The sequence below is a fragment of the Sus scrofa genome, chromosome 3 (genome assembly GCF_000003025.6).
Source record: "Sus scrofa isolate TJ Tabasco breed Duroc chromosome 3, Sscrofa11.1, whole genome shotgun sequence".
Classification (NCBI taxonomy): domain Eukaryota; kingdom Metazoa; phylum Chordata; class Mammalia; order Artiodactyla; family Suidae; genus Sus; species Sus scrofa.
The window spans coordinates 117,582,521-117,721,981 of record NC_010445.4 but is presented as its reverse complement, the minus strand read 5'-3'; the positions used below and the strand labels follow the sequence as shown (position 1 = coordinate 117,721,981).

The following is a 139,461-nucleotide window of genomic DNA, read 5'->3' as shown; positions in this document are numbered from 1 at the left end:
GGTTATCTTCTTTTGGTAGTTTCCAGCCTATTTCACTGATGGCTGTTCAGCGGTTGGTTGTGAGGTCGATGTTTCTGTGAGAGACGGTGAGTTTAAGTCCTTCTCCTCTGCCATCTTGTCCTGGATGCCACCCCCCTGGCCCCCTCCCCCGGCCATACTCTCTCTGTGCTGGAGCCAGAACGAGCTGGCCTACCATAACCTTCCCAGGGTCCCCCTCTGGCCCTGTGCCATCCTGCACCTCCTTGAGCTGGCTTTGCTCAGTGTGACAGGCAGGGGGGCCTGCCCACTGCCCCCTGCCCCCCCCGGCCCAGGAGCTCCTCAGTGGTGGTGCCTGACTCCCCCCAGTAACTGTCCAGCTCAGCCCACAGTAGTTGCGCCATCAATGTTTGCTGATGTGAGTTGGATTAAACCCACTGAAAGGTACTCCCCCTCAGACTGAGACTGGGTCCCCTCCGTCTTGGGGGTTTACGCTGCTTCTGTGTGGGTAGCGTCTCTGTGGCCTGCTTATTCCAGCCCTCTGACGTGATCTCACCAAATCCTGCTTTTCTGTGGGCACTTTAGGCTGGCTGCCCTGTACAGCTGGGCAGGCTGTGCACTGCGCAATTCCAGGTGACACCATGCACTGAGACCATGATGTGAGTGGAACCCACCAGAGGTGTGTAAGATGGGGGCTCTGTCCCAGAGGCCTCTGTCTCCAGATGCCAGGCCCGGCCAGGGAGCTGAGACTCCGTATCTAGAGGCATGGCCAGGGCTTCCTCCTGGGGCTGCAGAATCCCTCTGTAGATGCAGTCAGCCCCCAGAGCCTCCTCAAGGGGAGACCTCATTCTCCGTTCCTCTGTCTAATCATGGAACTAGATGGGTCCTGAACCAGGCCACCCACCAGCTGCCCGACATGCCAGGCCTCTGCCTCAGTAAGTGACACACAGTGTGGTGCTGACCGGGGCACTTTGAGAGGGAAGAGGAGCCTCGAGGTCTTATTCTATAAGGACAGCAGGTGTAAACGGTGACTGTCCCTGACAAACTGAGTGTCCAACCCAGGTCTGCCTGACACCATGACCCGTGATCTTCTTCCTACTCAGCGACAGGGAGCACATCCCAGACAAGGTCATTTGGGGGAGAGAAGGGCATGGTAGGGCCAACGCAGGGAGTGCTGTCCAGAGAGGGGTCCTGCTGGGCCCTCTGGGGGGACCGTTGCTTTTGCTTTCTGTGTCCGCAAAGCTGCTCCCATCGCAGGCTAACTTCTGTGAGCTGGACCAGGTGGGGCCAGGAGAGCTGGCACAGAAGGCCTTCAGCTGGTGGTCAGGGGCTTGGGAATTAGTCCTGGGTCCACGTGACTCGAGCCAGCCACCTCCATGACCTGGGCCTCGGTCACCCCTTTTGCAAAACCCCTGCCCTGCCTGCCATAGAGGAGCCTCGAGAAGCTTCTGGGTGATCATGTGAGTGAGGGGCTTCATGCCCCGCAGGGGGTCTCGGCTCCTGCTTGGTGTCTGTGCTGTATCTCCTCCCAGTGCCCGCTGTGTGGACAAATGGATGCCAGGCATTTCCGGACTCTCTACCAACACGCTCACCAAGTATTTCCTGTTGGGGACCTACCCCTGAGTACACCTCTCTGGGGAGTTAAAAACTAAAGCTACGGGAGTTCCCGTCGTGGCTCAGTGGTTAACAAATCCGACTAGGAACCGTGAGGTTGCAAGTTCGACCCCTGGCCTTGCTCAGTGGGTTAAGGATCCCGCGTTGCTGTGAGCTGTGGCGTAGGTTGCAGATGTGGCTCTGATCTGGCGTTGCTGTGGCTCAGGTGTAGGCCGGCGGCTATAGCTCCGATTAGACCCCTAGCCTGGGAACCTCCATGTGCCTCGGGAGCGGCCCTAGAAGAGGCAAAAAGACAAAATAATAATAATAATAATAATAAAGCTATGATATTCCTTCCTTGAAGCATTCTGGATGCAATGGAATAATACAGACCCATCCAAGAGCAAGAGTGCAACTAACTGAGACACGCCGTGGGTGACCAGGGGGCCAGCCTGGAGGTGGCTGTGGACCGGCGGCTGAGAGGAGAGGGAGGCAAGGGGACCCAGGAAGGAGCCTCATGGTGGCTGTGACCTTGGCAATGGCAGTGGTGGTTGCAAAGAAGTGGTCTGGGTTTCCACTCCTCCTGGGAGACGTGCTAGCACCCCCTGGCTACCTGACCACTCTCTACATGACCTGATGTGGAGCCAGAAAAAACGAGCAGTGCAAGAGGATCTCTCTCAGTCCTGGGCTGGAACTAGGGCCTGAGTAGGGGGCAACATAGGCCCCTGCTGGGACCAGGGCAGGGAAGGGCTGAGGTCAGCAACACACGCTCAGTTTCTGATAATTTTAGCCACAAGGGGAGGAGGCCTGTGCTTCTTTATTTGAGTTGATTGTCTTCAGTCTAAACGATCCCTAGGGAGCCCCACGGCTGGGACAGGAAGGCTTCAGGGCTGACAATGGGCGGCTGGCGGACTCTTCCCCAGGAAGGAGCAGCCCCAGATCTGAGCGGTGGCGGCGGGAGGACAGTTGCATCCCCAGGAGGCCCAGGAGGTCGCTTTTGGATCCGGAAGGGTCGAGGGATGGATCACGGGAACGGAAACATGGGAAATATGGCCAGAGTTAGCCGAGGTCCAGCTGGATTCAATTGTTAGTCCATGCACTTGGGGACTTTCCACAGGACAGAGCGAATGTTCTCTGCCTAGAACATGAAGTTCAGGGGACCTTCGGACTCAGCCCTCTGCGTTTCTGCTGCCCTGCAGCCTTCCTGGGTGACCTTGGGGTTAGCACCAGGACACCGCCTTCCTTGGTGATGGGTGGGCGCTGGGGCTGAGGACCTGGCAAGAAGGATTGTGGGCTCTTAGCAGAGGTGCCCGGCAGGCAGCTGCTCACACGGGCACGCCTGCTGGGAGGTTGATGTGTTTAAATGACAGTGTTCTGACTTATTAGACTTGGCTGCCCTCAATAATCTGTCCATTCTCTTTCCCTGGAAGAAATATTATGAGAGATTCTTAGAGGCTGACCTTTGTCATGAGGGTCCCACTGTCCCTCGAGCCTATTGCTGGGACAGTCATGCTGTTTGCTCCAAGAAAGCCCAGGGGTCTTATAAGGATTCCATTTCACAATGAGGCAGGGCGATGCCATTGATAACACGTGGCCTTCAGAGCCTGAAAAACCCCTCTGTTGCCCGTGACCTTGGGCCAATCACTTAACCTTTCCAAGGTAGGTTTCCTCATTTGGTAAAAATCGATAGTAATATCTGCCTTCAATAGTAATATCATGCCTTGAGAAACACATGAGATGTATTTATGAAATGGTTGGAATAGACTCTGGCACATGGTAAGTTTTCAGAAAATTTAGCTTATTCTAAAAATATCTCCTCCCTCTCCCATTATTGGGGATAAGTATATATATATGACGTGCATATATCTCTCTCCACATTTAAGCCATATCAGCATCTTGTGGCTGATTCAACCCTTCTGCCTGCTAAAGAGAATAAGCCCCTGACCCATTTCATGGGGTTGCTTTGAAGGATGACTAATAAATGTGCTCATAAAAATCTCCGCTAAATGTCAAATCCATAAAGACATAATTCAAGGAGAGTAGGAGTTTCTTCAAGGTTGCACATCCAGCTGGGGACAGAGAAAATGTGAGATCTTAAAGCTGACTCTGTGTGTGTGTGTCTGCCTGTCTGTCTGTTTTATTTCAAAACTTTACAGAAAAAAAAGAACCAACACTCAAGAGCCTAGCTTTTTTTGTTTTTGTTTGTTTGATTGTTTAGGGCCTTACCCCAGCGTATAGAAGTTCCCAGGGTAGGGGTCAAATCAGAAATGCAGCTGCCAGCCTATGCCATAGCCACAGCAACTTGGGATCTGAGCTGCGCCTGTGACCTACACGACAGCTCACGGCAATGCTGGATCCTTAACCCACTGAGCGGGGCCAGGGACCGAACCCATGTTCTCATGGATGCTAGTCCAGTGGGGACATGGGGCATCCGCAACCTGGCTTAAAAGCTGGAAGGCAGTTCAGGGAGGGAGACTTGGACATTTCCATCCAGGCATCAGGGAAAACTTCCTGGAGGAGGTGGCCTCGGAGTCAGGCCTTCGATGGCCCGGTAGAGTTGACTAGGGGCGGGGCTGGAGGAAGACGAGGGTGTCTTGGTGGGACAGTCTGAGTGGTGGGGGAGGAAGGGAGGAAAGGGCCCAGGTCTCCTCTGTGATCCTGAGCACCCCTGACTCCAAGTCTGAACCTGCACACGCCATTCAACCAAGTGAAAGCCAATCCCAGTTAAGTGGGCTCAGCCTCATTGGCAGATGAAAGAACCACCGTCTTCTGTGACTTGATTCACCCCGTGAAGCTCCTGGACGCGTCCCTTCTAACCGCACGCAGTTCTAGTCTTTAGAAGAGTCCTATTGACTATACTTCCCTCTGTACCCTTTACAGTCTGGTGACACTTTGGTGCTTTGCAAGAAACAAACCCATCCCACCCATGAATCTAGCTCTGACAGGGGAAGAAATCAAGGGGCTGTTGTTTCAGGTGTTCCAGACTCTCATTCCTTCATCCTTTTCGTTTTTCAATCATTTAACTGAGCAGCTACTCTGTTGTCCCTTCAATTTTTTTTTTTTCAGTCAACAAACATCTACTCCCTCCTCTGTTCCAGGTGCTGTGCTAGGTGCTAGGGACCCAGAGTGGCATCAAACATCTCTTCTCCCTCAAATAAGCCAAACTCAGAAAGGCCTTATTCTCGTAATATAACCGTGACGCTTCCATGTGTCATAAACAGAAGGCTTGTAGAAGCTGCTGTGTCGAGTGTGAAAACCCGCAATTGCAATCCAGTGTGTTACGGCGAGGTATTGCCAAGTGCACAAGCTTTCCAGGGGTGCCTGGGAGAAACTTCCAGAGCAGGCCAGACTCAGGGAAGGCTCTTGGGGAGAAGATGGATCTGCATGGGAAGGAGTGAAAAAGTCAGAGAACCACCTGGACGAAAGCTCTGCAGCATGTGGACAGCTGGGGGTTGTTTGCAGCTAAACGGGCCCAGATCATGAGGGGCCTCTGACCACGTTAAGGAGTCTGAACTTTACCTTGAGGGTGGTCAGCTTCCAGGAGGGGACTTGACACAGGGTGGGTTTTCAGGAAGCTCTGGTTGTGGGTGGCGGCAGTTGCCAGAATGAGATGCTTGTCCTTGGCCTGGGCCTAGGGGCCAGGTCAGACCCCGGGTTTGGGGAGACCTCTGAGCAGCTCGGGGGCCCGCCGTGTTGTGGAAATCCTGGGAGCCACACCCCCCAACCTGCTCTACCCTTGACCCAGCTAGAATCCACCAGGCGGTGAGGACAGCCAGGGCACAATTCCGCCGACCCAGGAGTCCCTGGGGCATTTCCAGGCGGCAGGTTTCTGCGAAAAAGCCGCCAGTTTCTGCTCCCGGACAATCCCTTCACCGTAGCCAGGCAATTAATTATTTCTTATCTCACCGAGTAAGGGGCCCACGTGGAAATCACTCCCATCCTTCTGTTCAATTTTCTGTTGCTGTTTGTTCTGAACAGGAAAAGAGCAGAAAATAGAACAGTTTTCAGAATGGTTGCCAATTGGAGGTTTTTTTAATTTTTTCCTCCCCATTTATTTCTGAGTGGTGGGATCAGGGAGGGAGAGGCCAGGGGGCCCTTTCTCTGGGGCCATTGAGTTGGGAGCTGGCACCCCACAGGGGGTGTGCTCTGGGCGGTGACCGCTTGCAGCCCCAGAATCTGCCTCAGCCCCAACCCTAGGCTGTCCATCTCGGGGTTATTACCTTTGTGGAGAGAGGTTTATCAAGTCCCTGGTGCAGTTCAGGCCTTCTGAATCCTGGAGGGGCTGAAATGAGAGAGGGGAGGGGGGCACAGGCCAGCCTGGCTGGTTGCCTGGTGTCTAGAAGGGAGCGCTAGGCTAGGAGCAGGGGAGCCAGGTTTTGGCCCCAGCTCTGCCTACTCGTGTGATGCTGAGCTATCGTGTTCTCTTCCTGGCTTCGGTTTCCTCATCTGGAAAATGGGTCTTCCACGCTCACAACTGCCTCAAGAAAAAATAGGACATAGCTCCCTGACTCCCTCATCCCTAAATAAAACACTGGCACTGAGAGTCCAGGTTAGATACTGCAAAGCTGCGGTATGTATTTGGGGGGTGGTCTCTGTGCCACGATCTGGCTACCGTTCGTGTCTCTCCAGAAACTTCTGGGAAACAGCCCTCAGGGGGCCTTGACATCCTCCGTTTCAAGGAGGGTCCCTGGAGCCTCGGAAGCTGGGGCAGCGCTGGGAAGCGGAGACACACTCCGGGCTCTCTGGCATCAGGTCAGTGGGGGGAGCACCTCTGCTGTGTTCTCACTGCATGACCTTGGACCCACGCATCTCTTTGAGCTTCACTTTCTTCATTTGCCTGATGGGAATGACAATGCTGGCCCACGTGACGGAGGGAGAAATAAGTGAGAAGAGAGAGGGGGTCATGTTGACAGCGTTCACGGCCATACTCCTGGTCCTCGGATGGCCTCGGATGTTTGTTGAATGAATAATTCAAGTGACTGTAGAGCACCGTGTCTAGCATAGAACCAGAGGGAATCCCAGCTGCTGCCGTCAATACGCCCCGCCCCTCGGATGCTTCCTTCACCTCCAGGGGAGGTACTGACTCTGATCCATGCTCAGCGCCCCCATTCTTGCAAGTGACACTTTCCCACAGAGGGATGTTGGTACCACACCCTGATCTCTGCCAGCTGCCAGAAGCCTCTATTGTTTGCCCCACCAGAGGCTGAGGGGTGTTGTGAAAGCAGTCTTCCCAAAGGCAAAAGGGTCTCTGATTCCCAGCAGGGGTCACCCAGCCGCTCCTCCCTGCCTTGTATTGTCCTCCTGCCAAGGTGGGGCCGTGTCAGCGCCGCCTGGACCTGGCCTTGTCCACCCTCCCTGTCCTGCTGGATGTGAGGCTGCAGGCTGCCCCTGCTGGTTTGGGACGGGAGTTCCGGCCTCTGCTCCCTTCACACCCACGCCATCTCCCCTGAAGCCCAGTCGCTGGTTTGGCTCGTCCTGTGCCATCCTCAGCCTCTGGCTGGCTACTCAGGTTTCTGTCACCGGCTTTTGAAATCGTTCTTAACCTGTGCTGTCTGGAGAGGTGAGCTCCCTCTGGGGCCCCGTGGGCTCCTGACCTGAGCAAGGCCCCAGCACTCACCTGGGGCCTCCCTCCTGCCCCCACTTTCCCCTGCCCTGTGTCCAGGGTGCTAGAGGGACCCCTTTTTCCTGAACCCCCACCCAGCCCCCCTGTGGCCTTACACTCATGCTTCACCCCCTAGGAAGCAGCTGATGACGCTCATGGCCTCAGGTGACAGCCCACCACTCATCGGCTCCTGCGGATAAGGGGAGGGGAGTGGTCTGTGGGTCACTGGGAGCAGGGGGGCCTTGGTCTAGGACTCTTCCCCTGGGGGGGTAGTATTGGGACAGGGTGGGGTCCCCTTGCCCAGGGTGAAGCCTGTCCTGGCTGTATCTCCTCCTGAGCCACCACCCCTGAGGCAGGCTCTCCTGCCAGGGCAAACGATGAGGGGGGTGGGCCGCGAATCCAGCTGGAGGAGGCTGTCACAGGAGCACTTTTATTGAGCATCTACTGTCTCCAGGAGTGTAACACCAGCTGTGTCCGTCCTGCGTCACTCACTGTTCGGTGAGGAAGGGGAGGCAGCTAGAGCTGTGTCGGAGCCACAGAGGGAGGTGGAGGTGGAGGGGGGGGGTCTGAAGGCAGTGTGGGCACCGGAAGTCCTCACAGAGAAGCTGGCCTTGAACTCCGCGCTGACTTTTGACAGGCAGAGATGAGGAAGGGCATTTCAGGAGGAGGGAACAGTGTTGCTGAAGGCCAGAGGGGAGAAGACATGGCCATGCAGGGGGCGGGAAGAATTCTGGGCTCTTCTGACGGGGGTTGCAGGTAAGGCAGCTGTGAAGCAGGTGGGCTGACTGTCTTGGTTTCTGGGACTGAGACGCCTCTCAGCACACAGGACTTTCGGTGCTAAAACCAGGAAGGTCTTGGGCAAAGTGGGGATGAACTGGTCTCTGAACTGGGAAAGCTAATGGAGTTCCCATAGACACAGGCTTTGAGTACGCTGGGCAGATGTTTGATGTTCTGTGCTCTGAGCCACGGGCAGTTACAAAAGGATGTTTTTGGTAAAGAGAAGGGGAGAAAGCATCCTCTACAATCTAAGCCCGCTTGGTCCCCCACACTGATGGCACTCTATCTCCATTTTGCAAATGAGGAAACTGAGGGTCAGAGAAGTTAGGTTCCTTGCCCAAGGTCACACAGCAAATAAGCAGCAGGTGGTTCCAAAGGCGTGCTCTGGGCCGCTGAGCCAGCTGTCTCAGGTGAGGGTCTGCAGGCCAGGGGGGTGGGTGTTACGCCCTAAAGTCAAGGCTGTCTGGGATCTCTCTGAAGATGCAGCCTCAGAAGCTCCTGGAAGACGGGCCTGCACGGACTCTTGGTTTCCTTGTGTGGCGCATAGACAGCCGCCAGCAGCCCCAGGGCTGCCTTGGCCTTCTGGGCTCTGTGCCCCCGCTGGCCATCCCGGGGTCCATGAACAGTGCTGAATGGACGATGGGACCCATATTGGCCCCACTGTGACCAACAGACCCCGGAGGGGCTGACCATGCTGCAGCCCCTCCCAGCGGTGAGAAGAGCACTGCCTGGGCTGGAGGAGGCTCTGAGCCGGGAGCACGTTCTCCGCTCCAGGATCAGCAAGAACAGGCCCGGGTCCGGCTCTCCCCTGACTGAGCCCAAGCTGCTTGGGATGTGGCAGCTTCTCCTCCCAGGCAGCCAGGCACACAAGGGTTATGGGGCCAGCCCAGCGAGTCCTCACCTGGAAGCTGCCATTGGGCAGGGCAGAGCCGGCCTCAGGAGGAAGACTGGCTGGGGTGGCGGGTGGCATGACCAGTCAGAGGGCACAAATGTTTGGACAGGTGGCTGGAACCTGACGGCACAAGTCTGGCAATGGGCAGCCAGGCAGGAAGCCAGGCACATGGATGTTCCAGGTGTGCGATAAGGGGGCAGAGAGTGGTCTGCATGGTACCTGCCCTCGGCACACAGAGCTGGCTTTCAGGGCACCCTATGTTTGGCATGCCCTTGGTTGTGGAGTTACACCTGGGAGCCAGGCTGCGGGGGAGGGCATCCCAAAGTCAGGGCTGCAGCAGCGATGCTCTCCCCCACAGGTTTGCAGTTTGCAATGATGGACACCAGGGCTGAGCTGGTGGGGAGTGGGGGCCTCTGTGTGGGAAGCTCTGCCAGGGGAGCCCCCTGTGGGCCCCCAGAAGAGAAACGCTAGTGTTGGCTGCCTGGGCCTCAGCCGAGGGCTCTGGGCAGATGTGTGGAAGGGGTACCTTGGTTGGAAGGCTTTGCTAGAAAGCAGCACTGTTTCTAGAGAAGATGCGGGGCAGGTGGGTGTTTGACTCCTCCCCCTCCCTAGCAGGCACTTGATTTGCCAGGGACTGGGGATGGTGCCCCCAGGGGGACCATAACACAGGGCCCCCCTTGGCCTCTGGCTGGCCACTCCGGATGTGGGTCCGATGCTCAGATGTCTCTCACTGGCTTTTGCGCAGCTCTGGGATCTAGAAGGACTGATTCTGATTCTGGTCGGGAACAACAAGGCCTCTTTCCTGTAGTTTGGGGTGGGGGTCCCGCTGAGCTTTTCAAGAGGCATCTGGGGGAGGGGGAGATATTGCCTTATGGTCACAGAGTTTCTGTTTGGGGCGATGAAGTGTTTAGAAATAGCGGCGACACAACGCTGTGAATATCATCATTGTCACTGAATTGTATGCTTGTGGTTAAAATGGCAGTTTTATGTTAAATGTATATATTTCACCACAATAAAAAAAAACCTGGAAAACTGTCAAGGTCATGAACAACAAGAAAGACTGAGACACTGTCACAGATGGAAGGAGACTGAGAAAACGTGACAAGCAAGGTAGTGTGGTCACTGGGATTAGACCCTGGAAGAGGGAAAAAAGGACAATTAATGTTCACTAAGGCAAGACCGGAGAAATGCGAGTCAAGTTTGCAGTTCAGTTAATCATACTGTCCCGACGTTAGTTTCTGAGTTGTGACAAACGTTCCACGGTTATGTAAGATGTTGCCGTTAGAGGAAGCCGGGTGATGGGCGTATGGGAACTCTCTGTACTGTCTTTGTAACTTGTCTCTAAAGCTAAAATTATTCCAAAATAAAAAGTTAAAAAAAAATCAAAAGCAAGACTTGGACTACAAAGGAGAGCTGGGCCCACACGTGGTCCTGGGTCCCTGGCTCTGCCCAGGAAATGCCAGGGCGTGGAGTTGGGCGGGTCCAGGGGGCCGGGGAGGCCGCTGGTCCGGCTGCACCCCTCACCCCATTCACCCCATGATAACCGTGTTCTCCTTCGCAAACAGCCCACCCCAGGCCCCTTCCCTTCTGCGCGTCTTGGTTTCCCTCTCTGCAATGGCTCCACTTCTAGGCCTTCTCTGCGCGCCCGTGGGCCTGGGCACGGGGACCTCAGCATCCTGAGAAGTGCTTTCCTGGCACACAGTGGTCACAGCCTGCCCTGGCCATGCGTCCTGAGGGCAGGCTGCCAGCAGGGCTCCTGTTCCCAGTCAATGACTGGGGAAAGAAGTAAAAGTTTAGGATGGGGAGGAGACAAACCGGAAACTGACTTCTCGTGAGCAGGTGGTTCGGCTTGACTTCCCTACAAGGCAAGGTAAGTGTGCTTATCCCCATTTTGCGGATCAGGAGGTTGAGACTGAGAGAGGTCAACTCCTCCCCTGTGTATCAGAACCGGGCATCTGTCGGACTCCAGCTTCTGTTTTTTGCCCCCTCACTCAGGCAGAAGGGATGGGCATCCAGCTTCCCAGGTGGCGGTGGGGGGCAGTGGCAATGTCCAGGCTACAGGACATTCTGAGCTTCTAGGAGTGTCAGGTGACAGCACAGAGGGCACGCTTGGTGATGTCATTCTCTGGGGGGGCAGGGCATCTGCTTGCAAGATGAAAGTTCCTACAGACAGAGGGCAGGGCTGGGGGGAGGAGTCTCGGTGACTCATGTTGGGGGTGTTGCTGCATGAAACTGGGGAGGCTGCAGCCCCCAGGGTACCGACAGGACCTGAAGTAGATCCCAGGCCTTCTTGGAAGACATCATCCCCCGACCCCGAGCTCCCACTCTCCATGATGTGGTTTCTTTGGTTGCTGTTTTGTCTTTGGAGGGACCACCCACATCCCAGAAGAGACCCTCCAGATGCTTCCTCGGGCCCCCTGAGGATCCTGCTGGCCTTCCGGGGCTTTGCTTCCATCTCCCCACCCCTCCCACCCCTCTGTAGACACTTCCTGTTTGTGGCCTCAGGATTCTTCCCACCTCTGTGACGTTCCTCATTGATGGTGCCACACCCACCGTCCCAGGGGTGGTCTCCTTGGGGTGGCCACCCTTGCCGGCACTGTGAGCTCCCAGACATCGTGGGTGTGGCCATCATGGGCTCTGGTCCTCAGCACTTAACGGAAAGCAGGGCTGGAGCCAAGCATTGGGCAACCTAGGCACTGGCAGGTGAGCCATGCGTGGGAGATCCTGGCTGGAGTCCAGCCCAGCCTGGACACTACTGCTCGTCACAGAGCCTCGGGTTGGAAAGGCAGATCCAAAGCTCAAGGCCCTAGTCCAGGCTCAGACCCATCTCGCTACTCTGGGTACGGCCACCGTGGCCAGTGAGGGCTGTGTGACCACTGTGTGCCAGGAAAGTGTAACTTTCCATAAAGTGTATCCACCCCCCCCAGCCAGAACATTCTGTGATTTCTGCCTGTGGGTGCTGGCTGTGATTGTGCACAAAAACCCAGTGTGTTTCCAGTAAAACACCGAGTGATCTAGAAAGCAATGCCCCCCCACCCCCGCATTTATTCTTAGAAGTCCCAGAAAGCTGTCGACCAGCTCCCTCTCAGAAATGGGACGCTAGCAGGTGGTCCACTGGTGACAACCCACCAGGTTCCTGCCCTGAGCTGAGAGCAGTCTGGGGCAGGCCTGAGGAAGTGGGCTGGGTCAGGAGGAGGCTCACAGGACCCGTGGCTGGCACAGAGCGCTGCAGGGAACCGGGGCGACCTTCCGCCATTCAGCTGCTCCCCGAGCCCTTTGTTGGTAAGCGCACCTGTGTCATATACTCGCCTCCTTTTCCAAGTAATTTGATCCAGGAGATTCCCCTGCCAAGGCCTCCCTGGAGGTGAAGGGGATCCTGGTTTGAAGTCTCTCTCAGTTCCTTGTGTTTGTCCTTTGGGAACGGGGAGTCAAGCCAGAGCCATCCTCTTTTATTGATGCTGAAAGTGTTTGGGGGGGGGTGCGGTGGGCAGAGGGGCCTGGAGACGAGAGACTCAGACCATTTGGGCTCCCTCAGGAGCTCAAGGTGGCAAGACTGAGGGTACAAACGACTCCTCAGCAACACGTGTGAAAAGAGCCCAGGAAGGGAGCAGAAGGTTACATGGGGCACAGCTAGGCAGACCGGGAAGGCTTCCTGGAGGAAGGGGCATTTGACGGAGACTTGAAGGATTTTTTTTCTTTAATCCTGAGCATTGCAAGAGCAGCCAGGAGGCGTGAAGTTCCTGATGAAAGGGACTGCAGAGGGGAAGTGGCTGAGGCCTGGACCCTGTCAAGCAGGCCAGGGCTGGATCCCATTCTGGAGGCTGGGCCATGAGCCTCTGGGGAGGTTCCCTTGCTCCCTGAGCAACTCCCTCACCGGAAGAGAAGAGAGATTGTGAAGACACTGTCAAATGACAGTGAGACAAAGCCAGCCCAGCCCACGACGGTGTGTTCCTGTCACACTCGCTTGCATCCAAAGGTGGTGGCCGCCTCTGGGCGTGTCTAGGTAGCCCCGTGTTTGAAGGGAATCCGTAGACATCACAGGAGCACCCCTTAGCAAGAGAGAAGCATCATCGCTCCGTCAAAGCCATGGCCCCTTCCTTAGGGCAGGTGACAGGATGGTCTGTGTGTCCTAAAACAGCCCTGGCCCTGGAGATTTCCACACGCCAGCCTCTCTCCAGAGAGAAAGCGCATCTGAGGCCGCTCCCCCTGGGGTTCCTGACAGAGGAGTCCTCCCTGTGTCGCAGCGGGAAGCAGCCCCAGCCAGTCCCTCCATCAGGAGGGGCACCTTACAGTCAATAAAGGGATGCCTGTTGCCATTTTTTCTCCTCAGAGCTACTCGCTCAGTCAAAGCCCTTGGCACCTCAAAGCGGCCCTGGGCCCGAGTCCCGGGGTGAGATGCCACTTCAGGAACACAGAACTTTGCTGACCCCTGTAACTGAGCCAAACCCTTCTCCTCAGTCCACAAGTGGCTTCGGAAGAAGGAGCACTGACAGGTGTGTACCGAGTTATTCACCCGCAGGCCGGGGAAGTTTTTTGTCCTGACCCAGCGGCTTGCTCCATAGGTGGGAGAGACAGATACATAATTAAATACATCAGGGCCTCAAAGAGGGTCTGGTGGGCTAGCCTCCCAGAAGGCATCTTTGCTTCTGGGTCTGTGACAGGGACATGTTCCAGCCCCGGCAGGGACGCCCGGCACTGAGGACCTATTCTCCGAGCATGCTGAGGGCACTTGCCCCTGACTCTTGTGTTGCTGGGGAGCCCTTTTGTCCTCTGGCCCAGGGACAGGGCTGATTGGCCCTGCACCCAGAGTCTGCCCAACACTCTGAGCCAATCTGTGGAACTGCCTTCAACCCTGCTGGGGTCTGCCTTGTGCTTGAGGCCCAGGTGGGTCCGGGAAGCAACGCAGACAGAGAGGTGGAGAGATCCCCCACGCTGCCCCACGTGGCTCCTGGCCAAGCTAGAGCCATATGAACTCATCTCACAAGGTCAGAGAGGATGAGACGGTGGTGTGTGGGGCCCAGACCATCCGGGCAGCAGGCTGGTGGGAATATTGACATGGGGAAGTTATTCTTGAAGGCGATTTGACCCAAGCTTCCCATAGCTGGGGCTAGAGATGGGTCTTGGAAAGCTACTGCAGAGGAAGGCACACAGTCTGCGGTGGGCATCTGGCGTGACCTACAGATGAGCCAGGAGAGTCCTATTCAGCTCCCTTGATGAGTGTCTCCCGTGCTGCCTTGCCACCATGGAGGTGGCGCTACCGCCACCGCAGAGATGACAGCAGCAGGGCAGAGAAGAAACATGACAACCCAGGGGCGGCAGAGCCAGTAGTTAGAGGAAATCAGGGGAGTTTCCGTCTTGGCTCAGTGGTAACAAACCTGACTGGTACCCATGAGGATGCGGGTTTGATCCTTGGCCTTACTCAGTGGGTTAAGGGATCTGGCATTGCCATGAGCATCTGGCATTGCTGTGGCTGTGATGTAGGCTGGCAGTTGTAGCTCCAATTCGACCCCTAGCCTGGGAAGTTCCGTATGTTGCAGGTGTGTCCCTAAAAAGACAACAACAACAACAACAAAGGGAGATCAGCGTCAGCCATACTCTACCCAGGCCAGCTCCTGCGGGCTGGAAAGCTTCAGCTCCCTGGAGACATTGAGAGACGGCAGGGACGAAGGCAGGGTCTCACTGTGCAAAGCCTCAGAGGTCAGGCAGGGGATGGGGAGGGGTGGTCCCCCCTGTGATATTGGCTAAATGCTCCACGTTTCACATGAAAAGCCCCACCTCTCCAGGCAGGCTGTTTTGTTAATGGCTTTGGCTTTGCTTCTGGAGGGGACTTGCGGGAGCAGCTGGGACAGGGCTCGGACACAGGCTGGGGCTCTTCTCTGAGCTCCAGCACTTCTCAACTGGGTGGCCTCGAGCAGATCACTTAAACTCTCTGATCCTCAGTTTCTTCATCGTGGCAAGATCTAATAATACGCTGCCAGCTGCTGGGAGGATTAGAGGCACGGTGTGCAAAGTGCTGGACATATGATCACGTAGAGCAATGAGGAGCTATCAATATGATGTCAGCTGCCAGCGGCAGCCACCTCCTCCTCAATGGTCCCCGCCTCAACCACCCAATCACCTCTGAGGAGAGACTGTTTCGACTTTTGCTGATGCTGCAGGATGAAGGCGAATCTCCCACGGATCTGGAACAGGGCCACGTGGTCTGGGCGAGGCCCTGAACATAAGACAAAATCAAGTGGCTTCCCTGATCTTGCATCCCACCTGTCTTACACAGCATCCGAGAGAAGCCGCCGATGTAGACAGCTGGTCCCGCAGCGTGCCCGCTCAGAGGAGCTATTAGCGGTGTCATGCATCCATTTGTAATGAAATGGACGTGTTTTGATTTCTCTGGGAAGCTGGATTTTCTCCCAAATCCTTGCTGCTTTCATCCTAGGACATAAAACAGCCCATGCTAATCTCATACGGAGGGGCAGCGGTTATAAGGCGCCCATGGAATCTGATCACCAACTCGGCTCCTGGGCGGCTGCTTTGATCACTGGGACGGAGCAAGCCTTGCCCAGCTTGATGCTAATAGCCCCATGCATTATTGACGAGCCGAGTTTCAGGGGCAGACACACTGGGAGGGGTATCCAGATTGCAGGCTGGAGTGTCAGCTGCCTCCCTCACTCCTCGGTGGCGGAGCTTTGTAATCCAGCAGAGCCACTAAAAATAGGCACCTGACAGAGTTGTCTGTGCAGCTTGCCCCACCCTTGTGGCAGACTGGTCGGAGGGCAGCTGACACGGAACAAGCATATAAGGTGAAACCACCACTTTGCAATTCTCTCAGTTGCTGCTCCTCTGGTCTAAATGTCTGAGGACTGAACGGCTGCCTGGGGCGCATCCTCAGGAAATCCACATCCACGGCCTCAGGTGGCTGCAGGCGGGGCTGTGGCTGGATTACCTCCTCTTACCCCTCTGAGAAGGACACGGATACCCATGTTTTGGGACCACTGGGGCAAGGCAAAGCTTGGGACTTAATTATCCATGCAAATTTGCTGGAAATGCTAAGAGCAATAGGCAGGCTTATTGCACTCATGCTCTCTTACTCTTTGAACAGGATAACCTAGCCAAACACTCTCTCATTCATTCAAAAACCACTCTTTGACTACCTACAATGTGGGATAAAATAGTGAGCAAGGACAGATGCGACTCCCAGCTGTGACCTTCAAGCTGGCCCCCAGTGACCCCTGCCTCCTTGTATTCATGCACTTGCAGAGCCAGTTCCCACTGATTAGGACTGACCCGTGTAAATGGATAGAATACTTTGGAAATGAAGGAGTGGGGCGTCTGAAGTGCTAAGAGGCATTGCGGCTTCCACCTTGCTCTCTTGGATCGCTTGTTCACTGAGGAAAACCAGCCGTGCTGGGAGGACACTCAGGCAGCTCTACGGCGAGGCCCAGCGGTCGTGGTAGAAGTGGATCTTCTAGCCCCAGTCCCACCTTCAGCGGACCACAGTCCAGGAACATCTTAACTACAACCTCGTAAGAGACCTTGCCACAGAATCACCCAAATTTCTGACGAATAGAAACTGTGAGATAATAGGTGTTTGCTGTTTTAACCTGCTACATTGGGGGGGAATTTGCTGCATAAAGACGGATCGCTAATATACTGAGCTTCATTGCTATCTGTCTGGGGAGAGCCAGACATTGAGCTAATATCACACCAATAGCTATAAGACGGAGACTATGAAAGTTGCTATAAATGTCTCCATTGGGGAACTGACCCAGTCAGAGAGGTGGGGGTGGCATCTGGAGGGCAATGATGACTGGCCTGAGGCTTCAGGGTAAGTCCAGGTACAGTCGGGGGAGGTGGGGAAGGGCGTCCAGGTAGCGAAGCAGCTTGAGCCAAGGCCCTGGGGTGGAAGGAGCCAGAGGCGCAAACAGCTGTTAAGGAGGTTGGGGATGGGGGCTGAAGCCCAAGGAGAGAGGAGGCACACCGGTGGGCCTGCAAAGGCAGAGGTGTCCTACGCCACTGGAGATTTGCCATGCAGCCTCCGTGCAAAGTGGGAGCCCCCGAAGGGTTTTAAGCAAATGAGTAATGTGCTCTGATCTGCTTTTTTGAATGGTCTTTTAGTTCCTGTGGAACCTGGTTGGAACATTCTAGTGTAGATGGGGCTGTGGGAGGAGCCAGGAGAAGGATATGTGCCCAGAACCAGGTGGTCGTAACAGACATGGAAGGAAGGACAGGCTGAGAGACACTGATGAGGTCGAATTGAAGGTACTTGGTGATGAAATGGCCATGGGTGTAATGAACGGAAGAGAAGTGCCTAGGAGTTCTAGGTCCTGTAACCACGGATGGTCTGGGGCCATGGATTGAACTTGAACTGCAGTTGGAGCAATGCAGAATCCTTTAACCCACTGCACTGGGCTGGGGATGGAGCCTATGCAGCGATTCTTAATCCACTGCACCACATCAGCAACTCCAAGAGCAATTCTTTCTTTCTTTCTTTTTCACAGTTTTTTTTTTCTTCTTCTTTTTATGGCCACACCTTTGGCATGTGGAAGTTCCCACACTAGGGGTCGAATCAGAGCTGTAGATGCCAGCCTGTGTCACAGCCACAGAACTTGCAATCTGAGCCAATCTGTGAACTACAGCACAGCTCACGGCAATGCCAGATCCTTAACCCACCAAGTAAGGCCAGGGATCGAACCTGCATCTCAAGGACACTGGTTGGGTTCTTAACCTGCTGAGCCACAGAGGGAATTCCAAGCAGCTCTTTTCTAAAGGCTGGCTTGTCTTCTGTCACTGGGGAAGTTTCTGGTCACCTTCCCTCTGGCCTCTTATACTCACTTATTAATTAGCATATAGATACTGATCTTTCTAAAAACACTAGAAAGATAATTTGGGCCTGTTTCCTCCTGATTAAAAGTCCTTCCGCTGTTCTAAATCACCTTGAGGCATTAAGTCCCAAATCTTATTAAATTATACAAGGTCCTTTGTGGTCTGGTTCCTCCCAGCAACAAGACTACCCACCAGCCTCACTCAGCTTCTGGAAGATTCCTGAAGTCCCAGAGGCTGTCTTGCCTGGAAATTTGTCTGTGTGGTGTCCACTCCGTACCGCATTTGTGCCTGAAACACATGATTCTGTCTTTTCCTCCTCTGGCCCTGAAGGATTCAGCTTAGAAGCATCTCATCTGGAGCCCTCCCACCCGGGCCACCAGAATGTTGTGCTACCTGCTGTATCATCAGCTCCAGGGCTGAGATCTCGCCTGTGCAAATCAGAATGTGTTGGTCCTTTACAGGCAGTGTCCATTCTGATTGGTCAGTTTCTCATTCCAATTGCTTGATGTCTGTGCCACTCTAGCAGTTAAGTATTTTTAGGACCCCCTCCCCTTCCAGAGGCCTTGAAAGAAACATTCAGTAAATATTTGCTAAATGAATCAATGAACAAAGTCCTCTGGGCTCCAAAAATCACAAAGTCACCTGCACCAGGGAAGCAGGAAAAACCCCTGCCCTGTAAGGAAATGCACCCTGTGGTTTCTAGGGGGGGTCAGAGACATCCCTGGTCCAGAGGGATTATTACTGAGGCCTCATCCTTTGCAATTGTAATTTAATAGTTCATATTACACGTTAAGCTCCTAATGGAATGAATGGCCAAGTGCTCTGATTACTTGAAATAATTATGCACTTGAGTCAATATCCCTTTATAAATTGCTGGAAGAATCGTATTCTAAATCCAATCTAGTCATTGCCCCCATGTCGAAACACTCCATAAAACCCCAGTGGCTCTGGATCAAGACACTCTTTCTCATTGTCCATTAAATCTGCTCTCGAGGGTCACCCTTGACCCAGAGGAGAGCATAAAATAGTCATTTGGGGATAAGGAGGCCATCTGTAGTACCAGCAGGAGTGTCCCCACACAGAGCAAGTCCAGACTCCTTTCCTTAGAAATTAATATCTTTTTTTTTTTTTTTTTTGTCTTTTTGCTACTTCTTTGGGCCGCTCCTGTGGCATATGGAGGTTCCCAGGCTAGGGGTCGAATCGGAGCTGTAGCCACTGGCCTACGCCAGAGCCACAGCAACGTGGGATCCGAGCCGCGTCTGCAACCTACACCACAGCTCACGGCAATGCCGGATCGTTAACCCACTGAGCAAGGGCAGGGACCGAACCCGCAACCTCATGGTTCCTAGTCAGATTCGTTAACCACTGCGCCACGACAGGAACTCCAGAAATTAATATCTTTTATGCTCTCCCTCCAGCCTTGCCTAACCAAGTCCACTCATCTGTTTTTTTTTTTTTTTTTTTTTAAACACTTTTTTTTTTTTTTGGCCGTGCCCCTGGCATACAGAAGTTCCTGGGCCAGGGATTAAACCTGAGCCACTTCAGTAAACAGAGCCATAGCAATGACAACACTGGATCTTTAACCCATGGAGCCACCAGGAAATGCCAGTTCACTCATCCTTATAGACTAAGGTCGAGCCTACCTGCTCTAGGAAGCCTGCCATGCTGGGCGGGACTTTCTCAGTGTGTTAAGAGGCCCATTGACGACGTGGCCACCACTTAACTAAGTTCAAGAACGAAGACATTCAGCAAGATGGTGAAGATCAGAGATACCAGAACTGGCACCAAATGCTATTTGTTTAATTAGTCACGGCTCGTGGATGGCAGCGGCATTTTGGCCACATTTTTTTCATTCATTTGACAAATATTTACTCAGCACTTGTTAGGGGGCTAGGCTCTGTGTGGTACAGGCCCCAGCATATCTTACACACACACACACCATTTTTCCTTGGAAAAGCAGGAATGGAGTTTCCCAGGAATTATCACAGCAGTAAAAATTCTCCAAAGAGGAAAAAAATGTGGGACTTCAAGGCCTCTTCAAGGAGATAAAACTCAAAAAGCCTCTGGCCAAGATAAAAATGACCAGACCCTCACAGCGCCTTCTGTCCCTCTGCAATTGGTGGAGATCTCAAGCCCCACCTGAGCAACCTGGCCTGCTCCTTCCTGCCCCTCCTATGAAAGGTTTTTCTTTTCTTTTCTTTTTTTTTTGTCTTCTTAGGGTGGCACCAGCAGCATATGGACGTTCCCAGGCCAGGGTTCAAATCAGAGCTGCAGCTGCCGCTGGTCTACACCACAGTCCTACGTGTCCAGTCCACGACAAAAAACAGACTCCTAATTCTGCTCAGCTCTCCACCAAAGAGAGCTGAGACAAGCCCAGAAGAGGTGGTTTCCTGGAGGGCTAAACTGTGGCTTGGGAGTGAAAAGGGAGCTCTGGAGAAGGCTCGAAGGACAGGCTTCTGGACCTTTCTCTGGCCACTCTCCGCTCACTCACCTGTGGTCAGAGGGCCAGGCCGGCCAGGTGGGCGAGGCCCCGGGAGAGCAGGCTTGTCCTGCTGACAGCTGAAATCAGCCCGGGAGCCGCCAGCCAAGGATCATCACAAGAAGGCCTTCCCACTCAACCAGCTCATCTACAGCTATTTAGGGGGGAAAAAAAAAAAAAGCCCAGAAAAGCAGAATCTTGGATGATCGATGGGCTTGTGTGTGTCTTTCTCTTGCTTCCGTGGATTTTTCAATCGGAAAGAGGCGGCTTATCTCTCATTTTTAATTGATTTTTATGCAGCTCAGCCAGGCTAGATCAGATCTCAACTCCTCCATGGCCTTGAATGAATGGTGTGAGGAGCTTCCTGAATGTTAATAAGAGGGGCTCAGAGAAGCCCTAGGAGATAAGGAGGCCGAGGTTTGCCTGCAAGACTTCCTCAGTGGCCGGGCTCTTGGGGCAGACTGGCTGGGAGGGACCCACCTACAGATCTCAGAGCTGATGTGGATATGGGAACGGGGCAGCAGAAACATGTAGCTGTCCTGAAGTACAGCCTGGTGGGCTTCTGGCTCCATCTGTTGCCAGGTCTGGAACTCCAGCTAGCTGGCTTCTCAAAAACATTTACTCAGGAGTTCCCGTTGTGGCTCAGCGGGTTAAGAACCTGACTAGTATCCATGAGGATGCAGGTTCAATCCCTGGCCTCGCTCAGTGGGTTAAGGATCCAGAGTTGCTGCAAGCTGTGGTGTAGGTCACAGATGTGGCTCGGATCTGGTGTTGCCGTGGCTGTGGCGCCGGCCAATAGCTGCAGCTCTGATTCCACCCCTAGCCCAGGAACACCCATATGCCTTAGGTTTGGCCATAGGGAAAAAAAAAAAAAAAAAAGACAGGAAAAAAGAGGGGGTGGGGAGAACACATTGACTCAGTCTCCTCCTGCCAATTCTCTGTGCTCCATCCGCCCCTGAAAAGCCTTGGTGGTGCCTTTGCAGTTTATCCGTAACACAGGTAATACCTTCTCTTCTCCTTTCCTGTGTGTCCCCCCCTCCATCACCTCCTTCTTCTCGCAGAGTTGCTGGGATCTGCCTCTCTGTGTGTGCTTGGACCAATTGCCAAGTCCCCCGGTCCTCAGCTTTCTCCTCTCAAACAGGGATAATAGCATCAACCACCAGGCGTTGTTTGAGGAGATGGAGAAGATAAAGCACCCAGCACTGCGCTCAGAGCATTAAACACTCAGGTGGTATTTCTTTTCCATGCAACCTCCCTCTTTCCTAAGTTTACTGGATCCAGCGATGGGAGGGAAGTAATTGGAAGTGGGAGGAGGGCTGAATTGCTGTTTTCTGGGAGTGGACTCAGGCTCCTCTGGCAAGGACACGACACGGTAGTTAACTGATGGAGACCCACCTTGTTCTCTTGGCTGGGAAGAGATAAGCGGTGCCTCGGAGAAGAGCTTTTCAAGCAGAGCTGCTAAAGAAGAGACACCCAGAGAGGCTGTTAAAAAACCAATGCTGTGGCCCATGCCCCAGAGCTGACTCAGTTGGCCTGGGATGGGCCAGGTGTGGCTAGAGGCTTGGATTGTTGTGGAAGGTGAGTTTCAAATGGTGGGGGGGGGTAAGATCTTATCCCACCAAGCAGGGGCCCCTTCTGAGAGGTCTGCTACTTATTCCACCTGACGGTCCTCTCCAGACCTCTCCCTGCCATCACCAGAGATGTTCCAGGGCAAGTCCAGCCCTCCTGCATGGTCCCCAGAAGCCCACGTGGCAGGTGGGTGGGTGGAGGAGGGAGGCATCTGTCTCTCCATGTCCCTGGGTCCCCAAATCCTTCCCATCTTTCAGTGAGAAGAGTTGGGACAGACCTGTTGTCTCCAGCACCCGAGAACTTCTTTTTCACTGTGTACAAACTCCGAAACACCCTTTCCCACAGACACCACAACCCTGAAGAGACCTCTTGTCTACGTACACATGTGGTCACGGACAGATTCAGTGAGACACCGTATTTACAAACACATGTCAAAGATCGTGAATAGCCTGAAATAGTCTCCTACTTATGAAACAGGGAGTTGCCTGCTATGGTGTCTTGGAAGCTGGTAGAAAACATGAGATTTTGGGGGTGAGAATGAAGGAACAAAGGTTTTTTTTTTTTATTTCTTTTCTTTCCTTCCTTCCTTTTTTTTTTTTTTTTTTTTTTTTGGTCTTCTTCACCCACAGCATATGGAAGTTCCCAGGCTAAGGGTCGAATCTGAGCTGTAGCTGCCAGCCTACACCAGAGCCACAGAAATGCAGGATCTGAGCTGGGTCTGTTGACCTATATGGTACTGCTCACGGTACTGCTGGATCCTTAACCCACTGAGTGAGGCCAGGGATTGAACCTGCAGCCTCATGGGATACTAGTTGGGTTTGTTACTGCTGAGCCACAACAGGAACTCCTGAAGGTTTATTTCTAACAGCAGTCACGGTTGCCAGAGTATCAGCATTTTGGTGCCAGTTCTCCGAGCCCTAATTCCCACAGGGTGATGTGAAGAGGACGTGGTAACACCTGCACAGTGGGTGATGTCAGAGGGAGGAGCGCTGAGCTTAGGACACAGAGACTTACGGTAAGCGGAAATCTGTCTGCCTGGGGTCGGGGGAAGATGCTACGTCTATCCACTGAGGCTGTTAGCTCTACAGCATCCTGAATAGAGTCCAGAACTAAGGGCATCAGCGCCATATCTGCAAGCTGTGCAGAAACATGAGCTCCATGAGCTCCATGAAGCATTTTCTCCTAATGCTTCTGTCCCCAGATCCGCATCCCTGTAGTCTGACACACACATAGACACAAACACGTGGACTCACAGTATCACCAACCTACAAACATCCACGAAGCTTAAGAAATGCTTGGGTAGGATCCGGGCCAGTGCACTTCTCGCTTATATAAGCTGAGAATGCCTAGCCTGAGTCTCACATTGACCTGACAGTGAGCCTTCTAGTGCAAAAATCTGGTCGCTGCCCCACCCTCCCCTCCCTTCCTTTCTTCCTTCCCCAGTCACCTTCCTTCTGTGTGTGGGAGGAACCTAGCATTGATATTATCTAGTTCTTATCGTCTGTCCTCTTAGGAAAATTCTTTGGGCACCTCCTGGGAGCCCTGACCTGGGTATAATGCTGTTGCGGAACCTCCATCACCACCCACTGGAGAGAATGCAACTTCCATTCTCCAGCCCCCCTCACTACCCGACATGTGCCTAGACACCTGATCCGCCATCCAGACCCTCCCCTCAACCCTTGCCCTGCAAAGCTTTAAAATACGTTATGACAGTGTATTCATGAGAACGGTACCCAGGCCGATGCAACATAGAGCTGCACAGAGTAGAGGATGGTGTTAAGTATAAAGTCTCCTGAATATGTCCAGCCCCACCACACAGAGGAAATCAGCCTGACTAATTCTATCGCGCTGTTCTGAATTTTGTTTTTGGTGCCTACACCATCGTTCTAAGGATGCCCAGACCTTTATTTCATGGTGTGTTAACTCTGGACCGTGCAGTGTCTATTGACTTCCTGCCATGAAAGGTGATAAATTTAGTGTACTTCCTCCCCCTTGGCTTTTGCTCCTGTCCTAGTTTTGTTAGATTACTTTTAGTTCTTGTACTGGGTATCCTTATGAAACTGGCAGCCCTAACAGCCTGAACCTAGCCAGAACACGGATTGGGACTTGCACCCATGTGCCAGGACTGGAACCCAACCTAAACTCAGATTGGGACTTAAACCCAAGGTTTTGAATTAGAATCACTCACCCTGTGTCTGGACTCACTGAGGTTCAGGTTCTTCATGCCTCTGAGCAGAAAGAATTCAGTGAGAGACAAAGTGATAGGCAAGAAACAGATTTATTAGGATAGGAGGCTTGTGAGAGATGCAAGCGGGCAGGGAAGGTAGCTTCTGCCTGAGGATCGGGTGGGCCACAGTTTTATCATCCAAGGGGGGTCGGGGTTGCAAAGGCCACAGGGCAGCTAACCGGCCATTCACAGAGCATCGTCCCTCCCCTCCAGATGCAGAGTGTCCCCTGGACCGAGGCCACCCCTCCAGGGTCAGCTTGGACGCTGGTTGGTGTATCTGTCCCTGAGGTTTGGTCGAGCTGGTTGCTCTTCCCTGGGCACCTGGCTGGACTTGGGAGCCGGGGGATGGGGGTGTGGCGGGGAGATGAGGCGGTCATTTTGGAGAGTGGCACACTGTGAAGGAGACGAGGTGGGAGAAGCAATGGCAGTGACGGCTCTGGGTTGAGGGGACTGGGGACAAGAGAACGGAAGAGGCCACCAAATGGAGAAAGGGGTTCCTAGGACGCTGCACCTGCTTGTGCCCCTCCCCCTCCCGTCTGGCCACCTGGCGCCTTTGTGCCTTGGTTTCCTGGTTTCCCCCCTACTTGCTCTTTATGGAGCTTCTTTGAGGTCAATGGGCCTCATCCAGCAGTCCCAACTCAAGTGAGAGGCTGGCGACAGCCTGGGACAAGGGAGTCAGAACCACCCAGCCATTCAGAAACACTGAGTGAGGTGCTAAGGGTGGGGGGAACCCTGAATCCTGCCTTCAGGGAGGGGCAGAGCCCAGCGGCACTCAGGAGACTTGATTGACTTTCCACATGGAAGCCCCATGTCCTGAGTGACAGGGGAGCTGGAGCAAGGCGGCCACAGGGAGGGTACCTCCTGGGCTTGGAGGGGAGAGAGGAAGTCAGGGGATGCCACTCCTGGGAGGCAGGAGTCAGAGCCACTCCCAGCCCAGGAATCTGGGTTGAGGGCAGCTGATACAGCCTGAGGCCTGGGGGCAGCCCCAGGGCTGTGGAGGGGGTGGGAGAGGCTTCAGAAGTGTTTTGGAATGAGATTAACATTTAAAAACATGGATTTTGAGTAAAGCAGCTGGCCCTCTGTAGTGAGGTGGGCCTCATCCAATCAGTTGAAGGCCAGACTAGAACAAAAAGACCAGCCTCCCCTGAGTAAGAAGGAATTCTGCCACAGTGTCGTCTGAGCATTAGCTTTGCTGGATCGCCAGTCTAATGACCTAAACTGCAGATTTGGATCTGCCAGCCTTCATAACTGTGTGATATAATTCCTTATAATAACTCTTTACACATGTATTTTTGTTATGGACCAAACTCACACACTGAAGCTATAACCCCCAATGCAATGGTCAGGGAGGTAATTGGAATTAATTCGATCTTGAGAGTGGGGCTCTCTCCAGAGTCTGACCAGGCTGGCACCCTGATCTTAGACTTCCAGCTTCCAGAACAGTGAGAAACAAACCTCTGTTGTCATTTTCTTACGGCATCTGCACGAACATGACATTTTCCTGGTTCTGGTTCTCTGGCGAATTGTAATGGAGACAAATCCCATTGGTGGGTAGCAGGTGGCAGAACCTGGGATGGCACCCAGGCCTGGGGAGCAGACTCCTCCACCATGGCCCAGCATGGGCTCTGCTGGGGCAGCCCAGCTCCTCCTGGACCCCAGCCAAGAGCATGTGGGGAAGTGCAGGCCAGAGGCAGCAGAGCCTCCAGGCTGGCGGTGATGGAACCCACGCGGAGGTGGGGAGGGGGTCGGTCCCTCTGGGCACGCTAAACCCCCCACGTGGCGGTGTCCTGCGGGCATGGAACAGACCTGTGTTTTGATGGCCTCTGTTATGTTAGCGAGGCGCAGGCAGGAAAGAAATGATCATACCACACCCATTGGACAGAAGAGGAAACTGAGGCCCAGAGAGAGGAAGGGATTCATCCGGGGTGACAGAGCAGAAGATAGTGGAGTCAGAATCAGAGCCAGGCCCCTCTTCCTCTGCCCTTCCCCCATCGACCTCCTTCAGCAGGTCCCAAGGTGGCAGTGCCCCCGGAGGGCAGTGCTGCATGCTCTTCTGTTCCCTTAACACTGGAGCTTCCCTGGGGGCTGCGGGGGGATGGGAGCCATGTCGGGGGTGGTGTCATGGTGACAGGAGAGGAAGTGGAGGCTGGAACCCTGAGGCTGGGAGCCGGGGCCACAGGGCCTGGCATGGTGTTGGGGGCACGGAGGCCCTTTCAGTCCTCATGAGGACAGGGCTGTTTGGCTGGGGTGGAGGGAGGCCGTGAACTGGAGAGAGCAGCCAGAACACCCCACCCAGCCTGGTGGTCCAGGCCTCTGCTGGCCCAGACCGCACTGGCTCCTCCAGGCTCTAAACACCCCAGCTTCCCTTCATCTCTGCCAAGTGCTCTCCTCTGTCCCCTGCTGTGCTCTCACTGTCCTGCTGCTCAGAGCTGCCACACAGCCTCCCTCTGTCCCACAGCTCCAGGGTCCTCGAGACGGGTGCCATGTCTGATGGGCCCCCAGTCCCCAGCACCTGGCTCAGGGCCTGCTCAGAGCAGGTGCTCCACACATATGTGCAGAATAAATGCACAATGGACGAAAGGGCAGTGAATGAATGGGCCTCACAACCCAGGGCCTGACCACAGCAGGGCCCGACCACAGCAGGGCCTCAACGAATTGTTACTGAAATCGACCAAAGAGGCCCTGAAGGCTGGTTCATGATGTCGCAATGTCCTAGTTGGCTTCCTCCATCACACACAACACACACACACACACACAGAGGATCTTTCTAGAACACAGAGGATCTTTCTAGAACGCTTTATCATAGTTAAATAGCCCTGCCCTAGGCACCAAGTCCCTCACACTCAAAATGCACACTCCCAGGAGCGTTGCCCACTACCCGCCCCCCACCTCACTCCCTTGCACACTCTAACTGCCCCACCCACCCCCGACACACACACACACAGCCCTGGGTAGACACACCAGGACTCTCCTGGTGCTCGGCAACCTTCTCAGCTTCCCACTGAGATTTCAAAAGATGCTGATCTTTGGCAGCTGCATTAATGCATCACAGTCCGGGAGGCGCCAACCTTCCTAAAAATATCTGAGAACCCTCAGTGCAGAGAGAGGCTGTGAAGGCACGTGCATCCTGACGGAGCCAGCTCGTCCTGCCTTGGCTGCACGGGCCACCCCTCAGCACTCCCCCAAATGCCCCATACCCACCTGCTCTGAGCCCCCTAAACCTCAATGGGCAAGGGCAGAGCCAGAGACTTCCCAGAGAGCCTTCAGCCTGCCTCTCCACTGTATAGATGGGGACACTGAGCCCCAGAGGGGGAAGAAGCGAGGGGCTCTGCAGAGCGCTGTCTCCGGGCCAGCAGCCAGCTGGGGGTGGGAAGGAGGGGGCACCTTTGTCTAGTCTGGCTGGGCTGGGCTGGCCCTGAACTGAGTTCTGTTCCGATGGGACCTCAGCCCCACCCCTCCCCAGAGCTAATAAAGAGCTCCGCCAGGCAAAGCGGTTCCTCAGGCACAGGCAAGGGAGGGGGAAGAAGGCTCAGGGTCTCCAGGCCAAGATGGAGTTACCCTCTTACAATAGATTTAAGCTTCTCAAGCAGGGAGACTGGGTATGGCCCCAAGGCGGAGTGCAAGGGGGCTTAGACTTAGTTCTGCTTCAGAAAGAAGTGAGTCCAGGAGTTCACGTCATGGCTCAGTGGTTCATGAACCTGACTAGCCTCCAAGAGGATGCGGGTTTGATCCCTGACCTCACGCAGTGGGTTGAGGATCCGGCGTTGCCGTGAGCTGTGGTGTAGGTTGCAGACAGGGCTCAGATCCTGAGTTGCTGTGGCTGCGGGGTAGGATGGCGGCTACAGGTCGGATTGGACCCCTAGCCTGGGAACCTCCATTTGCCGCCAGTGTGGCCCTAAAAGACCAAAAAAAAAAAAAAAAAAAAAAGAAAAGAAAAAGGAGTCCATTCCTTCGAAATTCCTGCACAGGAGGGCTGCTTAGAGCTTACCCCGCCCCAGACCCCGTCATAGAACCCTCCAGGTCTCCCTGGCAGCCCCAGCCTTGTTTCTCCAAGTGTGGTCCCAGGACCAGCATCAGCACTTGGGAGCTTGTTGGAAATGCAGACTCTCAGGCCCCACCCCGAGACCAGCTGGATCAGATCCCCAAGTGGTTCTTAGGCCCAGTGGAGTTTGGGAAGCATGGGCCTGTGGAACCACTTAGGATCGGGTCACACCCCACGGCGACACCTGTGATTGATTGCATGTGAGCAATATTATTAATTAGCTGGGAGGGGGACAGGGAGGGCTGGTCTCGGAGAGGAGGGATCCCTAAGACGGCGAATCCATGCACAAATTGGAAGCTGCTACCCAGCCCCTCCGGGGGAACAAGGGTCATATACTGATTGAATCTGGGGAAATAAAGGATGGGAGATGCCGTCTGGTGCTGCCCCTTCCTGGGGCTGGAGCTCCTCTGCAGCCTCTCCAACAGCTGCTTTCTAGTCCCGCTTGGGCTCCCACCATGATGGGGAGCTCACCACCTCTCAGGTGGGCCATTGCGGGGTGCACTGCTGTGATTCAGCAGCCCCCCTGGCATAGAGCTGACCCACCTCCACAGCCCCCACTGGCCCGCCCTCCAGCCCTGGGTCCCCTCAGGGCTGCCAGTAACCAGGCCTGGCCCTCCTTGGATCCGTGGCGCCCTGCCACTTTACCCTTTATCTAGGTCCAGAAATAGTCTTTCTATTTGTGTGGGGAGAGTCATTTTATGGGTCTCTTTTTGGTGAGTGTGGAGGTGTTGAAGGGGCCTCTGGAAGCAGAACTTCCGCCGTGAGGATTCACTGTGTTGGCCTCGCTTCACCCTTTCCTCTGGCCGTCAGACAAGCGGGCCCCAGGCAGACTTGGTTAAGTCAGAGGCACAGGGAGGGGGCACCTCCAGGGGCTTTTCTAAGCTGCAGATGACATGTGCCCAGCAAGGGACAGGTACTCGGGAGGGCGGTTGGCTGGCAGACATCACCCCTTGCTATGGGCAGGGCCCAGGGGAGCCTCAGGGGGCTGAAGGCACCTGTCCCAAGGAGCCCTGGGGGGGACAGCAGATGTGCACAGCATGGGAGACCCATTCTATGCCCCCCCACCCTGTGCTCCCCGTGGGGCTCCCGCCAGTACCTCTGGACACCTCCATCTGCCCACCGCACAGGCCTCACTCTCGAACATTCTGGGGTTGAGCTCATCCTCCCCTTCCCCCGGCACTGCGGCCATGTCTCACCAAGGGGCACCATTGTTACCCAGCGTCCAAGCAGCAAACTGGGGGTCACCCTTCGTTCTGTCCCCCTCCTGCCTCCCCCTTATCTGCTCCACGCCTCTCACGGAGTTCTGCGACTTCTGTACTTCCGGTGGCAGTGCCGTGAGGAGGGGGACATCCTGGTCTCAGAGCCCTGGTCCCACCCTGTCTCTGACTCACTGAGACCTCGGGCAGGTTCTGATCCCTCTCTGAACCTTTGCTGCATCGACACAATGACAGCTTCTACAGGTCCTTGGAGCTGGGTTACTCCAGACCCGTGGTGACAAATGGAAGCCACTAGGCACACGTGGCTATTTAAATTAAAATTCATTACAATTGAATAGAAGAAAAATTCAGCTCCTCAGTCCCACCAGCCACATTTCAAGGGCCCACCTGTCACCTGTGGCTGGTGGCCATTGTGTCAAACAGCGCAGGTTTAGAACGTCTCTCTCATCCCAGAAAGTTCTAGTGGGCGATGCGGTGCCACTGCCCCGTGAATTTGAATGAGCCCAGGTGATCCTGGGCTCTTGTGAATATGCAAATTCTGACGCCCAGGCTGGCGGAGGGGCAGATTCCGCTCCTCTGACAAGCTCCCTGGTGGTGCTGTGGCTGTTAGGCTGAGCAGCGCACTCTGAGCATCAAAGGCCTAGATGGCACCGTTCTTCGTGGGTGTGGGGTCGGCAGCATCAGCACCAGCTGGCAGCATCTTAGGGATGCAGAGTTTCAGGCCACACTCTTGACCTGCTGGATCAGAAGCTCTGAGGGTCAGACCCGGGTGTCTCCGTTGTGGGTATAGTTTTGTTTTGTTTGTCTTTTGTCTCTTTGGGGCCACACCCACAGCACATGGAAGTTCCCAGGCTAGGGGTCTAATCGGAATCCTTAACCCACTGAGCGAGGCCAGGGATTGAACCCGCATCCTCATGGATATCAGTCGGGTTTGTGATCACTGAGCCACGGTGGGAACTCTCAGGAATCCGGGTTTTACCAGGCCCTCCGGGTGAGTCATATGCACTCTGAAGTCTGAGATCCTGAGCTCATCTGAGGTTCCAAGAAATAGAGCTCAAGGACATCGCTGCTCTCCCGTCCTGCTAGGTCCACACTTGCCACCTTCAGGCCAAGGAGCCGTGTGTCACTTCCATCGGGGCTGCATCCTGCTGTCTGAGGGCTCAGGCAGAGGAGATGGACAGCAGCAGCAGGCCAGCCTCAGATCGTGGCCTTGTCCTGAGCTCATTTTGCAACTGGAGCTCCAGAGAGCGGCTCACTCCCACTTCCTCCCAGCAGCAGGCCCAGCGTTCTCGGTGGGAAGGTGCAGAGCCACAGTGTCCAGCCAAGAACAGCTGCTCACGTCTGAGCCTGCCCTCCAGGGGGAGGGCAGGCCTCTCCCTCTGCCCGGCTCCCACAGGGGCCTAAGACCGGGAGGCCCAGAGCAGGGCTAGCCACCCACTCCCAGTGCCAGCTGCCAATAGGGATTACAGCGGGGGCAGGGCCACGCCCAGCCCAGGATCCTGATCACTAGCAGCCCGCACATACTGCATGCACACTCCCGTGTGGCCCGCCACCACCGTGGCTGCAGCCCCTGGCCTGCAGCTTTTCATCCCACCGTGATGGCTCCTCCACCAGACTGACCAGACCTGTCCCAGGCCACTGCTTCCTGCCACCCCTGTCCACTTGTCATACAGCTTAGAGATACCTCTGAATGCCCTGGCCCCTGCCAGCCCCCTCTCCACAATTATTGACCTTGACAGAGTAGGCCTTCCTGCCACGCACCATGCCCTGACCCAGGGGTGTCCAGAAGGCCCCCTCGGGGCCTGGTCTTGATAGATATGGCAGCCTGAGAGTAGGCTGGAATAGGCATCTGGAATAGGCAATAGCAGGCACCGGTCTCCTTCCCTAGGCAGGCCAGTCATGCCCATGGGACTCTCCCGGCATGCCATGCGCGTCTGATTCCAGGGGCAGTTGTCCCTCTGGAAGGGGAATGTGGAACCGCTGACCAGAATCCCCCTGCGCGGAGCAGGACTCTCCGGGTCAAGGCAAGAGCAGCAAGCCTGCCAGAGGGACAGAGAGCGGCTGGAGGCCACACAGTGAGCGGATTCAGAGCCATGGCTTGGACTGGGGTGCTCTCTGCCCCCCAGGCCAAGGCTCCTAAGGAAGAGTCAAACCAGAGCCAGCTGTCAGTGAGGGCCCTGTGCTGGCTCCCTCGCAGGCTGCGCGGCTGAGCGCGGTGCTTCTGAGAATCCTGTTAACGAAGAAAGTTTAACTTGCCAGGTCACGCAGCTAACAAGAGTGACTGTTGCCTGCCAGGAACCCTGAGCCCTCAGGGCTGGACGAGGCTGGTTTCCCAGGATGGGGACCCTCTGCAGCTCTGACCAGAAGGCTCAGGGAGGCCTTCCCGTGGTGGCCAGACTTCTGCTCCCTGTGGTTGAGCTGCAGCTGTTTCGCTATAACCGTCAAGGACTCCTCACCCTCTGCGGTCTCCCCTGTGCCTGTGTGGGGCCCTCAGAGTCACGACAGTGTGGGACTGACCTCCGTGGGTGGCCAAGTGCCCTCCTTTCCAGCCCAGCCTCTGAACTGCCCAGGGATCCATAGCAGGTGGAGCAGGGCAGGAGAGCCCCCCAGCTGTCCGCGTTGCTGTGCTGGCTGTCCCAGTGCTCTCCGAGTCGCTTGGGTCCCTGTGTGCCCAGCAGGAAGAGGAGGTGGGTGGGGCCCCCAAGTATACTGCCCTCGGGCATAGACACCCCTCTCAGGTCTCCTTTTCCTCTTCCTGGGGGGTCTCCTCGCTGCCCTTCCACCCCCTGGGGCCCTGAGGATAGGGATGGAGTTTCTCCTGCTCTGTCTCGCTCTCAGAATCTCCTGACACCGTGGAATTCATACGTATTGGGGGCCTGCTTGTGCCGGAAACCATTCGGGCCACCATCACCTATATTCACTTAATCCTTTTCATAATTCTGACTGGGGAATGTTATTAGCCCATTTTACAGATGACAAAACTAAGATTTAGAGAGCTGACATCACCGGGAAAAGGTCGCCTCCTTGGTAAGCGGCTGTGCTAGGATTCAAACCAGTGTGGGCACCCCCTGGGTTCAAGTCCTCTCCACAGGCCAAGCCATAGCCCACTTAAGGCGCAGTTGCTGGAATAAGCTTGGGGCACCTGGCCTGGCCAGTCAAGCAGATCCCGACTAGACTGAGGCCAGGCTCAGCAGGGCACTGCGAAGGAAAGCCTGTTAAGGGCTGTGTGTCCACAGGACAGCAGGAGGGCACCAGCTCCAGGGACCTCTGTCCCCACCCCCACCTTCACCCCAGCTGGTTGGACAGTGGGGCCCCAGGACGGCAGGGCTGAAGGCCAAACAAAGGGGTCGCAGTCAGTCAGACACTTCCTCGCTGCACAAAGCCCTGCTTCCCCACCAGACACAGGACCCCAAAGAATGCTTGGAATGTCGTCAGGGCCAGACAGCCTCCTGCAGACGCAAGAGGCTGGCTTTGTGCTCAGTTTGCCCAGATGATTGACCTCAAGTTAGAAAGGTTACTCTCTGACCTATGACCCTGCCCTCTTACCCCAGAGCCGGGGTGGGGGGGTGGGGGGGTGGCAGAGGGATAAGCTGGGCCTCCCCCTCCACTGGCTCTTCCATGCCAGTGGGATGGGGCCTCAAGTTTGCAGCAGCTTCAGGAAAGAGAAGAGGGGGACCCCTCCTGACAAGCTCACACAGTCCCCAAGAGATTAAACTCAACCCTGAAGACAGGTCCGGCCCCCTCCTCCCCAGCGCGTGGTGCCCCCGGTGTTCACCCGCACAGTCAGGCCTGTGGGCACTGCACCTGCTGCTCCAGCGCTGGGCTGCTCTGTACGGCAGGTCCCCCTCCCACCCAGCCCGACGGCTGGGTACCCCCGCAGTCTGCAGCAGACGTAAATCCCTGTCGTCACAGCGGCCTAGGCAGGTGGCCCCAGACCTAAGGAACCTGTAGATGAGACACGCTGTGGAGAAAGAGGAAGGCGGGCTGCATGCCAGGCGAGGTCCACAGGTGGTGGAGGTCGGGAAAAGAGATGTGTGCTGAAGACTTGAAGGACCCGAGCCTGGTGGGGAAGAACATTCCAGAACAAAGGAACAGTAAGTCCAAAGACCCGCTTGCTCACTCAGGGCCCAGCCTGAAGAGCAGAGTCAGGCTCCCAGGAGCAGAGGTCATGGGGGCAGAGCATGGGCTGGGCAGGCCTTCGCGGGGCCTCAACATTCCCTCGTGTGCGATTCGAGTCCTTGAGCGGCAGAGGAATATGGGACCAGCCTCGTGGGTTTTAGCAGGACCCTCTGCGGCCGCGTGCAGCCCAGCTAAGGTGGCAAGGGAGGAAGCGGGATTGCACGAGGGAGCTCCTGGGTCTGGGCACCCTGCCCATATCCTGCCCACATCTCTAGCCCACGTGGCAGCCTGTCCCCAGGGTCTGGGGCTGGCACTTGCCAGGGTGACATCCATCCCACACTCGGTGGAACAGGCGAGGCCCTGTGCTGGGGGACAAGACAGACGGAGAACCCCCTATGATGGGGAAACAGGCCAAGGTGGCCTCTCCCAGCCCTGAGCCCTCGCGCTCAAGGTTGAGACCTCCCTGGGGTCACACCCACTCTACTGGCCCTGGGCCTGCCTGCCTCTGTGCCCCAAGAGGCCGTGCTGGATGCTCTAAAGCTTAGCCCACAGTCCAGTCTGTGACTTGAGAACCCCGGTGCCCACTTCTGAGGCCACAGGCAGAGCTGGGCCAGTCTGAGAAACAGTGGGCCTCTTCTGTGGTCAGGGAGTCAGGAGGCTAGGGGTCAGCGGTGGCGTGGTTGGCGGGGTTCTTAGCAGACGTGGGGTCAGGGTCCAGCCAGCCCGGGGCAGCTGAGTGAACGTGAAAAGGAGGGAAGAAGGGCCCCATGTCCCCTGAACCCCAAACCAGAGAAACATTTTCAGCTTGCCTGTGACTCACTCTTCCTCAGCAGAAACCTGTTTTTTCCTTCAAAATCACAGACTTCCACCTTCAGACAATAATGTGTTCTCAGGAAGTTACACATTTTGTTTTTCTGTGCAAACTGCTGGGGAGAGTGTTTGTTTTAGAAACACTTTCCTGTAATGGGGTCTCGGCCACGCTGCCCCTCGGAACAGGCTGATTCCCAAATAAGGCGGTCAGATTTGGCAAGTCAAAACACAGGAAGCAAATAAAACTTTGAATCTCAGATGAACAACAAATAACTGCCTTAGCCTAAGGACATCCCATGAATATTTGGGATATACTTAGACGGAAAGAATTATTCACTTGTCTGAAATTTGAATTTAACCTGTATGTTACTTGGCCACCTGTCTCCGAGTTCATTGACCATGTCACCCCTGGCCACTAGCCCCAAGGACTCCTGAGGCCAAGAAGACAAACCCCACAAACCTCACCCCACCCCCATATGCCCCCCTCTTTGCATCTAATTCCAGGAAAGACTGACAGGTAGTCCTGTCCCCCACCCCTGAGCTCCAGGACCCTCAATCTGGTCTTTAAGGAGGAGCTCGAATCTGGCCATGACCCCTGTGCAGGGCTTTCTGGTTTCAGCCTCCAGCCTCAGGGAGGTAACCCTTTATGAGAGGGGCTACCCTGGGCTGCCACCCTAAATTTGTCCCTCCGTCATGCTGCCCAGCCACAGACTCCTCCAGGCTGCTGGACACCGCAGTCTGCTCTTCTCACCCCAGCTTCTGCAATTTGTGAAAGAGGAGTTTTTTCCCTCCTTTTCTGGTGGAGAACCCCAATCTGGACACCTGCTTCCATTTTTTTAATTTTGATTTTTCTTTCTTTCTTTCTTTTTTGTCTTTTTTTAGGGCCACACCCATGGCACATGGAAGTTCCCAGGCTAGGGGTCGAGTCGGAGCTGTAGCCACTGGCCTACACCACAGCCAGAGCAACATGGGATCTGAGCCGTGTCTGCGACCTACATGGCAACTCACGGCAACACTAGGTCCTTAACCTGCTGAGCAAGGCCAGGGATCGAACCTGCATCCTCATGGATGCTAGTTGGGTTTGTTACTGCTGAGCCACGACCGGGATTCCCCCTGCTTCCATTTTAGAGCATGACATTTAGAGCCCTGGGATACATATTTTTCTCACTCTATGGAGCCTAGAGCAGGTCAAACACCTCTCTTCCATTCACCACCTGCGAAAGATCACCCCCAGGCTGACTCATCTAGAAATGCTCTCAAGACACCTGCTTGCAGCCTGGCCTAACTTGGTCTGGGCAGATGAAGACACAGAGGGTCCACAGTGGCCTCGGGAGCTCAGGATGGTGGGAGAGAGATGGAGAAATATCTTATCACCTTGCAGTATCTCCAGGCTTGCCATGGGGTGGGGGGGGGGCGGTGGGATGGGGGGGGGCCTGCCCAGGCTGAGAAAGCAGGGTGGGCTTCCCAGAGGAGGCAATGCTGAACTGAGTCCCCAGAACTTAAGAAGATTCTGCTGGGGAAGGAGAGAAGAAAGCGTGTTTCCGAAAGAGGAGCAGATGGACAAAACCTGGAGGCTTGGAAGCCAGTAGCTCTCTGAGCCTGAGCAGTCTGGGGGAGGAAGGCTGGGGAGGGCAGCGGGGCAGGTGATGGAAGGCCTCGGATGCCAGCTGGGGCCTTGGATTTCACGCTCTAGAGCCGCAGGAGGGCAGAGTTCAAGGTTAGACCAGAGCTCACCTGTGCTGAGAGAGGAACAGTGAGGCCAATGGGGACGGTCCGGGTCTGGGGCCGGGACCTGTCTCCTTCTGCCCCTTTGCAGCCCATTCTGCATTCTGCACGCAGCACCAGCTCCGTGTCTGCTAAGTCGACATGGGTCAGAACAGGTAGGAAGCTCTGCCCCTTGATAAAGAAAGAGATGAAACCTAAGGCCTGACTCTGGAGCCAGCTGTCCTTCACGCCGGAAGCCCCTTCCTCAGGCTGCACCCCCTTTTCTCTGGCCCTCCCCTGCCCCCTCTATGTTTGTCCCCTCTGGGCCGGGCCCCAGCCCCCAGGGCTTGGCCTGAGTGCTGGGGCACTGTGCACATCCAGACACCCAGAGCCTGAGGCCGGCCCCGCAGCCCGGCCCCCGGGTCCCCGCTCTTCCTGCCGAACACTCCCCACATTGTTCGTCTTTGTGTCCTTTTTCCTGTGCCTGAGCTATTCCAGCGTTACTGCCCGGGTTCCCTCCAGGGGTCATTCGCCAAACGGAGACTGGCGCCGCGGATTGGAAACAACAGAGTCCCTGGAACCCCGGGAGCCCCAGTGACTGCCCCCTGGTGAGGCGGTAGGGCAGCAGAGACCCTCCCGCCAGCTCTCTCCCAGACCTGGCCGGACCTTGTCCTGGCCCACAGGACCCGTTCCTGTGTCTTGATCTGGCCCTGGGCCACGTTCACCACCTCTTCCCGGGAGTCTTTCTCAGAAGCCAGCCTGCGGGGCCAGGGGCCCTGAGCCCTGGCTGTGCTGCTCCCGGTGGCCTGACAGGCCACTGAGTCACGTGGCGCCGTCTGCTGGGCTTCTCCTTGCATAGTCCAGAGTGGCTGAGAGCAGGACGGCAGGCTTTCAGCCCCTCACCAGTCCTGGCATGCCCACTCCCTGCGCCCCTCATCTCACCGCCAAGCAACCCAGGCTCAGAAGGGTTAAACTATCTCCTAAAGTCACAGGGCTGGTAAGGGCCAGGCCTGGGACTCAGGACTTCTGGCATGACACCCAGTGCCTTTTCTTCCCTCTGCCAAGTACTGAATTGGTCCTGAAGTAGGTTCCCTTACTGTGGGCGGGCGGGGGGGGGTGGGGTGGGGGGGGGAAAGGCAGCACAGGGCCCAGGGGGAGGCCCTGGGAAGCGCAGCTCAGGCCTGGCCCTTCGGCCAACTCATTATGTGGTTCCCGTCAGGCCTCTTTCCTGGCTCAGCTGCCCTCTTCCAGCTCGGGACACCAAGATTTCCCGGTTGGGGCCGCTTTCTAGAGTCTCTCTTTGGAGTTCCCGTTGTGGCTCAGCAGTTCACAAACCCAACTAGTATCCATGAGGACTGGGGTTTGATCCCTGGCCTTGCTCAGTGGGTTAAGGATCCGGCATTGCCATGAGCTGTGGTGTAGGTTGCAGACTTGGCTCGGATCCCGTGTTGCTGTGGCTGTGGCGCAGGCCAGAGGCTACAGCTCCGATTCGACCCCTAGCCTGGGAATCTCCTTATGCTGCAGGTGCGGCCCTAAAAGACAAAAAACAAAAAACAAAAAGAGTCTCTCTTTGACCAAACTCTAGCAGGCTCCCCTGGACTCTCCCTTCAGCCAGGCCCTGGCTTTGGGGCTTCCAAGTTCATTTCTGCATTGTCCAATTTTAGTAAGAATCCTGCTAGGTTGGCTTAGCCAGAATCTTCCATGGGTGATATCTAATCACTGTCAACATCTGATGGGGTCCCCTATCCCCCAGCCACCTCCGTGTGTGTCATCACCCTGTTCTGCCTCCAGCAAGAGTCCCGGTAGGTGGCTTTAGCCAGATCCCTAATCCCCTGATGTTTCCTCGTAGTACTTTCCATCTGCTGATACCCCTGCTTCTTAGCTATACCTTTCCACTTTTCCTTATATTTGGAGTTGAGCCTAATCTCTCTCCCCTGCTACCAAATGCCATTGCAATAGGTCCTATGCCTATTTTTTTTTTAATCGTCTTTCTTCTTATGGTCCCTATACCTGGTGTGACAGTCCACTGGATAAAGTCCTCCTTACCATTCTTTAACAAGTGAGGCCATCATTCTTTCTTTAACGCCTCTGTTTCCATCAGAACCCCCTGCCATCACAGATCTAGGCCATGGGGCTACAAGAACTCCTGATTTAGGTCTTGGTATAGCCCTAAGACTTTGAAATTATTTTCCCAGCCCTCCTTTGCCACAGGCCTGTGATTTATAACTCAGCGTTTGTTACAAGGAGACACACGATGATGTCGTGAAAAAACAAAACAAAACAACCGAAAAAACAAGAACCTTGTCATCCACCCAACCTGAGGTCTTATTTTGGCTCCATCAATTAGTAGCTGTGAGATCTGGGTCAGGTCACTCACGTTCTTTAAGCCTCAGTATCCTCACCTGTAAAATGGTCAGATTTATTGAGGATTTAATGAAACAATGAAGACAAGTACCTGGAATATAGAAGGTTCTCAATAAATGGCACAAATTATTATAACCAGCTCCCTCTTCCCGTTTCCACTGGGGAACTAGAGGCCCGGGATTGCTCTCAGGCTGTCCTACCCAGGGGACCCAGGCCTCACCCAGGAGTCTGTGAACAGGCGCAGGTGGCCACAGCTCTAAGGCTGCAACCCTGCCCCTGTCACTTCTAACTGCTCCCAGCCACCCCCTAAGGGAGCAAAATTGCCCGTGCAGCCTGCCCGTCACCCACCACATCCATGACTCCACGGCGCCCAGGGCCAGGACCCACTGGTGACCATCAAAGCACAGGGGATGTGTAGGCAGAATAGTGTCCCCCAAAGCTATCAGGTCCTGATCCCAGGGAGACCTGGAACCTCAGACTCATTCATTTTAATCCTGAGACCCACATCATCCAGCAGATTTGGGGTTACCATTTTGTAGATAGAAAACCTAAGATTTGGCAGTTTCCTCCAAGGGCCTAGGTCAGGGTAAAACAGCAATTCTAAAGGAGCCGCCGCCTCCTGGGCCCTTGCTTCTGGAGGCTTAAACAGTTGTTAACTGGCACACTCCCCGTTGTTAACTCAGTAAGGAGCCCACGGGTTTCTCTTTCCTGTTCTGCTCTTGGCTTAAGTTATTTTCCTTCTTCTGATCTGCAAGGAACAAAACCAAGTCATTTTCTCATAAAAATAACGAGCAAAACCCGGATTCCAGAGAGCCTCCAGTCAGAGCCTGTATAACTTCAGGCTCCTCGGGGGACCCAGAGCTCCTGGCCCAGTCGGAGCGAGGAGAGCCAAGGCCTTGCCACTGCATGTCGGCCTGGCTCGTGGCTGGGTTTTCTAGGAGGCGACATGTGAGCAGAAGGCCAGTGTCAGCAATCACAGCCTGGAGGACACCTGCTGCTGTTCTGAACGCCGCGGAGAAGGCAAAGCCAGGTCCTTTCCGTGCGTGCTGCCCTCAAAAATCCGGAGGAATGTCATGTTCACAGCCGGGAAAACAATTGCAGTGATTAATTGTGCTTCTGTTTATCTCCAGACTTCTGAGTGCTTTCCAGTGAGGCCACCTGCCAGATGGAAGTGCTGTCACACACACAGCTTCTTGGTGCAAACTGCAAGCAAGACTTGTGAGACTCCAGTGAGCCTGTTAGAATTCCATTTCCTAAATGGCCATCATCAAAGAACAAGCTCTTAGTTATCTAGCAATTAGTTTTGGAAACAGACACGTGCGCAAAATCACAATTTATGAGTTCAGCCAATTTCTCTTTTTCTGCTAAAAATATCAGCCCGTGAAAATTTCATGGCGTTGGAGGAGAGACAACCCATTGCTAATTATCTATGAGCGGTTCACCCGTTGTTACCTTCTTCTTTCCATCCCTGCAAGGGGCCCGAGGCTTGGCGAGTGGGGCTGAGCTGGCCTTGGAGGGGGGTGAGGGAGGCTTCATTCCCAAGGCCCCATGGGGCCAGGGCACCAGCGGGAAGACTGAGTGCTGCACGGCCGGGAAATGCGTGGCTGTAGATAAGGAGCAAGGCCAGCCTGGGTTCGTGGGGGGACAAAGGCCAGGCCAGCCCCATTCACTTGGCTCCGGGCCTTCATGTGACCTTACTCAGGGGCAGGCAGTGTCAGGCAATGCTGGCCTCCTGGCCCCCTCACCAAAGAATCTGCTTCCTCATTCAGCAGACTCCACGTTGGGAAGCTCAAGGGAGCCTGGCGAGACCCTTCAGGTCAATCCTGTGCTCGGATGGGTGCAGCTGGCCCCACCAAGGTGGACTGGGAAGAAGCCGGGACCCTGGGTTCGAGCCCCCGCTCTGGCGTTTACTACCCCTGGCAAAGTCACGGGGCCTCTTGGAAGCTCAACCCCCTTATGTCTGTAACAGGATGCTCTGCTCGTGTTGGCCTCGCTTGGATTTTGGCCAGGATGGAATGAGAACATGGAGGGGGTGGTGGTTGTTATTACTGGCATAAAAAGAGCCACTTCCCAGCTCATTAACGTGGAAAATGTAAACGACTGGCTGGCTCGGGACAAAGGCCCCCGCCGGCCCTTTCCGCACTCCCGCCTCACCCCCATATTGTTGGGAGTTTGTTTTGATTTTTCTGGAACTTCCAGAACAATGGGTCCTGGATATTGGTTCTGTAGTTATTCACATTCCCAGGGATGCATTTGCGGACCTGAGGCCACATTCCAAGGGTAAGGCGTCTGGAGGGATGTTTACCTGGCTTTGTCCTGGAGCCCAGAAAGGCTGAGAGGCCGTGCTGGGGACAGGAAGTTCAGGGGCACTACTGTGTCAGCCCCGTAGCTGGAAGCCCAAGTCCAAAGCCTCCTGGGCTGATCTGAATCCATCAGCCGACTCCAAGGCGGGCAAGGCCAAGAGACGCCCGCTTCCTCCTCCTCCTCCTGCAGCGCCGACATCCAAGATGCCATTTGGCCTCAGCATGAGGACTCCCCAGCCACACTTGGCTCCCACCTTACAGGTCTCACTAGTCCCCCTTTCGGCATCCCTGGAGGCCCCACTCCAGAGCCAGGCGAGGGCCGGTGCAGTGGCGAGAAAACCAAGGCGTGCCTCCTCCTGCTTCTGCTCAGGCTTGAGCCTCAAAGTACCTGCATTCTTTATCCACAGGTCCAGATTCTTCCACATGGAGCCTTGGTCTGCCACCCCTCTGTATCCCGAATGCCACCACCCACCCCACCCAGGGAGGACAGGAGCAGCTGAGGGATTCATTTAAGGTGTGAATGGCCATTCGGTCTCTGCTACCGGTGCTCAAGAAAGGCTGCTCATTAAAAGAAAACTGTTTCTAAAATAGGGAAGCACGAGAAGTGCCTGATAGGCTGCGTGGGAGGGGGCCTGAAATCTAGCCTTCCCCCTTCTCATTCTGGCCAGTTTTTTCTCCCTGAATCTTTGCTCACAATCTTCCTCCTACCTGGACCCTGCTCAGGCCTTCTCTTCTTCTGTCCTCAGAGAACCAGCTAGAGCTGCACCTCCTCCAGGAAGCCTTCCCTGTGCAGCCCCTCCTGCCCCTGGAGTCACAGAGCAGATGTCCCACTCTCCATGCTGCCCATAGGCCCTTCCCGAGATATGGGTCTGATCCTAGAGTCTCTGATACTTCCTGGCCTTGACTTTCTTTTTAAAGTGGGGACAGCATCACCTACTTCATAGTGTTATCAAGTGCCTGGCACATAGCAGAGGCCAACAATTATTGCTGTCCCCAGGTAGTTTGCAGGAGAAGGAGGCTCGAATGGTGCCCTCAGGGTGACCCCAGGATACGCATCACAATCCAGGGATTTCTTATTCTATCACCGAAATGGAAACTGATCCCATCACAGACTCCACACTGTTTCTTGGGCCTTTCCCGCCTTCTGGGAAGCAGCACTTGTCACCAGAAGGACAATGCAGGCTGAAATTTCGGTTTCTGTTTTGTGTAAAAGCAGTTGCTTTCTAAGAACCAAAAAATACCCCGTCATATCCTTCTGTTCAGCAGAAAACAAACTGTGGGGTCAGAGTTTCCACCAATGCACCTGTTTCCCATTGGGATGACCAGCACGGGAGGTTCTTGGGAATTCCCTGTGCTGATGTGTTTGGGATCTACAGCCTCTGGACACGCTCTTTTGCCTGAAGCTCTAGCTTCAGATCTGAGCACTCCAGAGGAAGGCTGGGCTTGGATTCATGCATCATGCAAGTGTCCTCAAAGGTCCCAGCCCTGGGGCAACACCAATGCCAGAGAACTTTTTCCCCAGAGCCCATGTTCAGCCAGGCCATGGCTAATCTTAATCTGGGGCCTGTTTAGATGAGTGCCTGCTTACAGGCGGTGCTCATAGTGACATGAACTAGACCAGGGCTCTAAAGACCCTCACTCTGTGGAATCCTCAAGCCCTCAGGGTATAGACAAGGGCAAAATCATGGAGGCTAGAGAGGGTAGTTTGGGGGATAACTGAGAGCTGTGTGGGGCCTTGGAGGCGGCAGAGGTTAGGTGGGCCAGGCAAGAGGGGAGGAGAGAACATGATGGGGGAGGGTCAGTGTGGAGGCCCAGCTGTGAGGTTGAGTAGGGAGACTGCAGGGGCCACAGAGAGGCCAGTAGGCTCAGAGGGAGGGGGTCAGGGAGGCTAGATGTGCAAAATGGGGCCCCATCACAGGGGCTGCAAGTGGCAGTGGGCCCAAGGCTGGAAGGCAGAGTCATGTCTTTTTTTTTTTTGATTTTTGATTTTTAGAGCCACACCCGTGGCATATGGAGGTTCCCAGGCCAGGGGTCCAATCTGAGCTACGGCCACCGGCCTATGCCCGAGCCATAGCAATGCCAGATCCAAGCAGTGTTTGCAATCTATACCACAGCTCACAGCAATGCTGGATCCTTAACCCACTGAGCAAAGCCAGGGATCGAACCTGCAACCTCATGGTTCCTAGTTGGATTTGTTTCTGCTGTGCCATGACCAGAACTCCTGGAGTCGTGTCTTAAAGAAAGCTGGGCTTGGGGACCCATGTCCTGCCCTTTCTGGGGGCCAGTTGGCAGGGAAAGGCTGCTGGGAGGGAGGCCAGGGGGTCCTGAGTTGAGAGGATAGGAACCCGGTCATCACAGGTAGGGTGAAAGGGACAGAGTGTGTATGGAGGTGCTGACAGACTCCAAGGGGGCTGAGCCGGGCCAAGGGGCTGCTGAGGCCAGGACAGAGCAGCGCCATCAGGAAGGGGAGCATGCCTGGGACAGGAGAGGGTGTCTACCTGGTGGAGACAGCTGATGTCATCACACGGATCCCTCCCTGAGTGCACACCTAAGTCAAGGTGCCCTTGGACAAAAAGGGGTGTAACGAGGTGCTGTTGCCAACTCTGGCTAGAGGCCCTGCAGGCCTACGCAAACATTCTGGACCAACACTGTGGGCTGAGCTACTGGAGAGAGAACAAACAGCAACTTTCATTTAGTGCCACGGAGTACCTGGCTTCCCATAGGCAAGAGCCCTGAGCTGGGTTTGCGGGGGGACAGGCGTTGCTGTAGGGCTCCCCTGGGATGCGGGCGGGGGGCAGTGTGGCTAAAGATATGGGCCTCTGAGGAGATTAAGAACTGGGGACACCATGAACTGATATTCTTTTAACCCTGGCTCATTGTGGCTGAGGTTGGGGGGAGCTGCAAGCTGCGTGGGAGGGAGAAAGGAGAGCAGACCAGCCTGGAACCTAGAGCCCCTGGAAAGCCCGATGGCCTGCACAAAGCTCCCCAGGCCCCTCCCGGGGCCCCGTGTGAGTCACAGAGGCCCCCAGTTGTGTGGTCCCAGACTTCCTCTGAACCACAGGCAGTGCCCTCTCTTCCGAAGAGGAGTTCTCATCCGGGCCATCTTCGCATGTTTCTTGAGACATGTCAATGGCTTTAACACAGCGCCAGTGCTGGCAGAAGGGAGCATGGTGAGAAGATTCTTCAGGCCAAAGGAGGGCCCATCTGGGAGGGGTCCAGGTGCTTCTCCAGGGCTGCAGGGTGGCCTAGAGGTGGAGAAGGGCAGGAGATGGGAGTCAGCAAGGGCCAGGCCGACGGAGCCCCTGTGTGGACCCTGAAATCCCTGTGCCTTTGCCCCTTAAATCATGTTCTGAGAGCAACAGCTTCCTCCTGTGGGCGGGGAGGGAGCTGTGTGAGAGGCATTGTCCCAGCAACTGTCCCTGGGGAAAGGGGGCTTCTGGAGAGAGTGTCACCTCGGTCGGTAACTTCCATGCTGGCTGGGTCAGAACCACAAACAGGGCCTCTTTCTTCAGATTGCACCAGTGTGACTCTTCAACTCACTTGGCAGGTGGGTGTTTTTGTGGCCGGCGGTGATCATGGACTTGCAAAAGCCATGGTAACATGTCCAATTTCTCACGATGATCTACCAGGCTGTCAACCTCTGAAATGGACCAGTCAGCGCTGTGTCATTTCCGCTTAGGTAATTTGCTGGTCCCTGGTAAGGGGCACAGAGGAAGGCTTGGGAGCAGTGCTCCTGAATTTTGGACAGCAGCTTGGGGCGCAGGTGGCGAAGTGGCCCACTGAGATGCCCAGTGCCTGGTCTCACACCTGTCACCTCTCGGCTGTTCCAGGGGCAGTGGAGGCTCCTGTGCCCTTGGAGGAGGGATGGGTGCAGAGGGGCCTCAGTCTCTCTGCTTCCTGGGACAAGCTCTGGACTCCCCACACCTCTTCCAGGGGGCCCTGCGGGCCTGGATTTTCCATCCCTGCCGCATTTCTCCCCAGGTTGTGTTTTGAGCAGTCCCTCACCATGGTAACCAGCCAGAAGTGGAACCCTAGCCAAAGGCAATGGTGACAATGACACCATTCTTGGGCCTTGGACCGACTGGGCGGTTCTTCCCCCTGAGGCTCTGGCAAGGGGCCCACCCACCACCTGCTTCCGGAGGAAAGGTGAGCCTTCCAAGGAACATGTTCAGGCCATGAGCCTCTGGGAGGTGAACCAGACAGAAGCCTGACCAAGAGCCTCGTCAAAGCTCTGAGGGGGAGTTTCCACTGGGACTCGGCCGGTTACAAACCCGACTGGTATCCATGAAGATGCAGGTTCGATCCCTGGCCCCAATCCATGGGTTAAGGATCCGGCATGGCTGTGAGCTGTGATGTGGGTTTCAGACGCGGCTCAGATCCCACAGCATTGCTGTGGCTGTGGTGTAGGCTGGCAGCTACAGCTCTGATTTGACCCCTAGCCTGGCAACTTCCACGTGCCACAGGTGTGGCCCTGAAAAGCAAAACGAAAAACCTCCGAGGAGACTACTGTCACTCAGGGCAGCCTTGAGGCAGGCGGGTGGCACAGGTAAGCTCAGCGTGGCCACAACAGCTTCAGGGCAATGCCGCCGTCCCATTTCATAGAGGAGGAAAACGGAGGTTCAGAAAGGTAGAGTAACCTGCTCCAGGCTACAGTCAGTGGGTGTGAGGCCATGTGACTCCAGAGCCATGCTTTTTACCAACCGGTGGGTGTACTTTAAACAACAACAATGTCAAACAGCCATGTCCAAGTGCCAGGAATCGAGATGGCCTTGGTCCCACCCGACGTTTTGTTTCGGAAATCTCTGTTGAGTGCAGCCAAGTGGAAAGTCCAGCCCTCGTTCCCTCCCGAGCCTCAGGGGCTCAGCCAGGTTTGGCGCCCACCCTGGCCCTCGGCTTCCCGCCAGGCCCAGGTCGGCCGTCCCCGGGATGCGCCTGGTTCGGGCGTCTGGAGCTTTGCTTTGAGTCCAGGAAACTGCACAGGACACAGCTGAGTCTCCCACACATGCTGTGTCCCGAGAAAACAAAGCGGGGGTTTCCCTGGGCTCTGTGAGCACCGGGGCCTGGCCGGCTCTCTCTGCCCAGCACGCACCCCCACCTCCAGGACCCTCTCAAGGCCAGCGCCCCCCAGCTCTGGGCTGTTAGTGGGCGGCGAGCTTCCCGGGATTGTCCAGTGACAGGGCTTCCCCAGACATGATCTTCCTCGATGAGCTCATCCCCCGATTCAGGCGGGGCTGGGAGCTGCTCCGGCACAACAAAGCGGGTGCAGGAGACATCCTGCGTGACTCATCGGTGGGCCACCAGCAGGGGCTTCCGGCTCTCAGGAGCAACCAGACACAGAGGGCCACTGTTTGCTCTGGAAGCCCCCTGCGGGCACTGCAGACTCAATGGGGTCATTTGTGTTTTTTGTCCCTGCTTCTCTGTAACCGTAATCCTTCCGGGGGTGGGGGTCCAGCAGGCTGCCTGCGTCCCTGCGGCAGCAGAAAAACCCATGCAGTCCCCCACCCCGGACTCCCAGGAATGCGCCTGATACGGGGTCCGGGCCAGGCCTAGGAAGCAGCGGAGCCCCTCACTTTTCCTCTTGACTTAATAAAAAGCAAGTCAGGAGTTCCTGTCGTGGCGCACTGGAAATAAATCTGACTAGGAACCATGAGGTTGTGGGTTCCATCCCTGGCCTCGCTCAGTGGGTTAAGGATCCGGCGTTGCTGTGAGCTGTGGTGGAGGTTGAAGATGCGGCTCAGATCTGGCATTGCTGTGGTTGTGGCGTAGGCCAGCAGCTATAGTTCTGATTGGACCCCTAGCCTGGGAACCTCCATATGCCCTAAAAAAAAAAAAAAGCAATAAATAAATAAATATAAATTTAAAAAATAAAAGAATAAAAATCAAGTCCAAAGGGTGTGGAGCGGCAGCAGAGACAGCTACAGATCTGTTTCTGTTATCATCTCTCCAGATACTTATCTAGGGCAGAAACCCCCTGATCCCACAGCCACACTCTACCCAGGAATGTGGCCCACACCTGGGGACACAGGCCTGAGGGGCTGGTGCTAAAGGCTGAGCAGGTGCCCTTGGGTTTGGACCAAGCTGGGGCCCCTTAGGAAGCTCAAGGGTTAAAAAGCAAAAGTCATTTTTTTGGAGAAGAATCAAGGAATATTAAAAAGGAATTCATAGGAAGGGAAATCTGAATGACTAAGAAGTTCAAAAAAAGGTTGTCAACGCCACTAGTTATCAGAGAAATGCAAATTAAAACAGTGAGATGCTGTTTTATACCCTGGAGATTGGTCAAAATTGCCAAGACAGATACTATCAAGTGCTGGCAGGGTGTGGAGAAGAGGGAGCCCTCAGGAACTGCCACTGGGAATGAACTCCAGGAAGGCAAGTGATGGCTTTTTAATTGAAAATCATTATGCAAATTGCATATGCAAGGAATCTGCCATGGGAATTCCACTCCTGCTGAGGTCAGCTCAAAGGTATGACCAGGCCTCAGGATACCAGAGCAGAGGACCTGTTCCAGGGAGGTGTCCCCCACCTGCACTCCTGGCCACGCCCTTCCCCTGTGCACAGGTTTCTCTAGCAACACCTAGAAGCCAGGCCCCAGTGAGAGCCCTCTCGTCCAGCCCAACACGGGGCTGGCTCACTGCCCAGCTGCTGACTCTGGCTCAGTGGGGGCTTGGCATCAGGACTCTGACCCTTGAGAAGGCAAGACATGTCACTCCCTTTCTGTGCTCCAGCCTGACACCCTCACCTTCTCACTTCACTGCTGGTATGAGTTTATTAGTTTTCTTTGTTTAAAAAAATGACTACAAACTCAGCTGCTTCAAACAACACACCTTTATTATTTCAGCTCAGGGGTCTAGACCTGGCTGAGCTGGATTCTTTGCTCAGGGCCTCACAAGACGGCAATCAAGGTATGAGCTGAGCAGTATTCTCATCCAGAGGCTCAAGTGGGGAAGGATCTGCCTCTGAGTTCACGCGTTTCCTTGCAGCTGTGGGATGGAGCCCCCGCCCCCTTTCTGACTGTCAGGGCCACCGCTCATCTTAGAGGCTTCCTGGCCAGGCGGGCTTCCCCACCACAGCTGCTTACTCCATCAGGCTGACAAGGCAAGGCTCGGACCCAGAAAGGGCCCAATCCCTCTTTTAAGGGTTTTCACCTGATTAAACCTGGCCCACCAAGAATAACCTCAGGTTTGATTAACTCCGAATCAGCCGATTCAGGATCTTAGTGACACCTGCCTGATCCCCTCATCTTGGCCTTATTCTATGAGGTGGCAGCAAGTTGCCGGGCCCCTCTCTCCCAAGGGGAGGGAATTATGGACTGAACACAGAGCAGGGAATCAGGGGCCCACCCTAGGGTCTGTTTGCTGACCTCGCTGACTGCCTTCCTGAAGGGAGAAGCTTCAGGCAGCACAGAACTGGCCCAGGAGTCACAGCCTTCCCCAAGCAGGCAGGTCAGGGCAGGGCTCTGAACCTCCGGACAGAGGGAGGGCCCACCATGATGGTGTGGGGAGCTTGTTGACCTGAGGTGTGGAGGAAGCTAGGAGAGAGGATGGGTGGCAAAAGAGGTCCTAGGGGGAGGGCTGACCTCTTGGGCAGCAAAAATAGGCAAGGAAGGGGTGGGGGCAGCAGGCCCGGGTGTTCTCTGGGATGCTCTGAGATGGGCCCTCTTATATCGCAGCCTTTTTTTCTGCCCTTGGCACCTTTGCCACCAGGGGACCCACCCATCCCCAGCCCCACTCGGCTCTCACAGGCACTTGAGAGGTCAGCTAAGGGGCAACTGGGAGGGCGCCATGTGTCCCCACAGAGGGACAGTGGGAGGATTGTCACTGGGCAGACATGACCTCAGCCTGCCAGGCTCATCCTACTCCAGGCAGGAACGTAGTCGAATAGAAACCCACCACTGGGTTCAGACCAGGCAGGGACCCTCTGGGCAGGGACAGAACCTCCAGTGCCTGTGCCTGGCCTGGAATCCCTCCTTTAGGCCTCTGAGCCCTGCTGAGAGACAAGGCACAGAGCTGGTGGCCAGGGAGGCCATGGGCCCTGCACCTGGGAGCCTGCCCCACCCACCTCCTTGCCCAGTTCTTAACGGCTTGCCCTCTCTGTGCCTGGGCTACTTTTGACCCCTCTGTGCCTGCCAAGCTGTGGGCTGGATGGGGTACCGACCTGCCCACTCTGACGAGGCCGAGGAGGAGTCCCAGCCCTGTGCCACTTGCCAGACCTGCCTCCATGTTCTCCCCCATTCTGCCTCACCTGCCACTCCCAGCCTGACCTGAGGGCTCCCCGGGGCAGCTCCTCCCCCCAGAACTAAGACCCTCAGTCTCCCCCACCCTCTGCTCAGACCTGAAGCAAGCAAGATTTTAAAGCAAGGCAAATGCAACCCAGGAGGGGCGCTGGCCTTGTGGATGCCCCTCTGAGCCATCCTGAGCCCGGCTCTCTCATGCCCCAGGCCTTGGTGCCTGCAGGTCTGTTGCATACAAACAGCAGAAACCAGCTTTGGCTAACTTACTCAGAGAAGGATTTTCATGGAAGGGTATGAGGCAGTTCACTGACTTATCAGGAAGGATAGAGAACCAGGCTGGGAAAAGTCAGGATCCAGGGGTGAGCCCAGCTGGACAGTGTCCCCCAAGGGAACACTGCTGGGATCTGCCAGCCTGGATGGACACTGCCGGAATCTCCAGTCCTCCCAGCCTCTCTCTGAAGGCTTGCTTCACCCACTCCAGAGTCTACACCCCAGGGAGAAGGGTTTGACTGGTCAAGAGCATATCCCAACCCGAGAGCGAGGAGAGGATGCGGCCCCCACCCCCATCTTCCGTGGTGGGAGGGGCTGGTCACTCTTTGGAATTGGCAGGGCAGTGTTCCGAAGGAACGGGAATGGCGAGTGACACTGTCTTGTCTAGTCCCAGGACTGGGCTCCCCAGCAGGCTGCCCAGCTCTCTGCTTCTAGCCAAAGCTCCTGCATCTTCTGATCTGTGTTCCAATACGTGGGATTTCTTTTTCCATATTTGGTACCTGGCTCACAGACTTAGGTTGAATCAATGTCTAGTTCCTTGAGCCAATGCCCACCCTCGGAGCCATCAAATGAAGGATTCCTTCTGTGATTTTAAGAGCTTCCCCATTAACTCGCTTGGTGGCACTGAATCAGGACACAGCTGTGTCCCCAGAAACCCCTGCCCTCAGAGTAACCCGGAGATTCAGCCTCCCAGTTGCTGCCCCCAAAAGTAGCCAACAAGAGTTACCATTGTGGCTCAACGAGTTAAGGACCTGATGTCTCTGTGAGGATGGGAGGTGGATCTCTGGCCTCTCTCAGTGGGTTAAGGATGCCACGTAGGTTGCAGATGGGGCTTGGATCCAGTGTTGCCATGGCTGCAGCTCTGATTCGACCACTAGCCCGAGAACTTCCATATGCCACAGGTGTGGACTTAAAAAGAAAAAAAAAATAGTAGGCAGTATCCCAGGGGGCTGGGGTGGGGGGGTGGGGGGGTACGGGCGGGGTGGAGGGTGGAGGATGCCAAGAATGCCTGAGCCCAGCCTGGCTAGCAGGAGGAGCGAGGCTGTTCTCTAGAGGGATCTCTTTCTCACTGCTCAGGGGATGGGCCTGGTAAGGACGGGGGTACCTGTGTCTGCCTCTCACCCCTGCTGACTCAGACTGCCTGCTTCAGCGGTCTGAGCACTGAATCTGAACACGGAATGGGGTCCCCTAGCCCTAACTCCACTCCCACACCACACCCCGACACTGTAAGGCTCTGGGGGTCCAAAGTGGGGGAGCAGAGCCAAGATGCTACAGCCATAAGAATTTGTTCCCTCAGAGCCTGTCCAGACCCTGACACAGGCGGCTCAGTCCCTCAGAAGGAGCAGAGGTCTCCAGGGCTTCCTGGCTCGGGCCAGCTAGCTGCCCACCTCGGGGATAAGGAATTTGCCCCCCAAGAGAGGGGATCAGATTGCACATTCCTGAGGCCTGAGTCACTCCTGGCTCCTGCTGGCTTCAGGAATGTGTTTATGCTGACGGCTGGGAGGGTGGCTGAGGGCCCAAGAGAGACTGCACAGACCACGTCTGTTCACTCCGCGTCCATCCCGCTGGCTAGGGGCGAGGGAGCAGGGGCTCTTTCAAGGATGAGGGGGGCAAGGCTGTGACCTCGAGCTACCGTGATGACGTGTTCTGCGTGGGCCCCGGAGGACCAGAGGCGGGGAGGGCCGGACTCAGGCTGGAACCGAGGCCTCTGCCTTGTCCAGAGCTGGCCTTGGCTTGATGCCACAGACGGAGGGTGGAGAGGGGCCAGTCCAAGCAGAGCTTCCCCTGCGGTGACTCTGGGAAAGGAACTTGCTCCCTGCCATCTCCTTGCATGAAAGACAACCTCCCGGACGGTACAGAGGGCTTGGGGAGGCTCTGGCTGCTCCTTGGCTTCCCTCTCAGAGTGGGGCTGACAATTCTTTCCCTTCACCCCTCACCCCCACTCAAGCCAGGGCTCTCTTTTCCCATCTCGGAGATGGGCCACCCAGACCCCACATGCTCCAGCATCACTGGTTGCTGTCATATTCAAGTAGGCACTGTGCTAAGCTCTTTACAGCATGGCCATGTGCCCTGGTTTGCCTGCGATGGTCATGGGGGCTGGACAATTATTATTTTTTTATTTATTTTTTTGTCTTTTTGCCTTTTCTAGGGCCGCTTCCCGTGGCACATGGAAGTTCCCAGGCTAGGGGTCTAATAGGAGCTGTAGCCACCAGCCTACTCCAGAGCCACAGCAACGTGGGATCCGAGCCGCGTCTGTGACCTACACCACAGCTCACAGCAACGCTGGATCCTTAACCCACTGAGCAAGGCCAGGGATTGAACCTGCAACCTCATGGTTCCTAGTCAGACTCGTTAACCACTGTGCCCCAACAGGAACTCCTGGACAATTATTAATAATGCTTCCTTTCACTCTCTGAAGTGTCCTGCTCTGGAAGAGAATTATATATTTGCCCTCATCTTATGGCTATTATATTGTTTAATCCCCACAATGCCCTACAAGAGGAACTGCTAATAGCCCCACTTTACGATGCAGAAACGAAGGCTTAGAGAAGAAAAGTAATTTGCCCAAGGCCATACAGTTAGACGTGGCCGAGCCAGAAACTGGGAAGAACCCAGCTCCCCACTTCAAAGCCCTTTTCTCAGCCACAACACCAAACTTCCTCTCCTAAGATCCTTTGATGCTTTGAAGGCCTAAGAATCTAGTATCTCCAAATAGTAGAGAAATAACAGTTAAAGTCCTGGAGTCCCTTTGGCTCTCTTCCCAGCACCGCACTTCAGCCACCTCTGCCACGTTGCTCCCTCCCGCAGGGATTGTGTGGACACATCTGGTTTGCTCCCTGGGGCAGCAGCATCATTCTCTTCAGATGAACAAGCGTCATCGTGCTACCGTGTGCCAGGTGTTGCGCAAGGTACAGTTATCTAATCCTCACACAAACCCTGCAAGGTGGGTGTTACAGGCTTCTGTCCATAGAAGGAAAACTCTCCAAAGCTGTACAGCTGGGAAGAGACAGAGCTGGGGCTAGAACTTGGGATCCTGGCTTCGAACTGAGGGAACCCTCCATGGAGCGCTCTTTTGGCCCACGCACTATGGAAGCAAGCAGTGGGTTGCTGCTTGGGCTCCAAGGGAATAGGGTTCCAGTGGGCCCACGGTGGACAAATGGCTAAACCATGAGGAGGGATCCGCTGACCCGCAAGGCCCCCAGGCATTCTGGCCACGGAGGAAGGAGCCAGGACCATCCTGCCCCGAAGCACAGAAAGAAACCCTGGAGTGGGTCTAACCCCCCACAAATGGTCTGCACTTGTAGACACGTTACGTTTAAGAAGTTTCCAAAGAGGAGTTTCCTTTCTTTGGCGGGAGAGAGCAGGCATCTTTTAGAAGAGAGCACGGCCGCCTCGAAGGTGGAGAACAAGCCGCTTCTGGAGCCCAAACCTCCCCGCTCCAGTTTCTCCACCCAGCGGTCATCACAGGATGACCCAGAGGCTCTTTCCCCCCCAACATGCTGGTCTGGGGGGAGAAATAAAAGCAAGCACACGCCAGATGCTCCCGGGAAAACGGGCTTTGGGAAAAGGATGTTTGTTCCAAATCTGCCAAAAATAGAGAACCAAGAAGAGGAAGAGACAACTTCTTGACCCATTTAAAAAGCTATTTCCCAGGAAGGACTAAGTTGTGGACCATGTCATAAAAGGAGAAGCCAATGGCTTTGACAGTGTAAACAATAAAGCTTGGATATATTAAAAACCATCAAAAACAAACACGAAAGTAATCAGCACACTTGCAAAACACATATGCCACGAATGCCACAATGGCAACAGATAGAGAGCTCATGACATGATTTCCAGATAAATCCATCAGAGCCTTATTAGGAAAACAGGCAGCAAAGCAGATAATTGATCCCTCCAAAATTTAAAATTGCTTAATAATTACAAACATTTTTGTGTGGTGGATAATCATGTAAGCCATAATTTTGAAATACTGTTATTTGCCTTTTCATAATAGGATTTGCTTTAATGATGTTACCATAAGCAGGTCACGACACTGGCCCTCTCAGACCTGCTAGCAGCGGCATATAAATGTCAGTGATACCCCTTCTAGAAACACTTTCCCAGAATCTAACAAGGATATTTGATTAGCTGTCCCCCACCCGATACCCCCAGGGAAGCAGGACACCTCCGGGGGGGAGCATGATGTACTCTCATGCCCATCCCTGGGGGTCAGACTGTGATTATGAGGGCACCCCAAGCAGGTGACCAAGGGAAATAGACATGTTCAAAAAAGGGTGGAGTTCCCTTGTGGCTCAGCAGGTTAAGGATCCAGCGTTATTGCAGCTGTGGTAAGAGTTTGATCCCTGGCCCAGGAACTGTGGCATGCTGTGAGCTGGCAAGAAAAAAGAGAGGGATTGGAGTTCCCGTCGTGGCGCAGTGGTTAACGAATCTGACTAGGAACCATGAGGTTGCAGGTTCGGTCCCTGCCCTTGCTCAGTGGGTTAACAATCCGGCGTTGCCATGAGCTGTGGTGTAGGTTGCAGACAAGGCTCGGATCCCGCGTGGCTGTGGCTCTGGCGTAAGCCGGTGGCTACAGCTCCGATTGGACCCCTAGCCTGGGAACCTCCATATGCGGCGGGAGTGGCCCAAAGAAATAGCAAAAAAAGATAAAAAAAAAAAAAAAAAAAAGAAAGAAAAAGAAAAAAGAGAGGGAGAGAGGGACACCAAAATATAGTTGTAATAGGTGATAGGATGAAAAGCAATGTTAGTTTTCTACGTGCCTTTTTCTATTTTCAAAAATTTATGTATCCGGTGTGTATTACTTCTATAATTAGAAAAATGATAAAGGCTACTTTAAACATAATATGCATTCTTTCATTTCATACCAAAGGAAAATATCTCCTGAGTCATTCCAAACCTTTTTCTCTGCTGGCAGCTGGCAAGGCCAGAGGGTCCCAGCTGCCTGCTGGGAGCAGAGTGCGGCCCAGCACGGGGGCTCGCAGCCCCTCTGCCCTCCTCTCTGGTGTGTCTGCATGCCCTCAGAAAGCCAGCTGACAGGCAGGCCCAGGGGGCGAAGGCACAGGCCAGCTGTCCTCAGAGGGCCTTCCCGCGGTCCCTGTGGCCCCACGCCCCTGTCCCCGCGGGCCCTGCATTGTAAGAACCTGACTTCTCCCGGCTTCTCCATGAGCCCATCACCCTCAGAGCCTTCCCTTGTCAACACACCCAGTTCCTCCAGCCCTTCTTCAGGGGCCCCGAGGGCCTCCCCTGTCCTATTGCTCGCGTCCGAGCCACTGCCAGGTCAGACTGTGTGGAGCCAGTCATTCCGGACCCTAAACATCGGCTGAAAGCTGAGCCTCCCCTCCTGCTGAACCTGAAGTTCCCCGAACTCCAGCCGGAGGGTGTCTGGGTGGGTGGCAGCACCAGGACCCATGTCTGGGTCAGTTCTGGGGACTATTCCTCCCGAACTCGAGCATCCTCGGGGATAGTTTGAGCTGCCGTGTGGACTGCCCACGACTGCACTAGGAATCAGGAGACCGGGTCAGCCTGTGTCATGACCTCTTGAGTCAGCACGCGATCCTGGCGAGACCCTGAGCGGCTCTGGCCCCCATCTGCTCATCTCTAACACGGGGCCTTCGTTCTTCCTCTGCCTGTTGTGAGGACCTAAGCAGGTGGTGTAGACGGCCTCAGTGGTCTGGAGATCCGTGCAGGTTTCTGAGGGCGGGAGCTGATTCCAGGACTTAATAGCCACAGGCCCCTCCAGAGCCGGCTTCTCCCTGAGCGCCAGGCCTGTCTCCTCTGGACCCTCCAGCGCGTGTTGCCTGCGCTTGAGCTCCTTAGGTTTTCATTTTGTGCTTCTCAGCTATTTCATGTGTGAAAAGCTTGTCTTTCCAAGCCGAACCTCTTAGCTGCTGGGGGGCCGGGCCCTGGGGCTGGATGTTTGGGTCTCCTCTGTGAAAGGAGTCTGGGAGGGGCGTTGGGGAGCCAGAGAACTGGTGAGCCAGTGCTGTGACAGGAAACTTGGACTTGCCTGAGCTGAAGGACCTCCCTCCGGCCACGTGGTTACCTTGTGCGAGGGATGCTGGGCTCACCCAGGGTCCTCCCGCCAGCTCACTCGCCTACCCTGTGAATGGCCTCCTCGCGGGGCCTGCACAGGAAGGGCTCTGGCCGCAGCGGGCCTGGGAGCCTCTGGCAGCTCTAGGATCCACACTCGTCCCAGGCAGGGGGAGAATTATGAGGCAGGGGCTGCTGAAGATTTCCTGCCCCCGTATATGGACAGAAAGGTGACTGAGGGTCCTGTGGGGGCTGGAACTCCCAGCAGCTCCAACTGGGTCAGAAGGTCCCAGAGACACTCAGTTCACTGCTGTGCCCCAGATGCCTGGGACAGAGATGACCCTCAGCTAACATCTGGATGAATGAATGAACGAATGAATGAGGCGAAGGCGTCAGAGGCCACCTGGGTCTCGGCAGTTCTCGGCTGCCCCTGCTTGAAGCCCTCACTCTCTTTCTTTCTTTCTCTTTCTTTCTTTCTTTCTTTCTTTCTTTCTTTCTTTCTTTCTTTCTTTCTTTCTTTCTTTCTTTCTTTCTTTCTTTCTTTCCTTTTTCTTTTTGTACTTATCTGTTGTTGTTTTTTTTTTTTTTTTTGGTCTTTTTAGGGCCACACCTGCGGCCTATGGAGGTTCCCAGGCTAGGGGTCGAATCAAAGCTGCAGCTGCCGGCCTACACCACAGCCACAACAATGTCGGATACGAGTTGCATCTGTGACCTACACCACAGCTCCTGGCAATGATGAATCCTTAACCCACTGAGCGAGGCCAGGGATCGAACCTGCGTCCGCATCGATACTATTTGGGTTGGTTACCACTGAGCCACAATGGGAACTCCACCCTCACCCTTTCTGCACATTACACAGACTCACCCTGTGAGACCCTGAGTGCTGGTAAGCGTGGCAGCTCTCAGCAGGGGGAGCCCGGGAGGAACAGGGGTAGGCTGGTCACGATGGGAGCCTGGAGCAGCCAGCCAAGTTCTGAGGGTTTGGTTTACAGCTGCTCTCACAGGCAGGAGGCAGACTCCAAGCCTGCTCCCACCACTCAGGAGGGGCCTCTCCATCTGTGCCTGTGTCCCTGTGATGCCACCAGCCTGTCCCCCGAGGGAGCTGCTGAGGGAAGAGGAACCTTCTGCCCAGGATGAGAAACAGCCCTTCTGTGGCACACCCTCTCCTGCTTTGCAGAAAAGGACCAAATCTTGCTTGAAGCCACCCACCACCAGGAGGGCTGCATGGAGGAGGCAGGATTTGAGCTGGGCCTCGCGGGGCCTGTAGCAACCAGGGATTCCATTCATAGCCTGTGTCTGGCGACTGATTTCTCCTGGAGGGGCCGTGGTCTGCTCTGTGCTGCTGCCCCTCCCCGCATGGCTGTTTTCTTTCTGATTCCCATGGTTTGGTTCCTGTTGACTCTTCTGTGACATAAATGCGAATGAGACAACAGACACACCACCATCAAAGCCAAAGGAGTCAGCAGCTGGATTCGTCCCCGTGGGACCCTGCTGGGCAAGGAAGGTAGGCAAGGTGATAGCCAAATCGGTTCATCAGTGCCCCCCTGCCTGCCCCCCAGGGTCCTGAAACCCTTCTACCCAACCCAGGAGCTGCCGAGGGAAGAGGAACCTTCTGCCATCCTTGGGCCACCAGTAATTTGATGTGACCCAAATGTCTAAAGCTCTTCACAACTTTCCCCTCCGTCCCCCCAACACCTCGGCAACCCCACCTCTGGCCACACCAGCTTCTCCCAGTTCCGGTCCTGGCCCTCATGTGTTTTGACACTCTAGGCTCTGTCATCCTAGGCTTCCCCCTCTTGCTCTTCTCATTCTTGTCCTGGAAAACTCCTGGTCATCATTCAAGACCCCAGCTCCTCTGAGAATCTTACCTTATCTCCCGCCTCCCTGCTGCCCACATGCCCAGGCCAAGGGGTCCCTTCTCCCTCGTCCTTACTCCACCATCCTCGTCATCACTATCTGAAGTACCCAGTTCCCTCTTTGTCCCCACTCGTGTCTGGGCATCTTCAGAGCCTGGTGTCTTTTCATCACCGCGTTCCCTGGCTGGGCCCCCGACTGGTGACTGCTCAATGCAGACCTGAGGCAGCCACCGGGGACTTGACCAACTGGGTTCTGGGTGGGATTTGGGCCATTTAAGTGTGTCAGGGGTCCAGTTCAGGGACCCCTCATGGCCACACAAGGCAGAGCCTGCATCACTGCTAATCTCCACTAGAAGAGGGGGACCCAGAGGAGGCAAGGCTGTGAGACTCGCCGCTCAGAGGTGCCCCATACCCCTGTCAAGGCCCCTGGGCTCCCTCCATGCTCCTGGCGGGGCTTTGAAACACGGGATTTACAGGCCATGGGCAGCACAAGTCCCTTGGCCTCAGCCCCAGCCACTTCCCTCCAGCCCAGCAGGAAACAGGCATCAGTTTCAGGACGCTGGAGCCAAAGGTCATTTCCTGGACCAGGGTGACGTAACCACGGCAACCTCCTTGCCCTTACCCTTCCCTAGCTGCCTTAGGGTAGCAAAGGATCCTCATAAGTTCTGATTTTGTTCAAATTTACCTTTTCAGGCTAAGAAAGTCTTGTGCTGGTTTTCAGGCGATGGCCAGATTTCCAGGTGTCTGGGGCCATTCTGCCGCTAACTTGCTGGGGGCTTCAGCAGCCCTGAGCCTTCTGCTGCCCTTTTTCTCAGCTCCAAAAGAAGGAACTTGATTTTGATGAGAGGTGATCAAAACTGGACTGTGGGAACCTTGGGGATGCCCCAAATATTAGCGTCCTTCTACCAAGCAATGTGCTTTGCCTGGAGAAGACTCTGGTTTTTTATGTTAAAACACTGGGCAAGTTTTTTTCTTTTCTTTTTTTCTTTTTTAGTGCCACACTTGTGGCATATGGAAGTTCCCAGGCTAGGGGTTGAATTGGAGCTGTAGCTGCCAGCCTTTGCTACAACCACCGCAACTTGGGATCCAAGCTGCACCTGTGACCTATGCCACAGCTCATGGCAATGCTGGGTCCTTAACCCACTGAGCGGGGCCAGGGATCGAACCTGAATCTTCATGGATACTAGTTGTGTTTGCTACTGCTAAGCCACAACAGGAACTCCTGTAAAGATTTTTTGCTTGAGAAAAAAAATATAGACTGTCACTGATTTACGAAAAAAAAAAAAAATCCTGAAAACTCCTCGATATGATTTGCATGCATTTAGAAATCTAAACAGTATGTACTGAGACCGTGGTAGGTTCTCGAAGATTAGGACAGGGAGAATTTAAGGGAGGAGAGCTGCTTTCTGTTTCCCAGCTCGTAACTCTTGTTGTTGTTTTCATGACTCTTGTTATCTTTCCCAGGCACGGCCAGAAGGCCTGACAGCCTCCTGAGCAGGGGCCTCACTGCCTCAATGCCTGGAGCAAGGCTTGGTCCTAGGTGGTTATGGAGATGAAAATGGGGGGGTCCCAGAGGTCCCCCACTTAGTGTGAAGTAGGCATGCCAGGAAAGCCTCTTTCTGCGCTGTACTTGTCTTCATTGTTGGAATTTCTCTCATGTAAGACTGACTTCTAACATGTCATTGTGCAACTTAAACTCCTCTTTTATTATTAATTATTTTTTTCTTTTTAGTGCCGTACCCTCGGCATATGGAAGTTCCCAGGCCAGGGGTCAAATTGGAACCACAGCAACAAAGGATCCCTGACCCACTGAGAGAGGCCAGGGATCGAACCTGCATCCTCATGGATACTAGTTGGATTCGTTTCTGCTGTGCCACAACGGGAACTCCCTAAACTCTTCTTTTAAACCCCCTCTTCCTTCTCCAGGGTACTGAGATGGCCAGCTGAGCTTCTCCCTGCAGAAGGTCCTGGATCCTGGGAGGAAGGGGGTTGATGCCAGGGAGGTAGGATGGGGCAGTAGAGAGTGGAAATCCGAGACAGACACAGGAACCCAAAATCTCAACACTGTCCCTTTGGGCTACAGCCTGCGGGAGAGGTTGCTAAATCCTGGTGGAAAATTTCTCTTTTTCAGCCTAAGACTTCTGACATGCCACCCAGGCCAGAGGCAGAGGCTCTGGGATTCTGAAACCGGAAATGGGGCAAGAAGATGGAGGGGCTGTCATAGCCCATGGCTGAGTGAGGACACAGTAGAGCCAGAATGCCCCTGCGCCCTGGGGCCAGGGAAGTACCTCCTGCATGGGCAATCCTGCCACCACTGTGAGCCACCTGGACTCACCCCCAGTTGGGACACAGGTTTGTGTCACCCCAGCTGTCCTGGCCACCCACGTCAAACCAATAAGGTTTGGGCATTTTAAAATCAGATTTGGATACCTAGCAAACCAGGATTTGGTCTCAGGAGAGAGAACTGGGATTGGAGACAGAAGCCAAAGGGTCTTTGTGTCTTCTCTGCAATGTTCTTTTTATTTTTTCAAAGAAAATGTATTCATGGACCACTTGGGTCATAATAATAACAATAATAAAGGTTTTTTTTTTTATCAAACCTAAAAAGCTTTTATTTCCTTTTTCTTTTTTGGCTACCCCTAGGCATATGAAGTTCTGAGGCCAGAGATCAGGTGCGAGTCACCATTGCAACCTGCATTGCAGCTGCAGCGACACCAGATCCTTAACCCACTGTGGCGGGCTGGGGATTGAACCTGCATCCCACTGCTCCAGATACACCTCTGATCCCATGGCACCACAGGAAGAACTCCCAGACCTAAAAAACCTGCTGTGAAAATATCAATTGTCTTACAAGAGACGATTCCTTTCTGGAGCTGGAAGTGGGAATTGCCTCATTCAGACAGCACGCGTGATTTACTGAATGGTTTGGAATCAGATCTGGCTCCTTGGGCCTCAGTTTCCCCATCGGCACCCGGGGGGTGTGGGGTGGGGCAGACCCAATCATCTCCAAGGTCCTTCAGTCCTGACATCAGGTAACAAGAAGCTTTGCTGTCTGGCTGGTTGGCTGGGCCTCCTCTGCCCTGTGAGGGTTCATTTCTGAAGCAGAGGCTTGGGGGGTGGTCCCAGGTCTGCGGGTAAGAGCAGAGCCACCCTGGGGCTCTGTGGGTGGGTGAGCTGAGCTGCCCTCCTGGGGAGAGTTGGGCCAGGCCCCAGAAAGCCTTCAAGGACCCCCAAGCCTCAGGTCAGTCAGACCAAAGGCTGGCAGCTCAGCAGGGTTCCTTGAGTCTCTCTCCGAGTTTGGGATTGAACAGCCATGAACTGCGTGTGTCAGCAAGACAAAGATGGTCTGGTTAGGGACATTGGCCCAGTGACCCTGCCCCAGGCACCAATCACTATGACAACAGCTCAATAGGGTCCCAAGGGCCTAAGAATCCCGCTTTTGCTGAGAGTGAGGTTGGCTGAGGTCAGACAAAGAGGGATTAATAGAGCCCTGTTCTCATTAAGCCACAAAGCGCCATTATTACAAGTCGCAACGGCCCTACCAGGAGATGCATCATGCTTTCAAGTCACAGAGAGCCCAGCTCTAAAGAGAATGGTCCCAGCATCAGCCTCAAAGTCACCCTGAGCCCAGAATCAGAGGAGGAGGAGAAAAACTAGAAACAACCCACATGTCCAACAGACAGTTACATAAAGCTTGGGTCAGCTGAATGATAGCAAAGATTTCGGTCCTTCAAACGATGCTGTCTATCTTATTTACTACATTAAAGTCCTCACGATTCATGGAAACAAGGTCACACAACTACCAAGAAGAAGCCATTTTTGTAAAAAAAAAAAAAAAAAAAAAAAATCATGCACGTATGTACCCAGTAAAAGCATAGAAGAAAATACTTCGAAATGTTAGCGGTGGTTATTTTTGGAAAGTGGGAGCATGGGTACTTTTCTTTTCTTCAGTTTATTTGTATTTTCTATAAAGAACACATAGTTCTTTTGTATTTCTAAGAATGTTCTTTTCTTAAAAATTGGTTCAGAGAATTAGAGGATGCGCACTCTGTCCCTCTGCAAACAAACTTCAGCCAATAAAACTCATGAATCGGCATGGTTTTGGAGAAGCAAGTTTTCTTTATAACGAATGTGTGATTAATTCAAGAATAAATCTTTTTAAAAGTTTTTACGTCAATCGGTAAACAAGAAAATGATTCTAAGCAACACTGCATATTCTCACGCCTTCTGGTAACAGAGTGCCATGAAAAGAATTTATCATTAGCTTTGTCATGGTTTAAGGTCCAAACTACCTTATTATATAATAGGCTGATCTTCAGGGCTATTGGATGAGCAGAAATATGTGTGTGCCTGTTTAAACGGCCTCACATGACTCTGCCGATTGTGTATTTAGATTTGCTTTCTCTAATGTGTCAATCTCTTCCACTGCTGCTGAACTGGCAGTCTCAGTACCCCACCTGTACCAACTCTTTTATACTGTTTCTAATTCGGTGCTTCTAATCTGCTGTCATCTTGGGAAAAAACACGTGTGCTTGTTAGAAGTGTGAGTGTAAAAAAAAAAAAAAGTGTGAGTAAGCTAAGAGAATGTAGATCTGAGCGAGGGCTTCAGGATGGAGGTGCTGACAAGATCTGAGATCCAGAGTACAGAGGGGTTCAAAATCAGTGGCTTTTGTGGGCTGGGATTATATTGCGTAATATCATGTAAGTCACATTAAAGAGTTTGGACTTGATCCTGAAGGCAATTGGGAGCTATTGAAGACTTTCAAGAAGGGAAGTGAGGTCCTTCTATTTGCGTCTTTTGGGGTTTTTTTGGTGGATTTTTTGGTTTTTGTTTTTGTTTGTTTGTTTGTTTTAATGCCTCACCTGCGGCATGTGGATGTTCCCAGGCTAGGAGTCGACTCCGACCTGCAGCTGCCGGCCTACGCCACAGCCACCACAACGCCAGATTGGAGCTGTGAATGTCAGCTACCCCACAGCTCATGGCAATGCCGGATCCTTAACTTACCGAGCGAGGCCAGGGATCGAACCCACATCCTCATGGATACTTGAGTTCATAACCTGCTGAGCCACAAGGGAACTCCCCTCATATTTGTGTTTTTAAAAGATGACTACAACAGGGGCAATTTCATGTGTGGCAAAACTGTTGGAAATAAGGGACATGGATCTGGAAACAGAAAGGGGAGGGAATTGGGCTGTGAAGAGAGAGGTAATGTGGGGACACTATACATGTCCTCTCTTCTAGTTGATAAACCCAAACATAGTCTCCCTTTAAGAGGAGCCATCGGAGAAATTTTTGTTCTGGCCTCTGTGCCAGGAAAAGTGATGCCTTTCCTAAGATCTAGATATATTTTTATCTCCTGCGCCCGTGAATCTTATAAATAATTGCATTTCCTCTTTGCTTTGGTCACTAGAAACTCGACACATGTAATTCTACACACTGACTTTATCCTCGGCTTTATCTTAGATGGATATTTTCCTTCTGCCTAGAATTCTTTATTTATGGTATTCTTTTGTATTATTTGATTTTTCATAAGTGGCATCAAATTGTTTTTGGAATGAAGTAGAGTATAATAAAAGAATTCTTTAAAAGCCTGAACCTGAAAGGACAATAAGAATCCATACCTTTGGCTGTTTTGGCATGGGTATATTTCTCTACAGTAAATCCTGCTTTAAAGCACAGGGAAGTCTATGATACTGAAAGCGCAAACTGCCAAAAAAACAAAACCAAAAAACCCCTAGATAAGTTGGAGTTCATAAAAGCTTAAAATGTTTCTTCTTCAAAGGACGCTATTAAGAAAGTGGAACGGTAGCCCACAACATGAAAGAAAATATTTGCAAACCATATGTTTAGTAAGGGACTTGTATCTATAATATAGAAAGAACATTCTTAGAACCAGAATGGGCAAATACATAGAAACAGAAAACAGATTAATGACTGCTTAGGGCTGGAGGGGCTGGGGGGATTGGACTGTGCAAACTAAGGGGTGTGGGGGTTTCTTAGCGGATGAAAATGTGGTAGGGTTGAGCCACTCTGTGAATATAATGAAGATCATTGAATTGTACCCTTTAAATGGGTGAGTTATACAATGTGGGAATTATATGTCAATAAAGCTACTTAAAAAAAAAAAAGAAACTGCCCAAGAGTTCCCGCTATGGCACAGTGGGTTAAGAACCCAACTGCATTGGCTCAGGTCGCTGTGGGGGCATGGGTTCCATCCCGGCCTGGCAATGGGTTAAAACATCAGGCGTTGCCGCAGCTACAGGGTGGGTCACAGCTTTGGCTTGGATTCAGCCCCTGGCCCAGGAACTCCCGTATGCCAAGGGTGTGGCCATAAACAATTTTTTTAATTAAAAGAAACAAAAAACTACCCAGTTGCCATGCTTGGCCCACTTAGTAGACTTGAGTGTTAATGAGAACTCAGGTCTACATGGCAGCACAGAAATGGGTTCGAACTCCAGCTCAGCCACTTCCCAGCCATGCAACCTCCTCAGACAAATAGCTTCATCTCCCTCAATGCCGACGGTGAGGTGTGATGCACAGCGGCCGTGTGCTGGGTCAAGGGTGCTGGCACTCAGTAAGATCTGAATCCACTGCTCCCCAGCGGGTGCTCCTAGCGGTATCTTTGGAAGGTGCCAAACTTCCTAAGTGAGTGGGACTTGCAGCTTCTCTTTGTGAGAATTGACTACCATTGGCCTGGTTGATACTTAAATATTTAAATAACCCATTGGACTTTATAGGTCTGAGAAACTCAGAGAAGGTGCTGGAAGTCAGGAGTGCAGCTGAGGCCACTCTTCCATCTCTGCTCCCCAGGGAGCCTGGCCCAGAGTGGTTCTGGGTCTTACTGTCTCTCAGTTGTCTGCCCTTAGTGCTCATTTAGCTGTTTGACCCTCAGCCAAGGGGGTCTTTTTTTTTTTTTTTTTTTTTGTCTTTTTAGGGCCACACCTGTGGCATATGGAGGTTCCCAGGCTAGGGGTCGAATAGGAGCTACAGCTGCTGGCCTGCGTCACAGCCACAGCAACATGGGATTTGTGCTGCGTCTGCGGCTCACACCACAGCTCTCTGCAATGCTGGATCTTTAACCCACTGAGTGAGGCCAAGGATCAAAGCCGCAACCTCATGGTTCCCGGTGGGATTCGTTTCCTCTGCACCACGATGGGAACTCCAAGCTGCCCTACTTTTAAACAGTCCCTGGGGACAGCCCTGGGTCTGGAGTTCTTAGTCATAAAATCACAGAAAGTCAGTTCCTGGCCCCCTCATGTTCAAGGCGAAAAGATCAGGGTACAGAGATGGGCAGGCCAGGCCACAGTGTCCTCTCCAGCTCAGTTCTCTGGAGGATACGGAAGCGTTTATGGAGCCCCTGCAGTGTGCTACTCTCTGCTCCACGGTTCACATGCACCCCCTCCCTTGATCCCAACAACAAACCTATGAGGTAGATGTTCTTTCCCCCCTTTTATAGATGAGAACACAAGGGGGAAGTTCAGGGTCACTCAGGGAGTAAGCAAGCTGGATTCAAACCCAGCTTGTCTGATGCCAAAGCCCACGCTCACTCTCCTGGACCCGTCCCCCAGTTTCTCCATTTCATAAGTGGCACAGGTCACAGAGAAGAGGGGTCTCCTCCACTGCCTCCCCCACCCCCCAAGAGGGACTCTGCCCCCAGACTCTGGATTTTCAGGACGTTCTTGGGCCTCCCCTTGTTGAGACGCCTGCCCTCCTGCCCCCCTCAAGTTAGCTCATTTCTCTCCCCAGATGCTGGATTCTCGGCAGCCCAGCCTCTTCTGGTCTGCCCCTCTCCAAACCTGAGCTTGAGTGCTTCCACTTAAACTTCCATGAGAAAAGGAGCAAGAATTATGGAAGCTCTCAGTCATAAGCCTTGAGTCTATCTCGCAGGATGCCTTTTGTTGCCAAGGAAAACGAAACAGATGTGTTGGCAATGGTTTCAAATATTTCCTGCCAAACCAGGGGAGATCTTGTCTTCGGTTTAGATGCAGCCAAGAAAGACAAGTCCCAGCCCTTACCATTCCCAGGAAACATGCACACACACATGGGATGCTTCAACCTGGGAGGCCGGCACTCCCACCAGGATGCAGCATCAGCTGTAGAAACACGCTGCCTCCTTCTGCCTTTCCTGGCTTCATGCCTTCCATCCTCCACGGCCCCCCAAATTTCATATCACCCCCTGCTTTCCATCATCTTGCGACTCCTGGCCTCTTGGCCTGGCAGGGCAAGGCCACTTTACTCCCTGGGCTTGGTCCTCATTATGTCCTAGATACACTTGTGTGGGGGGGAGTGGTAAAATTGACCATTTTAGCCATTTTAAAGTGTACAATTCCGTGGTACCTAATGCATTTACGGGGTTGTCTAATCATTGCCACCATCTCCTTTCATCACCCCCAAGGAAAGTGCGTACCCATTGAGTAGCGACTCTCTACTCCCCCAGCCCCCAGTCCCTGGTAACCACAAACCGGCTCTCTGTCTCTTTGAGTTTGCCTGCTCTGGGTATAGCACATAGATGCTATCATACAGTATATGGTCTTTTGTGTCCTCTCTACACACCACTTCCCCCCTTTTTTTTGCTTTTTAGGGCTGCACCTGTGGCATACGGAAGGGGTCAAATCGGAGCTACAGCCGCTGGCCCATACCACAGCCACAGCAATGCGGGATCCAAGCCGCATCTGTGACCTATGCTGCAGCTCACGGCAGTGCCAAATCCTTCACCCCCTGAGCGAGGCCAGGGATCAAACCTGCATCCTCATGGATACGAATCAGATTTGTTTCTGCTTCACCACAATGGGAACTCCTTATGTCCATTTCTTTCACTCAGCTTAATGTTTTCAAGATTCATCCATGCTGGAGCATGTGTCAATATTTCAAATACTGGTACTTTATGATTGAATAATACTTTATGTTGAATAAACAGGTTGAAAAGCACCTGTTTTTCAGGTGCCTGAGAGGTCCAGTTTACCGAAAAGTGCTATGCCGAGGCCTGCCTGGCCACAGGAAAAAAAAATCACCAATTCTTGCTGGCCTGATTGGCAGGAGCACAGAGAGAACTGATGGCCAGCTAAGAAACACAGATGTTCCAGAGCTTCTGGCTCCTGCATGGCAGGTGGAGCTTACAGACTTGGCAGAGAAAGCCTTGTGTGTGGGCTGGGCCCTTTGCTCTTGTCCCATCTTAGCTGAAGGGGAATCCTGTAAGGGCCCACCCTGATGCCCATCCCCTGAGGCCAGGCATTTCTGTGAAGACAGTGGCTTGAGCCACCAAAAAAGCAGGCGTGCTTCATCAGTCCAGAGACAGAAGCCAGGCAAGCCCAGGACTGTGAGCTCCTTTGGCTAAAGTGAGGTCATATCCTCTTGGGAGCCCTCAGCACCTCACTGAGACCAGGCCAGAGGCGCTAGAGACCCTCAGCCAGGATGGGCACTGAACAATTCCCAGGGGAATTAGACAAAACCATTATGACAGTGGGAGGCTTACAATTCCCCCTCAGGCATGATGGGTCAAGTGGACCCAGCATAAATCAGGATACAGAAGCCTGAAAAACATATTAAATACTTTCGAAATCACACACACACACACACACACAGATATATATACATATCTTGAGTTTATGTGTATATATATACATATATCTGTATGTATGCATGTTTGTATACGTGTGTGTGTGTGTGTATCTTCTACAAATAGAATATGCATTTTAAATATCCACTGACCATTTTAAAATTTGGTTATATCCTAGGCTGCCCAGAAAGATTTTTAACTTACAGAAAGTAGCAGATCCCATTCTCAGGCCATAATTCAGTAAGACTAGAACTAGATTACAAAGAGATAATAAAAAACAGCGCTAAAACCTTGGAGACAAAAGAACAAACATATCAACACTACTAGTAGTTAAAATACCTTTTTGGTTTTAAATAGGAAATAAAAACTGGAAATTTAACTTCTTGGAAATCAGTGAAAATGAGAACATTATATGATAAAATCTATAGGAGGGGGCCAAAACCCTGCTAGACGGAATTTCGTAGCCTTAAGTGCTTTTAAAATTAACAACTCTGGGGCAGGTCGTCCCCCACACCAGGTGCCCCAAGCTCCTTCCCTCCATTTTGTCCATCTGCTGGACCAGAAAACTCTACCACCGTCGGCTGAATGTTTGCTGAGCCTCAGCTGGAGCCCAGAGCACCTGCAGGCTCTGTGCGTGGGGCACTCACTGAAGGTAGGGCATGGTCTGGGGAGGCAGGCCTGGCTTCCTGGAGTGCTGAGTATCTTCTGGGCTAAGGAACTTCCTCCCTGTGGCTCCTTTTTTCTTTTTTAAAATAGATTTCATATTTACATGTTCAAAAAAGAGCAAAGAGTAAACTTGAACGGAAAATGCGGAGTCCCAGATACCTGCTGTCCCCATATTATCACAGCCTCCCCCTCCATCAACAGCCCCACCAGAAGGCACATGTGTGATCACTATTGTCCAAAGTCCATAGCCTACATCAGGCTTCACTCTTGGCGTTGCTCACTCTATGGGTTTGGACAGACAGATGATGACGCGTATCCATCGTTACAGTATTATACACAGTATTTTTACGGCCCTAAAATTCCTCTTTGCTCCACTTACTCATCCCCTGGCAACTACTAATCCTTTTACTGTCTCTATAGTTTTGCCTTTTCCAGAATGTCATAAATTTAGACTCGTAGAGTATGTAGGCTTTTCAGACTGGCTTCTTTCACTTAGTAATATGCATTTAAGTGCATATTATGGGGTTTTTGGGTGGCTTGATGGCTCATTTCTTTTTAGTGCTGAATAGTATTCTTTTGTCTAGATGCGCTATTGTTTACTTCATCATTCACTTCCTGAAGGACATCTCGTTAAGTTTCAAGTTTTAGAAATTATGACTCAAGCTGCTATACACACCTGTGTGAACGCTGTTGTGTGGACACACATTTTCAGCTCATTTGGGTGAATACTAAGGAGTGTAGTTGCTGAATCGAATCCCAAGATATTTTTACTTTTGCACTGTGCTTCCTTTTTCGACAGCTTTATTTAGGTATAATTTACATACAATAAAACTTCCCCATGTTAAGCCTGCAGTTCATTGAGTTTCGTTTATAGTCGTGTTCAAACGTTAGACTATTCCTCTCACCTCGGAAACTTGCCTCATGCCTTCATGTCTTCAGTCTTCCCTCTTCCCTGCACAGCCCCTGCCCCTGGCAGTGGCTCATCTGCTCTAGCTTTGCCTTTTCTAGAATTTTCTAGAAATGGGATCATATGTATGTATTACCATGTTTTGAGATCCATCGCTATCCTTATATCTGCCAGTAGTTTCCTCTCCACGGCTGAGTGGTATTGCCTCGTAGGAAGGTAGCTGCTGGTCTATCCAGTGATGGATATTTGGGTTGTTCCCTTTGGTTGGGGCGGGGGCTCTTAGGAAGAACGTTGCCATGGACGTTTGTGCAAGTCTTTGTGGGTGGGGCTTCTTTTCAAAGGGGAATCTAGACCCTTCCCCACCCCCTCACCCCACTGCTGCCCAGAGGGAACAGGAGACAGGAGGAAGTTGGAAAAGGCCCCGAGGCGAAAAGAGGAAGGGCACTAGTGCTGAAGCAGCTCACGCCCTCCTCACGGTCCAGTCGGGCCACAAAGCTGCCACCAAACTCTCCTTAACATTCCCTTCCCTGCCCCGCCCAGCCAGTTGCTCTGAACAAAAGGTCAGGGGCCAGAGGGAAGCTGGTGTTTATTTCCCCGTCTCCATGGTGCTGGGCGAGCAGGCTGTAGGTCTGGAGTGTGTAGGGTGCTGGGATGAGCTCCCTGGGGCCACTGCCCTGCGGGTGTTATTAGGAATCTTCATCAGAATGACATCTTTTCCAGCACATTCCATCTACCTTCCCTCCTTAGCCTGCCCCGGCCCATCCAGATCCAGGGCCCTGGTCACCCCCCATAGTCCCCGGGGGCCAGGACCCTCAGCACCAGGGCCCAATGGTTTTGCATGTGGTCCCCACTGCTGAGGCCCAGAAGCCGGCTGTGTTAGCCTCTCGCGGTTGGCGGGCTGCTGCTCAGAGAAGCCAAGCAGCTGGAAAGGACCCAGCCTCTCCTCTCTCCTACACCCACCCTCCTTGCAAGCCCCAGAGCCTTCCCTTTCCACCCAAAGGTCTGGCTCTCACTCCTAGATGAAGGCAGTGAGCATCTGAATCCTCAGATTCCTTATAGCACAATAAACCGCTAACGATGCCGCAGAATTTTGATTATTCACATATAACATGCACTGCGAACCAGGAAATGATCAAAGAACTTCACAAATATTGATTAATTTTCTCCCTTAACTACCCTACTGAGGCAGGTACAAATATCATCCCCATTTTATAGGTGAGAAAACTGAGGCACAGAGACAGTCAGTGACCGGCCCAGGACCACACAGCTAGGAGGCTGGAGAGCCGGGAGTTGGTTCACACTTCCAGCTGCCGCACGCGGCTGCCCATGGATTTTTGTATTTGTTTGTTTCATTTTCCAGTCATTAATTTCCTTAACGGTTTTATTGAGGTGTAATTTAATGGTATAATTTAAGAATTCACCCGCATCAAGTGTATAATTAAATGATTTCAGTAAACGTACAGAATTGTGCAATCATTACGATAAACCAGTTTTGGAACATTTCGAACACTTCCTCATTCCCCCCTACCCCCCTAAAATCCACTTGCCACCTCCGGCCGAAGGCAGCTACTACTACTTTCTGTCTCTGTAGATCTGTCTGCTGGAACTTTCAGATCAGAGTCAGATAGTATGTGGTCTTTGGCGTCTAGCTTCTCTCAGTGTGATGGTTTTGGGGTTGATTCGTATTGTGGCATGTGTCAGCACTTGATTCTTTTTTGTTGCTGAATCATGTTCCATTGTGTGCCTGTCCCAATTTTATTTATTTATTTATTTATTTATTTATTTATTTATTTTCGAGGGCTGCATCCGAGGCATATAGAAGTTCCCAGGTTAGGAATGGAATCAGAGCTGCAGCTGATGGACTATGCTTCGGATCCAAGCCATGTCTTCGACCTATACCACAGCTCTCGGCAACGCCAGATCCTTAACCCACTGAGCGAGGCCAAGGATTGAACCTGCATCCTCAAGGATACTAGTTGGGTTTGTCTCCACTGAGCCACAACGGGAACTCCCTGTCCCAATTTTACTTATCCATTCATTGGCTTATGGACTTGGTGTCTGCTCCCACTTTCTGGCCATGGCGAATAAAGCTGCTGTGGGTATTTGTGCACGAGTCTTTGTGTGGTCATAGGTTTTCCTTTCCCTTTGGGTCTATTCCTAGAAGTGGAAGTGTTGGGGTGTCTTGTAAATTTATGTTCAACTTTTAAAAAAACTGCCAAGCTTTTCCCCAAATGTGTTGCAGCATTTTCCATTCCTATTTTATATAGTCTGTGGGGCCAGGGTTCCCATCCTAGGGCCACCCATATACCAGGCCAAGCCTGACTGGAACCCTAGACTGTCTGGGCAGTAAAAGGAGCCTTCAGGGCAGCACTGGGTCAGGCTGAGCCTCTTTGCTACTCCTGGTGTCTGAGAAACAGGTGGACAAGAAGTTAGCTGTTCTACTTTCTAACCTAAAAAAATTGCCCTCTGGGACCGAGAACACTTCTGAGGGGGAAATGAGCAAAGTGGCTATTAAACCAAAAGGAAAAACAGAAACACACAGGTGGAGAAGCCAAGAGCAATCCTGCCAAGGGAAGAAAGCCCACTTGAGAAGGCCGGGGCAGAGGGCCCTCGGCACCCGGGAGTCCGCCGGCAGCCCTCACACTCTGGAAGCCTGTCCATCGCCAGCTTTGGCGAATCTTCTCCAACCTCCTCAGAGGCCTGACGCCTGGAAAACCACCAGGCCCTTCCAGACAGACCTTCTCCAGGGCAGGGCCACCCCGGGGACAGCTCGAAGTGTCACTGACCCTCCAGCTGGTGCCATGCATTGCTGTAGAGTCGCTCCTGCCAAGATTTGAAGAGAAGAGCTTTCCATATTTCTGGTGGCAGCTGCAGTGAGTGAAATCTAACCGTGGCGCCTGGCAAGGGTCCAACAAAGGTATTTCTGTCCCAGCTCCCTCCCCGACTCAGACAGGGAGTGGGGACCACAGGGCGGGGCTGAAACATGCCCAGAGCACGCAGGGACATCACGGAGACCACGGCTTGGATAGGATGGGACGGGATGCCACCTGCCTCAGCTTGGAACAGGAGATATGCAGGGCCTGCCATTGCCCTGGGTATGATGGCCCTGTGGGGGGGCCAGGCCACACGTTGGCCACATGGGTCAGGCCCTGGGGCCCCACAAGTCACATGCTCAGCGTGTCCCACTCCCACTCTTGGACACAAGCCGTGTGCAAAGTCTCTGTACTCTTGTCACCGGCGGGGTGATTTCTCCTAAATTTTGTGTGATCACAAGGGCCCAAGACCACTGATACCAGATGGTATCTGACAGGCCCAGAAGCTGATACGGGAGGTAGGAAGTCATGACTTCTTCACTCAAGTACCTCAGCCTCCTGAAAGGTACCAGACCCTCAGGGACGGCACTGGCTGCAACAGTGTCCCCCACCCACCCTGCCCCAAATTCCTGTCCCCATGAACCTGTGAACAGGACCTTAGTGTAAAGGAGACAGGGTTTTGAGATGTAATTAAGGTAAAACGAGGTCCTATCCCAACAACTGGTTTCCTTACAAGACAGGGAAACTGGACACAGACCCAGAGAAGACCCAGAGGAGAGGCCCACGTGAAGACAGAGGCCCAGGAAGGAGGCCGGGCGAAGACGGAGGTGGAGGCTGGAGCGATGCGGCTGCAAGCCCAGGGACCGCATGGATTGCCCGCAACCATCAGAGGGACTTCTGGCCTCCAGAACTGGGAGGGAGTAACTTCCTGCTATTTAAAGCCTCCTGGTTTTTGGTACTTGCTGCGGCTGCCCTAGGAAATGAACGCAGGGACCAGGAGCCGGGCTCAGGTTGCGTGTACACTGTGTGCGCTGGGGGGGTGGTGGACAGGGGTGGCTGCATGGGAGGAGTTGTGTCTGCTGTGTGGGCAGGAGGCCCAAAGAACGGAACAGGACCTAGGGGCGTGGCACGTTCATGGCAAATCTGGCTCTGGTGGCACTTTTCCTATTTTTGCCCTCCACCATGCCTAGAACAGGCACTGCACCCAGGAGGTGCTCAGGAAATATCCCTTGGCCATGCTGGCCTGATATCTCCTGTCCCATGTCCTTTGAGCACCAGAGCTGTGTGTCCTACACTATCCTTCCCTGCCTCTGCCTTTTTTTTTCTTTGTAGGGCCGTACCTATGGCATATAGAAGTTCCCAGACGAGGGGTCAAATCGGAGCTGCGGTTGCTGTAGCCTACACCACAGCAACACAGCAACATGGGATCCAAGCTGCAGCTTGTAGCAACGCCGGATCCTTAACTGAGACCAGGTATCTAACCCGCATCCTCATGGATACTAGTCAGGTTCTTAACCCACTGAGCGACAGCGGGAACTCCATCACTTGCCTCTGCTTTGCACTGCATTATTCACGAGCTTGTGTGGCTCCTTGTATGAGCTTCTTCACCAAGCTGACTGATGCCCAGTGCCATGGGGAGCTTCTAGACTGGAAGGGCTGACCAGCATTTTTTTCTATGCCTCTCCCCTCCTGATCCTTTCTCACATGTCACAGTGCCCGCACACAGTAGGTGCACTAAATGCTTAGTGGTTTTGAATGAGCTCGGCATGTGAGGAAGTAGACGTGATTGGCTAGCTGGGCTGGAGAAAGCGAACCCAGCTTTACTAAAAAAGCAATTTAGAGGCTGCTGCTATTTGCTGAGTTAGCAAAGAGGCACAGGCTTTCACCCTCTGAAAGCTGTCACTAGGGGTGCCCACTTACTGAGGCTGCGCACTGAGCCTATAACCCCCGTTCCAGAAGTGTGGCTTATCCTGAGCACGACCTGAGAAATGCAATCCCTCAGCTCCCACCAGGGGCCAGAGCTGTGATAAACCAGAAGCTGAGGTCAGCTCTGAGAAGGACGGGCGTCTGTGCTCCAGGCTGGACACACCACGTTACATACACCTGTTGTGCACCTGGGTCCCCTTCGCTGTGTCGTACGTAGCGCCACGCCTGGAAGTTAAGGCCAGTGCCCAGGGCTAGAGGCTGGGCTTGGCTGAAGCTGGCAGTGCCTTCTGCCACATCCCACTAGGACCCAGCTTGCCCTGGGCAGGGGGCCCGATGTGATGAGCGGGAGTAACCAGCCTATGGAAATGCCTCCAGGAACAAATAGGACGTGACGGCCCACCCGGCCCTTCACAGGAGCTCAGGGATGTCTCTTCACTTGGCACTGCGGGGTGAGGGGACATCAACAGCGAGCTGGACTGGAACCTAGATCCCTCTGGTCCACGGAGGCTGGCCCTTGGGTCAGTTACCCCCAACCATGAGGCCTCAGGGGATGGCTTGGAGTGATCAGAGTTTGCCCTGAACGCACTGTCCGAGACTTGAGCTGGAAGGGTCAGCCACTCACGAGGGCTCTGAGTGTTGACCTCTAAGCACGGCCATCAAGACCCAGCAGCACTGGGAGGTGCTCGCTGTCCGGTCGGACCTCCAACCAGGGCACGCGCTGGTGGCTCTGCTGCCTTCTCTCATCCACAGGAGATATTCAGCTGGACAGCTGGTGGGCAGAGAGCTGAGTGTTACCCTCCACGCCAAGTCTCTTTGGAAACAAAACAAAGCCTAACACCAGGGCTAGATCACCACTGTGTATTGACAACACCAGGCTGGCAGCTGGGCAGGAAGGCTACAGGGCCCCAAAGACATCTGGACTTCTGCCGCCTCATTGCATCCCGTTTGAGGGCTCGAGCCTTGGGCCCTAGAGCACGCGGAGGAGAGATGGGTTCCAGACTTTGGCACTGATACGACCACGGGACGCCAGAGCTTAGGAAGGGCGGGTGCCCCCAGCGGAGCTGGCCTCCCAGCCCGACCGGGACAGGAGATGGGCCAGAGCCCCTGGCTTCCTGAGGGGAACATAGGGGATGGGAGCGGGGGCCCCGCAGCAGCTGGCACATCCTGTCCATGGGCTCACACGGCGTCAAAACAAACCAACCTCAGTAAAACCTCCTTCCTCAGTGAACTCTCCTCTGCAGGCTCGTGGGCTGCGTGGTCCTTCTCAAAATGGCCCAACCCCCTGTCCTCTGGAGCCAGGAGCCCCATGTGAGCTCAGCTGCAAGAGCCAAAGCCAAGTGGTGAGGGAGCCCGGGGAGGCGGGGGTGGGGGGAGGCTCACAGGCCGCGCTGCACGGGGCTCCCTGGGGACGCTGGCTTGCAGTCGTCTGCTTAGAAACTCTGGGTCCTGGGCAGGAAGCAGCATTGCAGAATCTGACTCTGGCAGGAGAGTGGAGGCCGGCACAGGTCTGGATACAGACGGATGGGCTTATTCGGCAGGCTGTCTGGCGTCAGGGCCGGGAGGGCTTCAGGGCCAGTCCAGCCTCGACCAGGTGAGGTCTGGAGAAGGAAAATGTTGCCTTTCCAAACAGGTCCTGGTTGAGCAGTGACCCGACACCCCACTGGGCCTGGGCCTCTGGCCCCTCGCTTTACACAGTGGACCCTTCCCCCTGCCCTCGCCCCGCCCTGCCCAGCAGCAGCCCGAGAGGCCTTGGCATAGCCTGGGTCCTTCAAGGACAGGTCTCCTTGGGGAGCCCGCTGTTACAGAGACAGTGCCCCGTACTGTCCTCCATCAGCCCAAGCACGGAAAAGAGCACCACTAACAAGTGCTGGAATGAGCCACCGACATGGACTTTATTGGACGACGGGGTGTCATGGATTGGCCAGCAGGTCACAGACTCGGGTGAGAAGACGAGCCACGGAGCCTCCGCATCTGGAGAAGCGCACCTCTTTGCTGAGGGTCCGGGGTCCAGGCCGACAGGGAGGAGGCAGGTTCTGCCTATGACGGGCCTCCTCCCAGCCACCCCCAGAGGCACCTGGCGGCTGCACCCTCTGCTCCTATGTCACATGTTGGGGGAGGTGGGGGGAGGGGTGCAGGGAGGGAGGGGCCCGGAGGAGACAACGGGGAAGGGAAGGGGACCAGCCCTCCCCACTTCCTCCTTCCCTGGGAGGCCTCCGCAGTCACCCGGGGGCCGGTGCGGAGCCTACCTGTGCTTGAGGGGTGGGGGGTGTGAAGGCCTGGCAATGAGAGAAAGGGGGGCAGCTCGTGGGGGCGCCGAGGCTGTCCCAGAGCCAGCTCAGGGCCTGGGGAGGGGGTCCCTGGGAGCCCAGCTAAGGCAGAGGAGGCGGAGGAATCAGGCTCTCGGCCCCCAGAGCCACCTGTCTCCTCTGTTGCTGGCACACATTGGGGGGCAGGCTTTTCGGGACTGGACAGCCGATGGAGGGGCATGACACCCAGGGCAGATCCGCGTGCTCCCACCTGCCCTGCAGGTCCCGGCACAAGGCAGTGGGTGCTAGAGACTCTGATGCAGCAACCACTGGCCCCGGCCCAGGGAAGCCCTTAGGGTTGGCTGCTGGCCCTGATGAGGAAGGGCCGGGGTCCTTGTCTCAAACCCCCCTTCCAATCCCCGGTCCAACAGCACAACCCAAGGGACGGCAGTGGTTGCATTTCCTTAAAAACAAATCTGTTTCATTAAAAACTAGCTCTGAACATGAAGAATATATGAAAAAAAAAAAAAGGCATCCTTTGCTCCATTAAACATCATACATTCATTGAGAATTTCCTGAGCTCTGTGCCATGCCCAGACCCGTGTGCCAAGGCGCAGGGGTGCAGAGAAGTCTAAGGCATGGGCCCTGCCCAGCACAGGGCTCCTTCTTGCTGGGTAGGTTGGGGACAAGCCCAGACCCCGAGGGCAGGGAGGGCCCGGCAGCATCCTCCACTAGACAGATGGGGCCCTTGAAGCAGCAGCCCGAGAGCGTCCGGCCCAGCCCAGTCCAGCTGCAGGGGTCCTTGGAGGCTGGGGGGACCACTCTGCTCAGAGATGCTGTGCTGGACATTGAGCACACGGCCAGAGGCCCAGGGAGGCCGCGGTCTGGCCAGGCCTTCCTAGGAAAGGAAGAAGGGGAGACCTGGGGCCTGTCAGGCCATCCACGCCCCAGAGCCAGCCTGGGCCTGACGTTTCTCTTGAGCTTTGCCACAGGGGAGACACCCTGCTTAACCACCCTGAGGTGGTTCAGGGCTGCCCTACCCAGCCAGGCTCTCCTAGGCACCCACTCAACAGCCCTCTCCTAGAGACCCTCCCATGGCCTGCAGGCCCCCAGGAGTCTCTGCTGACCAGAGACTCCAGAGGGGCTTGGCCTGGAGACCCCGGCCTGACCCTAAGTTGGCCAGGCCCTCCCTCCTGTGTGGGGCTGGCAGAGCCAGTGGGCCCAAGTGGCGCCTCAATAGGCCCCACCTGTCTCACAACACCCTGGGGGCTGGGCTCCTGGTTGGCAAGGCAACCCCACATGCTCTCCCGTCAACATCCACGTGGGACAATTGAAGTTCCAATTCCTAGAGTGACCTTGCTCTCTGCATCTTGCAGGGTTCCATGACCCCATGGGCCTGAGGAAAAGGGAAAAGGCAGTACAGGGGTCCTATGCCCTGGGCTTGCACCCTCTCTCCCTTGGAACAGAGGTCCTGGCCCTACAGGCACGTCTGCACCTCCCCACACACCCCTGCACCGGAGAGGGTCTACGGGCTCAGGAACAGCACGGGGCTGGGGAGGCGGTCAGAAGAGGCTGGGAGCAGCCTGGCCAGGCGCGTCGTGGTCCCGGATGTACTGTAAGATGTCCATCTCGTCCATGGCTTGGATTTGCTGCTGCTGCCTCTGCTGCCCCGCCACAGCCTCCGATGGACTCGCTCTGGGGGGAGCAGCTGGCTTTCTGGGTAGCGCTGGCTTAGCTGCTACTGGCGGTTTGGGCTTAAGCTGGGGCTTGGGCTGGGGGTGAGGTTTGGGCTCAACTCCCAGGTTCAGAATCTGATCCAAATCCTCTTCGACTCTAGAGAACCAGCGGGGGAAGCCATGAGCACAGCCTCCTGCAAAAGGAACAAGCCCCCACCCCCACCCCCTGCCACCCCAAAAGGCAGGAAGCCCTGCGGGCCACTGCGCTCAGCACCCACCCCCGCCTCCCCGCCTGGCCCTTCTACCCATCCTGTCCCTGCAGAGGAAGCTAAGGGCAGGGCTCTCCTTCCCTGCGATTCCACCAGTGCCCAGCACAAGCAGAGCTGGCTCCTCAGCAGCCTCTGCAGAACTGCCTTTCAGGTGACCCCGCTCTCAACAAGGTGGCTTCTTTGGGTGACTTTTCCTTCAGCCCCTCAAGAAATAACAGTAAGAGCTGCCAGGTGTGCCAAGCACTTCAGACCCGTTATCTTGTTTCATGGCCCAACAACCCTTGAGGAGGACCGCCTAATCTCCACCTTGCAGACACAGACACTCCAGTCCTAGGAGGCTGAGCCACCTGCCTGAGGTGACAGCATGTGGCAGGGCCTGAGCTGGAACTAGGATGTCTGGTTTCAGAAGCGGAGCTCTCATTCAGACCACGTTTAGCCAGAGAAAGAATGAATGAAGGGCTCTGAGCCATTGTGGGGTGGGGTCTGCCTGCCCAGCGTCCCCTGGGGGACCACCCGGGCACTAGACAGAGCCCACAGTGGGCTAGAGCTGCCCTTAGCCAGCGCCCACCAAGATCCACCATGCCCTGAACCTGATGGCCCATTGGCTGGTGGGACTGAAGACTGGAGCAGTGTGACAGTCACACAGAGCCAGCCCCAGGTACTGAATGGCAGGAAAGAAAGGCAGACCTCGCCCGAGGGAGGTCCTGCTGCGGGAACTGAGTTCCTAGAGGCCAGATGCACAATGGGAGACCCAATTTCCCCACCCCCCCCCCCACTCCACATCAGATGCACAATGGGAGACCCAATTTCCCCACCACCCGCCCACCCAATCAACACTTCCACATCTATTAACTCGCTTAATAACCACAAAACACTGTCTGGCAATAGATATAAGCCCTGTTTTATAGATGTGAAAACCGGGGTGCAGCAAGATGAAGGGCCTGGCCTGGGGCCCACAGCTAGCGGGCAGAGGAGCAGGACTCCGCAGAGCGTAGCTCGGTCTTTGGGTGCGTCTGCCTTCCTGGGGCACCTGTGCACTGAAGCCCTTTCTCCAGCTTCAGGTCAGGGTTTCTCCAGGGTCCAGGCTCCCTCATTTTATTTTTTTAATTTTTTGTCTTTTTGCCATTTCTTGGGCTGCTTCCGCAGCATATGGAGGTTCCCAGGCTAGGGGTCTAATCAGAGCTGTAGCCGCCAGCCTATACCAGAGCCACAGCAACGTGGGATCCGAGCCGCGTCTGTGACCTACACCACAGCTCACGGCAACGCCGGATCATTAACCCACTGAGCAAGGGTAGGGACCGAACCCGCAACCTCATGGTTCCTAGTCGGATTCGTTAACCACTGAGCCATGGCGGGAACTCCAAGGCTCCCTCACTTTAATCTGAGGCCCTAGCTCCCCCTGCCAATCACACCTGCCAGTAACAGTGCCAGGCCTGTGGCCCCTGCGGACCCGCCCAGATCCCCTGGGGAAAGAGCTTTTCGGGTAGCCACCCAAACACATGCATCCTCAGGGAGTCTCCTGGGCGCCAGGCCTCGGGACACCTGCCACGCACTCCTCCTGTCCCTCAGTAGGATGGTTCCATCTGGGACACTGTCACTCAAAGAAGACCCAAAGCAAGCAGAGCTGCAGGATAAATGGACAGCCCCTCCCCCTCCCTGGGCTTCGGTTTCCCCACCTGCGAGGGGCCGGATGAGGTCATTTCAGGAATGCTCCAGCTGCCATTAGATGCTGAGAAAGAAGGACCCCTGACCAGAGCTGGGCAGAGGGTGAGCCGTGTGCTTTCCTGGCCTAAGTGAGGGTCAGGAATGACACCCCAGACCACGTTCCCAGGGACACCCCGACCTCTTTCCTGCCCCCCTGGAGAAACTGTGCACTGGCCAGACCGATCTGGAAGAAAGAGCAGGAGCCCCAGGCCTGGGGAAGGTCTGATAACTATCCTGGGAGATTTGGCAGAGTTACAAGGAAAATTCCCACTGAAATCCAGGAATTCCTAAAGCAGGCTTCCTGGCCCTTCTTCAAACTACGGCCCAGCAGAGAGATTCAGGCAGGCAGCCTGCTGCCACAGCTGGGCCGGGAGGTCCCATGTGTCTAAGGGTAAGATATGCCTCACACAGCCACGCTGGGGACAGGGGAGGGAGGGCACAGGTGCTGGAGGCAGGAGACCCTGGGGGCCTTGCCCAGGCCACTTGGCTTCTCCAAGCTCTGGTTTTCTCATCTGCCAAATGGGAACAGTCGCATCGCCCCACAGGGTTGGACACTGTGTACACAGATGTACAGCACAACAGGCAGAACACAGTTCTGTTCCTCATCCGGCTACTCCTTCAGTGGCTTCAGCCCACGCCACCTCCCTGGTCCTCAGTCTCCCCATCTGTGAGTGGGGTCCAGCTTGGACACCAGCAGGGCTGAACAAGGCAGGAGCAGAAGCGAGGCCCCTCTGGCCAGAACTACTCTCAGCACTGCAGGGCCTGGCAGAAGCCTGCGTGAGGGTGGAGGTGCCCTTCCCAGGAGGGGCTGCCTGCCAGGTACCAGCTACTAAAGGAGCTGTGGGTCACTCTGCCTGCTTCCTGGGTCCCCCTCCTGTGATGGGTCACAGAGCCCAAGGGGAGAATCCGGAGTCTCCACGGACAGCAGAGAAATGAGCAGAGATGCCTCTCCAGTCCAGTCCCAGAGGGAACGGCCCCAGCCAGGCCTTCAAGGAGAGTTCCAGGCAATCTCGGGAGGCATCACCCAGGACAGGATGCTCCTGGCAGGCTCTGCCGTGTCCCAGCTCCCTCCAAGTGGCTGCCCTTCCTCCAGCTCCCCTGGGGCAGGTGCTGGCTGGTGCTGCACCCCCACTGGGGGCTGGGTGCCTGGAAAAACTCAGAGGGACGGAATGACCCTCAAACAGGGCCCTTAGGGAATAAAGCAGCAGCTAAGAGCTTATGTCAGAGTTCAGGATTTATACTGGCTAGAAAGCAGTGACTCTCTGGAACTGATCAGAAGCTGGATTTGCTCTGAGGTGGGAGGCGAGGCAATCATACCTGAGGCACAGGTAGCTACTCAACATCCTTGGCCAAGGCCCCCCCCCCATTTCCACTTGGGCTCCCTGAGTCATGGCTAAAAGCAGGTCCCACTGATGAAAGGTCCAGGTCCCCTCTCCTCCAGGCCCTGCGGACATGAAGTCAACCACCAAGGGGCTGGAGGAGGCATCTGAAGACCCCAGTCCTACCCCTCCTGCCCAGGTCCCTGAAGAGGACAGAACTCAACTAAAGACCAAAACTGGGAGTTTCTGCTACGGCACAACACGATCTCTGCAGCACCAGGGTGTAGGTTCGATCCCCAGCCTGGCACAGTGGGTTGAAGGATCTGGCATTGCCGCAGCTTCAGTGTAGGTTGTAACTGTGGCTTGGATCTGATCCCTGGCTATGGGAACTCCATGTGCCATAGGACAGCCAAAAAAGAAAAAAAAAAAAAAAAAGCCCAAAACTGGGGCCCTGTGCTGGTAAGGAAACGGGGCTTCTCGGACTCCAAACCCCGCCGAGACGGCTCTCCACGCAGCCTCTGGGTGGCTGATGCCAGTGATGGGATGAGTGGGTCATGAACATTAGAAAGTTTATCATCAGGAAGCCCCATCACTGCCTGGAGAGTCATGGGACTCATGCGAAGAAAAATAAAATATGGTTCCTGTTCTTAGGAAGCGAATTCTTTCCTCACCAGGTGTCTGGCAGAGTGAAGGCAGGGCGCAGTGACTCCCAGAGCACCGGGATGCAGGATGCTTTACCAAGGAAAGGGTCCCAGGACCAACTGGCATGTGAAATGCTCTGAGGCATCCCCCCTCGAGCCATGTGTGCCCACAGACTGCAGGCTTGGAAAGTTCTGTTTAACGCTAGTACCACCCCGGCCAACTGGTCACAGAAAACCTTTGAAGGTAACACCTTTCAACACCCTGCAAACTGGCATTCTGCAGAATCTGGGTTGGAAAGCACCGGTGCAAGGCACTTAGTGTGAACTGCCCAGAAGGTCCCAATGGTTCTGCCCGGCTGAGTCCTGGAGACGAGGCAGCAGAGGCTCCCTGGAGAGGACCGGCTCCCACGGGGCCCAGCTGCGCCCTGGGGCCGACTGCCGTGACTGCTTCCCTGTGCCTCCGCGTTACCCCTCAGTGCCTAACCACAGTCCCAGCATCTCCCGGGGAGCCCTGCTGCCGGCATGTCAGGAGCGAGGACACGGGATGAGAGTGAACAGCTGCCAGGGGCCGTGGGGAGATGTAATGACAAGGAGCCGCCACTGTGACTCCGCTGGGCAGGCACTCGGGGCTAACAGCCCGCGGCTGCTAACGAGGGAGGGGATGACAGCCTCCTGGGATCCCATGGCCCGTCACCACGTAACTGTTCCTGAAAAGAGACGGCTCAGTGTCCTGTGACTCGTCAGGCACAGCCTGCATCCCGGGGACGTGGATGACGTGCCGGAGAGATGCACGGTGCCCAGTGTGCCAAGAAGGCAGCGGCACAAGCAGGAGCCCAGGGAGAGCCTGCCAGGCTGGGGGTGGGAGGCGGATCTGCCCCCCTCTCCTCCTCTAGGTGCTTAGGGTCCTGGAAAGGCTGGAGGACGGGACACAGGCTGGCTGACTGGGGTTCCAATCCCAGCCTGTCACTTAGGAGCTCTGGCTTGGTGCCAGTTACCTCCCCTCGCCTCCGTTTTCGGTGAAAAGGAGATAATAGCACCTTTTTGGGGGGTGGGAGCTGTTGTGGGGATTAAACAAGATGATGTGTGAGGAGCCCAGCATCCTGTTTAGCACACGGCACACACTCTCTGGCTGTCAGTTTTGCACATTTGTCAACCTACATCCACGTAACAGATTAAGCCTCACTCTCTTGGTACACCTGCCGCTGTGACCCTGCCGCTGTCCAGAACATCTGCGTTTTGCCTCCTTCAGGTGAGCTGCAGGCCACCAAGTGTCAGGTTTATTTGTTGCCACACCTGTTTATGCCATCATATAATTTAATTATTCTTTATATAAATGATGTGTATGCATGAAGTTCGTTCTTTCTAGAAGTTGCTGAGCCGCTAGCACCACCTCCAGCCCCCTGCCCTTCACTGCCTCCTGGCCGGCTCCCCCACCCCCCACAGGCTCCCGCCTTTGACAGAGGCCAGGATTCCCTCCTGGGAGCCGGAGGATGGTGAAGTGCTCCCGCGCTGGGCTGGAGCCCTGGCTCTGTCCAGGCCCCTCTCAGGCCTGGCGAAGCATCACTGGATGCAGGTGGTACCTGAATAGATCCTCTGAGGTCTCCCTGGGGCCCAGGCGGGACGGGGGTCCTCCACTCTCATGGGCAGCAGGCAGCAGCAAGGGGTCACCCAGGGCAACAGCTCCGCCAAGGTCAGGGTCGTCAAACAGCTTCAGGGCTGTGGAGGAGGCAGCGGCAGAGTGGTCAGAGGGAGTCCCAGCCTGTCCTTGGCTGCCTGGGGGTGCAGGCTGCAGACAGTCTGGCCCAACCTCTAGGTGCAGCTGGGAGAGGGTGTAAGGTTGTCCCTCTGCCAGCAAGGTGAGCACAGAGGGACCAGAGGAACGGGGCCAAGTGGGGGCAGGGGACAGGTGCTCATGGGGCCTGACACACCTGTCTACCCAGCTATCCCCCACCTCCCTCCATGCTAGGTGGGAGTCAGCTGATGGCCCCACGGCTGGGTTCCTGTCCTTGGGGCCACCACACTGCATTTAGGAGAAAACAGCCTCTTCAGCTCGCTGCCCCAGGCTCCCCAGGACCCAGCCAGTTGGATCTCTTAGCTCAGCCCCCAGGGCTGCACCCCCGTCTTTCAGAAGGTGCTTACAGAGTGCCAACCACCAGCCTGGGGCTGCTGCCGCTGGGATGCAATGGTAGCTCTTCTGAATGTAGCCCCTGCCTCTAGGAGCCGGGGTCGGCTCCACCCCCTCCCCATCCCCACTGTTCAGCGCTGCCCTTTGTGAACGGTGACTGCAGCCCCCTCTCCTGGAATACGTTTTTTCAGCGGGCCTGGCAACTCCGCAGCTGAAATACAGTTCCTCCACCCGACCCGCACCCAGGAAGCCTTCCCTGGTGCCTCCACAGGCTCTGCTCAGACCTGCTACGGGCCCAGGCTACCCTGTAGTTAAGGGGATGTCCTGTGTCCCATGGGAGGCCCCAAGGCTGGGACTGTGTCTTACTCATCCAGGTGTCCCTGGGCCCAGCACAGAGCCTGGCCCCCAGTGGGTGCTCACCAAGTGCAGCTGAATTAGTGGGTGACATCAACTCCCCACCCTGGATGCAGACCCAGGCCAGGGAGGAACAGTCAGACCCAAGGACGAGAGTGGGTCCCAGGGCTGCTCAGCTTCCCTGCTCCAGCTCTGCGCCGGACCCTCCCGCGGGGTCTCTGCAGGCACACAGAGCTTCCCGTCAGAATCCGAGTCCCGCAGAGCCCCAGCACCCCGGGGCTGGGTCAGCACCCACTCTTCACCAGGTGCCCACATCTGGCGGCAGATGTAACGAGGGTGCTCTGACACCAGTCACAACCCACACTTTTCAGAGCAACAAAGAAAACCACCCTCTGCTTCCAAGGGCTGATGAGAACAAACAAACAGCCCTGGAGTGCTCCAGGCTGTGGGGACACAAGGCACGGGACCAGATCTCTTCAGCAGAAAATCTCCACTGACCGAGTCTGTACTGTGTCAGAACAGGAAGACGGCCCTTCTGCTCATGCGCAGTGGGAAGAAGCCACCTGCAGAGGTTGGCTGGGTCACCCAGGAGGCACTGAGAGCGAAGGGAACACCCTGGGGCTCTACTTACGGTCCCTGGAGGGTCCGCCCTCCGTGGGGCCCTCGGGGCGAGGCTTCCGGCCGGGGCCAAAGAGCCCCTCGTCGGGGTCTACCTCCTCATCAAAGATGGTGAGCCGGGGCGAGGGTCTGGGCTTCACGGCCACCTCAGGGTGTTTCCTGGGCTTCTTGGAGCTGCAGAATCACAGACAGAACTCAAGTTAGGACTTCTTGCAAGAGGCCTGCCGGTGGGCTCGGGCAGCCTGGCCAGAACCACACGGGTGTGGGGCAGGCTTGAGCTTGTGTCGGGAAGGACCCTTCCTGGGCCCTGACAAGGGGGTCGTGAGATGCTGCCAAGGAGGCAGCCCAGTCCTGTGCCCGGGGATCAGCCACTGTTGGCACGTGGGGGAAGAGCGGCTGGGCCTCTGGACCACACAGCCGACCGCGGACAACTCCAAGGCCTAAAGGGCCAGCAGGACTCAGGCCTGCCTGCGGGGTCAGGGGTCAGAGAACTCCTCCTTCCGGAGCTGGAGCTGCGGGGGCTGCCAGACCTCAGCACTCCCTGGGGCCAAGCTGAGAGTCACTGCATGGCCACTCGGAAACCAGCAGGGATGCATGAGGCTGCAAACCTCCGGGCCTGGCCCCAGGGAGAATGGAAGAGAGCCTGGGGCAATGCTCCTTGTTTCCCCTGCGTATTTCATTCTCCTTGAGCAGTGTAACCCCCATCATTCTAGAAACCACCACAGTCCCACTGAGCAAACCCCACCTCCTTCAGGAAACCCTCGGGCTCTGTACCCCTCAGGTCCCTCATTCCTCGACTGGGGAGGCCCTGCTCTGGGCCAGACTCTGCTGGGGGCAACCAGGAGGGGGCTCGAGGGAAGCTTTTGGACCTCAGGAGGCTTTATTTCCTGATCCGGGTGGTGGTTCACGGCATACACGTCAACCTTCAGGGAACTGAAGGCTGCAGATCTGCACACGTCACTGGAAGTTATACCGCCAGTAAATAAACAAACTTGGTTTTCTTTTAACAAGGGGATCCAGCCCCGGCTGATGATGCCTAAATTAGCCATTTGAAGGTTCCTGCAAAAACCAGACATAAGCTGTTAACTGGAAGTGGGATTTCCGTGGGCCTGTCGCCTGAAGGGCCGTTCCAATGGGACGAGGTCACCCTCTGAGCTCCTGTTGGCGATATGACGTGGTTAAGCCGCATGGACCCCGCTGTCAACAATGGCACAGGTTAAGCCGCAGCAGATAAAAATAGCGGGGCTGCCCTGGGGGCTAGAGGGCAGGGTTCTCGAGGTGGCCGTTCCCAAGGGCTGGATTTAGATGCTGGCAGAGCTGGGGGCTTCCGGCAGAGATGCGGAAAAGCTATGAAAGGTGGGGCTGCAGCCACCGGAGGTTGCAGGACCAACACATGTCCGTGCTCAGAGCTGGGCCCCGGTGGGAGGATCTCTGTCAGCAGACAAGGACACAGTGGTTCAGAGAAGCTGGGTGTCTGCTCAAGGCCACACAGCAGGCAGGGCTGGAGATGCGACGGTTGTCCCCCTGCTCTTTCTCCATTCCAGGCACAAGCCAGATGAGCTGAAGCCACAGGCCATCAGGCCCACGCCTCTGCTGAGGCAGAACCCCATTGACAGGCCCCAGGCAGCTCTTTGCATCCCTGTGGATTCTGATGAACTGTGCGTAGGAGAGCCCGTGGGCCAGCCCGGAGCCTGCAGGCTCTACTCCACCACTGCCCCTCATTCCCCACTGCTGCCGTCCTTTGCTTGGTCCCGCTCCTGGGTCCCACAGGGGCTGCCGCAGTGGAGGGCAGAGAGCCCCCAGCACCCCTGCAGCTCCCAGGGAGGCCGGGGCTGGGCCTGACCGCTCCACTCTGCAGCCTCCCTCTGCAGGTGCACCCTGAGCAGAACCAGCAGCTCTGAAACGGCTCGTGGGGAAGGCACAGCCACATCCCCTCAGCAGACAGCCCCCTGGGGCAAGGGCTGGGGGCTTTTCCGAGGACCAGAAATCAGAGGAAGCCCAGAGAGAAGGGAGGGTCTGAAGAACAAAGGACGTGAATGAACAGACATGATGAATTATCTCTGGAGAAGCCACGCCGAGATTTCAATGATTTCCCCTCTTGCACCTACTTCTGGTTCGCAGAGCACAAATTAGGCCCGGCTTTCCTGCTATGTGAGTTTTCCTCTCAAATCGGATGAATGCTCTTGTTTTTCTCCCTGGAGACGTTTTTTTTTTATCTTTTGTTGTCTTGAATTGAAATAAAGCAACTCCTCAGCACATGGGGCTGCTCAGTCAGGCACCATCTGAACCCCACCCTGTTCGTCTCCCCAACTCCCCCGACCTGTCTCCAGGGGAGACAAAGAACAAGAGGAAACACGGAGCTCTGACAGCTGAAAGCTCCAGGGATCTGGGCTGGTTGGCCCCAGATTCAGTCTCTGGGGGCTCAGGAGTGTGTCTGGTCCAGCCAGAGCAGATGCCAAATAAACATCAGATGAGAGGATGGATGGATGAAGGGGTGACGGAAGGATGGACAGACGAATGGATAGATGGACAGACAGCAGGACAGTACATCTCAAATCCAGACTTATTTCTGCCTCCTCCCTCAGGGAGGGGGGAAAAGGAGTGAAGAGAGGGGGCTCCCAGCACCATATCAGACAGAGGCCCTCTGCTCCATCACTCCTCCTCCAGACGGCTCGCAGGCACCCCCACTGGTCTCCACTGGTCCCTTGGCCCATGTGTCAGGGGCCCATCCTTTCACCCTGAGCTCATGAGCCCCTCGCATGGGCAAGACCTGTGCTGGGTGATGAGGGCCCGGAGATGAGAAAGACCTGGCACTGTCCCCACAGCAGAGCAGAGTCATAGACACGAGCCCATCGTCACCACACATGCAATCACACTATGATAGCTGGAGCCCAGAGGAAGGAGCCCACCCAGTCCGAGGGCTTCCTGGAGGAGGTGGTGTAGGGGTGGACAGTGACCTAGGGGGGTCTCAGGGCAGAAAATGACATGGGCAGAGAGACCCTCAACCTCTGACAGGCTGCAGAAGGCATGACTCGAGCAGCAGCAGGAGCCCGGGCCCCCGTGGAAGCTTTGCTCCTGGTCCATAGAGAAAGGCTCAGGGCCAGAGCCGGGGAGGCACGAGCAGGAAGGATGGCAGGAGGCCAAGCGCTGATAAAGGGACCCTCGGACAGGAGTGGCGAGTTCATGATGGTGCCAGGTTCAGGGTGAGGACAGGCATTTCCCACGTGAGGCGAGTCTCTCAGACTCCAAGCCCCGCACCTTCCCCTCCCTCACAGGTTGCGTGAGCGTGGATGCGGGTTGCACACATGGGCCAGGGCCCTGGTGCCCCTTCCATTCCCCTCTCAGCCCCGTCTCCATCCGCGTCCATCCAGCTGTCTGCGGGACACAGTGCCCAGCTGTGCTGTGCCCGCCGCCCACCTTCTGCACCGAGGCCACAAACGATGCCCCACTTCTCCCTCCACCACAAGAAGGCTGGTATGATTAGACTCCAGTCACTGGGGTCGCGGCAACTGAGCATCAGACGGCGAGGTCTCAATGGACGGAACTGCAGCTCCTGACCTCGTGCAGTGCCAGCGCGGCACAGGCTGCACAAGGTGGGCGGTGGGGCTCCCCGGACGGACACAGGCATGCAGAAGCGTGCTCCTGTGGCACACACGTGTGTGCATGGACAGACATCAGCCTTCCTGCTGTGTGTGCCTGATAGAAGACAGATGTCCAGGCCCAGCCACAAGCTGCAGGCGGGTGTGGAGCACACTTGAGGGAGAGGCGGCAGGTGCTGTGGCTGACAGCTCTGACAGGCCAAGGAGCGGCCCTGCCCACAGGGCTCAGGCGGCTCTGGTGACAGTGATTGACACAAGAGTGTCCTCCCCTCCAGTCACCCAGGGGGCTTGTGTCAACGTTCCTGGAGGCACCTGCCCCCATGGCAAGTCCCCGATGGGGACTGACGGCCCAGGACCCTGGGATGCAGAGGCATCTCCTAGACAAAACAGAAGACAACGGATCCTTCCAAAGCAAGACTCACAGACAACAGGACTGCTACCTTCAAAGCCGGGGTGATGCTAAACCAGACATGGAGATCAACCTCTTTTCCAAGTATACAACTTCCCAGCTTCAAAATAGAGCACGTGTCAGAATTCCCATTGTGGCGCAGCGGAAACGAATCCGACCATGAGGTTGCAGGTTCGATCCCTGGCTTCACTCAGTGGGTTAAGGATCCGGTGTTGCCGTGAGCTGTGGTGTAGGTCACAGATGCGACTTGGATCCTATGTGGCTGTGGCTGTGGTGTAGGCTGGCAGCTGTGGCTCTGATTGGACCCTAGCCTGGGAACCTCCATATGCCACAGGTGCGGCCCTCAAAAGACAAAAAAAAAAGAGAGAAATTGTCAACCTTAAATTTTTTTTTTTTCAATTAGAGAAAAATTTCAGAGTGCCAATAAATGGACTTGAGAAGTTCATTCCAGGATGATGTTATCTGCAGCAGCAGCAGGCAACGGGTTCCATGGCAACCTGACCACAAGTCGTGCAAATCACAGAGGAAAGGCATTCGCCCTGTGGGCCAGGCTGGCCTCGCCAGGACAGGAGATTCAGGGAAGCACTGGACGGAAGGAGGCGCTGGGTCGGGGAAGCCGTGTTCCAGGCAGAGAGAACAGCCCTGGGAACGCTAAGGTGGGCCGGGGCTTGGCATATTCAGTGCCCATGGCTGGACAGCAGGTGCATGCAGCCAGGTTGGGGAGGGTCTGAGAGGAAGTCGGGCCCACATCTTGCAGGGCAAGGGGAGATGCCAACTGCTCCCGAGGGAGGACCTGGGTACCACCCTAGGACCATCCTTTCACTGTTTCCTTATCTGTTCAGTGGGAATAAGGAATGCTCTGGGAGCTGCAAAGTGGGCCCGTATGCTGTCACACTGGGCAGAGCAGAGGCCTGTGACCACAGCTGCTGCTTGAGGGCGTCCGGCTCACATCGTGTGTTGACCCAACAGACTTCATTCTGGGCCCTAACTTTTTACGCGGGCCGGTCCGGGTAGCCGCCATGGACGCCCATCTCTCAAGGATCTGCTTCTCATCAGCCACAGCCTGACTCTCTAGGCCACTGAGCCTCACTCAAGGGACCAGGACCTCAGGGACCTCTCTCCTTTCTCAGCTTGCAGGGGGGTGGCACATCTCCTCCTCTGCACAGGGGCCAAACGCTGCCCCTCATCCACCCAGGCAGCAGCACCGCCAAGCAGCCAGAGCGGCCTGGCTGCGGGAGCTCGGCCCCCCTTGCTCGAAAGCAGAGCATCCAAACCCCAGTCACACCTGCAACAGCCCTGAGGGGCTGAATGAACCAATGTGCAGCCGCCAGGACAGAGAGAAAACAGAACTCAGCCCCACAACCTGCGGCCACACCACAAGCCCTGCAGCTACGGACCCAATGGCTGGGCCTGGATCAATACCTTTCCGCAAGCTTTACCCTGCTTCCCACTGACGAGGTCCAGCGACAAAGCCAAATATGCTCCCCCAACCAATCACATGGGCTGCAGGAGGCCCCACTTCCGGTTAGGCCTCCAGCTTCCGCGTGCCAAGATCCTCCAATCCAGCAGACTCGAGCCTCCCCCTTTTTCCCCCTGTCTGGAAATCTTTCCCACTCCCTGCCTGCCAGGGAGTCTCAGCCAGATGCAGGTGATGGTGGCTGGCCCCTGCCTTACTCTGGCCAGCTCTGAATAAATGGCCTTTGCTTGTTCTCGCGTGGGTGGTCTTTGTCTATTCCAACACCCCCAAAGCCACTCCAAATGCTGACATGACCAGTGGACGCTGGCAGTCCTCGCAGGGAACACCTGTCCTCCCCATCACCCAACAGGAAGAGCAAACCAGCCAGGGCTGTGAAGTTGGTGACGGGCACAGGTAGGGCCTCTGTCCGGGGGTGACGGCACGAGTCCTGGGCCAGCAGTCAGGAGGCCGAAGCTCCTGCTTGGGCGGTACTGCTGACCGCGTGATCTTGGGAAGGGTCCTCTACTGTCACCACAAAGACACGATTTGACCTCTGGCCCCTTTCGGTGTAAAAGCTGTCATTCCAAAAATGCTCTGACTGGGGGGCTGCCACAGACTCCTGGGCAGCCCGAGGCAGGGGAATGGCAGGCATGACCTCCCAAGACTCCATCCTCCAAGGAGACAAGCAACCATTTAACTCCACCAGACAGAGCCAGGAAGCCCGGCCCTCTGGAAACAGAGGCCTCCGGAGGCAACCCAGCCACCTGGGGTGGGGGTGGGAGAGGGGTTGGGGGGGTTGACGGGGGACTGGCTCCCTGTGGGTCCTACAGGGGTGCGGGTGGCCCTGGCCCGGGAGGTAAAGGTCTTTGTGTGCACAGCGCACCATGCTGATATTTGCATAACAGCAGCAGGAAATGGAAAAGCTGCCTTTTCCACATCACTTGTTTAAACACCTAAGGGTTTCTTCGGAGCCAAGTAAATCTGAAACAGTAATAACATCATACAGAAGAAATTTCTTGTGCTTCATCTCATTTGTTCCTTATCCCCACCATGCCTGGACTTGACTTTACAAGAAGGGAAACTGAGGCTCAGAGAAGTTCAGTCACCCTGCCAGTGCCCACCAGCTGCTAAGGGCAGAACCAGGATTCTGCCCTGGGGTGACCAGACATCCTCAGTTTTCCAGCTTTTCCAGCGGCTTTCAAACCACACGCAGGGGCCCTGACCTTCTGCAAGGCTGCCCGGGGCCGCGTGAGAGGCAGGCTGAGGCTGCGGGGCAGAGATCCAGTCCCCACTCCTGTCACTACCGGGCCAATTCTACTTCAGTCTGTCTGGATGTATGCACGTGTCAGGTGGTTGATTTGTTTGTCTTTTTAGGGCTGCACCTGCGGCATATGGAGGTTCTCAGGCTAGGGATTGAACTGGAGCGGCAGCTACCAGCCTACACCACAACCACAGCAACGTAGGATCTGAGCCGCCTCTGAGGCTTATACCACAGCTCATGGCAACGCCAGATCCTTAACCCACTGAGCGAGGCCAGGGATCTAACCTGTGTCTTCACTGATACTAGTCAGGTTCGTTACTGCTAAGCCTTGATAGGAACTCCCTCAGTCTGTTTTATGGATCAGGCTTCCGTAGGAGATTTCTCTTGAACCAAAGTGTCTGTTTTTCAGTTTAAAAGGTTGACAGCTCTGTTCCATCTGTTACCCTGATGGTCTATTCATTTAGGGCAGACTGTGCACTCACGTGTGTGGGGAACCTAGAGCTGGTACAGCAGGCCCATGGGTTGTGCTCTGGTCACTATAACAGTAGCTGTTGCTGCAATCACTGTGACAGCTCCCGGGGGGGCCCAGGGGGCTCACCGTGTCCCTTCCATCCTCACAGTTTTGATCCCAGGAAGGGCCATGGCAAAGTGCTGTCTGTGGAGGTACCATGCACAGCCGCCAGCCCCGGCCTCCAGCCCTAAGAGCCACCAGGAAGAACTGCCCTCCAGCAGGTGACAAGAGAGGGAAACCCCAGAGATGGCAGGGGGCGGTGGTGGTGGGGGGTGTCCCTGAGCCTGCCTCCTGAACCCCTGTGGGAGGTGGTGGGCCCAGTGGCTGGCAGATCTCTGTGTCACTGCCTTCCTGCTTCCCCAAAACTTTCACTGAGCTCAGTTCTGGAGTGGGGTGGGGTGGCAGGAGGGCTCCTGAAGGATGAATTTGCCTGGAAAGCACCCCAAGAGCTCATTAAAAAACAGGTTCTTGGGCCTCACTGGGGTCCAAGGGGGCCTGAGAATCTGCATCCCTAACTAGATCCAGGGTAGTGCAGAATTCCCCCTCTGCCCAGGTCTGTTACCCTGGGCAGGGGCGGCTAGACCATTAAAGGGGTCTTAAGCCCACCAGCGACAGCCACGCTATCAAGCAAGAGGCGTCCAAGGAGAAGCGGCTCCTAGTGTCCCTCACGAGGTGGGGCTGAGGCCAAGCTGTCCCCCCAGAGCTCCCATCCTTGGGGACAGTCTCACTTCTAAGTCTTGGACAACGTAACTCTGTGAGGGGTAAGTGCCTCGTCTAACCTCGTGACAATCATTTCGCAACAAACAGGTGTATCAAATTGCGCACCTTAAACTTACACGATGTCATATGTCAATTATATCTCAGTAAAGCCCGGGGGAAATAAATCTTGTGTTAGTAGATCTGAGGGCACCCGGCAGTGGCTAGAAGCTTTCAAAAGCACAGGCTCGGAGTTCCCATGGTGGCTCAGTGGTTAATGAATCCGACTAGGAACCATGAGGTTGTGGGTTCCATCCCTGGCCTTGCTCAGTGGGTTAAGGGATCCGGCGTTGCCGTGAACTGTGGTGTAGGTTGCAGACGCAGCTAGGATCCTGCGTTGCTGTGGCTCTGGCGAAGGCCAGCAGCTGCAGCTCGGATTAGACCCCTAGCCTGGGAACCTCCATATGCCGCAAGTGCGGCCCTAGAAAATACAAAAAAAAAAAAGAAAGAAAAAAAAATTTAAAAAAACCCCCAAAACACCACAGACTCATCCCAGAGCAGCAATTTCATCCAAATTTAGGAGGCAAAATACTTTTCTACTCAAACACATACAGTTATTTTATGAACGATAAAGCAAAATGTGTATAAATAATTATGACAAAGCACGGGGTTCATATTCCAAAGAAATGTCCAGCTTCACCACTCGAGGCCATGGCACAGGCCCCTGGGTGCCGGCTCCCCCTCCTTTGAGCAGAGAGCGGGAAGCCCAGCTTCACGGGGAAGTGAACTAGCTGGTCCCTCGGGAAGCTGAGGGTCCTCAGGGACCTGGGGCCTGGACGTGGGGTGGGGGGGCCCTCTCTGGGCACTGGGGGAAGAGGTGGGGGGGCAGGTAGCAAGCCTGGTGGGTGGGCAGCATTTGGAAAAGCAGAGAGCCCTTCCCAAGGCAGGGGAATCGAGTCCCCGAAGACCCCTTCACTGGGGAGACCCAACCCAGACCCCCAGTAGAAGCTTGGGGGACCCCGTTCTGGGGCAGGTCCTCATTCTGGGGCAGGTCTCTGGAGGAAAAGCTTCCACAGAGTAAACGCTCCATCCGTGAATGAGTTCCTCATTGCCTGCAATGGCGAAAGCCTATGGAAAGCACCAGCAATGTCCCCAAGCAGGGGCCTGGCAATGTCATTTATAGCCCCTCAGCCTGAGGGACCAGCACTGAGTTAAGAATGTGGACGTTTATTTATTGATCTGCAAACACTGGAAATGGAAGCTGAACAAAAGCAAAGTATGAGATGGCGCACATAACACGATCCCGTTTTGGTAATACAACGGGAACATCACGACAGAAGGACTTTCAATGGGGCTTTCGATGTTTCTTTGTTAATCGAATACTATTTGAGTGATTATTTAAAATATTTCTAGCAGAGTATTTCTAGCAGAAGGCAGAACTATCATGGGACAACTTCCTCTTTCTCAGAACTGTGAAGTCTCTAAAATAGAAAGTTAAACACGAAGACGCTGCCCCCACGCGGAGAGCGGTCTTGAGGACATTCCGTGCAAAAGCGGAGGATGAAAGGACCTGTGCGCTCCGGCCGCAGTTACGCGGATGCAGCCAGGACAGAGACACAAAACCCCCGAACACGGGAGCGCGGCAGTGACGGGCTGGGCTGGGCTTTTTCTGTCTTGAGCCACTTCCAATGGTGTAGTGGCGGGTCTTTCCTTAATCAAAACCAGGTTTAACAGACAAAGGAAAGCCAGGCTTTGTGCCCATGCCTCCCACCCTCCCAGCAGCCCCGCAGTGGAGCAACAGCGCCCCGCCGCGGCCACGGCAGGAAGGACCGATATCTGTCCCCTGGAAACGTGGCTGCTTCGGGCCCAGACGGTCGCTTGCGGGTGGGGTGGGTGGGGTGGCTGGCAAAGCAGGGAGGCCGCATCTGCAGAGGAACTGGGGGCGCGGGATGGAGAAAAATGCCTGCAAAGCCTAAGTCTCCTGTAAAGGGTGGGCTGCGCAGCACTCTGCGCGGAAGTCAACGAGGCCACCTTGGCATTCCAGGAGAGGCCAAGGGGAAGCGCTGGCTTCGAGACCGGGCTCCGCCACACATGAGGCTTTGGCCAAGTCCCCACTCAGCTCTGTCCTCCATGTTCCCATCTGTGAAAGGGGGCTAATCCCAGGGCCCTGCCTGCCACCCAGACTGCTGGAAGACTGGCACCAAGGAACAGGGTGTAGGGGGGGTGGCATCAAGTCCTGACCCTGTCATTTCTTGATGACAGAAATGAATCTGGATGAGCTACTGACTGCAAACGTCAGCTTCCTCATCCACAGAATGAGCCTGATGCCACGCCCCGCTGCTGAGGGCTCCATTTCCCCAGCCAGACCCACAATGGATCCTGAAAGCCGTTTGGTGAGTCATGACCTTTTAAAAGAAAGAAAGGAAGAAAGAAAATAGAAACTCTCTATTCACGTAAATGCTAATCAATTCCTGGCATTTAATAAGTTCCCAAATCTTTGTTGTCGGAGTTCTCTTATGGCGCAGCAGGTTAAGGATCCAGCATTGTCACTGGAGTTTGATTTCTGGCAGGAGAACACCTCCACATGCCCCAGGCTCGGCCCACAAAAAGTGTTAGCTGTAGGTGTCAGCACTGACTGCTGCCATGCTGGTCATCAAAAGAAGGGCTGGCAGAAGGTCCAAAGCCACTGGCATCCCTAACAGGTGCCCAGCTCTCCTCGGATTCAGGAAGGTAGAGCTGGGGGTGGTCCTGGGGGGCAGAGGGTCCCCAGACGGTCAGCACCTCCCCCGACAATTGCTACTGGAGTGGGCAGGAAATTGAGGGTGGCCCTTGCCAACCCGAAAGAACATTTTCCTATCCAAAAAAGGAGCCGCTTTGCTAAGCAGGTCCCTGAGCCAGAGGCTGGCACAAACCATGCGAGCCCATCTCAGTCTGGCAGCGAGTGATGTGTGGTTACTCAGAACGCAGAGAGGGTGAGTTCCAACAAATATAGCCCAACAAGGCCCTTAGGCTGCACAGGCTGATAAGGAGCCTCTGTTACGGACTTCTCCTGACATAACCTCGCTGTGGCTCCCATGGGGCCACGGACCCCCTTCTAGGACAAGGCCAGTGTGGAGGGCTGGGGTAGGGGGGCTGACTCCCGGGCGCCAAGGAGCTGCAGGACCTCCAGCTCTGGTCCCATCTCCCTGAGCACCTAGGATCTTTCCCCAGCCCAACTCCTGACTCCCCTCTAGGCTGATCTCACAGCCATCCTGCAGCCACACAGCGCCCGTGCCCACCCTCACACATCCCACCAGGAGGGGAAGGCCTGTGGGCGGCAGGCAGTGCCCTCTGGGCTGTTTTTCCTGTTATTTAAGTTGAACTTGCCTCTGCCCGATGTCTCCTCGCTCTAACTTCCTTCTGGTACAGGGCCTGCGTGATGGGCGGGGAGGAGGTCCCCCTCGTCCGTCGTGGGGCACACAGATGGGGCCGTGACGTCTGTGTGAACCCACTCATCCTCACAAGCACCCCAGGAGACAGGTGCTATCATCATCCTGCCTTCACCACAGAAAACACAAGGATTCCAGCCCGGGGAGCCTGGCTCCGCAGGGCAGGGCAGGGCAGGGTCCTGCGCCTGGTATGAATCTCGCACCCTATGTACCAGCTGCCTGACCTCTGAGGACTTCAGTTGCTTAAGTCTGTCAAATGGTATCATAACAGCTGTTTGCAGGGCAATGAGACGTGGTATACGAAGTACGCCAATACACATACAATGCCTGCTATACAAATGCAATGCCTGGCACATAGTAGGCTCTCAAAATCAGTAGTTCCCACCTTTGTTTCTTGCTCATTTGGGCCAAGAAGTGAGGGCTAGCTTGCCTCTTCTTCTCCAGTGTACGTGTGTGTGTGCATGTGTGTGCACGTGTGTGCACGGGAAGGGGACACAGTCCACCCTGGAGCCCATTCTACCTCCTTGCCTCACAGTCAGCACCTTATGGGTGACCAGTCCCCTCCAGCCGTGTCATTCACGGAGCCTACTCTGGCCCAGGGACACTGACTTTCTCAGACTCCCAGGAGGGAGGGAGGTGCCTGGAGGGAGATGGACCAGGGCCCGCCTGGAAGGGGGGACCTACCGCATGATGCCCAGAGGGTCCAGGGCCTCCTCCTCCTCCTCCTCCTCTCCCGAGGACTTCCCTGCATCCTTGCCCTTCTGGCCCAGGGCGGGCAGGCCTTCACTCTCCACCTGGTCCTGCTGCTGGAAGAAGTCAAAAGCATCCCCGTCGTCCCCTGCTTGGCTGTCTGTGTCCAGGACAGAGCAGTCTCTGCTGCTGAAATCCGCGGCACCGGGCGATCTGGTGCCTGTGAAGGGAGACAGAGGGGGCACCTGACACCCATCGCCAGGGGACGAGGAAGCACCTCCCCACTCGCAGGCTCCTGGGCCAGCACTCAAGGCGGGGCGGTCCCTGAAGCATCCTGGGACCCAGAAGGAGGATCTGGGTGGGTGGCGGCCAGCAAAGCCTGGGGTGGAGCGGTTATAAGCAGAAGCCTCTGAGATGGGGCAGCCGTTCCTGAACCTCTGGAGCCCGGGCCTGGTAGTACTGCAGGAGCAGCTGAGCCTGCATCCACAGGCTGAGGGCAGGAGGAGGCAGCCAGTGTGTGCAGGTTCCCCCTAACCGACAGTCCCAGAAATGTTTTGCAGTTGTGGGACATATTGGGGAAGCTCTGCCAACCCAACCACAGGCGGAGACCTACTCTGAGGGTCTGGGTGATTAGACTATGAACTCAACGAGTGCACAGTGATCAGGTGGATGATTCCAGAACAAACTGTGACGGCTTCATTACAAATGGGCTTAGTGGTCCATAGGCAGGTGTCCACGATGAAGTTAAGTACAAAGGGGGGAGCGAGCATCCACAAACTTCCAGAGCATCTCAGTGCTGCCTGAGAAGTGTGGTTGAGATTACGTGTTTATTTCTATCCAAACAGTTACTGAATAGTATCTCTTTTTGAAGATGGTCACTTTAAAAAATATATCACCCTATATAAACAACTTAAGAGTGCCTGGCATATAGGATGGAACATATATACTGATAGAATATGTATACAGATGTAACATGTAGAATTAAGTGATAATGATTATGTTGCATTATATTGAATTCTGCTTTGTCATCTTACTAGGAAAAATGGGAGAACCCCATGCAAAAATCTCAGGAACCTCTCATTTCATGTACTAAGCATCGTGTAATGAACATTTTTATAGATGAGGAAACGAAGGCACAGAGAGGCTGGGGAAGTCGGACCACCCTAACCTGCTTCCTTGCAACACAGGAGGCCAGGAGGTGGGGAGTTTCTGCCAGCAACAGATGGGCTGGAGCCCACCCACTGCCCTGGACGCAGCCCAGGGAGAAGCAGAGGGGAGGGTTGTGAGCTTGGAGCAAATGGGCCAGGAGAGCCCACAGGCCCAGGCTCGGGGTGGGAAAGGACAGAAGACCCCTAGCACTGCAGCCTTACCCAGCCCCAGTCTTTTGTGCATTCACTGGTTTTGCCTTTATTCCCTGCCCTCTTTTTTTTTTTTTTTTTGCTATTTCTTTGGGCCGCTCCCGTGGCATATGGAGGTTCCCAGGCTAGGGGTCAAATCAGAGCTGTAGCCACCAGCCTATGCCAGAGGCACAGCAACGCAGGATCTGAGCCACATCTGCGACCTACACCACAGCTCACGGCAATGCCGGATCGTTAACCCACTGAGCAAGGGCAGGGACCGAACCCGCAACCTCATGGTTCCTAGTCGGATTCGTTAACTACTGCGCCACGACGGGAACTCCTTTTTTTTTTTTTTTTTTTTTTTTTTAAATTAGTTTATTTGCTGTTAATTTCTTTTGAAAAAATTCTCATCTCTCTTGTGGAACTAGGAGATTTATAGTCATTGGGGAAAGAGTTAAATGGAGCGATCCAAAGAGGGGAGAATGGCAGGGGGGAGCACCCAGATTCCTGGGGGGGCTCCCCCTCCTCCACCTACCCGGGGGCATTTGTGCAAGACGGGGACAGGCCTGGCGTGTTCTGAGTCACTGGGTGTGCTGAGTTGGCTGTGGCTTCTATAGCACCTCCTGTGTGGCAGGCTCTGTGCGGGCACTTTGCATGTGTCGGCTCACATGATTCACACAAGCACCTGTCCACTGGGCTGCTCTCACCTGACAGATGAGACAAGCAGAAAGACAGGAGGCTGTGGGACTGCAAGGGCTCGTGTTCCCCATTCCTGGGGGCTGCCTGGATCCACACCCACAACCCTCTGGGTGGGGGTGCAAACTGAGTGGGGTGTTCCCAGGGCAGGACTGTGTGTGTGGGGGGGGGGGTCAGGGGAACCCTGGACAGAGCTGGCCGGGGTGGGTGGTCAGACTGTGACCAGTCCCCTGGGTGAGCCCTTGGGTGAGCTCCATCCAGCGCCCAGGCGGTCAGTCCTCCAGGGCCGGGTCCAGGCCCCTTCCACCCACCACCCTGGCCCAGGCATGGCAGTAAGGCCAACGCGCCTCAGTGGTCTGGCTGCAGCTTCTGGGCAGCAGGAGGCACTGGACCAGGGGTGACCTCAGGGATTTGGGACAGAGCCTTGGGTACCTAAGAATTCGAGCAGCTCTGGGCTGCCTGCCAGCTCGGCATCCTTCGAGATACAGCGCAGAATTTCGTCGAACACGGCTCTCCTCTCCCGGATGTCAGACTCGCCAACAAACAAGACCTTCCTGGGGAGCGGGGGGAGGCTGGCGGCTGGATAACGGCTGCTGAGTTTCTGGTAAAACTCCTCAATCTCGCTGTACTTTTTGGAGACCTGGAATGAGAGGCGCACGTGGTTTCCCGAGTGAAGAGGGAGAGAGGGCTGCTCCTCCCACCCCAACAGAGGTCCCAAGAGGGCACTTCAGGAACCCCCAGTGGGGAGTCACCGGGGACAGGGGACTGTGACCTGCAGTTATCAACACAAAGCCTGGCTCGGGAGCTTTGCTGAGAACAGCCCTCGAGGAAAGGTAAGAACATTCTTTCACAAAAGGGACGCAGTCTCCAACTCCTGGTGGGCCTGACAACCTGAGACTCTACCAGGTGGAGCCAGAGCGCCCTCTGCTGGCCTCACTCCTCCATGCAGGCCCAGCCACGAGACCCACGTGGACCTGGGTTCTGGGAGCTGTAGGTCCCCCGGGGCATGAAGAGCACCAGCCGCCAGGCTTTAAGTCCCATCCGGGCCCGCATTCAGTGGTCTCCAAAGCAAGGGCTTACACTCCTCTTAAGGAGTAGAAAGCAAAATGCTCCTTAGTTTTTTTTAAAGCTAAATCACGAAAATTCAAAGAAATTTCAGGTTTGGGGTTACACCTCTGGATCCCACAGGGAGTAAATGCATTCTTTGCCCTTGCAGGTGGTTCAAACGTTTGAGAAGCACCTCCATGCATGGGAACCTGTGCATACAAGGCAAGGGTGTCACCAGTCAGGAGGAAGTGGCACGGATGTGTCAAAGACGTCCTCACACACAGCCTGGCTCACAAGGCTGGCCCTCTGCACAGGACCAAGCAAGTTCAGGGGGCCTTCCCAAGGGCCCCCGAGTGCTGCCTCTCTGTCTTCCCCAGGGACTTGGGTCTCAGGTGGTCTCTCTTTTGCTCCCATCCCTGAAAAACAGGGGTGCTCTGAGCTCTCCTTGGGTCAAGCGAGATTGGCAGGAGCTGCAAACCACCAGCGAAGCAGAGCACACCTCCAACTACCACCTGCCCTTCATTACACCTTGGTTCTCAGCAAGAGTCCCCCTAAGAAGCAAACGAAAAACATCACATTCTTTTAGACACGTCCCAAGATGTGCTGAATGTCCCTTAAAGGTAGCACTGTGCCATCTGTAGAATCGGGGGTTCTCTTCTAGCTAGGTAACTCACTCTTTACCTTTTTGCCCTGGTTGCCTGGAGCCTCAGGACTCTCAGCAAACCTCCAGCTGCTGCTCCAATCTGGACCACAGGACCCTTGCTCATTTTACCTTTATCTCACAATCCTGTGGCCTGTCTCTCCTGGGCATACTCTAGACCTAGCAGCCACACTCTTAGCAGCCAAATGTAAATACTAAAATAATTACCTTGCAGCCTCACCGTTCCTGAAGTTCTCCCTCCTTAGCCCCTTCTCTTTACTCGGCCTGGATGCCTTCGCCTGGAATGTCCCAGAGATGCTGGTGTCCCCAGGGATTCTAACCTCCGCACCCACATCCACTCTCTGGGCAACTTCATCCTCTCCCAGGCTTTCAGCATCACCTCCAAGCTGATGCCTCCCAAGCCAGCCTCTTAGAACTGACCCGAGGACCATGTCATGCTGCTGCTTAAAACTCCTGCTTGGCAGCCAGACAAGTCAGGCTCCCTGCATGCCCTCCATGAGCTGGCTGCTGCCGTCTCACCCTCCTCCTCTCCCACTGCCTCTAGGATGACACTCAGCGGCTCCAGTCCCTCTCACAACCCCCTATTTACAGCCTCGTGCCTTTGCTTGGGCTGTGCCCTCTGCCTGGGGTACCCTTCTCCCTCTCTGCTGCTCTCAGCTCCATCGGCACTTTAAAAAATTTTTTAGGAGTGTCCGTCGTGGCGCAGTGGTTAACGAATCCAACTAGGAACCATGAGGTTGCGGGTTCGGTCCCTGCGCTTGCTCAGTGGGTTAAGGATCTGGCGTTGCTGTGAGCTGTGGTGTAGGTTGCAGACGTGGCTCAGATCCTGCGTTGCTGTGGCTCTGGCATAGGCCAGTGGCTACAGCTCTGATTTGACCCCTAGCCTGGGAACCTCCATATGCCATCGGAAGCAGCCCAAAGAAATAGCAAAAAGACAAAAAAAAAAAAAAATTTTTTTTTAAATGGAGGTAACATTGGTTGATAACATAAGTTTCATGGGTACAACACTACATTTCTTTTCTTTTTTGCCTGCAACTGTGGCACATGCAAGTTCTCAGGCCAGGGATCCAATCTGAGCCACAGCTGCAGGATCCTTAACCCACTGTGCTGGGCTGGTGATTGAACTCAGGCCGCCACAAAGATAACATAAGATCTTCAACCCACTGTGGCACAGCGGGAACTCCGCAATATTACATTCTACTTCTGTAGACGCCCGGGCATGCTCACCACCAAAAGTTCAGTTTCTACCCATCACAGTACCCGCTACCATTTCACCCTTCCTTCTGCCCCATCCTCTCTGGTAACCACGACTTTGTTCTCTATAATCTACGTGTTTTTTAGTTTGGTTTGGATGGTTCACTTATTTTGATTTTTTCGGTTTCTTATATTTCACATAAGTGAAATCATATGGTATCTGTCTTTCTCCATCTGACTTCCTTGACTTAACATGATACCCCCAGGGTCCATCCACGTGGTTGCAAAGGGCAAGGTTTCATGTTTTTATGGCTGAGTAGCAGTCCACTGAAGTATATATACATACACAGGCTTCTTTAACCATGCAGCCACTGATGGGCACTTAGATTTGTTTTCGTATCCTGGCTATTGTAAATAATGCTGCAATGATAATAGAGAGAGCTGCGTATCTTTTTGAATCAGTGGTTTCGTATTCTTTGAATAAATATCTAAAACTAAAATTGCCAGCTCACATGGCAGTGCTATTTTTAATTAGCTAAGGAATCTCCACACTGTTTCCCATTGTGTCTGCAATTTACACTCCCACCGGCAGTGTATGAGGGCTTCCTTTGCTCCACATCCTCACCCACCCGTGTCATTTCTTGCCTTTTTGGTAATGGCCATTCTAACAGGCGTGGGGGGATATCTCACGGAGGCATTTCTCTAATAATTAGTGATGCTGAATATCTTTTCATGTGCCTGTTGGCCAGGAAACGTCTTCTTTGGAAAAATGTCTACGCAGCTTCTCTGCCCATTTTGAAACTGGATTGTTTGGTTCTTCTGTTGTTGAGCTCGGCGAGCCCTTCACACATTTTGGACATTAACCCCTTATTGGATATACAATTTTCAGATACCCTCTCCTGCTCCGTAGCTTGTCTTTTCATTTTGTTAATGATTTCCTTTGCTGTGCAGAAGCTTTTTAGTGTGATGTAGTCCATGTGATTATTTTTGCTTTTGTTTTCCTTACCGGAGGAAGGCATATCCATAAAGATATTGCTAACACGGATGTCAAAGAGCAGACTACCTACGTTTTCTTCTCAGAGTTTAATGCGTTCAGGTCTTACATGCAAGTCTTTATTTTGAGTTGGTTTTCAAGTATGGTGTGAGATAGTGGTGCAGCTTCATTTTCTCGCATGTGGCTGTCCAGGTTGCCCAAAACCATTTACCGAAGAGCCTGTGCTTTCTTCACAGTGTGCTCTTTGCTCCTTTGTCATAAATTAATTATCCATATATGTGTGGATATATTTCTGGGTTCTCAATTCTGCTCCATTGAGCTATGTATTTGTTTTTCTGCCAATGCCATGCTGTTTTGATTACTATGGCTTTGTAATATAGTTTGAAGCCAGGGAATGTGATACTTCAGCTTTGTTCTTTTTTTCTAAGGAAAAAAGACTGCTTTGGCTATTCAGGGTCTTTTGTGATTCCATGTAAATTTTTTAATAAATGTGTTCTGTTTCTGTGAAAAATGCCCTTACAATTTTGATAGAGATTTCACCGAACCTGTTTTTTTTTTTTTTTTTTTTTTTGCTTTGTTTTGTTTTCACTGAATCTGTTTATTGCTTTAGGTAATACAGACACTTTAACAATGTTAATTTTTCCAATCCATGAGCATAGAACCTTTCCATTCATTGGTGTTCTCTTCCATTCCTTTCAACGATGTCTTATGTAGTTTTCAGTGTACTTGATTAAATTTATTCCTAGGTATTTTTGTTGCTGTTGTGATTACAAATGGGATTGTTTTCCTAATTCTCTTTCTGCTAACTCATAGTAACACAATAGGTTTTATGATATTATGCCCTGCGAATTTACTGTGTTCATTTATTATTCTTAATAGTTTTTTGGTGGCATTTTTAAAGGTTTACATAAAATTATGTCATCCACAAATAGCGAAAGTTTTATTTTTTCCTTTCCTCTTTGGATGGCTTTTATTTCTTTTTCGTGCCTAGCTGCCCTGGCTATACTATTGCCTGTCTAATACTATGTTGACTAAGAGTGGCATGAGTAGGCATCCTTGTCTTACTCCCAATCTTAGAGGAGTAGCTGTGGGCTTGTCATTTATGGACTTTATTGTGTTGTGGTACATGCTTCTAAACTCATTTTGTTAAGAGTTTTTATAAATGGGTGTTGAATCTTGTCAAATGATTTTTCTGCCTCTGTTGAGATGATCATATGACTTTTATCCTTCATTTTGTTCATGTGGCGTGTGTACCATGTTGATTTACTTGCTGATGTTGAACCATCCGTGTATCCCTGGAATAAATCCTGCTTGATCTTGGTTTATCATCCTTTTAATGTATTACTGTATTTAGCTTGTTAATATTTCATTGAGGAGCTTTATATTTATGTTCACCAGAGATATTGGCCTGTAATTTCTGCTGTGTGGTGTCCTTGATGGTTTTGGTACCAGGTAATGTTGGCTTCAAAAAATGAGTTAGGAAGTATGCCCTTCTCTTCAATTTTTTGGAAGAGTTTGAGAACGATAGGTTTTAAGTTTTCTTTGAATGTTTGATAGAATTTGCCTTGAAACTCTCAGGTCCTAGACTTATGACTTTTGATTACTGTTTCAATATCTTTACAATCTCTTCAGTGATCAGTCTATTCAGATTTCTTTTTTTTTTTTTTTTTTTTTTTTTTTTTTTTTTTTTTTGTCTTTTTCCTTTTCTAGGGCTGTTCCTGTGGCATATGGAGGTTCCCAGGCTAGGGGTCAGATTGGAGCTGTAGCTGCTGGCCTATGCCAGAGCCACAGCAACACAGGATCCAAGCCACATCTATGGAGGTTCCCAGGCTAGGGGTCAGATTGGAGCTGTAGCCACTGGCCTATGCCAGAGCCACAGCAACACAGGATCCAAGCCACATCTGCAACCTACACAGCAGCTCACGGCAATGCCGGATCCTTAACCCACTGAGCAAGGCCAGGGATCGAACCCACAACCTCATGGTTCCTAGTTGGATTCATTAACCACTGAGCCATGACGGGAACTCCCAGATTTCTATTTCTTCATGATTCAGTCTTGCAAAGTTGTATGATTCTAAGAATGTGTCCATTTCTTCTAGGTTGTCCAATTTGTTAGGATATAGCTGTTCATCATGTTCTTATAATCCTTTGCATTTCTGTGGTATCCATTGTTATTTCTCCTCTTTCACTTCTGATTTTATTTACCAGAGTCTTCTCTCTTTTTCTTAGTCAGTCTAGCTAAAGGTCTGACAATTTTATCTTTTCAAAGAATCTGCTCTTAGTTACATCAAATTTTCTACTGTCTTTTTAGTCTTTATGTTGTCTCTTTCTGTTCTGATCTTTATTATTTCCTTCTTTCCAATGACTTTGGGCTTTGTTCTTCTAGTTCCTTCGGGTATAAGATGAGATCATTTGATAAAAAGACAAAAGACAAAAAAAAAAAAAAAAAGATTAGATTGTTTGAGATTCTTCTTGCTTCTTGAGACAGGCCTGTATTGCCATAAACTTCTTTCTTTGTGCTGCTCTGTGCTGCTTCCTGTTTGGCGTATTGTATTTTCATTTAAATTTGTCCTCAGATATTTTTTAAACATTTCTCCTTTGATTTCTTCATTCATTGACCTAACAGCTGTTTAGTAGCATGCTGATAAGTTTCCACATGTTTGTGGTTTTTCCAGCTTTTTTTCTTATGGTTGATTTCTAGTTTCATATCGTTGTGATTAGAAAAAAATGTTTGATATGATTTCAACCTTCTTAAATTTATTGAGACTTGTTTTGTGTCCCAACATATGGTCTTTTCTTGAGAACATTCCATGTGCACTTGAGAAAAATGTGTATTATGCTGCATTTGGATGGAATGTTCTGTACAAATCTATCAAATCCATCTGGTCTAATGTTTCTCTTAAGGCTGCTGTTTTCTTGTTGACTTTCTGCCTGGGTGACCTATTCATTAATGCAAGTGGGCTGTTAAAGTCTCTCGCTATTATTGTGTTGCTCTCAATTTCTCCCTTGAGGTCTGTTAATAAAGCCTCATATATTTTGGTTCTCCTATGTTAAGGACATATATATTAATAATTATTATGTCTTCTTGATAAGTTGTCCCCTTTATCATTATATACTATTTATATTTGTCTTGTTACCTTTTGTGGCTTGAAGTCTCTTTGTCCGATATGAATATGGCTATAGCTGCTTTCTTTGGGCTGCCCTTTGCTTGAATTATCCTCTTCTATACCTATACTTTGAACCTATGTTTACCTTCAGAGCTGAGGTCAGTCTCCTGGAGGCAGCACATAGTTGGGTCTTGTTTTTGTTTGTTTCTTTGCATTTTAGGGCCACCCCTGCAGCATACGGAGGTCCCCAGGCTAGGGGCTGAATCCGAGCTGTAGCTGCTAGCCTACACCACAGCCACAGCAATGTCAGATCTGAGCTGCATATGCAACCTACACCACAGCTCATGGCAATGCCAGATCCTTAACCTGCTGAGCAATCACTAATAAATAAGGATTTAGTGCTGCCATTTTACCTTTTGTTTTCTGGCTGCTCTATGTCTTCATTGTTCCCGTTTCCTTGTGTTTCTATTTGGTTGGTGGTTTCTATGGTGTTTCTTTCAGTTCCCCCCTTTTAACTTTTGTGTCTCTGTTCTAGATGTATGTTTTGTGGTTACCATGAAGTTTGCATAAAATGCTCATAGATAAAATAGTCCTTTTCCTGCTGATACTTTCATTTGCCCATCCTTTTCCTCTTCCCCATTTATGCTTTTGTCATCTTAAATTATCACATTTTATGTTGTAAATTGGTTACCAAATTGAAGTCGCTATAGTTTTTTAACTAATTTTTCATCTCTTCATCCTTTGTGCTGTAATAAATTATTAAAAAACCTATTCTGATATGTAGAGATGCAATTTTCTGATTCTGTCTATTTATTGCCTTACTCAAAGCTTTTTGCTTCAGGAAGAAGAGCTTCTACTAACCTTTCTTGTAAGGCAGGTCTAATGTTGATGAACTCCCTCAGAATTTGTTTGTCTAGGAAAGCCTTTATTTCTCTTTCATAAATGAAAGATAACGTCCTTTTTAAAAAATATTTATTTATTTATTTATTTTGCTTTTTTTAGGGCCACACCCAAGGAGTTTCCCAGGCTAGGTGTCTAATCAGCAACACAGGATCCAAGCCTCATCTTCAACCTACACCACAGCTCACAGCATGGCCAGATCCTTAACCCACTGAGCGAGGCCAGGGATCAAACCCACACCCTCATGGTTCCTAGGTGGACTCATTTCCATTGTGCCAGGATGGGAACTCCAAAAATAACTTTCTTGAATAGAATATTCCTGGCTGACAGTTTTTATCTTTCAGTATTTTGAGAATGTCATTCCATTCTTTCCTGGCCTGTAGAGTTTCTGTTGAGAAATCTGCTGATAACTATGGGGGTTCCTTTGTAAGCTACCATCCTCTTTTCCCTGGCTGCCTTTAAAATTCTTTTTTTTTTTCGTCCTTTTTATGGCTGTGCCTTATGGAAGTTCCCAAGCCAGAGGTCAAATCGGGCCTGCAGCTGCAGCCTAAGCCACAGCCACAGCAACATCAGATACGATCCATATCTGCAACCTACACCGCAGGTTGCAGCAATGCCAGATCCTTAACCCAGTCAGTGAGGCCAGGGATCAAACCTGCATCCTCACAGAGACAACACTGGGTCCTTAACCCACTGAGCCAAAACAGGAACTCCTAAAATTCTTTGTCAATGACTTTTGGCTTTTTTTTTTTTTGGCTGTGCCCGCAGCATGTGGAATTTTCCAGGCCAGGGACCAAACCCACGCCACAGGAGAGACAATGCCAGGTCCTTAACCCACTGAACCACCAGGGAACTCCTGACAGTTTTAATGTAATTATTCTGGAGAAGGTCTTTTAGCATTGAGGCAATGCGGTGTTCTCTTAGCTTCGTGGACTTGTACCTCCAGTTCCTTTCCCAGGTTTGGGACGTTCTCCACTATTATTTCTTTAAAATAACTCTCCGCTTCCTACTCCCTCTCTCCTCCTTCCGGGATACGCATTATCCTAATGTTGCCCTTCCTTAAAGAGTTGGCTGGTTCTCAAAGGTTTTCTGCATTGTTTTCAGTTCTTACTTCTCTCTCCTCTCCTAACTGAACCATTTCAAGATGTCTATCTCTGAACTTGAAAAACCTCTTTTCTACGTGGTCTGCCCTCTTTCCAGTTCTTTCTAGTGTATTCTTCATCTTGCATACTGAGTTCTTCAGCTCCAGAACTTCTATTTGGTCCTTTTTAAGTCTCAGTTTCTTTGATAAAGTGTTTATTCTGTTTACTAATTTCATCCCTAAGTTTACTGAATTGCCCTTCTGGGTTTTCTTGGAGCTGGTTGAGTTTCTTCTTGATAGCTGTTTTGAACTCTTTATCCGTTAAACGGCAATGTTCTGCAACTTTAGTTTCTGGAGAACGGTCATTTTCTTTTTGTGATACAGTGTCACTGTGATTCTTCATGATGTTTGATGAGTTGTTCCTCTGCAGGTATACATGAAGTAGCAAATACCTGTCTTCTTTAGATAAAACTTTTTAAAAAAAACTTGCTTTGAACGATTCAATGGATTAGAGGCTTTTCTTTTACTTTCCAGTAGGTGGCGCTACAGCACTAGCCTTTGGTTTCCTTACCTGAGCTGCCCCTGGTTATACCTGAGGACCGATTATTTTTCCAGCCTCCACTGCCTCTGACAAAGGTGTTGCCCGGTACCCTCGTTGTCACTGCTTGTGCCTCCTTGCTTGTTGGTGCCCTGCACTGTCACTGTTGTCACTGCCTGGAACACTGGGATGATGGGCACCTCTGCGTGTCCAGAGTCTCTGGTCACAGGCTCTGCCACCACTGAAGGGGGTGGAGCAGGGATCGTGGCACCTCTGCCATGTCTGGGGTTGCTGGATTTAGGAGCGCCACCACTGTGGGTGGGGGACGGGGGCTAGAGTTGAGGGCGACTCTGCAATTGGAGCGACAGCACTGCAGGCCCCGCCAAGGCCAGGAGGCGGGAGTTGTTCGTCCTGCCTCCCTGATGCTACTGGGTTCTCCGTGGCTGCAGGCTTGGCTGCCGAGGCTGGGGACCCAGGATTGCAAACACCACCTCCACCGTTCCCCTGGTTCCGCTTCCTCTATATGTTTCAATCTACCCATCTCTAGATGTAGAGACGTGAAATTTCTGTGGATATTTTCCTGGCTGAGGTTAAAGGGGGGACAGTGGGAGCATCTCAGCTGCCAGAAGGCGGACCTCTCCACCTGCTCTTTAAAACACAGCTCAGCCCCGACCTCTTCTGCGAAACCTTCCAGAACCCTTTCCCTAGGAGGGCTGGGGGCCCCTTCTCCACACTCCCACAGCCCTCCCTTCCCCTCAGCTCCTGTCACCACCTGCATCTGTCTCTTTACAGGTCTGTCTCCCCTGTCACACCACAACCACGATTCACTGGTGTCCTTAGCGCCAACACGCCCTGGCACTCTCAGGCTGAGTGAGTGTTGGCTAGGACACGGCTCACATCCAGATGCTCCCTGCACCCTGGTGGCAAGTGTGTCTGTCTACTTGGACCCCTGGGCCCCCTCGGGAGCATCCCGGCCGAGCCCCCAGCTCACCAAGAACTGGACGACATCCTCGGGCCTGTGCTTGGCCGACTTGAATGCAGCCAGCCGGGTGACCGCCAGGATCTGGTACTCCACGTGCCCGGACATCATCCTGCCCCGCACCTCCTGGTGCTGCGGCACCGTCAGGTCCAGGCCTGTGTGGACATTCTGAACTCGCCTGCGGAGGGAAAGAAGGCAAAGGAAACTCAGGTGCAAGTCAGCAGGCTTCCCGAGCAAAACGCAGGCAGGACCTCGGGGTGGCCCAGCGGGCCTGGGGCCGGGGCTGCTCTGCTGGCTGTCCTCTGTGGCCAGAGCTCCAGGCTACCCACCCGCCACATGCCAGCCCCTCCTAAAGCCTGGCTTCCCAGGCCCAGGCCCCGCCTTTGGGTCACTCAGGAACAAAGGGCTGTTTTCCCAGTAGGAAAACAGGTGACAACGAGGAAGTAGCTGGCATTGTCACAGGCTCTGTTTGGAGGTTCCCCCTGCAACATGCACACACAAGGCACTCCCGCCTTCCACAGCCCTACCAAGGGATACTACTGCTTAGACACAAAAAGGAGTCACCTGTCCTTGGGCTCAGAGGTCAGAGGTAGGGGCAGGGTTCACTCTAGGCTGCCCCCCTACCCCATGTCCCCAGTGACCTGCAGCTCCTCTCAGCCCAGCTTCCTCCTCCCTCTCAGAACCCCACACCTGACAGGTCCCCAGGACCTGCATCCTTGATCCCTCCACCTTTCTGCTGTCCCTCCCACGCCTCCCGAGCTGAGAGGCCCCTTCTAGTGCTGGGGTCGCAGCCTCAGGCCTCAGCTCCCCTGCCCTCTTCCCTAAACTCTCCAGTTCTCTGAAGCTGCACCCAGCAGCTGCACGTGACCAGGTAAACACAGTCAGGCTGACCGGGCCTCCTGAAATTCACAGCCACAACCTGCAAGCTGCTACGCTGGGCCTGGCAACCCTGCCTTAGTCCCGACCTGGGGTTCCCCAAATGTGGTCCCCGCAGCATCTCATCTGGGAACTGGTGAGAAAGGCAGATCCAGGCTGCTGACTCACTCTTCACGTTACCACATCCGCCAGCTGACTTACATGCCTGAGCCTAATCCCCGCTCTCTCCCTCTTCCCTGGGCCTCCAAGGAAACCTTTTCTGTAAAGGGTAGGATAGTAAATATCTCAGGCTTTCCAGGCCACAGGGTCTCCATTACAACCACCTAATTCAGCCGTTTTAGAGCGAAAGCAGCCACAGACAGTACAGAAAGTTTATTTACAAAAGTAAGTGGTAGGCAGGATTTGGCCCATAGGTGTAGTTTGCCCAACTACACCCCAGATCAAGCTTCTCGAACTGTGAAGTGCATCTAAGTCGCCTGGGGATCTTGTCAACATGCAGATTCTGATCCAGCAGGTCCGGGGCAGGGCCTGGGTGTCCGCATCTCTAAGCGGCCTTCTGGTGATGCTGACACTGCTCCTAGGGCCTCCCGCTGAGTAGAAAGACCTGGAGTCTGAGTTGCCTGACCCAGCAAACCCCAGTACCTGTTCTCCCTCATGACCCTGCTTCCTGTTTATTTACTGAGAAAGGAAAGCAGAGGGAGAACGTCCGAGCATGTCCCGGGGCATCCACAGCTGGCCTGCATCTGCCTCCCCTGCCACCGGGGCCACTCTGGCTGGCCCCTACCTGAGGCCAACCCCTCACCTTCTCAAGGATGTTGTGTCTACCTGCTCTTTTCTGTGCCATTCCTGGATCATTCTCCCTTCCTTACAAACCAAAGATCTCTTGTGGCCCAATCATCCTCTTGAGCTACTGCTGCATTTCCCTCCCCTTTCAGGAAAACTCAAGAGAACGGCCTCTATTCACTGTCCCGGGTTCCTCTCCTGTTTGATCTTGAACCTTTTCCAACGAGTCTTTTGTCCTCATCATGCAACTGCAACTGCGCATGCCCAGGTGGCCAGGGACCTCCGGTCTTTAAACCCAAAGGTCATTTTTCCTGCTCCTCCTACTCCAGCAACACGTGACAGTCCCTCCTGCTCCCTGAAGCTCTGTCCTCATTGGCTCCCAGGACCCCCAGTCTCTCTCGGCTCTCTGCCCTCCTGGCCACTCCTGCCCAGCTTCCCTGCGTGGTCCCCCCAATCCCGCCCAGAGCACCCCCTTAGGCCTCTCTCGCACAGCAGCCTTCCCCAGCTGATCCCCAGTAGGTCCAACACTTTAAACACCATTTATGGCCAGCGGTCCCCCCACTCCTCTCTCCAGTCCCGACTCTCCCCTCAAAGCCACACTCCTCCGAGCTGCCGGCCCAACACCTCCACGTGGCTGTCAACAAGCCTCCCAAGGACCGCGTCCAGACCAGCAGTGATTCCCACCTTTCCCCCAAACCCGCCCTCTTCAGTCTCCCGTCGGGGCCGCTGCAACTTCACTTTTTTAGACAGTCAGGACAAAGGCCTTGCAGTCCATCTTGACTCCTCTTTCTTTTCTTTTTTGGGCTGCACCTGCGGCACATGGAAGTTCCCAGGCCAGGGGTCGCATCAGAGCTGCAGCTGCCAGCCTACCCCACAGCCACAGCCACAGTGACACGGGATCCGAGGGCACGGCTGTGACATACGCCACAGCTTGTGGCAACGCTGGATTCTTAACCCACTGAGCAAGGCCAGGGATTGAACACCCGAACACTGTGTTGGGTTCTTAGCCCACTGAGACACAACGGGAACTCCTTGACTCCTTTTTCTTGTTCTCAGAGCCAATTATTAAAACCCCCTGAAAGCTCAACCTTCGCACCATAGCCAGAACCCAGATACTTCTCACCTTCCCTGCCACCGTCACGCTGGACCAAGCTACCATCAGCTCTCAGTGGATCACTGCCAGCGTCTCCTGAAGGGCCTCCTCGCTGCGCCCAGCTCACCCACCTCCCGTCAGCACAGCACAGCGGCCCTTTGTGACACCTCAGCCGGGGAGGCCTATCTGGACGGTCCCCTGCCCCCAGGCCCCCAGCTCTGCGCCACATCCCTCGACACTCTTCCTGCCTCACTCCCCTCGGGCCACAGTGGCCTCCTCGCTGGGGCCCAAGCACCCCTCTGCCCCAGAACCTTGGCTCCTGCTGTGCCCTCTGCCCAGTACATTCTTTCTTAAAATTGCCCTTTCGTTTGTCAGGCACCTGCCCACCCGCCACTCTCTCAGAAAGACCCTCCCAGCCCACGCCACGCCCTCCTCCTAGCACACTCTTTCCCCATCCCTTTATTTTCCTTCACACCATTTACCCCCCCTACACACCACGCATTTACCCACTGTCCACCTGCCCCATGGAAGTTTGGGAAAGGGGTTCACTGCTGTATCCTAGAACCACTCACCTGGCCTTCACCACCAGCCCCAGCATCTGTGAAGAAGCCCCGTGCAGGCGGGGCAGTGAGGGAAGCCATCCACCTGCTACCCCAGCTCCCAGCGCCAAAGTCACACCCTCATTGGTCTGCTCACACCTGCCAACCTCAAACGCCCTTTTTGCAGAAAAGGAAACTGAGACTCAGCGAGAGGGGGTGGGGGTGAGCTGTGTGGCACTAGGGACGCTTCTGCCAACGAGGACATGACCAGCAACCAGGCAGAGGACACCAAGCAAGGGCTGACATCAAGGTTCGATTAAAGAATCGTACTTTTCTAGACCAGCCTGAGGGCACAGGGATGTTCAGACTGCAGCTGGAAAAACACCACTCATTTGTGTAAGAGACTGATGCCTTAGTCCAAGATCTTGTGTAGAGGGAACAGGGTGGAGTATATGAAAATAGTTGCAGTGAGTGGCTAGACAGATATTAGAAAGGGGGGAAGTAAAAGCACGGACATCGCAGCCTTTCCAGGATCTGTTCTGCGCTGAGTCCTCCACCCGGAACCAGGGTGGGCCCACACTGCATCCTCTGCCTCCAGGGACCCTGCCAAGGCCTCTGCTCAAACTGCACTTGTCTGAGCCACCTGTTGGAGCAGCCGCCTCCTCTTCTCCCCCCTCACCTGGTTCATGCCCACTCCTCCAGCAGAGCCTGGCTTCATTCACTGCCTCCCAGAAGCCGGGGTTACACCCTGCCCTGTGTTCCCATGGCGACCGGAACCCACGACCCTGTCTCAGCATCGGTCTGCCTCCATCCTTGTTTCCCCTGCTGGGCCCAGCCTTGCCCGGTTCACCCCGTCCCCACTGCCGTGCACTGGGCCGTACACACGATGAGCGCTGAAAAGATACAAAACTAGGTTCCCGAAAAGAAATGAAGGCAGATGGACAGGAAAGGGGAGAAGTGAGCCTCCCTCTTTGCCCGCCTGCGCGGGACCTGCCCGTCCAGTCCTTCCAGTGGGTCTTGGGTGAGTTCATTAGCCCTTGCGGGGGGGGGGAGGCCTCAGTTTCCCCATCTGTAAAACGGGGGCACTCGCAGCTGCCCGCTTCTCCCGCGGGGCGGTGGAGGGGCCGAGCCCGGGTCAACGGCCCCCGCGCTGGGGAGCCTGGGCGGCAGACCGGGAGCCCGGGAGCCGCTGCCTCTGCCGGCTCCCGCGCCCTGGGAGCAACCGGCCGCGGCTCCCGGGCCCCCGAGCCCCCGACTCCACGCTGCCTGAGACGCGGCGCCAGGTGCGGGGTCGGGCTCACCTGGAGGTGACGAGCACCGCCGGGGACTGCATGACGGCGAGGCTCCGGGCGGGGCGCGCGGTCACGGGACCCGCAGGCGCCGGCGTCGCCGCGTCCCCGCCCCGCGCCCCGCCCGCCCCGGCCCGGCCCGGCCCCGGCCCGCCGCCTAGCGGCCACCGCGCTGGGCCGGACGCGCAGCGCTCGGCCGGTGCGTTTGCGGGCCTTGCTGGACCTCTGCGCAGGGACTGAGGGCGGAGGGCGTCCGCGGGCCCCCGGAGCTGAGCGGCCCCCGCGACCCTATGTCCGAGCCGTCCTGCTCGCACGCACGTCCTCGTCCTGGTGTGGGCCTCTCGTTATTAGTGACAGCGCCAGGTGCAAGCATCGGAGCGCCCAGGACCCTGCTTCAGACGTTCTGAGCTTTGATGAAACAGGGCATGGGCGGCCACGGCCCCAGGGATGCTCAGAGAGATGTTAGGAGGCTCCAATGAGGTGACAGAACCGGCAGATAAATTAGAGCCCTCCGTGAGGGGTGAGCTTCCAGGGGCCAACCGGGCCTGTCCAGCAAAAGCTGCTGGGAACTCGGGGTCTTTCTTCTCCCTCACTTAGGGGGCCTTGTTCTGAGGCTTGTTAAAACAGACAGGAAGACGCTCTTCAAGACTCCTGCAGCTGGGTCAGTGGGGAGAGGGCTCAGGAGTAGGTGAGGGTCGGGTAGGGGCTTCTTGCTGAAGGCAGGCCCAAGGGCTTAGAGGGGGTGGGGGAGGAGGCGCTGGTTCAGAGGGATCAGATATCCCGGGTGGGGATTCTCTCTAAACTGAGGGAGCAGGATTCTGCCTGAGACTGGGCTGGGCTGGCCAAGGACAGGGCAGGGACCAAAGTCCAGGCTCAGCTAAGAGAAGGTACAGAAGAATCTAAAGCTTAGTCAAGGAGACAGACTTCGTCACCCCAAGTTTCCTTCTTAGAGAGCTACTGAACCCCCTCTCTGGGTGCAGATCTCTCTCCCAGGTGCCCTCTCCTCCTTTCTTCTGACCCCAAGTCCCAGGGCTGTTCCCTGCCCTCTGGCAGGAGCAGGAGGGGCTTCTGCTTGACTGCATTTTCCCAAAGAACCAGCCTCCCGCCCCACCTGCACCACCTTGGAACTCTGGTCAACGAGTTCGCCAGCTCTTTTGCAACTGCCTGCAAAACGCTTAGCTCAGGGCCTGGGTCCTAGTGACCAGCAGTGTGTTTGTGTTGCTCTAATGTGTAGCCTGCCTGTCGCCAATACCTTGCAGGCCCCAGGATTCCAGAGTGCACACCGCTGGGGGCCTTGGCACACCTGGCGCCGGCCAAGAATACCACTGGTTCCCATGAAAGAGTAACCCTGTCCCGGAGAACAATCCCATTTTCTGCCTCTGTGGGTCCCACGTGCCCCTATGTGGCTCCAGCGGATAATTGTATACAATGCATGGAATGTGGAATCTAAATCTGATATTTTCTGCTTCCTGCCTGACTCGAGGAGCCCCTTCCATGGCTGAAGCTGCGGTAACGCAAACCACATTGCGGAGGAGCTTATAGTCCCCCTTCTTGCTGCCCTGGGAGGAGCGCTCCGGGCCTCAGTCACCCCCAGGGACGTCACTGGACCTCAGAGGCAGTGCGGTCAGTTAGAGACACCACAGCCAGCAGGGGGTCTAATCTGAATTCTGGCCATGCCGCTGTGCACCAGCACTGCCATGGTTTCTGGTGGGGTGGGTCTTCTGGGGACCCGCTGATGTGTCTCTGTCTTCTACAGTGATGCTTTGGCACCTCATGGGGCTGGCAGTCAGGTTGAGCAGAGCTACCACCTCATTTGTCACTCGGCGAACGCTCCTGGGCACAGCTCTGAGCCTGTGACCTCGCCAGGCCCTGGGAATGCAGAAGACACAGGCCTCCCTTGCGGGGCTCACATGCCACTCGGGAACAGGTGGAGCTGTCCACACGAGGGCAGGCCCAGGGTGCACGGGGAATGGCATGTAAGCAGCTCAGCTAGGGGTTGGGGCAGACAGGGGTTCTTCCAGGTGGATGTGGTGCCAGACGTGGGGCATGAAAAAGTGGGTACTCTTTGGCCTTGGTTTTCTCATTGGTAAAATAGAACTTTTAACTCATAGCACTGCTGTGAATTAAATGAGAAAACAGGTGACTGAAATAAGAGGAAATGTATGGCAGACTCTGTAGATGAGCTGCCCCAAAGCCATTCACAGCCTCTTCCTCTTTGCCTTTTACTGTCACAGAGGCTGCATAGGTAAAGCACTCAGGCTCTAAACCTCCCTTACAGTTAGAAGGTGCCATGTGACCTAATTCTGCCATCTATACAGAGGTTCTTGCAAAGAGACCTTACAAAGAGAAAGTTCTTTGTACCTTTTCTGTCTTCTGCCTAGAAAGGAGATACATAAGATGTTGGAGCAGCAGCAGCCGGCTTGTGACAACGAGGCACAACTGGGGTCTACACATTGAGGACGAAAGAGGCTGGGAACCTGATGGCACATGAGGCACCATACCAGCCCTAGACTCTCTCTTGGGTGAGTGCTTCAACCCCTCTAAGTGGGGTTTTCTGCAATGGATCTCTGGTTGGTATAGTTGTAAAGTACTTACATAAGGCTTGGCTAAAAATGTTCAATATGGGGTAGGGAGGATTGAGGGGGAGGAGGAGAAGAGGTAAAGTGTGTTCTAGGCAGCAGTGCAAAGCCAGGGTGCTACCAGAGAACCATAGTGTGGCCAGGGAGCTGGGGAGAAAGGTTGGGGAGGGGTGACCTGAGAGGAGGCTGCACTCAGGGGCCCTGGGTGTCACACAGAAGTGTTCACATTTCTCCTGAAGCAGGGCCGGACTCACAGAATGAACAATAGGGCAAGAGGATTTTAGGAGCAGCCTGGGGTGTGATGAGCCACATCCTACTAGGAAGACGAGGGCAGAGAGAGGGAGGGGTGAGGAGGGGACCAGAGGGGGGAAAGTGAGGACGCCGAGTGTGGCACCCTCTTCCAGAAGCTTGATTCTGAAGCAGAGGAGGCAAGCAGAGGATTTTCTAAAACTATTATATAGAGAGACTTCATGGTCATTGCAGAAAAACTAGGAAATATGGATTCTAAAAGAATAAATGGAAAATCACCTCTCATTCTGTACCAGACACAACAATGATCAATATTTTGTTGTTCTTGCCCTCCTGACATTTTTTTTTCTATTCCTATATATAAGAAATAGCTTTTCTTTTAAACCGTACATAGTCTTACTGTTTTGTAACTTGTTTTTTCATTGATGATCCTGTAAACAGCTTTCCATGTGAAATTACCTCCCAAACCTTTTTTTTTTTCTTCGAAAAAAGGGCTGCACCAGTGGCATATGGAAGTTCCCAGGCTAGGGGTCGAATCAGAGATACAGCTGCTGGCCCAAGCCACAGCTGCAGCAACACGGGATCTGAACCAAGTTTGTGACCTACACCACAGCTCATGGCAACGCCAGATCCCTGACCCACTGAGCAAGGCCAGGGATCGAACCCGTATCCTCATGATACTAGTCTGATTCATTTACGATGCTCTACAATGGGAACTCCTCCTAAGCCATCATTTTATTTATTTATTTTTTATTTTTTTGTCTTTTTGCTATTTCTTTGGGCCGCTTCTGCGGCATATGGAGGTTCCCAGGCTAGGGGTCGAATCGGAGCTGCAGGCACCGGCCTACGCCAGAGCCACAGCAGCGCGGGATCCGAGCCGCGTCTGCAACCTACACCACAGTTCACGGCAACGCCAGATCGTTAACCCACTGAGCAAGGGCAGGGACCGAACTCGCAACCTCATGGTTCCTAGTCGGATTCATTAACCACTGCGCCACGAGGGGAACTCCAAGCCATCATTTTAGATGATTACTTAGAATATCCTCCACAGATGTACCATAACTTACTTGTCTAGTCCTTAAGCTACGGAGATCAGATGGAAAGGTGGCAGGTGGATGGTGGGAGACAGGGGTGGGTGATCTTTGAAACGCTGGCTGATATTTGAGCCAAATACACAAGGAGGAAATATGGGGGGACACGTGCCAACGTGTGGGCACTTGGTGAGTCTGGGTACTTTGTTGAGTAAGGGAGGGTCTCGTTAGGTTGGGAGAAGAGAAATGAGATCGGGAGCTTAATCTCTTTGTCTTATAAAGTCAAAGAAACTTCAGGGGCGTTTTCTGCCAGCAGCTTCTGAGCCCTGGGAGAGACGGATGGGGGCCCCCGGCCCCATGGAGAAGGCCTGTTCTGCTCTGTAACCCAAACCTTCACAAGCCACCATGCACACCGGTCTTGGGGAAACAGTCTTTGAAATAAGGGAAGAAGATGGCACCAGGCATGGGGCACAGGGTTCGCAGCACCGCAGTCCCAGGACGTGACAAGTTGGCGGGGATTCCGAGGGAGCGTCTTGGATTAAAAGGTGACAGGAAGCACGGGCTCTGGGGAATCCTCAGGAATTCCCAGTGTCAGGGGCGAAGCAATTCCAGGCTTTTCGTTTGGACATTAAAGGGCCAAGGGCTGCGGAAGGCTGGCAAGCTTAGCCACCAGGGAAACAGAACTTACTCCATGGCTTTGCCATCTGCCACTAAACTATCCCAGGAAGGCTGGAGGTGGCTTCCCAAGCCCTTGCCAGCCCTGGATTCATTTTCTTAAATCTTCTGACTTGGTTAAATGAAAAAATGGCATTTCTTGTTTGAGGAGTAGGAGTACATTTATTTGATTCCTAGTGAGGTTAAATATATGTTTAACCAGTTTGTCCATCTTAGAATGTTTCTTTGTAACTCTCCTGTTTATTTCCTTTCACCTAGAAAAGTTGTTTTGTTTCTTGTTGATTTGTAGGAATGCTTGATATATTTAAGATACTAACCCTTTGTGATAAATATTAGCCCCCTTTTTTTTTTTTTTTTTTTGTCTTTTTGTCTTTTTGCCTTTTCTAGGGCCGCTTCCTGTGGCATATGGACGTTCCAGGCTATGGGTCTAATTGGAGCTGTAGCCGCTGGCCTACACCACAGCCACAGCAATGTGGGATCTGAGACACATCTGCGACCTACACCACAGCTCACGGCAACGCCGGATCCTCAACCCACTGAGCAAGGCCAGGGATCGAACCCACAACCTCATGGTTCCTAGTCGGATTCGTTAACCACTGAGCCACAATGGGAACTCCAAATATTAGCCCCTCTTTATCTTTTGATTATTCCCCACCCCCAAGTGTTTATTTGGAAAAAGGTTCAAATCCCACAGAAAAGTGGAAGGGTTCATACTACTACGTCTCTACACCCTTCTCCTAAATTGGGTTCCTGCTGAGAGGGAATCGGTGGGAATCTCCCCCCTCCCCTGGTGATTCACCGATAGGAGTGGGAGGGTCAGGGCTGGCTGGAGGGATCTGAGTGCGATGCAGTGACCATAGGGGCCCCAGCCCATCACAGGGGGAGCTGGGGTGACCCTCCCGAGTCCCCCTGAATTGAGACAAGTGGGTGTACTTTTATACCCCCACATCGACCCGTGCTGGATGGTCCCAGGGAGGCCAAGGCAGGTCCCAGAGAGGACAGAGCAGAGAACTGCTGACCTCCCCAGCAGCAGGGATGAGCCCTTCAGCCCTGGAGAGGAGAGGGGACTGCACCTCTCAGAGACACGGCAGAATGGTTAACCCTGCCTCGTGTGCTTCATCCTTTCTATCTCTCTGTGTGTTTTTCCCAAAACATTTAAGAGTTGTAGGCATCATGACATTCGTTTAAAATACTTCAGCATGTGCTTTCTTAGAAACGGACCATTCTCTGGAATAAGATGTGGTACCTATATACAAAGGAATACTACTCAGCCATAAAAAAAGAATGAAATCATCTGCAGCAACAGGAATGCAACTAGAAATTATCACACTAACTGAAGTCAGTCAAAAGAAGAAAGACAAATACCGTATGATATCACATATGTGGAATCTAAAATAGGGCACACATGAACCTATCTACAAAACAGAAGCAGACTCACAGACATAGAGAACAGACGTGTGGTTGCCAAGGGGGAGAGGCAAGAGAGTGGGATGGATGGATGGGGAGTTTGGGGTGCAGAGATGTCAAGTAGTCCATTTAGCATGGCTGAACGAGGTCCTACTGAATAGCACGGGGAGCTACAGCCAATCTCTTGGGACAGAACCTGATGAAAGATAATATAGGAAAAGGAATGGATGTATGTGTATGACTAGGTCACTTTGCTGTACAGCAGAAATTGGCACGACATGGCAAATGAACGATACCTTAATTAAAAATGTTAAAAAATTTTAAAAAGAAACAGTATTCTCTTTTATAACCACAATGTTATAGTTGACCTGAGGAAATTTGACATCGAGACGATGCTATCACTTAGCATACCATCGTATTCCAATTTGTCCAGCTGTCCCAATAATGTCTTTTATTTATAAGTTCTTCCTCCACCCCCTGCCACCTGTCCAGACCTGGATGGAGGGCTGTGTATTGCATGTAATGGTCGAGCCCCTTCGCCTCTTTTATTCTGACAGCTCCCTGGCTTTCCCGTCATCCATGACACTGACACCTTTGAGGGGCCGACGCCGATGGTTCCAGTGCTCCTGGGCAGGGACTTACCTAATTCATTTCGTGGTCGGATGCGGGTGACTATCTAGGAGGAGCGCCACACTGGTGAGCAGATCAGGGGGACATGTGATGCCAGTGTCCCCATGGTCTGTGATGTTGAGGGGGGTCATTTGGTTAAAGTCAATCCTGTTTTTAGATTTTTTTTTACATGCACATTTTAAGATTTTTAAAGTAGTTCCAACCATGGAAATGTCTCTCAGTGCGTTTTACAATGAAATCATATTTAGAAAAGTGCTTCTTACCCCAGACTATATAAATATTCACGTATTTCCTCCAAAGATATTTTCTCCTGGGAGTTGCCTGGTGGTCAAGTGGTCAAGGATTCGGCATTGTCACCGACGTGCCTGGGGTTCGATCCGTGGCCTGGGAACTTCTGCATGTTGTGGCGTGGCCAAAAAACACACCACCACCAACAAACACACTTTCTTCAATCAATTCCTGGCTTCACTAAGAACTAATTTTGGTTTATGTTGTGAAATAAAGGTAATTTTTTTTTTCTCAAAACGCTTAGTCAAATCCCTGGTATCATTCATTAGTAAGTGTTATTAAATACTTCAACCTTTCTGCCACTGGAATTGTCACCATTATTACATTTTAAATATATACAAACGTTGTGCTTTGCTTCTGGACTCCCGATTCTGTTGTCTTGATCTGTCAATTCTGCTGCGAGTGCTACACGAAAACTTGTTTATATTGATATCTGATGGTAAGGAAGCCCTCCAAGGAGAATTTATTGTTTTATGATGTAAAAATGTGAATCTGTTTTTAGACAGAGCAGAAAGAAGTGAGAGAGACCCCCCAGGGAGATAAGAGGGCTGGGATACAGAGCAGGGGCAGAAGGACAGTGACAGACACAGGGACAGCTGGACAGACACACGTCCATCAGTGTGGCCTGACCTTCGGTGTGGCCACCTGAGAGTCTGCCCCTTTCTCTCCCTCTACTCTGCCCACTTGTATTCCAGCATCTTTGCGGGCATCTTTCTGTGCCATGCACTGAAATTTTTGGGGTTTTTTTTTGTTTCTGCATGTGCAGCATGCAGAAGTTCCCAGGCCAGGGGTCAGACCTGTGCCACAGCAATGACAATGCCAGATACTTAGCCTGCTGAGCCACCAGGGAACTCCAATCTAGTTCGTGCTTCTAAGAGGGAGGGACATGGATTCATGGGTGAGGATGTAGCACACTTTAATTTGCCTTTTAAATACCACTTGGTCCTTCCTGATTTTCACTATTACCTCAATTTTTAAATCCCTATATATTTATCTCCACTTCTGTGAGTATACCTGTAACTAAATAAATTCCTACAAGTGAAAGCACTGAATCAAAGGATTTCCTGCTTTAAAACCTTGCTGCTGTCACAGCCCACAGAATGCCCACTTGTTTCTCCTCTCACCAGTGATGGATTTTTATCTTCAGTTTTATTCACCTGAGAAGTAAAGAAAAATGGTACTTCACTACTCTTTTAATTTGTAATGATTTGCTGGTGACTTTGGGGATTTTGCTTGTGTCACCCTATGTTTTTCTAACTCAGATTTGTGCCCCCAGCAATCAGGATAAACTTTTTGACAAGAGTCCCCCCAACTCTGTGCAAGCTGGGAAGCCCATCTGGAAGGACAGAACCCAGCCGGGGCTCTGCCCTAAACTAAGGTATTATTTAGAGTTGCATCAGCTTCCTAGGAAAGTGGGAAGCACCTGGCAGTTGCCGTGGCCTGGGGACAAGTCCCCAGGGTGGTAGACTGCCTCATCCTTTGCAGGGCAGGCTGAGACACTGACCCCTGACAAGCTCACGGCTGCCTTTGCCACATGGGCCAGAAGACCAGGGACAGGCCACCCAACTTGAGGATGCCAGGTTCAGGGTCAGCCCCGTGATGCTCCCAGTTGACCCTCTGCTGTGGGAACCAATGTCCTTTCGGTCCCAATGTCCTCATCCTCTGGGGTGTTTGCAAGGTCTCATTCCCTGGACCAGGGGACACCACTTCTGGGTCCTCTGCCTCTTACCTGACTCTGTTAGCGCCTGTCTTCCTGGCTGGAGAAGACGGTCTGGTTCCCTATCCACCGTGTGTCTGGAACGGAAACCCCACGCTCCTCGCTGCTGATGACTGGAGGACAGCGCAGCACCACACATTCTCAAAGTCACCAGTTTTTCTTCCAAGAGGAGTTTGTTTGGTTTTAGTCTTTTTTTTTTTTTTTTGTCTTTTGTCTTTTGTTGTTGTTGTTGTTGTTGCTATTTCTTGGGCCACTTCCGCGGCATATGGAGGTTCCCAGGCTAGGGGTTGAATCGGAGCTGTAGCCACCGGTCTACGCCAGAGCCACAGCAACGCGGGATCCGAGCCGCGTCTGCAACCTACACCACAGCTCACGGCAATGCCGGATCGTTAACCCACTGAGCAAGGGCAGGGACCGAACCTGCAACCTCATGGTTCCTAGTCGGATTCGTTAACCACTGCGCCACGACGGGAACTCCTAGTCTTTTTTTTAATGAATTTTGTTACATTTATTGTCGTACGACAATCACCACAACCTGATTTTACAGCATTTCCATCCCAAACCCCCAGTGCCTCCCCCCACCCCCCACCCTGTCTCATTTGGAAGCCGGAAGTTTTTAAAAGTCTGTGAGTCAGGATCTGTTCTGCAGAGAAGTTCATTGGATCCTTTTTTTTAGGTTGTGTCCACAAAAGTCTCCAAGAAAATCGAGTGGAGACACAACTTCTGGCTACGGGTATTCACGGTATCGCAGACGGGCAAGTCGAAGAGGGGCAACGCCTCAAAGACAGTGGTGGCCCCACCGAGGAGACTGGCTGGACAGGTTAGACTAGGCTTCCAACTGGTTAAACCAAGACTCACCTAATCAGAAAACAGAAAAAGCCACTAATTTGGGGGCGAGGCACGATGGTACGGACTTCACCTTCTTTGCTTCCTTTATTCTTTGGCACATCTGGCAGGTAGGAGTTCCTGTCTCCATTTACAGATGAAAAGGTGGAGGATGCCTGGTTGGTTAGCTTAACCAGGGTCACAAAGCTAGCCACCCCAAAGGTGCTTTGGAAGCCACGTCTTTATCATAACCCCGTACACTAGTTTCTTTCCTGACCTCAGTAAGGCACCTGGTCCTTGTTGCCTCAACACCCAGGATTCCTTAGCGCACCAGGTGGGCAGGTTCAACTGTGGGGTTCCTGAGTCTTCACCCAGACTGGCTTGGTTTTTGTATTTCAGGGCAGTTCAGCCACACTGTGATGTTATTAGAACCATTAACCAGCAGATGGCAGTATCCGCCAGCCCTCTGCCGCTTGTCCCAAACCCAAGGAAGGGCTTTGAGAGGTCCCGTGTGAAACGTCTGGAAAAGAAGCTCCCTTCTCCCCTCTTCTCTGTCCCCTCCCCTCCCCCACCTAAGGGTAGGCCAAGCCGGTGGCGGGGGCCGGGCTGCAGCCGTCTGGGCGTGGATGCCAGAGCTGTTGCCCGGGGTTACCTGGTACAAAAAAGCAGCCGTAGATTGAGCATAGCAAATTCTTTCGAGCCCAAGGAAGCCCAGACCTGGGCATCAGACGGAGCTGAGCCAGAGCCCTGCTGGAATCTTCCCGCCCCCACAGCCCCATCCTAGATCTTTCTTCAGGAGAGGCCTGCAGCACATCTCCGGCTGAATGGACAACAGCACCACCAGATGCGGTGGGAGGTGGCTCCCTCTAAGGGCTGTTGTCACCATCTCCCTCCCCTCCCCCTCCCAGGGGCACCATCCTCAGGGGCCGGGCGCCAGCCTAACCCTGCCTCCTTGCCACTAATCCTCTCTGGCTCTGAATCACAACAGTCATGATGGGTCCGGACCACGGGCAGGCTCCCAGCTGGGTCCCTGGTGCCAGGCCCCATCCTCACACGTGCCGTCTCTCACAGGTGGACCCTCGGTGGATGTTAGATTGTCAGCCTCGCCGTGCATGTGGGGGATTGAAAGCTCAGAACGGCCAAGGGACTTGTGGTCCAAAGTTAGAGTCCAGACTTGAATTCTGGTCTCTTGACTCTCAGGGGCCATCAACATCATAGCCGGAGGGCATCTGTTACCCCTTCCAAGACAGTGCCAGGCTGCAGAGACCCAGAGCCCCTAACAACGGACAGGCGGAAGCTGCACCCCCACAGCGCCCAGGGCAGAGCTGGATGAGACCTGCTGGGCCGCAGGGAGAACAAAGGCACAGATCACAGAGGGGCCCCAACATCCCTGATGGCTGTGAGGCCAGGTGACAGTCCCCTCCTTGGGGACTTGCCTGCCCTCCAAGGCAATCAAGGTGGGCAATGCAAGGTGTAGAGCAGGGCATCGCTAAGGAACCTTCTCATGCTCTTGCCATCAGACAGGGAGCCTGGTGTCCGCAGTGGCAGGAGACAGTGGCTCCAGGCTGAGAAGGCCTGACTCCAATTTCTGGGGCCTGAAGGTCACCACAAGGTGGCTCTAGCTGGCAGAAGCCAAGACTAACTTCTTAAGTGGCATCAACCCAGTGTGCCAGCTCATGTTTCCAGGTGGCTCATAACTCCTGGGAGCAGAGATGCCTTTGAGGGGTGTGGTGGCTCTGACAGGTGCCATGTGCAAACGTCCTCACCTCCCTCACCTTCAGAAGGCTGCCTGAGACAGCGAGGGAGCTCCCTCTGAAACCAGAATGGCCCTGTGGGGCTCCAGGGTGCAGGAGCCCTTCCGTATCCCCCATTTCTGGTTCTTAGGAAATGGGCCTCCTTCGGCCACCATGACCTTCCTGAGTCCCTAGGGACAGGTTCCGACAGTTGCTGATCAGGGGAGGGAGGAAAGTCAAGCAACAATAGCACAGTCTGGGGGCAGGATCCCGGTTCCCTCTCAAGAGATACACATAACACAGGCATCTTACACACCTAAGAGAAAAGTTACATTCCTTGTGCTTCTTTTAGAAATGACTGCTTTAAAACTGAACAGCTGAGAGTCCTTCTTTGTCCTTCTCCCTGATGGAATTACACCCTAAACACAATCACCCGTAAGCTAAAGATTAGGCAGCCTGAGCATAACTGCCTGTGGGTTAAAGGCTGTTAGCACGGGATGTTTTTCAGGAAGTTTCCTCATTTTTTCTAATCTCTGATCCATATGCCCTTTTCGCAAGTAGCGTTATTCCAGGCAGTGACCCAGAAGCCCACCGTGTGAGCACACCGCCATCTCCCGACTCCAGCTTTGATGACTAACATTCCCCCCAGGAAAGAAGAATGCATATTTGTCCCAATCCTGATTCCTATCTAAAAACCAGTTACTCTCCTTTTTACTATAAAACTCCTTGCAATTCTTTCTAAGGGCGGGGGGGGGGGGGAGGCACAGTCTTTAGGGCATTAGCCTGCTGGGACCCTCCTTTGCCTGGCAAAGCAGTAAAGCTATTTTTTTTTCTCCTTTACCCCAAACTCTGTCTCTGTGTTTTAATTCGGCATCTGCAGACAGAGGCTGAATTCTGGCATCACCATCTCTGCAGGTATATAAGCACAGCCTGGACAGCAGCTTGGGATGGATCAGGCATAATATGGAACGTTGGCCCAAATAACCCCAAATATTCCTTCAGATCCTTGGATTCTAGGACCTGAGTCAGAAACCCGGTAGTCAGAGAAAGCAAACAGCTTCTGCAAAGGACGATGAGTGGTGAGGGGCTAAGTGCCCACGCTCACCTAGAGGGAAGGACCTGGGGTGAGAACGTGGGGACCGTGGGGATGGTGGGGACTGTTCGTCCCCCTCCTCCCCCCATCACAAAACACCCACCTTCAACCAGGCTGCTTTCCCCTCCTCCCTCTGTTGGAGCCAAACTCACCTCCCCTGTTTGAGGAGGTAAAGCTGAAGCCTGGAGCTCTCAGGGTGGCGGGTGGGAGGCCGTCTTCAGACTGATGAAGAGCAGAAGTTAGGACGGCCTGCCCCCCGCCTCATCACCAGCTGCCCTGTGCCTGCTGGTGCAACACAGAGGAAGAGGAACCCACCTTCAAAGTGCGCTTAGCAGCAGGAAGGGCATGGCCTCTGGGTCTCCAGGGAGCGCCACCTCTTTCCTGCCCACCTACCTGCCAAAGGCTTCCCATGTCCCCCAGGACGGAGCCTCAGGCAAGCCTGAGCCAGTCTGGCACTGGTGGCCCCGTAGTGCCCCCTGCTGACCAGGAAGCCTCATCTTCATCGAGTCAGGGATGGAGGGCTGGCGCCCCTGGTCTCGTATTTCTCTGTCCTCAGGGATGGCACCTCTTCATTCTGGGCTGACGCTCAGACGTGGGTCCGGGGAGCCCTGGGAGGGGCATCTGGAGACCGGGGTCAAGTCAAGCCCTGGCTATGGGCCTGACCCGCTAGGCCAGCCGGTCGCCGCGTGTAAACTTAGCTGCTGGACCACATGCTCCAACGAGCCCGTCCTGCTCTGAGCTCTGTGGCTTCTCCAGCCGCGGGCAGGCCCTGCTGCTGTGGTGGGTGTTGTGAGCTCCCAGCAGACACCAGAGTAGGATGGAGCCCCCGAGGCGATGCCTTCGTAATCTTCACTGAGAGTTCTTTTTCTGCTAAGAATTTTCCAGAGAGCTTGTGAGGAAAGGCTGGGCAGTCTGTCTCTCTGATGAGGTTGGAGAGGTTGTTGCAGGCCCAGCCCACCTCACCTGGGGGCAGCGAGGTTTCCACAAAGAGGACTCCGGGCACCTCTCAGCAGGTGACCTGGGCAAGCTGTTAAATTTTTTCGTGACTCAACTTTCTCTGTCTATAAAATGAGAATAACAATACTTACCTTACAGGACAGAGCAGTGGCAAGAATGAAGCGACAGGAGGTGGGTTAACCAGTTGGCAGGATGCCTGGCATTTGGAGGAGAACAAGTGGTTGCTATTATCATTTGAGGGGAAGAAGAGGGTGCCAACCGTGGCCCCAGCTTCCCTCCGCCTCTCTCCTCTGGGCTCTGGTTCAGTGTGTCCTCTGCTGATCAAAAAGGATCCACCTCCCATCACTTTGCTCTGAACCACCTGACAGTGCACCACATACTCACGTGCATTTATACATTTACGTGTCTTGATCTCTTTTGGTTTTTTAATTTTTATTTATTTATGTATTTATTTTTGCTTTTTAGGGCTACACTCTTAGCATATGGAAGTTCCCAGGCTAGGGGTCAAGTCAGAGCTGCAGCTGCCAGCTTACACCATGGCTCACCACAACGCTGGATCCTTAACCCACTGAGTGAGGCCAGGGATTGAACCCGCATCCTCGTGGATACCAGTCAGGTTTGTAACCCCCTGAGCCACATCGGGAACTCTCTCTATTGTCTATTCTGTTCTTCAGAAAGCTCCATGCATTTGTCCTGTGCATGGCTGAATCTACAGCACACAGCTGCTCACTGTAGATATTTACTAGAAAGAAGGAATGAAGAGAGAGATGGATAAATGAAGAATGACTGTATCATTGCCTCATTTTTCAGACCAAGAAACACAGGTGAAAATGGCGAAGGCCTGGCTCAAGCGCACACAGCTGGTGGGGGGTGGCTCCAGCGGCATCTGCCACCCCCCTACTCCCAGCATCCTCCTCCAGAGCCTTCCAGTGCCTAGAAGCTGGTTCTCGCTCAGCCGTCATCACCTTGGGGAGCCAGAACAGCCTGAGAGGGTCAAGGCTACGGAGCCTCCTCTGTGCCAGCCTGTTATCCTGGATGCGCACAAACTTCCTGAAGTGAGGATCCCCCCATTTTACGGATGAGGAAATTCAGTCTCAAAGAAGCACCGTGGCCTGCTCCCACAGGCACAGCAAGGGCACAGAGATCTCAACCCAAGCTGAATTCCTAACCCCAAGGTGGCCTCAAGGTGGAAATGTCATGTAATTAACAAACACTTATTTGGCGCCTGCTATGCCAAGCCAGTGCCAGGGCCCTTTCATTTTCTCCCTCACACAGTTGGAGAGACTGAAGGCCGGATGATGCAAGGGACTGGCTGTTAAGACATCAACGTCAGAACCAGACCCAGGAGTACTTGACCCCAGCTCAAGTTTCCAGGGTGTTTGCAAAAGTCATAGTCGAAGTAATCTGCAAAACATCCAAAGACTGTTCATGCGTAGCTGCAGGAGGAAAGGAGGCCAAGAAAGATAGCAGGGACCCAGCACCAGCATCCTCCGACAGACTGCCAGCCGCTGGGCTATGACTATTTTGAGGGACCAGCGTCTCTAGGGGGCGGCTCTGACCGACCACCTGGGTGGGTTCCTGCAGGACCGCTCTGTGCCGGAACCACCCAGAGAGGGAGACCCATGACCTCGGCTCCGTCGAGGTTCTCCATCCTCGGTCCCCAAAGTAGGACGGATTAACGTAGGAGTCCTGGTCATCCCAGCCCCCCACCGCCCTTCCTGCCCAGACATTCCCCGCCCTAACACTGGACCTTTCTCCTCCGCCAGCCTGATCCGCCTGGAGTCCCCGAGTTGTGACCCCTTGCCAGGCCCCTTCTGCCCCCATATACCCCCAAGTGGTGAGTGGCCCAAAGTCCCAAACTGAGCCGGCACTGGGACACCGCGGCGGTCAGCACAGCGACGACGGAGGACTCGCTTGGGACGAAGCAGCAGGTTCAGGGGAACTCGGAAGCCTGGGCCACAGTTGGCCCAGGAACTCCCCCGAGACGGGGCGTCTTTCGTGGGTCAGAGTGCGGGGCAGCCGGGCTGGAGTCGGGACCAGCCGGCTTTTGGGTCGAATCGCCCACTCCAAGTAACCATGACGCACCGCCCCCACCTAGAGTTCGAGTTCGGTAGCAAATACAGTTTTAAAAGAAAAACACGCGCCTACCCGGCTGCGGGGGATCGGTGCAACTCAGGCCCTCCGTCTGCCTAACAGAGGATCGTCCATCCGCTGGGCTTCCTCGCACTCGAAGGATGTCCAGGGAGCTGGTGGAGCCGCGCCAACACCCGCCGACGACCTCCCTCCGCGGCGCGTCTCCCTGAAATGTGGCCTCCGGGACCTACTCCTGCAGGCTGCGGACCCAAGAGCCCCGCTGCCCGCGCGACTCTGCTCCGGGGGCGACCTCTTCACCCACCCACCACCCTGAGCAAGAAGCAAGTATGGAGGCTCCACCCGGAGCCTCTTCACCGCCCGCCCTCCTTGGCTCTGGCCGCGCCCCAACAGACCTGGTAGCCCGTTTCCGTTAGCAGGGCCCCCCCGGGAGGCGGGCAGAAGGTCCTCAATTTCGACGACGCATAGATGAACTCGAGGAGTGGCTCCCGCTCGGGAGTCCCCTCATCACCCCGGGGCTGCCTTCGTAGGTCCTGGGCTCCTTTAAGATCTTGGCTCCCGTCTAAGCGCGTGTCCCGTGCCCAAACTTTTGCTCTTCGACCGTCGGTCCTGGTCCATCTGTCTTTCCGGCCTACCCTTCCAGCCGCTGGCCTTCTCTTCCCTACGGGTCCCCTCCCCTGCTCTGGCCTCCCGCCCCGATCTTTGGAGGCTCGGCCAGGGTGGGGGACCGCCGAGCCCGTGATCAAAAACGCTCTTTTGTGGCAACCCTGCGCGCACTTGGGGCCTCCACGCACCCTGTGGTCTCTCTGGGCACGTTGGCCACCGGGCGGTGGCACGGCCAGAAGGGGCCGACCCCTCTGCCGCCCCACCTCCGGCGTCTCAGGCACCCACGGAATTGGAGCGGGGAGAGGGCGGGTGCTTCTCCTTAGGGGAGTGGGGAAGGAGCTGGGCGGGTACGCTCGATGCCCCGGAGCCTCGGACTCCGAGGGGCGCGTTTGGCCCGGGCGCAGCGTGGGCGGAGGGGGTGGCAGTGCCGCGGGGAAGGGAGGCGGGGCCCGGGTTTGTGGCGGGAGCCTTCGGCGGGTGACACTCTCGCCTGGCGAGAGTGGGGGCGAAGCGCTTGGGTAGGGGGAGGAGGCTCGGACTCTGGACTCGGCGTACGGCCGGGGTAGGGGGCGCGGCGCTGCCGCTGCAGCGTTCAGCAGGGGGCGCTGCTCCGGGCGCTGGGCGGGGGTGGGGTGGGAGAGGGGGGGGGCCGCAGCTTGCTGCGCACACTTCCCCCATTATTAAACACTATGTTCAAAAGGCGCCGGGGGACTTCCCGAAGCCACGGAGCCCGCGCCGCCCGCCCGCCTGGCCCTCGGAGCCCATGGACCTGAGCGCGGCCGCCGCGCTGTGCCTCTGGTTGCTGAGCGCCTGCCGCCCCCGCGACGGGCTCGAAGCGGCCGCCGTGCTGCGAGCGGCGGGGGCAGGGCCGGCCGGGAGTCCGGGGGGCGGCGGCGGCGGCCGGAGGACCCTCGCCGCGGCTGCGGGCGCCTCCGCTGCCCCGGCCGCCGCGGCTCCCGGGCCTCGCGCTGCGCGCCGCGCCGCGGGCTCCGGCTTCAGGAACGGCTCGGTGGTGCCGCACCAGTTCATGATGTCGCTTTACCGCAGCCTGGCCGGGAGGGCTCCGACCGGGGCCGTCGCCGCCTCCACCTCGGGTGCTGGCCGCCACGGCCGCGCTGACACAATCACCGGCTTCGCAGACCAGGCGACCCAAGGTACTCACGCCTCCACTGCGCCCGTCCATCCTGTCTGGTCCTAGGCTGCGGCCGCCGCCGGAGCCGTGTCCCTGCTCCATTCCATTCCGGGAGCTGGGTCTCCGCACGTCCCAGCTTCAGGTGCTAGAGAAAGAAACTTCGCCGAGGCCCACGCACCCGAACCCGCAGCGCCTGGACTGTGGCTAGAGCCGCGGCAGCTCGCGGGGCCAAGCCCCAAAGGGCCGAGCCGGTCCCTCTGCCGGGTTGCCCTGGTCGTGTCGGCCGGCGGGTCCCCTCGAGGAGGCAGGCTGAGTTGGAGATCCGGAGAAGCAAGGATGGGGTCCGGCTCGGAGGGACTGCGCAATGGTAGTGGGTGCGGCTGCTTCATTGCTCGGCAGCTCCCAGTCTTGCGGGGGCCGCACAAAAAGACTGGGGAGCACCGAGGGGAACGCTGGACAGAACAGGCATCAGGCTGTAAATGGCTCTGGAGAGGCTGGCGGCATCCCCAGGTGTGAGGAGGGCCCTTTTCAGCAGGCTGCGTCTGGGTGGAGGTGTGTAGCTCTGGGTGCCTGCCTTGCGCTGGGCCCCGGGGGAGCCAGAGTGGAGGACTCGGGCTGTGTAGAGAGGAGAGGACGGCCAGCGACCGTGCAGGAATGCAGGCCTCTCTGGGACAAGCACCCCACCTTACTCTGCCCTGAGCCCTCCAAAGGTAGGATGTGGGTGAGGCTGTGGTGGTTGGTGTGTGTCATCTGGATTGTATTAATCTCTATTGAAGCCATTAATGCAGACAGATAGGGAAAATTTAACTAATTTCAGGCGGAAATGCAAGTAATTTCTCCCTTAATTCTATCCAGCCAGAGTCTCAGCATGGAAGGCAGGAGGGAAAGAAAGACAAATAGGATAGGAAAGTAAGTGCTGCTGCAATCCAGGCCCTGCCTGGAAGCCACTGGGGGGCTGTATGTGCCCGACTCTAGCCAGGGAGAGCGGGGGAGAGCGGCCAAGTGACCACATCTCCCAGCCCCTCCAGCACAAAGGTCTATGTAGACTGCTTTATTTAGGATACAGGCATCCTGGGCCCCAATAGCCCTATAGTCTGGTGGCAATTTTCAGTTTTCTCTGAGGGCCTGGCATGCCCCCTGGGACAGGATGCTAGGGCACATAGGGAGCCTGAGTCCTGGGTACAGAGCCAGGGAGGGCCCTGGACCTCATGCTGCTGGTTGGGCTGCCAGATGTGAGAGAGGAGAGGTGTGCAGGGTCCTGAGATTGAAGAGGTACCCAGATGCTCCTTACTAGGTCAAGTTAGGCCTCAGCCTGGGCTAAATCCTTTCCTGGGGAGCTCTGCTTGGTGGGCCAGGCTAGTAAGGCCGCCTTGCCTTCCTCCCTCTGGAAGGAGAGGGTGCAGTGGCAGCACCTCACTGAAGCTTGGAGAGGCTGCCAGAGAAGCTCAGAGAAAGCGCTTGGGTGAGCAAGCCCTTGGGAGAAAGCGTGGGGGTGGGGGTGGGGAGCACTTGTCCAGCGCCTCCCCTTCTTCCCAGTCCATCCGGAGCCTCAACTTGGAGCAGGGCTGCCTGAGGTCTCCTGAGGCCACTGGGCGCACCCAGACCTCAGACCCAGGAGTTGGTGGCCTGGCGACCGTGGCTGGTGAGCAAATCTCCCAAACTGGGGGAAGTCGGCACAGTTTCTCCGAGTTTGGGGCAAAACGAAACCATATGACCTTCTTCAAAGGGAGCTCCTTATCTGCCGCTTGGTGGAATTTCAACTTTTTTCTTCTTTCCGAGCCCCCAAAGAAAAAAGTGCCCACGACCAGAAATAAAATCCCGAAGCCTGAGATGAATCATAATTGGACGGAAAGAATAAGTCTGTGAAGGCACCAGCGCGTGCTTGCGCGGAGACCCCACTGGGTCCGCGGCCCCGCGCGGCCTCAGACTCTTCCCAGAAGGTTGCTCGCGCTCCTTTGCCGCCTTGACCCTCCGTCGGAGATCGCCGAAACCCTGGGAGCCGCTGAGCCTGGAGTCCCGCTTCGCGACCAGGGGCTGAGCTTTGCTCTCCGGCAAAGCCAAGAGGCTGAAGGCACTGCAGGACCTGTACAGCTCTGCAGACGCATCCCCCTGCCGGGAGAACGTGGACGGCTGGAATGCCCAGGCCGGGCCGAGGGAGAGAGGTAGCAGGAGCAGTTTTCAGGGGACAAGAATTTTCCGTTTTCGCAGCACCGGGACTCTGAGGCTCTCTTGAGGATTCAGCAGGGCAATAACGAGCAGTCCTCGCACAGCGCGGAGCCTGTGACAGACAGTCGGCCTGACCTCTCGGTCTTGACTTCTGATGCGCCCAAACGTCCTTCTTTCCGCCACCGACCGAAAATCTGGCTTCCGACCGCGGCTTCGACAACCCTCGGCCCTGGGGCAGGCAGCGCAGCTGTACTGGTCTTAAGTCTTAGCCTCGGTGCGGGGGTGCGCTAAATTGATGTCCGTGGGCTGTCGGAACATCATTTGGCTGGATGAACCAAAGCTCAGGTCCTGGATAATCTGGGCGAAGGCGCCCTTTCTTCTGGGCCAGGCTGGCGGCTCTCAGGCTGGAGCCAAGCCGGCTCCAGAGAGCCTTGCTCCCACATCCAGGGCAGGTGGGCTATTTGCAGTTGGGGGGCCCCGCGGCCGCGGGCTCCAGCTTCGCTCTCACTCCACTCTTTTCTCTCTCTGCCCGTCCCCTGCAGACGAATCAGCAGCCGAGACCGGCCAGCGCTTCTTGTTCGACGTGTCCAGCCTTCCCGACGCCGACGAGGTGGTGGGCGCCGAGCTGCGAGTGCTGCGCCGCGAGTCTCCGGAGCCGGGTCCTGGCCGTGCGACCTCGCCGCTGTTGCTGCTGTCCACGTGCCCCGGCGCCGCCCGCGCGCCGCGCTTGCTGCATTCCCGAGCCGCCGAGCACCTGGAAGGAGCGCGCTGGGAGGTGTTCGATGTGGTGGACGCCGTGCGGCGCCACCGCTGGGAGCCGCGCGCCACCAGCGCGTTCTGCCTGTTGCTGCGCGGAGTGGTGGGTCCCGGGCGGGACCCGCTGGCACTGCGGCTGCTGGGCTTCGGCTCTAGTGGCGGAGACGGGGCAGCCGAGGAGGAGCGGGCGCTGCTGGTCGTCTCCTCCCGCACACAGAGGAAGGAGAGCCTGTTTCGGGAGATCCGTGCCCAGGCCCGCGCGTTCGGGGCTGCCTTGGCAGCTGAGCCGCCGCCGGACCCGGGACCCGCCATCGGGTCATCGACCGCGGTCATCGGCGGCCGCAGGCGGCGGCGGACGGCACTGGCCGGAGCGCGGGCGGCCCAGGACAGCGGCGCGGGTGGGGGCCGGGGCCACGGGCGCAGAAGCCGGAGCCGCTGTAGCCGCAAGCCACTGCACGTGGACTTCAAGGAGCTGGGCTGGGATGACTGGATCATTGCGCCGCTGGACTACGAGGCGTACCACTGCGAGGGCGTCTGTGATTTTCCGCTGCGCTCGCACCTTGAGCCCACGAACCACGCCATCATTCAGACGCTACTGAACTCTATGGCGCCGGATGCGGCGCCAGCCTCCTGCTGCGTGCCCGCGCGCCTCAGCCCCATCAGCATCCTCTACATCGACGCCGCCAACAACGTGGTCTACAAGCAATACGAGGACATGGTAGTGGAGGCGTGCGGCTGCAGGTAGCATGAGGGCCAGGGAGGGGGCAGCCGTGCCACCAAGGACGCCCTGCTGAAGAGCAGCTGCGGGCCAAGCCTATCACCTAGTGTGCGGTGCACGTCGGAGTCTGGCCCGGAGCCCACACGGAGGAGGGAGAGCGCACGTTCACACAACACTCATACCCACACACTCACCACTCGGGCACACATTTATGGTGGAAGTATCCGAAAGCCCTAGGAAGAGATGACCTGACGCTACCGAATGTCACATACGTGTGTTTTGTAAACATCACCATTGCCCCATTTGGGGAGAGGATGATGTTTGCATTGCTGTTACAGTAACTGGCAGGGAATCGGGTAGGAATGGGTTAGGGAATTGGGGCTTCAGCATGGGGGAACTAAAGGGATCTTTGAGTAAGTCTTTTCTCACCCCTCCTCCGGCCGGGTTGGGGCTGAGTTCCCCGTATTGCACCTGGGACCGGCAGAGGGCTGTAAAGCCCTTTCTGAAGGTTTGTGTTGCATGGGGCCGTTTACTCTGGGGAGGAACCGCTGCAGAAGTCTTTATCTTTTTTCTTTAACTTAAAAAAAAAAATCTAACATGCTCCCTCAGTTTTGAAAGGGAACATTTGTTGGAAAGCCTGCACTGTTGAGCTTCCCAGATCTCTGCAAAGGTCAGCACCACTTAAAAAAAAAAAATCAGTTCCACTTGGGAATGATCTAGAAAGTGGAAAAAAATTGGGGGACGGGGAGTGAAATGGAGGAGAGGTTTTAAACTGCCCGTCTGACCTGACATGCCATCGAGGTGGAGGGACTTGTGCCAGTTTCTGCAGCTCCTAAGCTGTGTAGACCCAGGTGGCAGCAGTGCCTTGGGGGCCTGCAGGAGGAAGCTAGTGCAAGGTCTGGGATGGGGGGAAGGGGGCGCTATGGCTTTCCCTGGAGACCTGCGGAGGTTTTCCTAAGGAGCTGGGAGGAGGCTCCTAGGGCTTGAAAGAGTCGCAAAAGTGTCCTGGGGAAGGTTCCTGCCAAGGACTGGGGCAAGTCTGCCAGGTAGGCACAGCCTCCTCCACAGGGCACTCTTGGAGTGGCCAACATGTGCTTGCGCTTAGCTATCAAGTCTGTGTCGGCTTTTACACGCTTTCGCTGTGATGTTGCTGTAGTTTTTGGCAGAGCGATAGTAACGGGAAGTGAAGCCACACAAAAGTGCTTTTGTGAGATTTCAGCTCCCTACAACCCAGTGGTTCGGAGCAGGAGGAAGGTCGGCCCCTCCCCTCCTTGCTCAGTGGATGGGCATCAGAGTTTGGCTGCTGTGGTCCCTTCAGAAGGGGGGTGATGTGGGGGCCAGAGGTGGAAACCTATTTTGCCCCAAGGAGTCTTGCTGAGGGTAGGATTGTCTGCCTTTACAAAAAGGAGGTCGAACATGCCAGCCTTCATTGTTTGACGTGGCCCGTGGCTGCCTAGGGTCCTCTGTGGCCTGTGTAAATGGTTGGCAGAGGGAAGAGAGACAAGCTGGCTTACACCTGTCTGGGGCTCTGAGGGCTTCTTTGACAAACCCTGCAGCCCTCCTGGTAGCCCTGTTTAAGGCTGTGCTGGGCTTTCTCCTTTAGGGCCCTGAGAGGCATTCATTCTGCCTTTCTTGTCTTGGATGGGACGGTCCAGGACAATTTATACAAATTTTAATTCTCAGTGATTATACTCTCAGAGAGATTTAAGAGTTAGAGACAATTTATTTGAGTCCCACCTGAGTTCTTTTTACCTTTAAGATTCCCCCGAAGGAGGAGAAAGCACGTTTGTAGTATGTATTTATATGCTATGGCTGTGTGAGTATACACAACCAGAAAATGCAACAGTCTCTTCAGGTGAAAACAAACAAACAAATCCCAAAGTGGCTTCGGTCGTTCACGTCCATTCAGCTTCGGTGACTGGGCAGAGGCGGTCCCCTTACACTCACAAGTGTTGCCAGAGAAGCCGCACTCTCCTTTTCTAAACTATGATTTTAATAATGATTGCATGGTGATTGCTCTGATATCTGTCATAATGAAGAATTTTTAAAATGGTGCTAAAGTATGAAAAGTTGTGGTTTTAGAAGTTTTAGAAAGGGAGCTGGAAAACTATAGCTAAATATCATTTTGAAGAGATGCTAGGATATTTAATATCTTTGGACAAAAGCCAAGACTTTAATACTTTTTTAGTGCTTAGGAAAAACAATTTGGGGAAAGAAATGTCTTGATTTAGCCTGAGCTCTTTTTTTTTTTTTTTTTTCTGTCTTGTTTGTTTTTTCAGGGCTGCACTTGTGGCATATGGAGGTTCCAAGGCTAGGGGTCTGAATCGGAGCTGTGGCCGCCAGCCTACGCCACAGCCATGGCCATGCCAGATCTAAGCCATGTCTGTGACCTACACCACAGCTCTCAACAAGGCCAGATCCTTAACCCACTGAGCGAGGTCAGGGATTGCAGCCTCATCTTCCTGGGTACTAGTTGGGTTCGTTAGAGCAGAGCCACGATGGGAACTCCAGCCTGAGCTTTTTATGGTAAGAAGACAATATCCATGACCTTTTTCCTCCTGATGACCTACTTGCTTCTACCAAATGTGTTATAAATGATGGTGGAGTTACGTGTCTCCCTGCATCTTGAATCCAGGCTGCACCCCAGGGTGGAAGGTATTGCCCTTAGTCAGTGACAGCTCCTTCCATGGCCCCGGATGCCCTCGGGGTGTGTGTTTATCAAATACAGAAAATGCCTCCTGGATTTCTGCGGGTGCTACATGTAACCGCCAGGGACCACCACGTCCCGCTCCAACTCTGCTCAGCCCTCCGGCATCTCAGGGTTAAACGTAGGTGAATGGAGAGGATGTTGTGTTTCACTTTGTAAAAAAGAAATGCAAAAAGGCCGCCACATGAGGAGGCAGACAGGTTTTGGCCACTGAGATGTGGTTAGCGTCGTAGCTTTGTCAAGATGTGGAGAAAAAGATTCGGCCCGCACAGTTGGTTCTGCCCTGTATGGTCCATCTGTCCTCCAGGCAGTGGGGAGCAGGGCCGAATCACCCAGTTGGGATGTCCAGTCGCAGTGGATGGGAGAGTTGGCTGCTGACGGTTGGGGACAGAGTGTCAGGACTGTGAGTGAAGGTAGCCTTCCCCCCAGCTGGGGTCACCAAAGCAGTCCTTTCCAAGTAAATGGAATTTTCCAATTTCTTGGGGGAGAATCTCGCGCTGATAGTTGAGGTCATTCAAACCACTCTTCCTACTAGAGATGGGGGCGGGGGTTGGCATCCCTGCCTGGGGAGCACAGGGCAGGCCAGCTGGGGCCCGAGGGGTGCTGGTGCCAGGTCTGCCAAACACCCAGGCAGTCTGGTCACTACTGCTTGAAGCCAGATTTCCGTATTAAGGAAGGGAGACCCCTGTTACTGGCAGGTGGCCATGCTTCCCAATGCCCCTATGCTTGCCTGGTTGAATTCTAGCTTTTCCAGCAATGGGGCTGGGTCCTCTGGAGAGGGTGGCAGGCTTTGTCAGCTTAGCTTGTGGAAGCGGGTTTGCGCTGTGCCATTCGCCATGGGACACTCCTCTTCGCCCTCTTGTCATGTCATCTTATCGCTAAAGTGGCATGGGAGGGAGAAGAGAGGTGGCTTGTGTGATCGTCCCATCACCCATCAAACCCAGTGTAGTGCCCTCTCCCCTGATGGCTCATGGAGGTGTCAGCAGGAGCGGAAGCCTAACTGCTATCAGTGCTCAAGAAAATACTGAGCACCCTGCGGATGTAATTGGAGTGTAATTCAAATCCTGCTAGTCATTTATCCCGTTTGCAATTTCATTCAAAGTCAAAGCAGAAAATACCTAGAGACTGTAAACCGATCTTCTTCAAACAGGCAGAAAAACCAAATGCTGTCCAAGAGCAGCTTGTATGCAGAAAAATCAGACTCTTCCTTTGCTTGAAGGTGGTCTCTGGAAAATCCAGAAAGCGCCATAGCCATGTCTGGGCCACAGATGCTCTCGGGGGGCCTTGCTGATTCTGGGGACACAGAACCCCTGTAGGTCTGGAAAGCAGAGCTCGCTCAGTGGGCCTCAGGCCAGGGGGCCTCCAGGGGGCCTCCAGGTGGGCTGGGCAGCTCTGGAAAGCAGCAGTCCCTCAGAGGGGACCGGGGGCCAGCCGGCATGTCCTCTCAGAGAGGGTCTGGACTGGGGAGGTGACGTCAGCGGCTGAGTGAACCCAGCAGGTCGAGGACTAGAGAAGTAGCTAGATCCTTCCCAGGGGCGGTGCCATCTCAGCCCATGTGGGCTCTTTGTGCCCTGGAGTGACCTGTCCCATCGGGCACAGCAGGCCTGCAGGAAGTCCATTCCCCGGTGTCTCCAGCACTCTCTAGCAAGTCTTGGGCAGGCCCCTCCCTACGCGGTGCTTCAGCTCCTGCTCCTGCAAAACGTGGAGCTCCCCAGTTCCTATTCTCAGATTCTCCTTTGTCCAAAAAGCCACCCAGAGCATTCAGAGGCCGAGCAAATGGGGCTTCCTGCAGAAGGTTCCTTACCCCGTCCCCCGTGCCGCAGCTGTGCATGCGCGCACGCGTGTGTGTGTGTGTGTGTGTGTCCATTACACTCTTAGCTTCAGTGGGCGCTTCCTGGATGTTGCTTTGATTTCCTCCTGGAGCAAGGCAGGTGCGGGAGTGGCCCGGATCTCAGGGGTAGGGCTCAGCTCACTAAAGCCATCACCTTTCTTGCCTTGGGTCCCAGCCGAGGGGCACTGCGAGTCCAGCTTCCAGCTGTGCTCACAGGGGGTGGGTAGAGGCACACTCAGGCTGAGACTCTTCTGTGACCAAATCCTGGGGAGGCTCCCACGCTGCTGGGGCCTCTGTGGGGGCTGGGGAAAGAAGAGATAGTGCCTGGTTGACAGCCCAGACGGGGACCTGGGGCCATCCCAGAGTCCCTGGACAAGGCAGGCAGGCCTGTGTGAGGGTGCACCTCTCCCCAGGTCCCCCCTGTCCCACAGCCGCCTCACTGCCCCGCGGGCATCCGGCTGCTGGCTGAGGAGCCACAGGGCCAGGCTCTTTCTCTTCTTTTTATTAGGCCTGGGGAGGTGGTGGCAGAGTTTAACACTAAGGGACACTGGAAGGGAAGAGGCAAAAAGACGTTATTTCTGATTTTTTTCAGCCAGCGTGGCTTTTTCTACCTGGAGCCTTGGCTCTTTCCTGGAGCAGCCCTCTTCCTCCCTTTGCGCTGTTCTGGGCTTTAATCTGCACCCGGAGCTTAAAACTGCACAAACGGTTAACTCCCAGGGAGACTCTAGGGCAGAGAAGCCTGTCCTTTTCAGGAGGACCTCGCTCCTGAAAAGAGGGTAGCTTTGGGGAGAGGGTTGGAAGTCAGCCTGTCAGTCAGCAGGGGTGTCAAGGACTTGGCCTTTGCCGCGTGGGCTCTGGTCACTCACTCAGGGCTGCTCTCTGCACGTGGTGTTTGTGCGCCTAGAGCTCGGCTTCCTCTCACTGCCCTGCACTCCTGCAGTGCTGTGCCTGCAGCGGGCCTGAGACTTGGCCAGAGGCAGTGGCGGGGTTGGTGCTTCGTGGCTGTGGCATCGGTTAGAGCAGAGCCACCTAGGGTGGGTGGAGTCCAGGGGTGTGAGATCATTGGAAAATTAGTTTGCATTTCAAGTCATGCTTTTAGTCGTTGAGAAGTACAGCTGTGTCCCCAGAGCAGCGCACGCAGTGGGCAGTGGTCTGCTTCTTCTGCCTGGGTAGACCTTCCGGGGAGCAGTCCTGCAGACCCCTTCTAGTACCTTCTAGCCTCTAGTCCGTGTGTGGACGTGTGAAGAAAGGACTGACCTCTCTCGCATGCAGCCCCCATGAAAGAGGGCTTCAGTGTTCAGGGAAGCTTCCTGAGAGAGCTGGTTCTGCAGGCAGGTGGGTCTGTGGGCTGGGCAGCTTGGCATGCTGGTGTATGAAGCACAGCTTTCACTCTCTTTTT

The 139,461-nt window shown here is 54.4% G+C and overlaps 2 protein-coding genes and 1 long non-coding RNA gene across 6 annotated transcripts; 2 read left to right on the top strand and 1 right to left on the bottom strand.

Annotated features, from left to right (window-relative positions):
• Positions 74,621–112,995, bottom strand: HS1BP3 (HCLS1 binding protein 3). 2 transcript variants are annotated; one of them, XM_003354913.5, is made up of 7 exons: positions 112,884–112,995; positions 108,304–108,469; positions 98,223–98,430; positions 95,749–95,974; positions 83,718–83,878; positions 82,188–82,323; positions 74,621–76,831 (listed from the first exon to the last, which is right to left on the bottom strand). In XM_003354913.5, the coding sequence occupies exons 1-7, from the start codon at positions 112,913–112,915 to the stop codon at positions 76,561–76,563; spliced, it is 1,200 nt and encodes a 399-aa protein (XP_003354961.3). In that variant the 5' UTR covers positions 112,916–112,995; the 3' UTR covers positions 74,621–76,560. The 2 variants fall into 2 exon arrangements, with proteins under 2 accessions (XP_003354961.3, XP_013851765.2); XM_013996311.2 differs by lacking the exon at positions 112,884–112,995 and adding an exon at positions 111,616–112,609.
• On the top strand, positions 113,057–120,763 carry LOC102157748. 2 transcript variants are annotated; one of them, XR_001307852.2, is made up of 5 exons: positions 113,057–113,391; positions 114,628–114,847; positions 115,253–115,393; positions 119,370–119,508; positions 119,743–119,799. It is a non-coding gene; the product is annotated as an uncharacterized LOC102157748 (long non-coding RNA). The 2 variants fall into 2 exon arrangements; XR_002342833.1 differs by having other exon boundaries at positions 119,370–120,763.
• GDF7 (growth differentiation factor 7) lies at positions 129,441–135,794 on the top strand. Of its 2 annotated transcripts, none has more exons than XM_003354910.4 (2): positions 129,441–129,906; positions 132,593–135,794. In XM_003354910.4, exons 1-2 carry the CDS (start codon positions 129,516–129,518, stop codon positions 133,549–133,551), a joined length of 1,350 nt encoding a protein of 449 aa, XP_003354958.1. In that variant the 5' UTR covers positions 129,441–129,515; the 3' UTR covers positions 133,552–135,794. The 2 variants fall into 2 exon arrangements, with proteins under 2 accessions (XP_003354958.1, XP_020943447.1); XM_021087788.1 differs by lacking the exon at positions 129,441–129,906 and adding an exon at positions 129,914–132,502.

Bases quoted from the DNA above. Each gene is read 5' to 3' on its own strand.
- HS1BP3 (XM_003354913.5), bottom strand. From the start codon at position 112,915: ATGCAGTCCCCGGCGGTGCTCGTCACCTCCAG. The intron at 83,879-95,748 runs GTAGGTCCCCCC...GTGATTCTGCAG, and splicing joins GACCCTCTGGGCATCATGCG to CTCCAAGAAGCCCAGGAAAC. The intron at 82,324-83,717 runs GTAAGTAGAGCC...CCTCCTCCACAG, and splicing joins GGGCGGACCCTCCAGGGACC to CCCTGAAGCTGTTTGACGAC.
- GDF7 (XM_003354910.4), top strand. From the start codon at position 129,516: ATGGACCTGAGCGCGGCCGCCGCGCTGTGCCTCTGGTTGCTGAGCGCC. The intron at 129,907-132,592 runs GTACTCACGCCT...CGTCCCCTGCAG, and splicing joins CGCAGACCAGGCGACCCAAG to ACGAATCAGCAGCCGAGACC.